We start from the raw sequence: 140,437 nt of genomic DNA, 5'->3' as shown, positions 1-140,437 counted from the left end.
GAAAAGATGCAGTGACAGACTTTCACTGATCTTGAGAGGTGGTTGGGGTGTATTTCTGTTGAAAGGGAGTAACTACTTGATTTAAAAACTTAAAGTTAGAGCGAACTATTAGGCTGGTCCTTAATAAAACCAAAAGATCATACTAAACTAACTCATTTTTTATTTTATTTTTTATTTTTTTTCAGATGCTATGCTGCTGCAAATAACCTGATGTCTTCACTGTGTTGACCCTTTAAGGTGAGAGCTGAAATATTTGACCATATTTAAGTTTTGGTGTAACTGTAGCTCAGTCCAGCTGCTGGAATAGTGATGAGATCACATTTTTGCCGTTTACCCGTCAGACAATAACATGGTGAAACTGTGACTAACTGAATAGCCAGCATAACATCAGACAGCCTCATATTTGATTTGTATGAAGAGATTTTCAGGAAGTTCATGTCAGTGGTTTATTTTGCTTCAGGTCTCATGCTGTGGTTGCAGGAGAGGCACGAGATGCCTAATCCTTTGTCTCCTTTCCCTGAGGACAGGTTAGTGGTTTCACAACAGTAAAATGGAAAAATGAGTAACTGCAGTAATTGTTGCAAATCTTGTCTGCTCATACTGATTCAGTGGTTAAAATGATTCCCAAACAACAAGTTATATTAATTTGCTTTGCGGCAGCTATTCTATAGCTGCAGCTGGAATAGTGATGAGTTCACTTCTTTCGCCGTTTACCCATCAGACAATTAAGTGGTGAGATTTGGGACTACTGAATTACCAGCTGCAGCCTTTGTGTCACATAGTTTACCCCAGTTTTTATTTAATACAGTAATAGTTTCACACATAGCCAGAAAATTTCATCTTGCCAAACTTGGCATTTACTTTCCATTTAGAAATTTTGTTCTTTTGTTAATCTGATTTCAGTTGACCTCTGAAATTCTTCAGTTTTGAGCCTATTATTTCTACATTACCTGTATCTAAAATTACACTGTGTATTGTTAATTCTGCAGATAAACAGCAGCAGCAGTAATGGAGCTACACAGTGACTGGCAGTGATTTCATGCCTTTCCTGGTAAGTAAAGCCAGTAGTAGACTGGTGTATTCAGGAGCTGGTATTCTAATAGCCCTTTTCCTCTAGTACCTACTTGGCACGCCTTGGCTAGACTGGGATTTTAGGGGTTTCCATTACGTGGTAGTACCTGGGATCAGGTACATTTTTAGTACCTACCCAGCTGGGTTTCCAGTCCAAAAATATGACGTCAACAGACAGAATACCACTAATTGGCCAGTTAGTAGTGTCACTCAGTAAGTCAAGAAAGTGACTTCTTCCATTTTTGAAACCTGGCAATGACAGAAATGGCTTCATAGGAACAAACATTGTGGTGTTTCTGTCACATACAGATGTCGTTACTGGACTTTCAGATGCGTTGCTATAACGACTGCAAGCACATTTTAGGACTCAATTGTAATGGAAAGCGTCTGAAACAGAGTCTAGTTGAGCTGAGTAGTTACTAGTGTAAAAGAGGCATAAATTGCCAGCTTACTTCACTGGTATGTCTGCTGATGTAACTTGTAATGATGAGTTCACTTTTTCGCCGTTTACCCATCAGACCAAAATGGGCTGCTGAGAATGTGACTAACTGAACTTAAAATTACTTTTAAACCCACATAAATCATTTATTCTCATTTGACTGACTATATACTGTATATTTGTTAGATGTGCAAGGTTTCGGAAACACTTGAATGACTTGGGAGTACACAGAGTGGCCACAATTGAAAGGTAAGTAACAGGTTCTAGCTCTGTCACTTTGGTTTTTCAGACCTGCACATGCCACATTGAGCTCAGTTTCCCCCCCCCCCTTCGTGCTTACAATTTAAAAATGGATAGTTGTTTTCTTTTTTTATTTGATATGCACAATTGGTGGGGGGATTTGTCTGCAAGAAAAAATATCTTAAGTGTATTTTGGTTATTTAATCTTGGATGCAATATTTTTAAACATGTACTGGATTCAGATTTTGGGTAATCCATCTTTTTATCTGCATTCAGCACGTATTTATTTGTTTGGTTGTATTTGATCAGCGTACAGATTTGAAATGTAAAAATAAAGGAGTTTAATCTTGTGTTGCCTACCTGCATTTTGTTAAACAACCTAGAGAGGCTTCACTCTTCTGTAATGTATGTGTCTGCTCCAGGTGCGTTGGTGTAGATGAACCGTAAGATAAGCTGATGGAGCTCATCCAGAGCAGCGTCTCGCTTGCACAAACCATCTACATCTCCCAGGTCACAAGGAAACACTGGATCGGGTGGAATAATGAGAGCAGAGGCGCCTGTATGAAGAAGAGAAAATCCTGAATATATTGTATATTATATTGGTGTTTGATGCTTTATTATCTTGAATGTTATATATTGATCAATAAAATGAACCATGCTTATGAACAGAACCATCGAGTAATGTCATTAAATTGCTAAATATCTACCTTTTAGTGTTATGAGGTGTAAAAATGAAATAAATACCATGCTTGAGTGAGACTGAGCTTTCACAAAGGAGTACAGCGATCACAGCATCCTGCTCTAGTACTTGAGTTCTGAGACATAGCTTGCAATGGGCCTCAGCCAAAGAGATCCTGTGACAAAATGAATATACAATGTGAATGTCTGCCTCTGTATTCAGTAAGACCTTTCTAATACACTGTAGGACAAGTAATCAATAAAAATGTTACATTTAAAATGTAAATGGATAAATCAAGACTGGCTGTGTATGGACAGTATAATGTGGCCTGCCCTGTTTGGCCTTCTCACTGAGAACATTTATTTTCATAGTTTTAGCTGAACATAAAACGTGTCACCACAGTGGGAAAGATTTGTAAACATTTGTCAAAGTTGCATGAAAAATGGTCATCTACGAGCAGCAATAGAGTGGGCTTGCACCACCTGGTGGATGAAGTTGACATTACAGCAGACTTTGACCTCTGCAGTTTAATATGCAGAAAGCAGAGATTGAATGTAAAAAGCCATTAAAGCACTTACAGCAGCTTGATAGAGGCCACAGACATGTTGACACCCTGACCCTGTGATCGCACTCTACGGCTCGCCATGTAGTAACCATGGATTATTTTCTCTGCTGCAGGGCTGAGCTCCACTTGCAAACCTTGTGCATGGGCCACCAGCTGAAGAATATAATAGTATATTAGCAATATAACATAATTTATAATATAATAGTAATAGAACATGTTTGTTAACCTCATGATAGTCTTCAGTGGAAAACTCCCAGCAGGGTGGGTCATGGGGTTTTCCAGACTGTACTGCATGCTGGAGGGTGTGGACAGTCTGGGCAAGCAGGGCCTGCTCTCCAACCCTGTCTCTACACTCAATGACAAGGCCAAAGGCATCTGCCAACTGAGCTGGTACAGCACCCATCTCCTGCTCACAGTAAAGAAAGCTGTCAATAAACCTTTATTTTAATGGTTACATTTCATTATTTACCCCTTGCCTACAAAAAGAGCAACACAAAGCACTGATTATTCTCAAGGGTTCTGCTGTGAAGTATAATTGCCTGGGCAGGGCACTTCCTTCAAGAGCACTAAATTGTCTCAATTTCCTGTTTTGCCTGTAGCACCAACAAACAGCATCTAAGCTGAAGGAAAGGGGCCTTTTTTTAAAAACTGTGTAATAGGCAAAATAAGTTACAAACATAAATCTAAACTTAGACCCAGTAAAGCACATTCATACAACAATAACTTGATGGAACTGAACTCACTGCTGCTCCCAGTGCGCCACAGTCTGCCCTCCCAGATCGACGGGAGGAGTCTGTGGCGGCCCAGAAGCTACACTGGACTGGAAAGGAAAGCTGCTGGTCTGCATCCTCACCATATTTCTTTCCAGGGATGAACACTGATAGTGTGCGGGTCTCCATAACTGGAAAAATTTTTGTTTAAAAAAGATTCATGATTTTTATAGCTGACATCCTTTTAAGGTTATTGCAGCACTTACATTCGTTACCTGACTTAATGGAATCCAACTTGTCCTTTCTGTAATAGCTCAGATCTCCCAACAGGCAAACACCCCCAGTGGCTAGCAGGACAGAACCAGCATGGATGTTAGCAGTACCTGCCCCATGTTCATCCCGGGACAGGCATGCGAACATCTCCCCCGTGGCCTGATGCCTGATCCCACGATAGGCCAAACTCAAGCTGTATGTCATCAATCTAGCACAAAAGGATAAGATGATGGATGGATAACGAGGACGATTTGATCACAAGTGTGGTACCTAGTGGGTCCATTTAGGTAAATGGACTGGTTCTTAAATAGCACTTTTCTATTCTACTTGAGCACTCATAACGCAAGCATGTGGTTACACACTGCTGTGTGATGGTGTGTGACCAAGCTCGTGCCCAGCATGAGGAGGAGGTGCCAGGGCTGTTGTGGCTGTTCATGGTCCTTCCACATGTTACTGAGGTCGTGGTTTGTTAATTAACAAATTGTTAAATTGCCATTATGTCTTCTTTCTTAAGACTTCAATCCTCCAGTCCAATAAACGAGACCAAACAAGAGTAAATAGCAGAAAAAGCTGTTTGGCATTGGCAGATAAGATTTGGCAAGTTTTTATGGGCACAACCCACAAATGCATTTCCTTACAAACGTGGCACCATTTAAGGGGAAATAAACAGGCTTTCCAACAGTGTAAGATTTATCGCCAAGAATCATTGTTACAACACAGACATAATTGATCAAACACAAAATTTCCTTACTTTTTGTTCTAAGTATACATCCCTGTTTAGGACGCAGTAGGTTTCAGGATTCAGATCATTTAAATTTGTTTACCTGTCGAGTATAAGCGTGTCAGTGGTGACAACAAGAAGATCCAAGTTGTGAAACGTGTCCTTTTCATCTATTCTGGTCTGCACCAAGCTAAGCAGCAAGCTCAGCTTCAGAGTGTCGTACAAGCCTAGAGGAGCCACGTCCAACCCAAAGCAGTGAGCTACAATTGCGGAGAACCTCCATGGAGACGAGGCCGTTCCCTTCAACAGCTCCTGGAAGCGGGCGCTGACTTTACAGTCACCTGTAAGTTGAGTTGTAAAAGATGGTCTTTTACTACAATTAAAAAATATAAAACCTGAGACTTCACTGTATGAAGACAAATTTAATATATCTGCTATTCATTCTGTAATTTTAATGGGAGATAATTCACAGGCTTACACACTGGTTCCCACGGCTGGACACTATTTGCCTCCACACTCCAGGTAATGTTGGGCCACTGGTGCACATGTGCAGGAATGCCCAACACCCGGTAATATCGCCCGATTCTCATGGAGTTACACAGCTCGTCTACATGAGATGGGGAAACAAAGCATTAACACTCAAAGGAGTTGTTCTCGGCTGCCCGGTGATTACTAAAGAAACATGCATGCCACCTACAAGCCACTGCCAAGAGAAACAGAGTGAGGACTTCAGAACAAAGATTTCACTGTGTGCGAACTGCACAGCCAGCTAATGAGTGTTCTTTGCACTTATTAACATATATGTTTAGTAACGGGAGCTCGCTGTATTGAATTCCTCCACAGGACTGGGTCAACAGAATATGTTAATCCTGCTGCAGAGATTTGCTAAGCTCTCAGGGGTGCTGGCGGGACAATGTTATTCGAGGGGACAGAAACACTTAATATCCAACCATGAGGCACCGTGCTCAGCCGGCTGCACTAAAATCTATTTATTTGAACTCTCCCCCACCAAGTTTGTGTTTCAAAGCGAACCTCGTTTAACAAGCCAGAGAAAATTAATGGCAAACCTCAATACATTTGACTGTAAATATAAGCCATTATAACCACATTTCTCAAGAGTAATGGATTAAGATCTTATTTTCCAAACAAAACAATAAACTTGCATTTTGAGGATATTAATCTGCAGTGCAGTTTGATTTTAAATGCTTCAGTTTACAAATGAAAACCAAGGAAAAAGGATTAATCACCTTACAGAGTGGGGGTAAATGACCGTTAGTCTTTTCAAATAACAAGCTATTTGGTTTTCTGCTGCGTGGTTCAGATGTTTTATAGTGAAGATATGTTTTTGTTACGGAGCTGTTCTCTGAATCAAAAAGCCAAGGTGCACAAAGTCCTGTTTGAACCAGCAGATCAGTGCTGACCTTCACGAAGGAGCCGTCACACTCAGTACTGTTGGTGTTATGATTTGTATCGTCTGTTTTAGGATTAGGCTACTCTGATGTAAACGTTGGGTAATGGATTGTGTTTCTGCTCTTGGGTATTATTAAGTGTGATCATGATGTATTGTAATGCATGCTAGTGCATATTTTTCATCTTCTGCCACTGCCTTCACCACTCCCAAAAAAAGCTATGAGTTTTCTTCTCCGTTATTCACGCTGCTAAAACAGTTGCACACTGCAGACTGTAGACATACCTCTGAGAAACAGGGTAACAGACTGGTATCTCATTGAGCTTTGCTCGTGGCCTCTTAGAACATCCAGTGCTTTGACATGGATCAGCTCCACCAGCTGCTTGTCTATACCCAAAAAAACACACATACATAATTACTGTGCAAAAGTCTGGAGCCACTTTATATATTGCAAGGAAAATGGGAAATAGGCACAATGATTTACTGAAACATGGGTAAGCATACATTAGAAATACAGCATATTAAGCAGCAACAAATTTCTTATAATTCCAGACAGATCACAGCCTGGAATCTCTTAGGCAGCTTTCTTGTCATTTCTTTAAGTAGTCTTCAGGATTAGTTCTCCAGGCTTCCTGATGGACATTCAAAGCGCTTCTTTGGATGATGGCTGCATTTCTGTTCCATTTTCTCTCAAGATGATGCCACACTGCTTCAATCATTTTGAGGACCAGGTTCTGGAGAGACCAATCTATGACTGGCAGTTTATTTGGGATCATTGCCATGTTAAAGAATGAAACAGCTGCCAGTGAGATGGGTTCCAGATGCCACTGCATGGTGGAATAAAGTCCGATGTAACTTTTCAGTATTTATAATTGCTTAAATTTGATAAGATCCCCAACACTACTGGCTGAAATGTAGCACCAAACCATGACATAGCCTCCACCGTGTTATTGTGGCTGTTTTCAGCTGATTTTGTTGATGCAAAAATACTATTTTATATCTTTCAAACTGTGTTATTGCTGCATTTTTCATAGATTCACTTAAAAAATGAATAAAAATTGTGTTTTTGTAAAAGGCTGCCAGTAACATAGTGTGTAAAGATAAATTTAAAATTGGTTTATTACCAAGTTTTGTTGTATGTGTATACAGGACGTGACCCAATATACTTGAATGATTTATAGTTCAGTGTTAGGTGATTTAACAAACAGAAAGCAAACAAAACAACATTCCTATGAAAATGGACAGATACAAGTATGGACCTTAAACTGAGTGAAAAAGCAGCCAATGTCCAAAGAAAATCTTTGAAAGACCTTCAGAGAGCACAAGCAAAAAAAAAAAAAAAAAATCACAAGAATGTCTGGCTCACTGGAAGCAAAACATAAAAAAATGAGGGGTTGACCTGATATTTTTGCAGTAGTAATATGTTAAAATCAAACCTTACAACGCACTGCAGCATTCTGAATCAATAGTACCTCCTAAAACTCTAAACTTCACATCCTCTTTCAATTGGGAGCTGCACATCATGCAGCTGAAGTCGTTTCTCACTGTGGCTGACTCTGTTGCTCCGGGTGCGTGCACTCGAATGTGGTGAAAACCTACAAGCAGCATCACAGAAATGAGAATTTATATACTGCATTTGTCTTAGTCTGACTTAAAAACCACAGAGTATGTGTATGTACTGCAGTACCTGTAGAGCAGGGGCAGTCATCATCAGTGCAGAGGAACCTCGCCCCCTGGGTGTACTTTGTGACCCTTGTCATGGAAATGACCAGGCCCTCCATGGAGACAGGCCTCAAAGGGCGACATAAACGAGGAAAACTGGAAAGGTCCAGTGTGTACTCGGGGAATGGAGGCAGGTGTGTGAACTTCAAAATAACATTCACCTCAAAAGAAACACACACACATTGTTAGAGGACAGAGGCATCATCTGATTTATTACACTAGGAAAAGCCCAGGTGTATTAATGAGGGCTGCATTCCCTTTAGGAGTCATTGTTTACTGGGACAGTAAACGGAAACGAGCCCTTCACTTGTGGATTTATACAAAACACAGTATTGTTTCGGTGAAAGGGGAAGCGGTTGTTTACCTGACTCTCCATGTGTATTTTTTCAATAAGTGAAAGGGTCTTTATAGCCAGGAAACAAACCTAAATGAGGAATTGGTTAAATATAGTTAAGCTGACAGCAAAAGTGTAGCTACGTTTCATTTTTGCCCACAGTTTTCACTTACAGACTGAAACAAAGCCGTGGCTTTCAGGGGGTCATGGAGAACACAGTCCCCCAGTACAGGATCCAGCTCCAGCACATCGGCCGGATTAACACCTATACAAAACCTGTACACCGCCTCGGTCTGCTGTGTGCCTGAAAATGACCGTTAGCAAAGTTAAAAACTCGGTGATTTTAGCTGTCATGGCTGCCGTGGAGCGGAACCTCATACCGTTAAAATGTTTGCAGTTTTCGCAAAGTTTCTTAAGACCACCGCTTCTGTCTAAGTACACCAAAACCGATTCTTTCAGCGATAAAATGTCAGCCATTTTTAAAAACAAATTATATCATGAAGACGTTTAATGTTTAGAGGTTAGCCCGGGTTCAGCGGGGGGAGCTAACTTCAACAAAATGTGACGTAATAATTTTTTAAAAAATTTTTATAACTGTACATACAGAAAAACTAAAATATATATAGTTTCGGTTTCCGGCTATAAAGAAAATATTTTAAGGAAAATTATGGAACTTCTTGTTTTGTTAAGAAAATTTCATAAATTGGTTTCCATAATGCGAAAATTTGTCAGTTCAGTGGTTTCTAATTGACGTTATTGCTTAATATTAATTTATAGCAAATTTAAAATACACACTTTTATGCATACTTCAATGAAGATGTTATTAAAACAAGGGAGCTGGGCTTAAATTTATCCACAAACATTTCAAACCGATTTTTTTTTTTTTTTTAATTTTCTTTTATTGTTGTGCAGGAATACAGGACTACTTAATTGCCAGACAAAGAAAAGCATTGTGGAATTTCTGAATTTAAAAAAACTGTTAATGCAAATAACAGAAAAAATAAACACATACAGTTCAATAAAAAAAATCATATAGAAAGGTAACTTATGAAGCAGAAGACAGTCTTTTCCATTTTGCAAATGTGACCTACAAACCAAAATGCTGCATTTACTGGTTTCTCAAGTAATCCCCACTTCCAGCTTAATGTGAATGTGAATATAAACAATAGTTGTTGTTTTTTTACAGTAATTACATAAACAAACACAATTGTGTCTGAGAGTCAAATTGAGTCACTTAAAATCCAGTGAACTGTTCAAGTTTGTCAGAAAACTGCTTACTGACTTTATTTAAGGGATAATTTTAAGGCAATATAAAGGCTTATTTTGTAAACTGACAGAAATCACTTTAATAAAGAACAGTGGTCCCTAAATCTAAAAAATAGAATCTGTCTTTTTTTTATTATTATAAATACAGGTAAAATAATACCTTGTTTCAACCAAAATCTATTTTGAGTGCAGTTCCTTCTCAGCTGCGTGCTTTGGCTTCACATAACAAGTTAATCCATTTATACTGCTTCCCTTTAGTAAAAAAAAAAAAAAAAAAAAAAAAGTTAGAATGGTTAAGGCAACTGAATGCTTCTATGGGAATGTTTCATAGGAAAGAATCATCAGAAGGCGGTGCGTAAGAAAAGCCCACAAAAGCGTCATCGGCTTCCATAACACTAGCGTTGACAATCGACTGTTCTTGAGACCAGCACACTGAGTTGGGGACCATCTCCTCTGTGAACTCAGGATCGAAGTTTGAGATATCACTGACAGAGCTCTGTTTAAAAAAAAAAAAAGAAAAAAAAAAAAAAAGTGCAGAGGTCACATTATCATTCATGTTAAAAAATACAAAACACCATCACAGAGTAGGTCACCTAAGGGTGACTTACTCCCGTGACAGAAAAGCATTGTTTCAATTTTACACTGTGCTCCAAAAAGACACGGCAATCATAAAAAATTATAAATGGAGTTGCCAGTTTACAAAAAAAAAAAAAAAAAAAAATCAAGACTTGTAGTTGTACAAACAACAAGATACCCCTGCAACAAAGCTTACCTAAGCGAAATGTGACCTTTTCATTGTGTCAATACTCTGTTAGATTGCATATCTAATTTTGTTGGACTGCATGTATGTGCACGCTTGTTACAAGTTTATTCTTGTTTGTTCTTTAAGAATTACTATGAACTAGATCTACTCATACTATAAACATGATAACTCAAATATTAAAGCTACTCCATTTCCACAAAGATGTTTTTAGTCATTCAGTGTGATTAGAATAGTATATAAACAATGTACTGTACAGAACGTCCTGTAAGTCTATACTACTGCAAAGCCAAGAGAATTATGTCTTGTGAAGAGTCAAAATAAGTGTAAAATACCCAGGTGGTTTTGATTACAGGAAAAAATATTTACCACAAGTGGTGTAAAAGGGGGAGGGATCTTCTTCTGCTCAAGGTCATCCCAGTTGATGGAAGAGAAGAAGCTGTGTCTTCTGATCTCAATCTGAAAGTCAAGAGTAAATAAACCTCAACATGATTTTTCAGCTAACAGAGCGTGAAGAGAAGAATGACACTCATTTTTAATTAGTGTTAGAGACAGTGACACGCATATACATTAAAGGTATGGGCCACTAGAGGGAGCTCAAAAGTTACAAATTCTGTAGTGAAAATCAATTTAATAAATGAGACATACAAAGTCTTCCCTGTATCCCAGTCTGCGCTTGCCATCTTTCTCCAGCAGCCCGTCGAGGAGAGACCAGGCTGTGTTGGAGGCACCGGGACGCCTGGTTAGCGGCTTGTGGAGGATGTTGTCATACATCTCGTGTGTGTCCCTGCTGTAGAAAGGTGGCTAGAATATTGGGGGGGGGGGGGGGGGGGGGAGAGAAAAGTAGAGGTTTATAAGTGAGTAGGAAAATGTGGCAACTCATTGAAATGTTTCAACATTTATCACTAAAGCAGATTTACAAATCAGAGTTATTTTTGGAAATGTCAAAGTAAAAACTCACAAGACCAAAGAGCATTTCATACAGCACTGAGCCCAGACACCACCAGTCTACTGTGCGATCATACGGCAGCTTCTTCAAGACCTCTGGAGCTAAGTACTGCTCATTTAAAAAGAAGAAGAAGAAGAAGAAAAAACCCCACATAATAATATGACATTAACTCTCACATTTTCCTTCTAGCTTAAAACACAGTTATCAATGCTACAGTTCTTTTGCATATGAAAGTGTATTTTATTCTCCAGTAGTTTAACAAATTACAACACACACACACACACAGCGGAAAATTATTAACTTCACTTTTGTAACAAGGTTTTCAATGATTGTCATGTTAAACAAAAGGCTTTCTTGGAACACAAACCTCAGGTGTTCCACAAAATGTAGTGGTAGTGTCCTTCTGGGAAATGCCTTCCTTGCACAATCCAAAGTCTGTGAGTACGATATGCCCCTAGAAAAGGGAGGACATAGGGATGTTTTTAGATAACATGTGCTACACAAGCAGCTCATTAACCCCCGGGACTGAGGATACTATTGTTTACTAGGAATGTTGGCTGCAGCAGTCAGTCACATTCACCGTTTCCTAACTTTCTCAATGAGGCTAGGCAGGAAAATCATTAATAAGACCTAATCCAATCACACGCTTTCCGTCCAGCTGGAACTGGAAATGACAGCAGGAGAATGAAATGTGTCCTGTACGTGTTTTATGTAATAACTCCTCCACCAGTTATAACCCTAACATGATATCCAAAAGTGGCATTGAGATATATTTCGGGATTCGTTGAACACTTACCTCGTGGTCAAGAAGGATATTTTCTGGCTTTAAGTCTCTGAAAAAATAATTTCAAACACAGTTGCATTTAAACGCCCATATGTTTGAAGTAAATGTAATTTCAATTTAATTTCATAAGCTCTACACTTGAAGAAAGTCTTGTAAAAAAAACAAAAAACAACTAAGTATATCTCATCCTATAACAGCTTAAAGAAACACATTTAGCTTTATTAGCTTGAAGTAATCAGCCTCTCACACTGCATCTTCTTTACCGCATTGCTTCAGTTCAGTGAGCTTTGCAGGCATTCATTTATGCACAGCTTTTTTATGACCCCACCATAGCATTTCAATCATGAGATGTCTGAGACGTAGCTCTTCGGGGTTTTTCTCCTCATAGTTTCTCTGCACGGTCTATTTGCTAGTAGTAGTAGTATTAGTTTTTCACATGACTTCACAGAATCACTTGAACTTTCTTTTTCACATGACTGTATCTTGGCTTTACATATTTGGCTTGACTGACACTTGAACAGCAGCATACCTGTAAACAATCGTGAGAGAATGCAGGTATCCCAGCGCACTTGCCATTTCAGCAATGTAGAACTTTGCTCTGGGCTCCGGAAACGTCCTTTCTCTTTGAAGATGAAAGAAAAGCTGAAAAGAAAAAAGTTATGGAGAACTTATAAATACTGATATTTCATTTTTGGCATGTTTTGCTCATCTAGTTCAGAGTAAGATTCGGCTTTAATGGCATGCTGATTGTCACGCAGCGCAGCTAAAAAAGCCAATCACACTTGAAGCAGTAACATGCAAAAGCCACCCTTACTCTAAGTAATGCTATAATCGCTAATAAAAATATCACACATGGAGGTGTGTTAACAGTAAAGGGGGATTTTTAAAAAAGTTTCTTTATTGCTTCATTTCTCAGCTGTTCATGACAGTGTGACTCAATTCTGTGTGATTTTATTACAAATAAAAGTGAAACAACTCACTTCTCCTCCATTGATGAAATCCAACACGAAGTACAACTTGTCTTTAGTCTGGAAGGAATAATGAAGCCCAACCAGGAAAGGATGTTTCACGTTCTTCAGCAAAACGTTGCGTTCTGCCATGATGTGTTTTTGCTGATTGGCACAACAATATATGTGAACCATTATCATACACATATCCAAGCCAAAATACAGATAAACTCAGTGGTGATCAAAGTTTTACCTCTTTCCTGTTGAGAATGATCTTTTTTTGTAAGATCTTGATGGCATAAAACTTTCCATCGTGTTTTCGTTTAGCGAGGAAAACCTGCATCAGGAGAGAACCAGAGCACGTTGAGAATTTCATCAACACTGAAAACCAAAATAATTCCTTATCCGATTCTCACTTCCTACATGGAAAGGGCAACACATGCAGAACTAAAACCTGTTGCTTCCTCAACAGTAATGACATTAAAACTTGTCACTGTCTAACATCTGGGATGAAGATAAAGTGAACATATTTTCCAGTATTGCACCAATTACATACCTTCCCAAAACTCCCTTTTCCTATGACTTTTAAAAAGTCAAAGTCTGTGGGCTTGGCTCTGAAAGATAAAATATTTTTAAATTTACAGGCATTTCAGATAGAAATAATTGATAAAAACATCAAGGCCTTGTCAGCTATGTTCTAGTAAACATACTGTGGATTTGCAGAGGGTCCCAGGTTGATGTTTCTGGAGGTAGAGTTGTTCTGTTGTAGAGCAGAAAAACATCATTTAGATAAGCCAGTGAGACCCACAGCTGCCATATTAACATAACAGCCTAAAATAACTGTCTGAAATATTTATATAGATATATTTATGCATGTATAAAAAGGGTTATCAGACAAGATGCTATCATCAGGACAGGCAAACCATCATCCAAAACTGCTACATACCTTTTCATCTTCATCCTCAGAGGCATCTGATATTTGTTCCCTTTTTTCCATTAGTAAAAATGCCCTCACATCTGGACTGTGAAGTTTAACACAGGACAAGCAGGTAAATAAAAACATTCTAACAGCAGCAGGTGACAGCTAACATAGTACAACTTTTAATTTAAATAAGCACAAAGCACGGCTAAAAAAATCTGAACAACTCATCCTAATAAAGTTAGCATCAGACATCAATATATAATATAGTGTTGTATAATAACAGTAGGAGCTGCTACGCTTACTGGTTGCAAAGCTGAGGATGTGAGACGAGTTTTTTGATGAACTCATGTAACCCGGCTCTTCTTTGCTTGATGAACTCTATTTAAAACAAACCTACAATCAATCACTTGCACGCAACAAAGATCAAGCAGGGCCTATTTAGTCATATGCAAACACCTACCCGGGTCAAAGTTGTCCCCAAATATCCTTTTAGCTGGAATTTTCAAGTTCATAGATGGAAACTGTTTCCTTAACTGTGTTAAAAGCGCAACAGAGAAAATTATTTTAGAAGGGAGAAGATTATTCTGACATATTTGTAATTATTCTGAATGATTCTTAATATCATAAAACACAACATCTGCCCCCCAAATTAGATTTGATGGAAGATCAAGATGTTCCACTGCTTACTGTGTTAAAGAGTTTATCAAACTCTGCATATCGCCTGAAGACAAACCATTCCTGTTGTCCAACATTGACAATCACTTTGTAAACCTGAAAAAAAACAGACAACCATAATTCATGTAAACATTAAGAAAAGTAGCAAGTCCTAATTTAAATGACCATTTCTGGGATTACATTTCCTGCAGAAAAAATATGAATGAACCAATGTACGCACTGTGTAACGCTTTTTTTTGTCCCTCTGCTCATTGTGGCAAGGGATGCTGACATTGGGAAAACTGGGTTGGTCCTCCATCTTAGGGCCGGTCAGCATTCAAAGGTGCAGTAATGTGTCCCCCAGGAAAAGGCTTCAAGTATACGACTGGCCAATCCTCATTCTGGGTCTCTACTGCAAAAGAGGAAAGAGAAGAGCTTACTCTGTTATACAGGAAGTGAAACTGGTCTTGCTCTGCTCACTACACATATCAGCTTGCAGGGCTTACATCACTGCACACTTCAGAGGTGGCAGCCTTTGCTCATTAATCAGATTATATCGGCACAGTATTTGTTGTAACTGCTTTGCACTTTATAAGCACTCAGTTCTCGAAATGGTATCATCCCATGTGTTAGAAACGCTCAGTTTTATTTTGCCAAGGATCAAACATTCATATCATTAAGATATGTTAAATACACAACAGAACAAAATATGTAACACCGGTCTAGTTATTTTTAAACTAGGTTATGTACACCGTATGTTAAAACGTTGAAGAGTGTAAGTATTTTTCTTCTTTTTTGTCACTATCTGTTACATTACAGGTAATAGTTTTTAAAAAGACGTTATTCAAATGTAGTCTTGGCTGAAAGTCTGTCTACAAGTCCTTCGACTTTCTTAACTCTTTCACCCATAAAAATGACTATATCATATATCATCTGACTATTAAGAAATAAAGTTTCTGGATTTTTCCAAGGGTAGCTGCCTAGGCAGAGACCACCTTCACTTGCCTCTGATGCACACCCAGTCATTTTGTTCTTTAAGCAGGCTTAAAATATGACAGAAACCATTAGTTTCATAAAAGAGCTTCAAGGGTTACTCCTGCTAGGCTTTTGAGGGGTAAAGAGTTAAAAAGGGAAGATTGTGGTGAGAGTACAGGGACAACAGATGGGTCAGTGAGCTGCAACATGGCAGCAGGTGGGCTCCCTCCTCCTGGGCAACCAGTTAACTCACTCCTTACTGTGAGCATATCCCATCCTCCCTCAGTTTTAATAACATAACACTTAAACATATCAATACAGCACATACTAGCTATTATTTTGCTGTTAATCGTGCCATCTTCTTCCAGATGACTCTATCCATGCAATCTCTTCCATGTCTCCCCTAACAACTGAGCACATACAAGCCCACAGTGATTCACACACTAGCTCTCAAACATGCTGAGTCTGTGACATTCTCCCTTGTTTGGCTCAGTAGAAAAATGTATAATTTTTTTTAAACCTTGCAGGGGTTTTTGAAGCCAGAGTTACACAGCAAGCAAAACATTAGAAGGAAATAAATAAAGCAAATTGCTGGGATCCAATAAATTCCTTCCCCTGACTGTTGAATTAACAAAAGGTCAGGCTTTCAGTTGATTTAAGGTGAAGGGGGACAAAGTTAATACTGATAAGTCTTAATGAGTAAATTCTAATAAACTGTAACAGAAGTGTCTTCTGTCTCCAGCTTAACTGGGGACCTGAAATGATCACGTGTACTGTAAATACTCAACACTGTGTAATCTAACTGAACACACAGAGAGCGGCATATCCTTCTCTGTCCGTTATGTAACGTCTGTTGTTTTAGAACAAAGCTCTTTGTCTGCTGCTCTGACTTGACCATTGTCTGAGATTTGTGAGGTCAGCCTAGTTTTGTTTAGTAGTTTTATCTTTCCGAGCCCTGCTGCTTTCTCAAAACACACAGAAAACCTGCTCTGTGACAGCTTTCTCCTGCCGCGTACGGATCCTGAGTGTATCCTGAGTGGGCATCTCATTCTGCTCACGTTGGGGTGAGGAAACGGTAAAAGAGCGGCCCTCTTTAAAATGCATGAGTGCAGTCAGAGGGACCTTCATGCCCTCTTCATCACTAGGCGTTCTTTCTGTTCTGTCACGACACTGTAAAACTTTCTTTTTAGTTTCACTTTTACTCACATTTATAAGAACACAAAGAGCCAGTATTACCAGTACTAACTTTTCCCTCTAATACAACTGCTTGTCCACATATGCAAAGCATTTGTTTAAAAATAGAGCTGTAACTAGGAAATATTTTCATTTTGCTGAGACTGTTCAGTCTATCAAAACCCATCAGCCTCAGCCCAAGGTGACCTTTTAATGTGTAATTCTCGTGACACCCGCCACCTAAGATTTAAAAAAAATAAAAACAGGTAAAAGCAGGAAAACATATTTTCTGGTGATAAATTAGGATATGTATTGATCTAATTGACTGAATCTTATTACAGAATCGGTGTACACCAATTCTGTAATGGAAAAAAAAAAGGTTGCGTCATTGTGGCTGGCACACACTAAAATGCCTGTGCACATCGCCGAGCTGCCTCACATCTGTGCGTGTTTTTCATGCTTAAATGGCTTGTGAAGCTCACAGGGTAGGACCCGCTTTTTAACATTCCAGAATTTTTTTTTGTTGATGGGGGGAAACAACATATAACCGTGCAGTGAAACCTACATTTGGAGCCTGACACAGGCTGCTACTCCTAAGTATGGAATGCTGCAGCTCACCACACCCACCAGCACGCACTGTCAAGTTAAATAATAAGAAGTGAAAACAAAGAGTGGGAATCACAATGCGAATAAGAAGGAATGAGACTATTGTTAAACATGTGTCCTCGCCACAGTTTATGCCCACATCACAACATGAATTAACTTGTGATGACAGACCCAAAATATTACAGCCTACTACATGGGATAAAAAAAAAAAACTTCTCAATGATCAGTTCAAACATAGGGACATCTGTGGTTATGTACAGTAAAGCATAAGCAACACTAGAAGACCACGAAAGCTCAGTCAGGCAAGCAGCTGCTGATCAACAAAAAAAAAGGCAAAGTTTTGAGGGGACGAAAGATAATTTCTAACCTTTACTCAGACCAGTCTGCGTTGCCACAACAGTGGCAAATCTCTGATAGAGGAAGTGCAGCTTGAGTAGTGCGGGGAGCACAAACATAGTGCATCAGCACATGACCAAATTCTTACCCTAACCTGACAGTCGAGACAGCTTAGAGACAGCCGCAGTGTCTACTGACTTCCTTTTCGCAGCAAACCTGAATCAGTGTGTGCACTGACAAGAAATGACCGGTTCATCAGCTGCAGAAAATAAGAACTCAAAGAGAGCACGCTCAGCAGCCTTAAGGAGCTTGCTCTGTTATGACAGATGTTGAGCTGGCTCTTTTGTAATGTGAGTATTTGTCCCATAAAACCACACATTAACATCAGGGAAGGAAATGTGAAGTTGACCTCCAGTCAAAGCAAATGGACAGATGAGATGAGAGTCCACATGTGAGTTTAAATATACTCTTTGGATAATAAGAGGAAACGGAGTGATGAAGAGGGATCACCAAGGGAAGCAACCTTCCTGTCAGTGTAAATTTGAGTTTTTTGGTGCGTGTTAATATCACACAAGCTTGGATAAACATTCAAGGTGAACATTCATTGTGACAGCTTCTGAAGTCTGAAAGCTACGTAGAGCTATGTGGATGACAGTTCCCTTGAAGACAGCATTGAAAAAGGCCTCGTTTACTATTTCTGTTTCATTCTGCCAAAAGTATCGGCAAAAGCTTACAAAGAGTACAGGTGTACTTACACCGGTACTACTTTTAAATCTGTGCACATGTTACGTGTATTGAGGGGAAAATAATTTCTTAATAATACATTTTCGATCCGAGGACGTGAGAGAAAAGAAAAAAGAGACAGGGGAGGGAGGAGCTCAACACACACACGCAAATAAACCCCCGGCAGACACTAAACGATAAGCTTCATACACTCTAACAAGACCGCAAATGTAACACAAACTATAAACAATACAGTATTAAGCTATAAGGACATGATGAGTACTAAACAGTAGATGAGCAAACACAAACACAAGTTAGTAACTTTAAGCGTCTCTCGGCTAAACTTTCTTTAGTGACATATTTGAGCAACAAACGGTTAATGTTATAACTAGCATTATATTACTTAACATTACACTGGCACCAGTTCTCCTCATTTGAAGTAAATATTACAGCTACAGCTAGCCAACACGTCGTTAGGAGTTACGTGAACATCACGTACCTTTCAGGATTTTGACGCGGTGTTCCTTTATTTTCGCAGTTCCAGCGGGGATTTTTCGCTCTACGGCAGTTAAGCTGCTAAGGTAGCAAACATTTGTCCAGGTCGGGCAGGGACGAAAGTCCCTAAACCCTCCAAATGAAAGTGTGCTTTCTCTCACTGCTCACAGCCGTCCGACAAGTGAGCGCAGCAGGAAACATCAGTGTTTCCTGGCCGCACAAAGTTCCAATGAAATTTGTCACGGGACCTCACACGGACAGACGCGACCGCCGTGAAGTACACACTAGACACCACTTTACTTCCGGTGCTGCTTTTCAAAATATAAGGGGAATAAAACTTCCTGAATTGATGTCTTTTGCTTAGCCGCTGTGCTAAAAACAAACACATTTTAAGCACTTTGTTTTACTTTAATGTTCCCGTCCACCGTATCCTCACGCCAATCATAGTTCTAATTAAACATATTAAACACATCTTACTGTAGCCTCTGAGATAAAAAGCTGTGCTTTCTGCTGGAGCCCAACCCATATAATACTTTTGAGTCATTCTATAATTGGGCAGTTTAGGTTTCAAAAGTGGCGAATAAGTGATAATGCATTTATTTTATAATCTATGTATTTAAGAAAAACAAATGATAAACAAACAAAACCCCTTAAATTTGTCCACCTCAGGCATCAAAGGTTCACTTTTTATGAGATATTTTAGTTAGTTAACTAATTAATATTTAGACTTAGACTTAATCTTAGCAACTTTTGAACCTTACCACATCTAACTTTTCAATAGTCCCACTTTTTTGGTTTATTTTCAAAAATTTTCTCAAATAAACTCATCTAATAATTTAAACCAGTGCAAAGATAATAGATTCAGAGCTAGGAAAAACATTTACGATTATATTATTAACATGACATGGTAACAGGGTTACAATTTGAGTAACCATTTACACAAGACATAATGACTTATTACATATAGAACTTGTGCTTGTACATAGCTATATATATTTCAGACAACAGAAATGTTGTTTATGTTATTTATGTTTACATATATGTTTTTAGCATGTGTTTGTAAGAGGTGCGAGCTGTAGAATATGATACATGTGATGATGGAAAGTCAAGGATACATGCAGTCATATAAATAAGGAATCTTTTCAATTAATTTGCCTTCCTTTGGAAATGTGTGTAACAGGGTTGGACTGGTGAGAGTGCAACTCAATCTAGTCAGAAAAGATTAGAAAAAATACAAAGCACATCAAAGAGGACTGACTTCTGGGAGCTGAAATGTTGCATTATTCGTCTTTGTCATTTTCACTGTTTTGTTGATTCCCTTTCCAATCTAAATAAAGGCATGCGTCAACAAAATCCGAACAACAAGTATGCATTTAGAACTCATTTTAACTGTTATATTTGACATGCAATTTTGGTTATCAAGAATCTGTGATATGTTTGGATTCTTGAGAGATATTTTGTATTTCAAATGCTTTGGAACACCTTTTATAAAATCTATATTTTGTCCCTGAACAGTGGTTTACACAATTTACACAACAATTTACACTGGCCTTCAAGGACACAGTCACCTTTAACTAAATTAGCAAATTTGCCAACATTTCTTTAGTTTTATGAGTTTGTTTACTCTGGCGATTAAAAAGGCATTTAAAAATAATTTTGGCCAGCTATCCTATAACTCTGTATGCATGTAATTACACAAATGTCCTTGGTTAAAATTTCAAAACTTGTGTTTTAATAAAATCACGACGTTTTGATTACGCAATAAACATTTTTGGGCTCTTATTTTCCTGGGATAACAAAAACTTCCGGTCATGTTTGCTTGGCACAGCTGGTTTACTCTGATTCTGACGAAATCCAACAGTTCAACAGCGCCACCAACAGGAAAGAAGGCAACAGAAACCCAACAATCAAAACAGTATTCAGACAGTTGAAGGCCAGCAACTATGAAGTATCCACGATGAATTATTTCAATTATGAATCATTTAATAATAATGCAATTATTAATATTTTGTTAGTTCATATTATTTAATATAGTGCTTCATAAATGTGGTAATATCCTTTTTAACAAAAAAGTGTGATTTAAACTTTCAGTGCTTTTGTGTCTGACCTTTTGTGGTCAACACCTAAACACACTGTAGTCCAGGTCAGACCTGACAGAGCTGATACAAGAGAAAGGCCCCAGTAGTGCTCTCCACAACAAATCTGAAGAGCTAAGCCAACATTAAATGTAAATATTTAAAAAAGAAAAGTTTGACATCTACATTTTGACTGAATATTTACATATATTTAATAGCTAAAGTGAGAAGTAAATAGTTTTTACTTTTTTAAAAAGTTTTTTGTTGTTGCTGAAATCGGCTGTCCTTTAAGTCATCTTGATAGTAACCAAAACTGTATCTGTATGAGTGTGAATAGTTTTCAGTTTGTGGGCCTATGCCACAAATTGACAAAAGTAACGCAAAATTAAAAGAAATAATAAAAAGAAATAAAATCAATAATATTATAATACTTCAATGATTGTAATGTGTGTGCTTGACAACATTTATGTGATGTACACAAATACTCTATACAAATCCCACAATCATATATTTGTACATTTCGACATGAAAAATGGCAAAATAAATAAATAATCTTTTAAAAAAAATCATATTTTGCATAGTTAGATCTTAACAAGTTCCAAGTAGAGCTTCAACATGCCACAAGAAAAAGTGGGGGTGAGACAAAACATTTTTTTGAGCATGCAATTTATTGGGAACAACACTTAAACTGAAACAGGCTGTTTTACAGCTGATCAAAAATTTAAGACCACATGCTTTTAAAAGGCCAAATCTGGGCACAAATGTGGATTCACTGTCATTTTCTGTCAGGTAGTCACACTGCCATGGCGTTCTGATGGTAAAGGCAAAAAAAATCGCTCCCTTTTTGAGCATGGTCGGGTTGTTGAACTGCATAAGCACTTGAAGCGCGGCATCACTGCTGAGGATTACAGACCAACAAAAGTCAAGTGGAAGACCCCCCAAAATTTTACCAGCAGTGAGCCAGAGGATCCAAATGGCTATCCGTCAAGACACTGGATGATCCTCGACCCAAATTAAGGCCGTTACTGGTGCTGACTGCAGCCCCATAACCATCAGACAGCATCTTCAAAGGCCTCGTCGCCTTGAACACCACAGAACTGACCGTTTGGACTTTGCAAGAGTGCACCAAACATGGGACACTGAAAGGTGGAAGAACGTTTTATACCCTGATGAGAAAAAATGTAACCTTGATGGTCCTGATGGTTTCCAACGTTACTGGCATGACAAACAGATGCCACCCGAGAGTTTTTCTACGTGCCACAGTGGGGGGGCACCATATGGGTTTGGGGTACTTTTTCCTTCAGTGGAACAATGGAGCTTCAGGAGGTGCAGGGACGTCAAATGGCCGCTGGCTATGTCCAGATGTTGCAGAAAGCATCCCTCATGACTTAGGGCCCTTGTCTGTGTGGTAAAGACTGGGTTTTTAAACAGGACAACGCTACAGTGCACAATGACTGCAGGACAACGGACTTCTTCCAGGACAATCTTTCACTCTTCACTCTTTTGGACCATTCTGCATCTTCCCCTGATCTTAATCCAACTGAGAACCTTTGGGGATGGATGGCAAGGGATGTTCACAAAAATGGACAACAGTTCCTAAGAGTAGATGCCCTTCATGCATCTATCTTCACCACTTGGAGAAACGTTCCCAATGTTCCATTTGCCTAAACAAACGTGTGATGGATCTTCAGAAGGCCTGGTAGTGAAGTGGAGTAAAGTTTGTCGGGCTCTGCTCTGGTATAAGTATGTCACTGTGGACACGGTTGCTACAGAGACACCAGACTCTGTAAAGCACAGGCTGTGACAGGAGGATGGATGCAAGAAGATGTACAGCAACTGTTTCTGTCTATAATGTAATGGTGAAATTTTGTGGATGAACAAACACATTTTATATCATTCGTTATTAAATGATAAAGAATTTCCTATGATGTTGTCCTGGCTGATAATTAATAAACATTAAACAGCTAGCATCTGCAACTCTAATTCAGCGATTCAGCATTTCAAATTAAGTTCAAAAACTTAACTAATCCTGATTAGAAAGCCAGATGATGTATTGTACAAAAAGTTGTGCAGAATCTTTTGCAACATAAGTTTAGAAAACCTAACATCTACAAATCAGGAAACCAGTTTTGTTTTTCCTCCTCTGTATTATGTTTATGCTGTTTGCATAACAGAACATGTGCACACATATAAAATAGTAAAAAATTATTTCAGCTGGTTTAATTTTGTTTCTTCAATACTAAAAGTTCATGTAACACATAACGGTCTCAGACTGACTTGTCTGTGTGCACAAAGGTCACTCACAAAGCATCAGTGGGTGTTTTGACTTCCTGTCATTTCATCACTGATCTTTAGCACCTTGGTAAAGATCAGTGGAAGAACAGCAGCAGGCTGGTCCACGCCTCTCTGTGGTTTTCTGAGGTCAGGGCCCGAAAACACACGGAACAGAACAAGCCTGGAAATCAAATATGAAGTCAAACATAGAAACATGTTTCTGAATCCTGTGTTGATTTGTAATGTACCGTAGCAAGGCAACATCTGCTTCCCTGTCTGACTTGTCACACGAAAAATTGCTGCAGTGAGGATGATGAAGATTGCTCTTGCTCAGTGACTGCTAATTAAAGCCCCTGACATAGAATTTAAGAACATAATTGGACATTTTCCTCCACAGTATAAGCTTGAGGAAAACTGAAGCCACCTCTGACCTGCTGTTTAATGTTAAATTCATTTCATCCTTTGTCCTTTGCGTCTCACATGCTTATTCATCATGCTTATCATTGGAAGTCCACTTTTGTAATTGAAATCTTCAGAAAATCCAGATATTGCAACAAGTACAGTACAACAACTATACATGTAATACAGATCAAAGCAGAATTTAGATCAGAGAGGGCGTCAGAAAAGTAGATGATTAATAGATGATCTATAAAAAAGGCATGCTGGGGTATAGTGATGATCATTAAGAGAATAGAGGAAAATCAGACTGCTGAGAGAAAAGAATGTAAGTTATGTCTCTTTAAACGGGATAATGGACAAAGGATGTTGAATATGAAGCTTCTAGGCCAGAGAAGATGGGAAATGGGAAAATAAAACAAATGCTGATTATAAAGCAAGTGCATGTTTGCGACGAAAATCGGTAATAACAGTATTCATGGGTAATCTGGTTTGCAGTAAATACCACTAGCCACTAGGTGGCGACAAAGGAACCCTTTGGACAGTTACGTTTTGACTGAAAATCTCCCGAGGCAGCATCTCTGTGTTGCTAAATATAAATAATTGATAAATATGTTTAAAAAGTATGTTTTAAACTCTTCTCTTTCTTTGTAGCTGAAAACCATATTTTTTGTACTGCAACAGTAAAAATCAGAATAAGCCTAGTAAAGAGCAACATTACAGCGAGAACACCATATTTTCAGAGCTGATATGAAAGATTGGTACAGCCAAATAATGATTCTTCACCCTCAGTAAATACGAAGCAATAATTCTGAATAAGATGCAGCTAAAATATTTAAAATCAAAGTGTTATTTATTCAAATAAATCATATTTAACAGCGGCCTCCCATGGACGAACATGATAGAGCCTGCCTGAAACTTGGAGAAAAAATAAAACGGGAGTGGCATTCAGGCAGGGAAACGTGGGTGTACGGGGGGGCATACCATTAGGGACATGCGCAACAGGGGAGTGCGTTTTTAAAACGGCCCCCTGTGGCTGTATTTTTATTTTTTTTTACAATATCAACAAACTGTCCGTGTTTCAGGCGCTCGATCCCTTAAGAAAAATGTGCCTGGTACCAAGCCAATTTCATTTGACCACATTCTCTTTCTAAAAAAATATTTTACACTGTACTTAAGTAAAAAAAAAAAATTACATAAAAATGGCATACTTAATGAATAATAAAAACAGTATGTATGGGACTGCGGACGGGTAGTGACAGTAAATGTTGTAATATTTTCATATTGCACAAACACAGAAATGTCACTATTGTCATATCACTGAAATAAACCCCATATGAAGAGGTTAATTATATTTTATATGAGTGAAATCTGCAAGCAGTATGTCGATATCCTAAGTTTTGTCCACAAGATGCCAGCAAAACACCGTTTTTAGAGCTGCTCGTGGAAACCCAATTTTTATGGTACTGTTTTGCTGCTGTCCTTATATAAGATGCAAATTATAATAATAAATATACCATAGTAATGCATCACATCAGCGCAAATGCATTCACCTGAAGGTATACGATGGCACAAAGGCGCAGATGATGCAGCCTTTTGCGCTTTCATTGTGCGATTTTTCGCGCTGTGTGCCTCAGAACCCTCTGAAAGTCCCCAAAGGGCCCCCAGAAAGTCCCGAAACCCACTTTGAGCCACTACAGTCATAATGAAAAGACCCATTTTGCTGAAAGAGGTGACAACACTGTTGTCTGCTATAACATTCGCCTCCTGAGATTCTCAACCAATGAAAGAACTGCTTGCAAATTCTTAACCAATCACTTGCGAGTGTGTCCTCGTTTTTGACCTATCAGTTTCGAGAACCGACTCCTCTCGTCACGGCCCCGTTTCTGACCAATCGGGGGCGAGGCCGCCTGTGCAGAGGGCTGGGCGCGAGAATCGGCGGGATGGACAAAAATCATAACGCCAAACAGAAGTACAGAAGAGAAAGATTATGATAGAAACAGCCCGGACGGCGAGTAATAAAAGTAGCCCACCTTCAGTTTCATAGCGAGTTTTTATGTTACGAGTCCGCATTTGAAGACAGCCTTTATCTGAAGAGGACATAGCAACGCCTTTCTCTGGGAAGATGTGAATATGACTTGTACGGAGAAAGTATATGTTATAAACTGTGCTTTTAGTTAGCTCGCTGCTAGCCAGATCCCGAAGAAACCTGCAATGACTGTCAACGCTTTCTATGGATACACATCTATTAAAGAGGGATTTTAGGGAGCTGCCAAGCACAGGTTCATCTACGAAGAATTTCAGTCCTCCTACCAGCTGTCATGGACAACGTGAAATCACGCAGGTGGGTGCCAGCAGTGTTTCATTATTCAGTTCCCGTGACACAATGCACCTGTGTACAGTTAATACGACGTGCCTCATATAAACAGCTTATACTGCAAGTGCACCTGCACACTTGCACTGTAATAAGGTCTGCCTATGGGATTTATGAATAAGTAGTTAATGAATAACACCTATAGTTAATAACATACCCCGATGAAAAGTATAGACAGTGTAAAATCCACGTTTCAGATATAGCTTAAACAACCTGAAACGTGCATTAATTTGAATGGGTGGCAATGCTTCTGAAAGTTTCGCATTCAAAATAATGTTCTGTGAATGTGAAGCCAGTTTCACACAGCTGTTATGTAACAGCATCATCCTTGAAAACGCATTACTAGACAATGACAAATCAGCCAGATTAATGCATCTTTACTGCTCAGATTCACTTTTTCTGAATATTTAAAATAAAAACAACCACAGACTAAAAAAACTCCACATCAGATAGCATGTGTCCTCTAATTATACATTACAGATTTTTGCATTAAGTCTCTTGGGTTTCTGGCAATGGAAGAAAAAGCTTCTAGACTGTATAAGTATACCATGTGAAAAATGTGGGTTAATTAGTTTAAAAATTATTCATATCAATCAGTTTTGTTAATCAGACATTATAGTCATCGCTTAAGCTAAAAGTACTACACATTTTCTCAGTCCATCCCAGTAAGTATGAATATTTGAACAGTATAGTACTGCCCCGTGCATCGTTTGGACTGCTACCTTTAGACTTTGGAAAATAGGAAACCTTAAAATTGTAACCTTGGTCTGTTAGCCTCTATAAAGGGCATTTTTCATTATGTTCTAAGATATGGATAAACTTCAACAGCAACATGATTGTTTGAACACTGGATGTAGATCAGTATACTATTTGGTGACGCTTGTTACATTTTATTTTAGAGAAAGTCCTCTATCCAATTAGAACAACTCAGAGTTATTATTTCATATTCATTGCTTATGACAGGTGATGTATTCCTAATGGATTAAACACTGAATATAAATATGGTGCTTCTTATACTTGCCACCTAGAATTATAGTTTTATATTCTTCAGTTTCAAAGTGAATAAATGCCAGGAGGTTATGCAAGTATACCCCCTTTTTTTAAAAAACTTTTTTGAACTGGACCGTTACGGCTTTGCCAGTCCCCTAACCACACCCCAGTACACCTCTTCCACCTCATCAAGACACACACACACACACACACTTATAAAGCTCTGGTAGTGAAAGAGCCTGTTGATGCAGACCCCTCCTTTCCTCCAGTCACCTTAGGCCCCTCCTTCCTTTTCAGCAAACTTCTCTTGCCTCTTGTGAGGGAATCAGGCCATACCAAAATTCAATTGGTATACTAAAGTTTCCACTCTAAGGAAGACCTTTCATCCACATTTTCATACAAGACCTCAAGAGAGCACTCTACTGGTTGTAGAGGTCTCCTACAGGACAACAAGCCTGGCTGTTCAGGAATTTAATTTCTCCTCCATTCATTAAAGTCTGCTCCCATACTGCAAAGACTTTAGTGCCCAGCAGCAGGTTTTTGCATGCAAAAATTTTGAAATGCAGTGTGCTGACATTTTATATTATCAGTAGTTCTATTTTGTGTTCTTTATTGTGCATAATTATAATTGACATGTTATTTCTGTCTTTACATCTTCAAGACCTGTGACCTAATGCAGTCACAATGAGATCCCCGCATCAACGAACTCATTGATTCATTTGTTTGGTTAGCTAAAATGTCCAGAGACAGTGTTGTGCAATACACGAAGAACACATTGCTTTCAGTTTTGATATGATGTGTCAAAGGCTTGTTTATTGCCCACTGATGCTTTTAGTTTTGCTTTTATTTGTCTTTTATTAATGTATTTGTTTATTTATTTTGCTATGACATCAAAAGAGTTGTGGTCAGCTTTTGGTACATGCTGCTGCTTTTCCTCAATCCTGCCCCTAAAAAGCTTGGCATAACTCACTGCTAAAGTCTAATTCTTTTAACAGGGATTTTATTTCTTTCAGATGAAGTTAAAGCAAAGAGTAGGCAAATCTACTTGGTCACAAGACCGTTTAATTACACTGAGCCTTCATCCTGTAGTAATAGTTAAGCTTCTTACACCATTCTCAAGTAATTTCTTTTTACAGCTTTGGTGTCCATGTATTGATGTCTAATATATTAGCTTACAGGCACTGACCTCATACCTCAGTCTTGGGCTCCATTTGTGGTCTAAATGTGCTCTTCTTTTACTGCCTTGTATATTTTAGCAATGATGAGGATGAAGAGCTGCAGTCCACAGATCCAGAGAGTAAAGAGAAGAGCAAAGATAAAAAGACACTGTGCAAAGTAAAGTGGTCACGAGATGAGGTAAGTTTATCAGAGATCTGACATCTGAGCTGGGAATTTGTTGGAAAGATTTAACTTGAGGCATTGTATGTTACGTTCTGCTTTTATCTCCTCGCAAACATCTTTAAGGGTAACTGTATAACAGTGTTTATGTGAAAATGCTGAACAAGATGCCTTACACGCGCTTTGTACCATTTGCTTTTTTTCCATCTCTCTTTTTCTTCAGGATGAAAAGCTGAAAAAGCTTGTTGAGCAGCACGGAACAGACTCCTGGAAATTAATAGCTACCCTTTTTCCAGTAAGCACATTTCAATTGTGTAATTTCATTAAACAAAAATGTTACTACTTTACACCATATTGGTTTATCTCTTTCAGTTACTACTGTAATGAGGTGTTGCTCTTTGTGTATCTCTATCACAGGGGAGGACAGATGGCCAGTGTCAGCACCGGTGGCAGAAGGTGCTCAATCCAGAGCTAGTGAAAGGACCATGGACAAAGGAGGAGGATCAAAAGGTAAGACGAGCTCTGAATCCCTATTTTGTGCAGAAACATTGGTGACAAAATGGGTAAATGATATGGCAGAGAGGGGAGAGAGCAGTTTAGACAGGTTGAAAACACACAATACAAAGACAAGTGCCACAATATGTAATGTACCCTTTAGCTTCAGAATAACCAGGCTGTGTGCATGCTTACTTCCCGCCAAGAAGGTTTTTTTTTTCATTTTTTTCTAAAGTAAATTCTCCACTACGTCATTCGTAATAAAACAGTCTCTTCAAGTAAGAGGTTTAGCAGCCAGCCGCTTTTTTAATTAGTTTTTTTTCCTACAAAGCAAAGCTTGAAGACCTTTTCCTGCTGTTAGACCAGCGATGCATTCCTTAAATGGATCACTGTTGTTCAAGAATGTCATGAATGGTGTGTCATTCCTCCGAAATGTTGGAATCATAACAAAAACACAGATCTTACAATTATAGCTTAGCCTGCCAAAAGTGACATCACAACATTTCTCAGCCTCGATGGAAAGAGCCAAACAAGCTCTGCTGTTGCTATAGTGAAGGTTTCTAAACAGCACTGCTTCTCTTAGAAATCTGAACTCTTTGAACAAGTTTATAGAGTGGCAGAATTAATTAGGGCCCTACCCCATTCATTCATAAATCCATGAATTTATTTACTTGTGCTTCTACTGAATATCCTCCACGTGGTGGTGTTTATGCAGGTTATTGACCTCGTACATAAATATGGTCCCAAGCGCTGGTCAGTGATTGCGAAGCACCTCCAGGGAAGAATCGGAAAGCAGTGCCGTGAACGCTGGCACAACCACCTCAACCCAGAAGTTAAGAAGTCTTCATGGACTCAGGAAGAGGATCGAATCATCTATGAAGCCCACAAACGCCTTGGCAACCGCTGGGCTGAGATCTCTAAGCTTCTTCCTGGACGGTAGTGTAGTGCGTCACACACTGTCTGTTTGTGCTTCCTGTCTAAGTAATGTAAGTGAGTCACACTAGCAATGCTATCCCCTAACAGAACGGACAACTCCATCAAGAACCACTGGAATTCCACCATGAAGAGAAAAGTGGAGCATGAGGGGTACCTGCAAGATGGCTGCAAGACTTCCTCTGCTAATGGGAAGAGACGCCACAACAGGCAGTGTCCTGCAACTCCAACAGAGCCCCAGCACTGTGACCGCAGCCCTGTGGCTTTGACAGCATCAAACCAGGTCCATCCTCAGTCTTTGTTTCATTTGTCCTCTTACTTAAAACATGCTTCACCTCAAACACAACATTTATAATCAGGGCCCATTTAACTGTAAAAAACTCATAGTACCGTATCACCCCAATCGATCTCTTCATTCTCAGACTGTGGGCTTGTGATATTTAAAAGTAGAATGAGAGGCAGAGCCTTCAGCTTTCAGGCCTCTTTCCTGTGGAACCAGCTCCCAGTTTGGATTCGGCAGACATCTCTACTTTTAAAATCAGGCTTAAAACTTTCCTTTTTGATAAAGCATATCGTTAGGTCTGGATCAGGTGACCCTGAATCCTCCTTTAGTTATGCTGAAAAAGACTTAGGCTGCTGCAGGCTTCCTATGATGCACTGTTTCTTCTTCACTCACCTTCCCCTTTATGTGTTTATACACCACTGCACTTCAACAGTGTGTCTTTTGTCCTGTTTCCTCCCCTCACCCTCAACCTGTCACGGCAGATGGCCGCCCCTCCCTGAGTCTGGATCTGCCAGATGTTCTTCCTGTTAAAAAGGAGCTTTTCCTTCCCACTGTTGCCAAGTGCTTGCTCATAAAGAGACATGTTATTGTTTGTGTTTTCTCTGTATTATTATGATCTTTACCTTACAATATAAAGCACAATGAGGTGACTGCTGTTGTGATTTGGCGCTATTTGAGCTAAGTGTAATGCTCTGTTTGCAGACGGGTGGTTTTCCATTTGAGCCTCATGGTGGGCACATGATGGACAGTCTTCCTGAAAATTCAAGCTTCATATCAGTGAGTCTTTTATAAGGTTTCTTTGCATGCTAATGGGGAAAATGTCTGACTTCTTTATTTTCTGGTCTTTCTGTAGTTGTACTTGTGATTGCTAACTCTGGAGCTCAAATCAAAAACTTGAACGTCCTGTTTTTTCTCCTAACACAAAATACAGCTGAAAGGGTGTGCGATGTCAGTGCTGTTGTTGCAGTGTTTTTATGTTTATGTCTTGTTTTCCTGATTTTCTTAACTCTCGTAACTCTTTCCTCTTTTCCTTTCGCCTCCTCTTCCTCCGTGATGTTTGTTTATTCCAGCCATCCTGCCTGGATGATCCTGACAGAGAGCAAAGAATTAAGGAGCTTGAACTGCTGCTTATGTCAGCAGAGAGTGAAGTCCACCAACAAGTGCAGTGCAGAGGTTCATGTGTAAGAACACACACTGAATGTGTGTTAGCATTCTTAGTCAGCATAGCCTGCGTGTGTTAATAGCTTACAGTACATACACTGTAAAAAGGCTCATATTTATATTAAATATGTCTTCGCGTCAAAGTGAAATAAACAGCGAGTTACATAATCTGAAAAAACAATATATTGATATCGAAAAGTTTATTTAAGTCCAAAATCCTGGCATTTGATTCTAACTGGCCTTCATTAATGAACTTTTTGCAGTGTATATATTCTAAAACAAGAATGAGGGCATGTATGCGTGTCTGTAGCCTGTTTGCTGTAGTGTTGCAATAGTAACTACTTTCCCCTTCTCGCCACTTACTCAGACTGGCCTGAAGCTGTGCTTGGTAGTTCCCCTAGCTCCCACCCCTCACCTCGCCCATTATTTTAGTTTTAAACTTGATCCCGCCCCCTCATCCCCTCCAGCCCTCACTCCCTGCCATCCTACCATACCCACACTTAGCCCGCAGTTTGGTTCTGACTAAAGCATTCTCAGTCTCTATTCTGTCTGCACTGACTGTTTTCATACTTCATTCACATTTATTCTTTTCAGTGAGCGACTTTATACTGTACAATTTTTTCCCACCATTTCCTACACATAATTTCCAAACTCGTGCAAATTAGCAATAATTTTACACCACATCTGCCAAACCCATCAGATCAGACACCATCCTGCTGCACGAGCCAAAGCTCTAACAGCAGTGTCTTTAACCCCCACCCGTCCCCTGCTGCCCTCTATCTCAGAGTTTGGAGCAGTACCCAGCATGGCCAGACAGTGTGTCAGATGACACGCTAACCACGAGTAGCAGTAGCCTGGAAGAACAAGCAGAGAGAAGACCCTGGGAGGGCCCTGAGATCCCGCAGGGAGCTCCAGCACCGCTTCCTGTCTCGCCCAGCAAGTTCCTGGCTGTAGAGGCCAGCACAGTGCTGTCCACCCTGCAGACCATACCAGAATTTGCAGAGACCATGGAGCTTATTGATTCAGTGAGTAACAAATGGAGATGAACACAGAACAAACATAACTCTGTGTAAATTTGTTGGCCAAATATTGTGAATGTATTAAAGATCTACTGTAGATGTGTTTTGCTCTGCAGGATCCTGTCGCATGGAACGAAGTGGCCAGTTTTGATTTGTCAGAGACGGCGACGCCGTCCAGGCACAACCAGGCAGCCTATAGCACTATCTTGCAAGAGAGCACCATGTACAATTCAGTGAATTACCCAGTCAACGCTGCCACTACCGACTTAGGCCAAGACAGGAACTGTGCTCCATTTGGTGTGGGAGATCTTACATCCCTGACTCCCATTAACTCATCCAAACCCACCCAGGCTTCCACTGGGAGGAAGAGGAGAAGAGAGAGGGGGGAACCATCTCCTTTGTGTGACAAGACTTGCTCTTCCTTCTTGGAAAATATTTCAAATTCTCCCAAGAAAACACCTATAAAGACACTGCCATTTACCCCGTCACGAGTAATTATCTTAATAATTTACTTCAGAGAACATCTTCCCATTACAGCTGATGCAGTGATTTGACTAATATGCCATGTCTTCATTCTCCTCAGTTCTGCAACATATCAGTGCCAGAGCATCTCAATCTGGAAAACCCCGCCCTCACCTCAACTCCTGTGTGCGGTCAGAGGTGTCTGCTCAACACACCCCTTCAAAAAGATACCACACCTAAACACCAGAAAGAGAATGATGGGTAAATGAATCGGCTGTAAGCAGTATATCAGAAGATCTTTTTGCTTGCAGAAAACTAGTGTAATCACAATTACAAATATGTAGTTCCAGGACTCCTAAATTCTGCAAAACAGTCATGACTCCAACTCCGAGGACACCCACTCCTTTCAAAAATGCTTTGGCTGCCCAGGAGAAAATGCACGGGCCACTAAAGAGAGAGGTAAATTTGCCAAATTCTGGTGCAAGCAGGTGAACATATTGCTGCCTTTTTTGTGGTTATACTCATCCATTTTTGTTTTGCAGCCACAGCCTTTGGCCTTTCTCGAAGAAGACATTCGAGAAGTTCTAAAGCAAGAGACCGGAACAGACATCTTCAACAGAGCAGACTTACAGCCAGATTACAGAGTGTGGAAACATAACGTAAGTCACGAAATACAACCTTCATGACCTCAACACCTCATCAAAAAACTAAGAAATAATTTTATTTCATTTTGATGCTTCAAAATTAGATGGATGGCCCAGCTAGAAAAGTGCGCAAGTCTCTTGTCCTGGACCCTTGGGGCAAAGAAAGCATTAATACTGAACTTTTCCAAGACCAGCTCGACGATGCACAGGTAAGCCTCTCTGACCACACTTCAAATCAGCTTCAGGTCCTGGAGCCCTTTCCAAGTAAAAGTATTTTTATAAATACCATGTAATTACTATTACTCTTAATCTACTGCTTTCTTAAAACCTGCACCATTCAAAGAATGCCATGTTGCAGGTTTCAGATGAAGGTCTACTGACAAGCTCTTCATTGGTTTCTCCGATCTCCGAGAGAGACGAGTGTGGCCATTCTGTGACTTCTGGGAAAGATGAGCTCTCATTAGGAGTCGCCGTTCATACTCAACACTTTACTAGCCCTCGGACGAAGAAGCTTCCGACCTCTAACAAAGCAACAAAACACAACACTGCACAGGTATGACGAAACAAAACAACTGTCATTAATGTCAATGTGTAGTTAATGCTGTGAAAAGGGTAGAAACAGACAATCACAGTAACCACTGATCACCTTCTGTGCAGGTGAGTGAGTGGGAAGCAGTGGTTTATGGAAAGACGCAGGACCAACTGATCATGACAGAACAGGCTCGTCAGTACCTGAATCCCTACCCACCGTCCACCTCTGTCTCAAGGGCGCTTGTGCTTTAAAGCCGTCCCCTCGACTACGCAGGCAGCACTACATCTGTCCGACAACTAAAACCTCCACTGAATCTTGTAAGAGACAATCCAGTGAAGACAAATTGTTTTATTTTTCTTCTGAAGCAGAAGTGCACTGCCAGTGTCGTCCATACAGAGGTTTTGTTCTCAACGCATTTTGAGGTAACTGCCCAAAGTGTTCTCTGTTTGCCAGCAGTCATGAGCAGTTTTGTACACATACAAAAAGGCTTTTTCTTTTAATCAACCTGCACATAGAGTAGGCTGCAGAAATAGTGTGTATCACCAGCAGCGGCTGCTTCTGAGTTGTATATTATTAATATATTGTTTAAAGACATGAAAGACATTATAAGATGTAGCGCTACTCATTGTTTATCTCCTCCTGCATGTTTTTACTAAACTGTCCCACTGCTGTTAGCAGATAAAAAAAACACGTATGTGCAGCATTTGTAGCTTTTTACCGACACCCGTGTACAATGAAATCACGCCATGGGTTGTAAACTGACGCAGTACAGACTTCATTCACTGGCCACTTTATTGGGTATATCTGCTCGACCGCTCATTAACGCAAGGCATATCATATGGTCAAGATGATCATATGATGTGAAGTTTACACCGAGCGTGAGAGTGAGGAAGAAAGGTGATTTAAGTGACTGAACACAGCATGGTTGTTGGTGCTCAGAAATTGCTGATCTGCTGGGATTTTCCATCACTACCTTCTCTAGGTTTTACAGATACAAAATTCAAAATGGGTAAAAATGGCCAGACTGAAGGCAAAAGTAACTCAAATAACCAAAATATGCAGAAGAGCACCTCTGATGTAGCTGAGGGGCTACAGCAGCAGAAGACCATACCAGATGCCACTCCTGTCAGCTAATAACAGGAAACTGAGGCTTTAATTCACACAGGCTCCCTGAAACTGTACAAAAAAGATTGGAAAAATCTTGCCTGGTCTGACGAGTCTCAATATTCAGATGGTAGGGTCAGAATTTGGAGTAAACGACATGAAATCATGCATCCATCCTGCCTTCCTGTACTCAAATGGGATCCACAGACAACAGACCCCATCAGATCCAGTCACCTTTGGGATGTAGCTGAAAATCTGCAGCAACTATGTGATGCTATCATGTCAATAAGGATCAAAATCACTCAGGAAAGTTTCCAGCACCTCGTTGAATCTGCGCCATGAAGAATTAAGACAGTTCTGAAGCCAAAAGAGGGTCTAATCCCATATTAGGAAGGTGTACCTAACAAAGTGGCTGGTGAGTGTGTAATGTTACTATTGATTTTTAAATGAGAAAAAAAATGCACTTACATGTTTTTTGTGACAGCAGTGTTATGTTAAGGAGGAATGCCAATCGGACTCCATGTGAAGTTTTTAGGATGGAAATAGGAAGCTGTCAGTATTGCACTATTGAGTTGACTTTGCTGCTGAGAAAGGAGCAGTATTTTCGAGGGCAAACTGGATAGCACTTGTGATGGTATTTTTTTATTATTATTTTATTCCTTTTATAACACAGCGTTTCCTTTCCAAGGCCATAGAGTCGGTGGAGACATCGGTTGAATGTATTTCATTGCAATGTACATGTGAAAGAACCTCAAAAATGGAAGGGTACCTTAATGTTTATTTTTGTTTGTTTTATTTATTATCTGACAGCTCTAAGGCTTAGATATTAATATAAATCGGACACCGTGAGTTTCGAAGAAGTTTAATCTTGCTGCCAAAACAGCCTAAAAACTCTCACTTGCTCTAAAGCAGTTCTCTATTAGGGAATGAATGGCCGCCATTGTTTTGGTCAGACGTTCGTATCATTAGTGCTCAGCAACAAGCATTTTGTTGGAGAAGGATTTAGGTTTTATGTGAGGGCTGTAGGTTTTATTTATTTAATGTCTACTAATTTATTTATTTCTAAAAGAAAACATTTAAGAGAAATTATTGAGAAATTATATTGTCTTTTTTTCTTTCAAAATTAGGATTGGGCAACCATTCAGTTTTTTATTTCTCCAAGTTAGAAGAACAAGCACTGCAACTGATTTAATGTTAATTTCTTCTCCTGATTAGGCGAGAGCTAGCAAATAACCTTTGCATAGTTGTACGTGTGATTTTGTAAAATATAGATAGGATGTATGTAGGTAGCGGGACTCCATTTCTGACCTCTAATCATAGACTAATTGCACTTTTTTTCCTCTTTGTTTAAATGTAAATGTTCATTCTCATAATGTAGTTCCAGTTCTTACCTTTTTTCGTGTGTGTATGTGTTAGATGGGTGTTTCCTTATGTTTGCTCATGTTTGCTCATTCATGTTTGAATGCTGATGTTAAGATCATGCTGCTTTATTTACACATGTTCTTTTCTCCTGTTTTGCTGCAAAAGGTGTATTTAAAATGCACTACGTAAAAACCTTGTATTTTTAGACAGATGGCTTTGAGCTAAAACACAAAATACATATTGGTCAATACATATGTTATTACAATTCTGTCTCCTAAAATGCTGGGCTGCTGTGCAGAATGCAATATGTTGCTAAAACCCTATATTTAATTGTAAACAGTGCAAAGATGTCGTTGGATGTTATGTTTTGATACTGATGCCAGTAATATGTTTCAAATAAGGTGAAAACAAGGGCTTGTTTACCACTGACTACTGCTTTTTTAACACTATGAGGAAGGCAGGTGCACTAGTCTGAAAGCAAAATGTTTTCCCATTTTTAGATTTTAGTGGTCACCAGCTCCTAGTCCTCTTTGTCATATTTTTAATTTCTTTATGACATGTCCGAACGCTGGGCTGGACAGTTTAGCACCTGCTTTCTTCACCTCTTTCTTTGGAGCAATATCACCAAGCATTAAAACCCATATTAGCCGTGCAGTGTGCACAATGCAACCGAATATCATCTGGCTTTTTGAGCTGGACACTCATAACAAGTTGATTGATCCGTCTCCCTTTTTTTAGCCCGGACAACACATTGTCCACGATGTCAGAGATGAATTACAGATTGTGATTGGTCAGACCACAGGACAGTTTTTCCCTTCATCCAAGTCCGTTTTAAATGAGCTTGGCCCAGGCAGCTGTATTTCTGGATATTGTTAGATTAATTTTTTTTCTATTCTTACTTTGAATGCCATTTTTTATTACATACACTGTGGGCAACTGCAAGAAGCCGTTCACTGAAAATGGTTGTCAGATGTTTCATTTTAGTTTCAGTGTCAGCTTCACTGATGTCCTCTGGAGACATCACATTTATTACTGAACTATTAGCCCACACAGTCTCACTAAGTGAAGGATGCCTCCCTAATTTGCCTTGGTCACTATAGTCACTACAATGAACCTTTCTAATGTAGTATTAGTATTTAAGCTGGTTTGAAACACCTTGTTGGCATCAAGTTCAAAATAAGTGCAAATCTTTCTATTTACATTTTTTTGTCTTGTTATCTTTGTGACATTTTAAACTAAATATAGGGCTTAAAATGTTTGCAAATCATTGCATTCTGTTTTTATTAACATCTGTACAAGATCCAGATACGATCTCTGCTGCAGCCATTGTCTCCTTGTATCCTGCTGAACTACCCTTGAGTGAGATGTCACATGTTTCTCTGCTCACTCATTTCACCTTATGGACAAGAACAAATGCACTCTCGAACCATCCTTTAAAAAAAGCTCCATAATCTGGTGAAGTAACACTATAGCTACATGTATTTTTTTTCTTGTATCATCTGCTTTAGTGGATCCAGTAATGGCTATAATCTGGATTATCCTGCATTAAGTATTTGAGTGAGAATAAGAAGGGAATCTTGTCAGGGAAATCAGGTGGAAAGATCAGAAGAATATGGTACACAACGCTAAAAACAGACTAAACAACTTTGTAAGATGTTTACCGTATATTTGGATCGGGTGGCTGAGATCTGTCTAATCTGTATATATTTGTGTCGTATGTTCTGTGTGTTGGTTTGTACATTCCATTTGTTAAAACCAAGATAATCTGTTTGTGTGTTAATGACATTGTAACATCATAGGTTGCAAGGGCATTAAGTACATATAAGTACAGGATAGTAGCAGCTGTCATATACTATTGTAGTTATGCATGAGCAGTACACAAGATGCTGGACTTTGCTTTCATTTACAGGAGAATCACACATGTAACACTTGAGTTATACTATATAGCATTTTCAGTTGAAACCATAATCGAGGTACCATAGAAATCCTGCCAGCTGTCTTTGTAACCATGTACTTAATTTGGCTAAATAAATGCATTTGTTGGATAATTTTAAAGGTATTCTGACTTTCTTGTGTTTGCATTTTCACTTGCCATCAACTGCCAAAATGCCTTTGTGCAAATTAGTATACGTTACATGCTGTTTTCTGCATAATAAAGATTTCTGATGATCGCTTAGTTTTTCTGACACGTTCACAGCGGGCATGGCGACACTCTGACGTCTTGCCAAAAACTAACGCCACTGAAAGCTTTTTCTTTGTCTTTTTAAATGGTGAAAGTGGAAATTGAAATATTCCACCTTTAATCATGCACTCTAATTTTTCCTCACATGCAGCGTGGACATCTAAGCAGGTGAAGGCTGGGTGTGACAACTCATGGAGTGGTTTGAAGATGACCTCTCTGTCATGTGTGTATGTATACGTTGGGATGCTGTCAACTTGGCCTGGGGTCCAGGGACACGAGCCCCCTCCACCAGAACAAGAGGCCTCTCCACAGGGTCAGCTGCTGGCCCTAAAGGGGCCCACTCACCCATGACTTAATGCCCCTGAGCTCCTTTGTCCTTTGGGCTGTTGGTTTTACAGGCCCATTCACTCAATTGCCCCCCAAATGGAGGGAGAATGTGACGACTTGCCTTATGCTGAAGGAGCGGCAGTGCGCATGCATGCAAACAATGTACACATAAACACACGAGCGCCACATGCACGCCATGTCCACTTAATCAATCTGTCCTCCTTTGCTTTCATTCTGGTACAAGAGGGCCTTTTGTTATTGCGTGACCCGCACTATGAGCCGAAAGATGTCGGGGACCCTTTGCTTCTTAATTGGTTATTGGCAGCAGCCCTTCCACTTTGTACCTCCTGCATGTATTTAGTTGAAACAATGACTTACTGAAACACTATATAGACCTAAAATAAACATATAATTGCTGTTTTTGGATGAATTACATTTAACCCAGATATACAGATTCTCTTCACATGCTGTAGTTTCCACTGATTTAATTACCGTATAATGTCCAGTGCACGTTTGCCCCCCTTCTGTATCTCTTATCATTCAGTCAGCTTGACTAGGTAAGGTATGTGTGTGTGTCCATTTTTGGGTCTACCCTGTGCACCAAAGACATGAAACAGAGCCTACAGGCATCTGACCAAATCTCCTCGGCCTTCTTTCTTTAAGCACACACCCATAAGCGAGTGCACAAACTCTCTCACACACACTGTTTGCCTTTGTGTATGCTAGACAGCAGATGGCAGCCCATTATAGGGCTGACAGAGCAGTCATCTGGCAGGCACCCCGGTTACCCCCTCCTTCCACCTCTCCTCCCCCACCACCCAAAAGACACCCAGCACAACACAACAGGGATAGGAGCCTTTTAGGCGGGAGACTGTATCTGTGTGTGTGTGTGTGTGTGTGTGTGTTAAAATTGGACACTGGCCTTTCCGCTCTATATAGGTCACTGTTTCCACTGTTGTGTGTGTCAGCGCCATGTGAGGTAAGTCAGGCTCACATTTGACTGGGGATTTGCCAGGCTATGACTTACTTTCAATGGAAAGTTTATCTCTACAGTATGGAGGACTGATGCTGCTAAATAAAAAATTTAATGGAAAAATACATGTATGTATTAATTATGTAAAGAATAAAAAAAATGATAATAATGTTTCATTCAGCTTCTTTATCAATTTACCTTTGTAGTATTATCTCACACATCTTTATTTCCTTTATTTTTAATTTTTCATCTTTCACCTTCTGACACTTTTAATGACAGTCAGTAATACAGAACACAGAAAGAATTCAGTTCTTTCTGTGAAAGATCGGGTCCTCTACCTGAGGCCTGGCAGCTTGAGGATCCTTCCTTGGACTGTTCTGGACTGTTCTGGACAGAGATCTCAGATGTTGTTCCTGGGATCTGCTGGTACCACTTGCCCAGCTTAGGGGTCACTGCACTGAGTGGTCCGATTACCATGGGGACCACCGTTGCTTTCACCCTCCACAACTTTGCAAGCTCTTCTCTCATCCCTTGGTTTTTCTCGAGCTTGTCATGTTCCTTCTTCCTGATGTTGCTATCACTTAGTATAGCTACAGCTATCACTACAGCCATCTTCCTCTGCTTTTCTACCACTACTATGCCCAGTTGGTTAGCCATCGCCAGTTTGTCTGCCTTAATATGGAGGTCGCACAGGACCTTAGCTCATTCATTACCAAACACCCTAGGGGGTATGTCCCATTTTAACCTTGTGACTTCCAGACCACTTGTACTTGTAGCTTGTAGCTGTAGCTGTAGCTGTCCTCTGGTATTACAGTCCCCTCAGCTCTGACTAGCTTCCTTCTCTTTGTCATCATCCTATTACACTTCTCCAGTCTGAACAACATTCCAATGTTGTCGCTGTATATCCTGGTGGTATGGATCAGTGCATTGATGTCTCATTCACTCTTGGCATACAGCTTGATATCACACATGTAGAGGAGGTGGCTGATGATCGCTCCATTCTGTTTTCAATAATCTCACTGAGGGGGTTCAGGCCTATGCAGAACAGCAGAGGGGACAGACCATCTCCTTGGCAGATCCTACACTTGATGGTGACTTATGCTATTGGCTTGAAGCTGGCCTCTGAAGTTGTTCGCTACATCCCCACTGAATTCCTGAGGATGGCTCTTAGGATCCTGTTGATCTTGTACTATTCTAGGCATCCAGGATCCATGTGTGGGGCACTGGGCATAGGGTTTCTTACAGTCAGTCCAGGCAGTGCACAGGTTGGTGAGCTTGGTCTTGCAGTTTCAGGCCACTGTTCTGTCTACCACTGCTTGGTGTTTTGCTCCTCTGGCATTCCTGCCTATTCCTTTTGGTGCCCCGCTCATGTATTGAGCCATGTATCCAATAAGACACTTAAGCTCAATTATATTAATTTTAAAAAATTGTAAAAAAAAAAAATAATTTTGCCATATTTTATAATTAATGTAAAAATTAAAAATGACAAAAATGTTTGCAATTCTTTTTGGTGCATTTGTAGACATATTTATTTATTTATTTCATTTCATTTAAAAATATTAAAGTTTTTTATTGTTTATTTTGGATTTTGACAGTTTTGATCCTCCATACTTTATACCCGATATCCAGCTACACTTACAATAACTTTGTATATATGTGCATACACTCAGTTCTTTTGTCAAACTCCAGAAGTAATCACAAAGTTATTCACAATAATTCCTTGACCCTATATAAAAGTGAGTCATAGGCTCGAGGTAAACTCTAACAGTAAACGCTACAATATTCTCCTTGTGAATGAGAGTTTGCAACAGGACGAGTGGAGCTGTCTGTCTTTGTAACATTTACACTCTTCACTGTGCAGGACATGTCCTCCAAACACTGGCCCCAGAGTGACTGCCTCCTGCAGCCTTTATAACAAAGGATTATACAACAGTGAATATCAAACAGCAAGTGGAGGAGGGGTGTATTTCCCTGTGGAGGTCAAGGCCAAAGTTAGGATTTTATGTCCTCTGCAGAAGGTAATCTACAGCCCACCCTATAGAGATCCCACCACAAGGACAAGGCTGGGAGGCACCACTGAAAAAGAAAGACTACATGCAACTTCTGAGAGCTGCTTTGTAGTTGCTGGGGCAACTGGCACAATCCCTGGTCTTTTGGCAAAGCTTTCAGCAGGCCTCAATCACACTTCCTATTAGAAAGAAGGGAGGCCCAGTGTGTTCAAAGGAAAATGAACAGGAGCCTAAGCACTGAGTCGTACACCGAGGCATGTTTGGACTGAAATGAAATCATCATACAGTCACGGAGGGTTTGCTGGTTTTATCATTATCACAGTAACATATTACAGCATATTAAATAGACATAGACACACATTAACAAATCACAGGAAAAAAGTAAGGAACATAACAAAACCAACAGCAGAAATAACATTCAATAAAGGCAGCGTTATAGAAAAGGCTAAATTTAATAATCATGAAGCATCACTTCCTGCTTCACTGACTGCATCTAACTGCTACGTTGTTTGAGCTTTGATTGCAGCGACTAATGTTGTACAGTTTTCAGAATATAAGCCTGACTTTAGATTAGCTGAACTGGGCAGAAAAGAGCAACACCTTCAAACTTTCCAGCATGTTGCACTTGAGACAACACCCCCATCAGTGATGTCACGGCATGCTTTGCCCATCAGATAAAGTGGGTAACACACACACAAACACACACACACACATACACTACTGTGACATCACTAATCAGGGGGTTTACATTCAGCCTTCAACCTCCTGCTTGCATTTAGAAAATCCTGATAAAGCACAAGTACAAGCCCACATCAGGAAATTCAAAACTCATCTGCACATTTCAGAAGCTCCTCTACCCCCTCATCCTCCACCCCGAGTGCAACCTCACCAAAGTGATCTCAGCTCAGCCACCCAGGACAAAGAAAAGGGTTTCTTAGTCGCCCTCGAAGGCCCCATTGGTGGCTCCCTGGCATTCAATCTTTTTCCGGCACTTGGACAAGATCCTGTGGAGCAAGTTTGGAGATCTCTGTGCCTGGGGCTGAGAGGCCACGGGCTGAGGCAAAGGGATCTGGGAGCTCCGAACCAGGAAAGGGCCTTCACGCTCACCCTGGCCCTTCTCCAGCCCCACTCCTCCTCCACCTCCTCTGCTCCCCCTCTTGAATGCCTGCAGAATGTGTCCACTGGGGGACAAAGAGGAAATAACAAACACAAAGACCCTGTTTATTCCTTATGACCCAAATTCCACTGTGAGCAGACAAGATGTGAAGAGGCCTGTGGGCTTATGTACAATATGTTTGTGTGTGTGTGTGTGTGTGTGTGTGTGTGAGAGAGAGAGAGAGAGAGAGAGAGAGAGAGAGAGAGAGAGAGAGAGAGAGTATGCGCTATGAAATGTAATAGATTTTATTATAATAAACCAAATGTGCTGTATATCAAATAGTTCTTGCAGGGGTGTATTTGACTGTTTTTTCTTTTAGATAAAAAAACAACAACTACAAAGTCTTTTCTTTCCCTCTTGCTCTTCTTTGGCCCTAATGAGATGCAGCACTGTGAGAAGGGGATTGACTAGGTTGTGTGCGTGTGTGTGCGTGTGTGTGCGTGTGTGTGCTTAGCAGGCTCAGTAATCAGTGTGCTTTGTCAACTAATGAGGGAAGAGAGGGGCCACCTGTTCAGGGGTGCTGGGCGGAGAGCAGTGGGGTGGGATTTGGAGATGGGGGATGTGGGGAACATCTGCCGAATGCTGGGTGTATGTGCATGATTGTGTGTCTGTGTGTGTGTGTGTGCGTGCATATACTTGATAAGAGGGAAGCATGAAATTATTGATGTGTGTGTTTACACCTACTTCCCATATCTGCCGCGTTCACTGTCACCGGGTGTAATCCTCACAGATAAACTCCTCCGAAGGCCTTTGGGAGGCAGATTTGCCTGAGAGTGGAAACATGATGTTTTTAATTCCACCTTTTATTAATTATTTAATAGTAAATAGACAGTAATTATAAAATAGAGTTATTTAAAACACTTTTCTTCTTGTTGTTTTTGATTTTTTATTTAATTTGTGTTGTTCAAAAACATAGAAGTAATTTTTGATCATGTCTTTTTGTTATAGCAAATAACATAAATCAAACTGACATTATAAAAGTTTTGATAATACAGGAAATTTTTTAAACTTTTTTCAGAGAATGGTGAGAGAATAGTTTATAGTTATTAACTGTTAGTGAGGAGCATGTTATACTTCTTAACACCTGCTGTGTTTGTCAGTGTTTAATTGCTAAATTAGAGAAGGTAAAATTGTGAGAAATCTCTTTGCTTCTGGTCAATCACTGCACAATATGAGCTCGCACCAAAACCAGTGCAAATATTATGCATTTAAGTCTGAAATTTATGAATTACCCTTTATAAATATCCCTTATTAAATGTGCAACAATTCAAGACTGACTTAAGGAAACAGCTCTCATAGGCGTTTCTAAATTCTGTCATGACTGTAATATGTTTATGTAGGCACACATTTGGTTCTGGCTTATTTAAAACATACATGTGACAAGCAGAGCAGAGAGGATAATATAATCTGTCATCTGTAAGCTGCAGCAGCAACAGTTCTGTCCACTTTCTCTGCATTACTGAGCACATTCAAGAAGCCAACCAACCTGGCGCAGCTCCATCACGCATGAGGCGGGGAAATAACCTCGCTGCCCATTCTGCAACTGCCCAAACCACCTCCCTTCCTCGTGTTTGGACAGCACCAGGGTGACGTCACCTGGAGACAGCTCCAGCTCGTCAGGCCAGTGGGGCCTGTACCTGTGCACCACTACCATCTAATGGACAAAAGGAGAATTACAATAATTTTTAACTCTAATTTGAATATTCAATATTGCAAGATTAAAATTCAATGCTACATTTATGTTAGGGCAGAACTTGTTCATGATCAGCGTCCAGCTCCTTTTTTTTACAGCCCGCAGATCAGAGTCGGTGAATGGAAAGGATTACGTGTGAAGACTTGGATTAGTTGTTATTTAGTGTAATGGTAACTCTTAATCAGGGTTTACCCTTCATTATGTTACACCTGAATATTATGTGAGAGAAAGTGGAAAACTAAATGCGTAGTTTTGCAGGAAACTGATTAAACTGATGCAATGTCACATTCATATCCATTAGTCTTTGACATATATAAGCATACATAAACCTGTGAATTGAGTTCTCATTTTCATATCAGTGCAGTTAAACATGCAGATTTCTGTTGATGAAAATTAAGAAAAAAGTGAACTTGCCTTTTCAGCTTCTGCTCTGTATCGATACCTCCCTGTTTATCATCGAGAGCAGAAATGAATCAGCAAAAAAGGGTTATTTTCAACATTTTTCATTAATATGCAAATGTCCATAAGAAGACCTCGACATTAATGCGCGCACATAAACATCTGTGCAGCTAAATCTTTATGTACACTGTCCAGAAGGAGGGAAAACAAGGCATTTATCGGTCAGCTGGCACTGGGCTTGCTCTTGCTAACCACATAAATAATGTCCTGCTAAGCCACACTTCCCTGCAGATATGATTCCACTCACCTTGTGGAGCAAGGACAGTGGTGAAAACCTCAAAGTGTTCATTGCTGTGCATGTAGATGCGCTGCATCTTGAAGATCGGACGCTCTCACACTGTCCGGGACTACTGAGCTCTCACTGCAATACCTTAAATAAATGCAGCTGACTAATCCACTGCAGCACAGACTGGAGCTGGACACACACACACAGAGACACACATACACGTGACCAGGGACGAGTAAAATCTTAGTTTATGTCAGAAAATGTATGATTGTTAGAATTTTCTTATCACCTGACGCCAATGCTTTTTATTTTGGAATAAGAGGCGGCATCTTTCTCATATGTCATGCTTGACCACTCCATCTTGCTGCCAATGTCTATTGTTCTTTGACCATCTGGCCACATGCAAAAGAAGTTTAGTGCTTGCTCAGATGTGAATGAGAATTCATAATTTCACCTCATCAGGAGTGCTTGATTGATTATTGGCTGTGCCCCACTTTCCTGTGGCCTGGGTGAGCAGGGACAAAGATGATAGGGCTGGGGACAGAGTGCCCGACCGCTCAACAGATGGTGATTGAAACCCCACCACCGCCTCCCCTCTCCAGCTCTGGTGCGAAGGCGCTTGGCTGCGAGCTTGCATTAGTGATAAAAAGGCATCCATCACTAAGATGAGAGATGACTCAGCTGGAGCTGGACAGAGCACCCCGCAGCCTTGGCGACAAAGTGAGGATACAGCACACGCAGAAGGATTTGACTTTTTGTTCTTCTAGACAATCCAAACAGAAATTACGCGCAGTCAATTTTCACAAATAATTACAATCAGTGTCAACAGGAAATAAGGTTGTCAGAGGATCATGGATTATCTAGGTGAACAGAGCAAGAGGTGCGTTTGTGTGCCGTCTGAAAGTGGAAACACCTCTAAATGCAGGAGACTAATAAATCTCATTATCTGAGGCCTTAGCAGTCCAGGAAAATGTCTGACTAGACTGCAACCACTCTGGCTCCAAGACCAATCTCTTTCAAAAGGGTGAAGACTGTGGAAATACACACCTCAATACCACCACAAAAGCAAGACATGCTCAACTGGATGAGAGAAAAATCCCACTCACAGTTTGCTTTGTGTTGTGTTTAAATGTACTTAAGTTGCAGATTCTGGCTTTGTGAGCTATTTGTTACACTATACACTGCTCCTAATTCAGAACGATGGCTCCAGTCTAGACATCAAGGCCAAACCGAAGCCCTTACATAACCAAAAAAAACACAGCTAAGCTGCTAAGAAATCCGATCTGATGCTTCTCGGAAGAAGAAAACTGATGAACACTGAACAGCTCAGAGTCTGTAAAGACAATCTGCGGCAGCTTAAAAAAATATATTCTGAGCATAAAAACCTCTCTGCTGTTACATGAATGATACATCTGATCTGATGCCGACATGCATTTACTGGCTGGAGCTTGTTGCTGCAGTTAACCAGCCTCATTTAATATGAATGGGAAGCTTTGAAGCTATTTCCCAAGACCATGTATATTAGTTAACAAGTATGTATAAAAAAACCTGTTTGAACGTTTCCATTAAATATCTCTGGGAGCACTGGGCCATTGTAGGCCACATTTTTAACTAGCAAGAATGTGCGGCACCAATTTTTCCCCCATATTCTTTCAGAAAATACACCTTATATTACTAAATACACACAAACAAATTATTAAATACACCATAAGAGGTATTGTTGCACATTACCAACCCTGGCTGAGTTTTTCTTAGCTACTGCATGGCTTTTTATGCAGTCTCATATTCTGACATGCATATATGTTCATATCCAGGAGCAGAAAATTCACCTATTAACTCCATTGGTTTTACAATAAATTGAAATAATGATGAACATGCATATTGTTGTACTACTTTGCTGCTGCGTTGGTGAAATGTTCCACAAACTAATTCTAATAAATCAGAATTAGTTTGTGGATAAGTGTATAAAAATATGCTGTAGATATAAACACTCTTGTAATACTTACACTACATGCGCAAAGCTGCAGCAGCTGCCAAGAAGCTCCCACCGTAGTTTTTCTGTGGATGTTAATACCAGACGAAGGTTGGAGGTCTGCTGTTATTGAGTCAGCAGAGCACCTCAGCGACCTTAACTTCACACAGAGTTCCTGTGGTTCCTAAACACTTCTACTTTAAATGAACTCATTGCATTCCCACTACAGATCCACGGTTAAATTCAGGGAACGACCCACTCTTTCAAAAATGTTTGTAAAGACAGATGCCAGATGGACTTTTCTCCATACAGTCTAATTGGCTAATAAACAAAGCTAAGCAGCAGTGGGAACATATGGAAGCTTGTTTCTGCCAATGAAAAAACAGCTTTTTCTGTCATCCATATCTCAAAATTTAAAGTTAATAACTTCAAGTTTTTTTAAGTTACCAAGTTGATAACCTGAATTTTTGACTTATGGGTGGCACATTTTTGTTCTTCTTTCAATTGGAGCAAGAAGCTTCCAAAGGAACGAGTTGATGCAGAGAGCGAGCTAATTAGTTTGACATGATTAGCCACAATCACGTGAAAAGCTTCATTTGAATAACACTTTTTTAATCATTCAGCAGCAAACCTTTATGATTTATAGGAAATTATCTCTTGACCTCCTGGCTACAGATAAATGTGGGTCCCTGAGCCCAATTTAAAGAAATTTATTTTTTAAATATCAAATAGTGCTTATAATCCCAATTTGTTTTGCACAAACACTCTGGTTTTATCAGTACTATTAAAGTATTTCCCCAAAGTTACATAAACTACATTAAACTTCTGTTAAAACTATGTAAATCATATGAAAACGTAATGAAATTAAAAATTAGAAGTCAAATATTTTGAATGTATATATATATATTTTACAAAGTAATATGTAAAGGGTAACAAAAATAGCCTTAAAAACAACCTATTTTCAAATATGTCTCATTTATCAAGGATCTAAAACGCTTTACGATACTTAACGTAACCGTTTCAGACTTGAAGCATCAATTTACTCACACAGAACTAAAAAATCACTTCTGCAATAATTAAAGACAGAAAAACAAGTCACTCGTGTTCTACTCGCTGTAATATTAAAGTATATTTGTGAAATTCTTTCATGAATATTACACATACATCGAAAAGAATCATCATGGATGCTGCAGTCAAAATGTACAGTAAACATAGTTTACATAGATGGAGGGAGCATCCCACCCGTGGGCCACAGGTAAACCACATGTTCTGTTCATATTGCATCATGAATGTCCAACACTTTCATGCCAAGGCAGGCACACACACAACCACACACAGGAAGACACAAGAGTCCTCAGCGCTTCCCAGGTTTGCCTCTTCTCTTCCCTCCTCCCCCTCCAGCTGCTTTTCCTTTCCCACCTTTTCCTCTGGCCTTTCCACCCATGCTGCCGCCTTTACGTCCCTTCTTCCCTGCTGCCTTCTTGTGTTTTGCAGCAGCCTCCTCTCTGTCCTCCTGCCTCATCTGTTTATTCACAGCTTTGGTGATGTCCAACTTGGGCTTCTTAGTGTCCATGACTTTCAGGAGCTCCAGCTGCTTCTGCTTTTCATTAGAAAAGTTGCCAATGAGGGGCTCGAATTTCCTCTTCTTGCCCTTCTTTGCTGGGTTCTCCTTGGGCAGGCGGTCCTGAAACCTCCCCAAGGATGCTGTGGAGGTTTTGGCCACACTCTCGGCTCTGGCCAGCTCGTCTTTGGACTGGCTGGCTTTGGGGGTCAGGGTTACAGCAGGGATCTTGACTTTCTGCGATCTGGCGATGTTTTTCAGCCTGTTGAGCTCGTTTTTGGCCACCCTCTCCTTCTTGGCTTTGACGCGTTTGGCGAACTGGTCCTCATTCGGGTCTGCGCTCTCGGGCACCTCGATCAGCCACTCTTTGGTGTCATCGCCGGCCCTCTTGTAGCCCCAGCGCCTCTTCCACTCCTTTGCGGTTTCATCCCACACCAGGTTGGTCTTCTTCTTCTTCTTTATGCCTTTCAGCTTGGCGAACTGCTCCCATTTTGTTGGAGGTCTGGGTTTCGGTGGTAGCTTCTCTCTGGGAAGCCGGGTCGTCGGCTCCGGCAGTTTGGCCACTATCGCCTCCTCGACCCTCTCCGTGGGCTGTTTCCATATTTCGTTGACGAGAAGCTGCGTGTTGTCGCGAGCGAGAGCGCGCAGAAAGTCCTCTCTGCTCTTCTCCCGGAGGTCGCGAGGCTCGATGCGGTTTTTGTCACACGCCAGCAGGTTCCCGATGTCAAACTCCAGGTCCAGCTCTTTCTGGACTGATATGCTTTTCAGCGTTTCCGCCTCTTGCGCCTCAGCTTTAGCCAACAACTCCTCTACACTGCACGCTGCCATCTTGCTCAGTGCTGAAAACCCCACGTGTGAGGCAGGAAAAACACACGGGTCAGTGAAAAGAGCTTCCGGGTCAAAGTCGGCGAGCTGCAGTTTGACACGTGACCACAGGAGTGCGCTGTCGTTTCATTTCTTTGCGTAACAGCGACGCACAGATACAACAGATAGACGGTATCTGAAAGTCATGTCCTCAAGACACATGAAGAAAAATCCACAAAGACCTGATACTGGACCCGAGAGATGGATCTGGCCCGTCAGGTGATCCATTTAGTGTTCACTGAAGCCTCACCAGAAATGGTCTCAGTGGAAGGGTGGCTGTCAAGAAGCTGTTCTTAAGGAAGGGAAGCAGGGAGAAAAGGCTGAAGCATGCCAAATTACACAAGAACTGGACTGAAAATCAGTGGCAGCAGATCTGATGGAGTGATAAATTCAAATATGACATTTTTGGTTCAGATTCTCATCAATATGCAGGAAGGTCGTCAGGAGAGAGGCACGGCAGTGAGTGTCTACAGTTATTTGTAAAACACAGTGGAGGCTCTGTCATGGTTTGGAGCTGCATTTCATCCAGGGGTGTTGGAGATCTTGTCAAAAGTGATGAATTGTGACCTCAGTGGCATCAGATACAGGTCCACCACCAATAAATGGATTGAAAATGGAGTACAAACTCAATCTTTGCTCATGCTGTAAATACATGTATTTATATATATTTGCACATGCTTCAGTAAATCACTCTGCCAATTCCCTTTTTTTTCAAGCAAAATATAAAGAAATGAGAAGTGGCACATGGACTTTTTCTCATCACTCTATACAAAAAATGATCCACATGTAAAAACGATCTGTCTTTAACAATAAAAACATTTCCAAAATGAAAAGGTCTAAAGGTGTTTTTAAAATTGGCATGTGCGTGTGAAATAACGAAACAAACAAAACAAAAATAAACAAAACAAAAAACCCATCTGAGGTTCTATAATGTTCTTGTTTTAGATAAAAAAAATACATTTATTTTCTATAGAAATTACATTGAATTGACAAGAAATGGTGTAAATGAAAATTAATGGAGTCATTCATAGTAAATCATTCATGATTTTAATGGATTATCTATACAGAGGCACAAAAGTGTCTATTATTAGCAGTCATTCCTGTGTTTCAGTTAAACACTGTGTTACCCAATGAAAATTTATTGGGGGCTAATTTATGTTAGCATACTTGAAAATGTTCCTGCTGTTTTTGAGCAGGAACATTTGTTAAATCACATGTGTGGAGGGTTGGAGGGGGTCTAACCTTAGAAAAAAAAAAGAAGTGGGAGACCCTGGTGTCTCAGCTAAGCAGCAGAACATCAGATTACATCAGAACCTTGACTCTGAGTCACCTTGCAGCTCCAACTCCACCAGGTTTCTCCAGGTTTCTATATTGTGTTTTCTGTGTATCTCATGTGCTTATGTTTTGCTGTCCCAAGTTTAGCTTTTTGTTAGTTTTTTCAGTTCCCCTTTACTAGTTGTTTTGTAGTATTTTCATGCAGCCAAGAATAAAGGCTATCTATTAAACTCTCGCCTATCTCGCTGTTTGTCTGCCTTGGGTCCACTCTCTCTTCTCCACACGATCTGCCCTTGCAAAAAATCTGACCACACTATGGACCCAGCAGACATGGACCTGTATGAGCGCCACCAACCGCTCAACCGCCTGTGGCTGCCACATCAGGCCACCAACCGCACAACCGCCTGCGACTGCCACGCCACTAACCAACTGCTCAACTGCCTGCGGCCGCAAAGCCAAATACTCAACTGCCTTCAGCTGGCACACTGTGCCACGCCTCCAACCGCTCAACCGCCTGCGACTGCCACGCCACTAACCAATTGCTCAACCGCCTGCGACTGCCACACCACTAACCAACCGCTCAACCGCCTGCGGCCGCGAAGCCAACTACTCAACTGCCTTCAGCTGGCACACTGTGCCACGCCTCCAACCGCTCAACCGCCTGCGACTGCCACGCCACTAACCAATTGCTCAACCGCCTGCGACTGCCACGCCACTAACCAACCGCTCAACCACCTGAGGCTGCCACGCCTCCAACCGCTTAACTGCCTGCAACTGCCACGCCACTAACCAACTGCTCAACTGCCTGCGGCCGCAAAGCCAAATACTCAACTGCCTTCAGCTGGCACACTGTGCCACGCCTCCAACCGCTCAACCGCCTGCGACTGCCACGCCACTAACCAATTGCTCAACCGCCTGCGACTGCCACGCCACTAACCAACCGCTCAACCACCTGAGGCTGCCACGCCTCCAACCGCTTAACTGCCTGCAACTGCCATGCCACTAACCAACCGCTCAACCGCCTGCGGCTGCCACGAAGCCAACTACTCAACTGCCTTCAGCTGGCACACTGTGCCACACCGCCAACCGCTCAACCGCCTGCGACTGCCACACCACTAACCAACCGCTCAACCGCCTGCGGCCGCGAAGCCAACTACTCAACTGCCTTCAGCTGGCACACTGTGCCACGCCTCCAACCGCTCAACCGCCTCCGACTGCCATGCCACTAACCAACCACTCAATCACCTGCAGCTGCCGTGAAACCAACCACTCAACTGCCAGCAGCTGGCATGCTATGCCACACCGCCAACCGCTTGCGGCTGCCATGCAATACCGACCATTCCTCAATTGCCTTGCAGCTGCCGCGCCACACCATTTCCGCCAACCACTCAACCGCCAGTGCCGCTTTGCTTCCTCTTTGTCTTATGTGTCAGATTAGGTTCAGCTGTGTCTACCTTGTGTCATATTCTCCCTTCTGTATTCCTTCGTTACCCTCTGTCTTTATTGTGGGCATTTTCCTTTGTTCCTTGTTGGATTATCTGCTCATCATCCACTGCTTCACTTCACTTCTCATGTTTCCAAGTCCCGGGGTTTCTCCAGGTTTCTATATTGTGTTTTCTGTGTATCTCATGTGCTTATGTGTTGCTGGCCCCAGTTTGAGGAAAACTAACAAAAAGTTTTCTATTCTGAAAACTTTTTGTTAGTTTTCCTCAGTTCCCCTTTACTAGTTGTTTTCTAGTATTGTAAATGGAAAATATTAAAAATTTAAAAAATACAGACTTTGGATGGAGGAAAATTTAACAGTGCTAACACAAATGGAAAAGTTGTTATTTTTCCTCAAGCTCAATAAGTCTTTTAACATCAGGGAACACAATATGGCTGAGGAACACTTGAGTGATGGCTGCTGAAAATGGATTCTTGATGAAAAATCAATAAGGATGAATAATTCAATGAATCATTAATAGTCACTTGCATAATTTATGATCAATTTATTGTTATTTTAAATAAATGCAAATGTGTTGTTTGTTCGGAAACACAGATCTGTGTACGTAGTGCCAAACCTTTGAAGGTAACATACTTACAAAACAAGCTAAAATAAAATAGAAATACATGAGAAAAATTTAAAATTTAAGCATTTGTCAATTTGGTTAAATTGATCAACACAACATGCATGATGCACCGCTGATCTCAAAATTATATCAAAGTCGTATCTTCCACTCCCACTTATCCGAGTCTGGATCAGGGTTGTGGAGAAGCAGAGAAGACCTCCCTCTCCTCAACCACCTCCTTCTAGTTCATTCAGGGGGACACCAAGCCACCCGAGAGATGCAATCAAGTTTTCCTCCCAATAGGACATCTCCAAAACGCCTCACCCAAGAGGTGTCCAGGAGACATCCCAGTCCAAAACAACTCAGCTCTCCTTTGGATGCGAAGGATTAATGGCTGTTTCTGCTGAATCACTGAGCTCTGCATCCCATCTTTAGGGGAGAGTCCAGCCACCCTCTGAAGGAAGCTTTTTTCTGCTGATTGTGTCTGCAGTCTCCTTCTGTCAGTCAGTATCAAAAGCTTGTGGGCATAAGTGAGGGTATGAATATAGATCAACCACTAAACTGACAGTTTCACTTTCATCTTCACCAGTTCAGCATCGCTGCAGATCTCCCCTCACTCATGATGCTAAACTGCTCCACTTGTTCCTTACCCAGAGTGGGTACTCCACTCTTTTTCCACCCTCAGACTTGGAGGTACTAATTTTCATCCCAACAGCTTCACACTTGGCTGCAAACCACCCCAGTATGAGCTGGATGTCATGGCTCAATCAATCCAGCTGAAGCACATCAGAGACAAAAAGCAAAGGCGAGATCCTGAGAACCACAATACAGAATGAAACCATGTTGCCCACAGGTGGCATTTGATTTTAGCACCTGCATCTGATCTTTAATCTCCATTAACCCTTCATAGACTATGTCTGTGTAGAAACCTCCTGGATGAGAGGTGAAACATCTTCACCTTAACCTTAAGAAGTCCAGGCACTGTATTTCCAAGCTCCTTAAATTGAAAACACAACTTCTCAATAAACTCTATTACCATAAAATCAGGAATAAGATAAAAAAGGAAAAACAAAACAAACGAAAAAAGAATAACTGATAAATAAACATTTTTCCTGGTCTACAATTAGAGGTTATGTACTCATTAGAACCCCCTCCTCTATAGCCACCTGAAACTTTTTCAAATGTTTCACTCACTAATTTAAACAGCTTTGCCTCACATCACCTCAGGGACAAATTAAAATAATAATTTTCTGTTGACCTAACCAAACACGCCATAATAGGATATATTTTAATTCCAAGAGCAGTAATTCACCAGTATCAACTAAAATCTCATAAACCTGCTTGTTGGGCGACTTCTTTCATCTTGACAGTGTCAGAGTTAATCATGTGCAAATATCTGCTGTTTACAAAGTGATGCACCTTCATTACAGATGCTGAAACAATAAAAACTAAATTGAAACAAACAAACCCAGTCCAGACGCTAATTGAAACTAAACTGAGCTGAAAAACCAAATTAATTAAAAACAAATTAAATTATTAACAAACCCAAATAACTCTGACACAGTCAAACTTTCACTGTTTTAGCAAAACACCTCCTCAGTATGAGACTCAGCTCATACATCGCTCTACACTCTCAAACTAACACAACTTCATAAGAAGTCCTAAGATTAGGTAAATACACCCAGGATGAACCGCAGCACATGATGTATTAAACAGTGTCATTATTTATTTAAGTAAAAATGAAGAAGCAGCGTGTGAAAAACGAAGCACACTCGATGATTCAGTAGCTTGTAGAAGCATATTTAGCAGCAATAACTTGAAGTAATGGTTTTCTACATGACTTTATCAGTCTCACAAGTTGTTCTGGGGAAATATTGTCCCACTTTTCTTTAAAGTGTTGCTTCAGTTCATTGTGGGTTACGAGTGTTTGTTTGTGCACAGCTCTCTTAAGTCTTCCCACAGTATTTTAATCAGGTTGAGGTCTGGACTTTGACTGGGCCATTGCAACACATTGATTCTTTCCTTTTCAGCCACTCTGCTGTAGATTCGCAGGTTTGCTGTTGGACATATGGATCACATTTGACTCTAGAATATTTAGGTATAAAGAGGAGTTCATGGTTGGCTCATCGACTCCGTGGTGTCTGGATCCTATGGCTGCAAAACAAGCGCAAATCATTGCCACTACACCGCCGTGCTCAACAGTCCATATGAAATGTTTTAGCTGATATGCTGTGTTTGTTTTTTGTTCCCATCTGTCCAAAAGACATTGTATCAGAGGTCTTGTGGTTTGTTCAGATGCAACTTTGCAAACCTCAGTTGCGCTGCCGTGTTGTATTTAGAGAAAAGAGGCTTTCAGCTGCCAAACCTTGCAAACAAGCCATACTTGTTCAGTTTTTTTCTGACTGCACTGTCATGAACTTTAACCTTTTACATGCTTAGTGGACCCTGTAGAGTCAGAGATGTAGCGCTGGGCTTGTTTGCAGTTTCACTGAGCACTGCAGCTTTTCTTTCTTTGGCCGTCATCATCCAGAAGAGTTTAATCAGTTCTCATATAATTGCAGGTCTTTCACGTTTTTGAAGGCAGCTTTGCTCATTGAGCACATTTAATACATGGAAAATACAAAGGTAAAGGTATGAAAGCGCATACGTTGCACCAGTATAATGAACAAGCATACATGCACGCATACACACATGTATACCCACAAGATGAGATTCAAGGACTCATGTATTCTTTGTCTATGTTTGACTCCAAACATGAAATTAAAAGCTCATTTCAGACCTTGACACACCAGTAATAATATCGTTCAATCAACGCTCCACAGCAGTCTGAGTTGCTGTTTGAAGGTCATAACCTAAGTTAGAATCAGAATACAATGATATATAAATTGATTCGTGCTCCTTTTAAATCGCTAAACCTTAAAAAAATGTAAAAATCCAAGCAGTACAGAAGGTGCGCGTGTTTTCTCTTTCTTTAATTACTTTAAGCAGTTCTTCCAGAACATAAAAATGGAAATAATTTGAGGGGAATCCTGTATAATGAACTAGGCAAGTGACAAAAACATCAGGTGTGGGAACACCTCAAGATCCGTGATAAAACTAAAAAATGGAGAGTTGTGTATGCATATTGCATACTTCTCTTTGACTTCTCTTTGCTGGGTGTCATTTTAAAGTTGTGCGCCTGTAATAAACTTTATAATAGGATTACTATAAGTGTTATCGTGAGAGATTAAAATCCTGAATTATTAATATCCCATCCCTTCTCTCCAGTCTGTTCTGAATGGGTCTCTCCCACAGACCCAGGACGATAATGACTCTATTTTTGTCTTTGTCTCATGTAATTTGGAGGAGGGAGGGTGGGGCTCTGTTACAGTTGACTGGCTGCTGGTCGCTCAAAGACGATGGTGTTATTATTTTGGGCTCCAGTAATTACATTCATCGCCACACTTGCCATGTGAATGCTAACACTCTGACAGGCACAGAGATAAGGTCACAAGCGATGCTGTGTTTGTTAGATGTGAGGAGGAAATGCGCAATTAGTGGCCCAAAGTCCCTGTCGTGATTTAGAGAAGGCTATAAGGTCCTGTGTGACGTGGATATATATCATCTAAAATTACCCAATTTAAGCACAGTCCACCCGTTGGCTGGCTGGCCTCCTGTGCTCGTTTCCTTTCTTGCTGACTTTTGATCCAGGGTGAATTCAGGCAAGTAGGATTACTTTTCCATGGTGTTTCTTTTCTGAGAGGATACACAGTCACAGGCAGGATAAAGTCCTCTATGAGCTGTGACCGTGGAGCAAAGACATTCCCACTTTCAGCGCTGCCATCTCCCCAGATTTTAAATGGGCTTATAGGATAAGATTTAAAAAGAGTTCTCTCCATAAAACATTACTGCTTTCATGTGAAAAAACCCTTTAAGGTTTAGATTTCTTTATTTTTATTTGTTACTTTCAGTCTAATCCCCTTTTTTCTTTCAATGCGTCTGGGAAAGAGAGGCATTTGGGACTTGCAGGGGACATTTGATGTTCTGCAACCGAGTGAGTCTCATCTGAGTTTGTATTCCAGTTAATGCAAAGTGTAAAATAATAGGAAAAAAGACCAAATGAGGAAGTTATTTTTTTATTTTATGACTTCTTAGTCAATGTTTATTTATGGTCCTGATTTTTTGCGTAGTGATTCAGAAACTAATCACTGTAATATACAGATATTATAATAATATACAGAGTGAAACACTGAAGGATATTCTGCGGCTTTGTTATGTTTGAGATAAATCTCACCGCAGAGGTCTGTTCCCACTTGTCTCCTTGGAGAGGGGAGTTGCTACAAATCAATACCCAGTTGCTCTGAGTGATCACCTTTATCTTATGACGTAGAGTCAATGCCAAGATGCAGTTAGGCTGTTCTGGCAGCAGCTGGTGGGCAAGAACACTTTAATTTGTTACCTGTCTGTATTTTAGTTTTAACTGAAAGGAGCTTGTGAAGATTATGAAGGCTACCCCGATGTACCCTTTCAACTTTCTGATCACTTTCTTTAGCATGAACGTCCCTTCATTTTATCCATTCACTTTTTTATCTTATTAGTCTCTATTGAGTGTAAATTGTATGATATTTTGCTCAGAAAGAGCCCATTTAGCACTGTTTTCCTGCAGAAAAGAGGTGTAGTGTATCTGTGGGCACCTTCTGTGTGTAAAAGTTAAATAAATCAAATCAAATTCATATATTTTTCCTGAATTCTATATTGAATGATCTGTTAGTGCATGGCCTCATCTGTCCTGTGTAAGTTGTGTAAAACACTAACGCAACAGATGAGATGACGATGCTCTTTGTATTAAAAATCCAAAGTAAAGTAGAAAGAGAACACCTGAAGTAATAATCACGAGCACAAAAATCTACTAATAATAACAACCTAATTATAATAATAGTTCTTTACTGTAAAATACATCCGGACATGTAATAAACAAAGACCTTGATCACCTTTGCACATTTGTGTTTTTTTATGAATGAGCACGGCTTATGAATGGTTCACTAAGCAGGAACAAACTGCCTGACAGGATCAGTGCCTTGCATTATTTAAAGAGCTTTATAATTTAGCATTACAATATCGCATTCACTGAATTTATTTAAAGGGTTTTTTTCCCCTTTTTTCTAAAAAACATTGTATATGTTCCAGCAACAACGCCGGTTATTTAAAGATCTGCATGCCTCACTTTTTAAGGCATCCTTAAATACTTACTGACTGGTAAACGCTATGATCCATGAGTCACAGGGGAAAAGAAAGGACACCCATTCATGCAAAAATGGGCCTGAGGCTTTAAACTCCTTCTAAAAGTTGACCAGTTAGCATCAGAGAGGTGCGAGCGCTGCGGAGAAAAATAGTCTCATCAGCATCGTCCCAGCGTAAATCAGACATGATTAGCTGCTGACAGTTTGCTTGTGTATTTATAGTCCTTGCGTTATTACGTAAAATTCTTTGACCTACTTAGCTGGAGGACAGAGGAGGTATTTCGTTAATAGATTTAGTCAGGATTGAGAGGAATGTCGGTTATTTTTAAAGAAAAACATGATTGTAAAATGTGTTTTACAGGGCGAAGTCTGCTTTTTCTACAGGAAACAAAAGTGACTGAGCACGCAAATGAGAAATTTTCAGATTCAACATGTGTCAAAGAGGCCAATGGGAGACTTAAAATATTCCTCAAAGACCTAGCAAACATTTGATTTTATCACCGAGGCCAAAAGAAATACCATCATATGACAGGATTTTTCTGACAAGAATCAATAATTGCCGCCCTTGGGTGCTCATGTCAGACAAAAAATTCAAATGACCTAGCTGCTAAGCTCACACACTATTGTGCGCTTCCTGTTTCATGAGCGTTCCCTTTGCTAACAGAGTTGAGCTGGCTGACAGCCGAGGTCAGAGCTTTTATTGATCTGCTGTAGTCGAGACAGAGACATCATTTGGCATTGAGTAACGCCTCACAGCTACCTGCTGCTCCCAAACTACCGCCTGCACCGCATGGCATCTCACACTCTGAGAAGTCAGAGGATAGACTGCAAAATCTGGGTGAAAGGTGGCAAGTAGTGGCAAGTATTACCCAGCTCTCTGGAGCCAAGACACATCAGGTGTCTCGTTTGCAGGTGAGCAGGAAACAAAGCCACAGGCTCCCGGAAGTGCGCCCCCTGTTTGTCCAATTGACTCGAGTGAGACAGTTCACCCCAAAACCTGGCCTGCTTCCTAGACCCAGCATGGTGTGGAAACCGAGTCCTTGAGATATCATTCGAGCCACATTAATTCTGTGTGTGTGTGTTTATGTGAGAGGGGTTATGATGATGCAAGCGAGTGCATTACGCATGTGTTTGTGTGTGTGTGCTGTAGAGGCTTCATGCTGGATGCTGGAAGCCGACAGAGCCGGGTAGTGCCTGGTGTTATGGAAGCTTGCAGAGGTCATCCCTCAGTTTTGTATTCAGCAGCACTGCGGGGGTCTTATCACAGTGACATCATTGGTTATACCTTGCACACTGTTTAGCCAGTTCCCTCAAAACCTCTCCTACTTAAGCTACAGCCAGTAATCGTTCTTGTGTCGTTTCCATCAATCATTTAAAGTGAACAAAGAGTATCGTTTAGCAGGTAACTACATCTATCCAGACCAATGAAAGGCCTTTTTATTTTTAGCTCAGGACATTGCAGCAGTACTCACTTCATTACCTGCTGCCTAAATTACCATAGATAGTAGCCGTTGTGACCATCGTGAAGCCCCAACGTAAAGCTGATCATCGCCGTTTTGTTATTTTGACACTGGATCTGATGAGGGATGGACAGATCTAAAACAAACTGAGTGCAGTGCATCCTCATCGCGAGTTACATGACTTGCAACTGACTAGTTGTTAACTAGTAATTGAGCCCATAAGGAAAGTGTTTACCTACATTATACAGGAAAAGAGGCGACAACAGTCTTTCCATAGACTTCAGTACGACCACAAGTCTTTGTGCAACCGCAGGAGTTGAAAGTTTACGTTATTCACACGTTTGCTTTAGCCTGGACTGGGAATCTGCAGTGCCGTGACAAGTATTTGTCCTCTTTCTTATTTCAGATCATCAAACGAATTTTAGACAAAAATAACCTAAGATACCCCCACATCAAAAATCATGAATTAACTGATTAACCACATTTTTTGGAAAGCTAAGTTTAGCTTCACTGTCCACACCCAGGCAACACATCATGACATAATTTAAATAAACACAGTCACTATCAATCTGGAAAGGGTTAAAGCCATTTGTTACCCTTTAAGACTCTGGTGAACCTTGGAATAGCAGTGACCCTTCCCAGGATTGGCCAGCCTACCAAAATTACTCCAAGAGTGCATCAACAACTCATCCAGAAGGTCACAAAAGAAACCAGAACAACATCTAAAGAACTGCAGGGAAAATAACTTTTTGGAAGGTTTGAGTCCTGTTACGTCTGCATAAAACAAAACAGGATTTCATAAAAACATCATAGCAACAGTCAAAATGTGGTAGTGGTAATGTGATGGTCTGTGTCATGACTGATCCATGAATTCTGCTCTCAACCAGAAAATCCTAAAGGAGAACATCCAGCCATCAGTTCATGCCCCCAAGCTCAAGCACATTTAGGTTATTCAGCAGGACTGCGATAAAAAACACACACGAGCAAGTCCATCTCTGAATGGCTAAAAAACACCGAACTAAAGCAAACAAACAAATAAAAAGTCAAAAAGATGATTTTGGTCTGCCCTAATCAAACTGAGATGCTTTGGCACAACCTTAAACAGAATGTTCATGCTTGAAAACTCTTCAATGTGGCTGAATTTTTTAAAAATCCTACAAAGAAGAGTGGACAAATTTACAAATGTTAAATTATATTTGATGATCTGCAATATTTAAGTGTGACAAAATGCAAAATTGCAAAACTATGAAATTAGGAAGGGAAAGCCTTTGTTTCCAACTTTTCTTTTATTATGTTAATGTATCGTAGCCCTGACTAAGCCCTATCTGCACTGTTTTGACAGCTAATCTTTGCCTTTATGACAGCTGTGCAGGAGGGGTAGAATCACTTTATAGCTGACCTGTTTAAACCCTACAACGGATTGAATGTTGCATCATTACAGACATGGCCACTGTATCTGACAGGTGAGTACCAACACAGGCAGCTATATCTAATTTGTATTACTGCTTGACTGTGTTTGTGATGCCGGTGTGATGTTAATACTCTTATATGACATATTTCCAACAGCTTGTCTTGTATTTTATTTCTACGTCCTTTAACTTGAATTATCAAGAAGGCCTATCGATGTCGTTGGTCGCAGGCTTATGAAAGTAGCATGCTTTATACGTATGCTTTTTACCTTCAGATGATAACTCACCTAAATATAATCTCGCTTCAGAAAAATTAGATTTGAATAGTAAAAATTGAGGCAACAAGAGTTCATTAAATAATAGGTGACAGTGGCTTTATAGTGTAGTTAGACACAGACATGATATCCATCTGTAGCCAGGACAGATTCACAAGGCACAGTCTAGCCTAGTCCATAACCTCTCCCTCTACACAGATGACCTTTATTAAATGCATTTCCAACTGTCTGCTTTCTCTCACTCTAATATCGTCTAGCCTGAATTCAAAAGGTAAAAGGTTACGAACCAAATAGGGAAAAAAGAAATGTATCTTGAAATTGTTTAAATAACAGTAATAACAGTAATAATAAAAATAATATTTTTACATCTGAGAGGATTTGTCAAACTGGGTTCAAACCGAAATATTGTCTACATAAAGCTCATTGCGCCTTTTAATTTACTCCAGTTTGCATAGCCTAACCGGAAGAGGACGGAAAGATATTACAAAGTATAAGAAATAGCTCGAATCACAGTTATCAGTAAAATTTTTAGTGTTTGGCTCAAATGAAGATCCAGTTCGCACCTCAAACAGCACACAGTTTCCCCTGTCCTGTTTAGTCCCCACTGTGCGGTCAGCGGCTCAACAGTACTCAATTCTTTACACAAGGATTTGCTTTCCTTTGTTTTTCATTCACTTCAGCCACTCATAATTAGCTGAAATGTCATTCCACTTCTTTAAAATCAGGCAGTCTGCAAAAGCAGTTCCTCAGTTTCCAACAGCAAACTCCTAAATTCTGAAATCGAAAGATGCCTTAGCTTTGATTAAAAGCACATCAATAACTTGCATAATTGACTCTCTAAATCATGCAGCACTGTATCCCTTAGAGGCTCCTGGGAGATGCCATGTCAAATCATCTCTGACGTGACATACCCTGCCTGGTGCGTTCCTCCTCCATTTGTGGCCAGCGCTTTCCACAATGCTCCTGTCACCAACACTTAATTGGCCATGACAGTTTCTGATAAATGCTATACCTGCAACAGCTGTCACCAATCTGCAGCTGGCTGCTAAAGCCTCTGCAGCTAAAGGACTTTCGGTTAAATTTACTTAATTTCAGAGCTAAAATAATCTTTAAAGGGGCGCTTTATGAAAAATAATGATTGGAGGGGAATACTGACGCCTCTCAGGTGAATGTGAGGCTAATGCTAGCAGCCAGTGGTGCTGATAGGCAGATGTATTGTACAGCTGATTAAAATCCTCTCAAGAAATCAAAAAAATATATTAAAAGGTGGCTGAACTATTCCTTTAAATTCAGCGCAGTGCCGACATCATGGCTAAATCTGTGCTGTCACAGGTCCTTTCAGCCTTTCATCCATAATCATGTTAAATCTCCACCGGGCCTGAAGACTCGTAGAGCACCCTTAAATAGTTTGCCATCTTCTTCTGGAGCCTGTGGTAATTTTCACATGCTTATAATCAGTTTGCTTGACACGCATTAATGCAGAAAGAGAGGGAGAGAGAGGAGGAGAAACACTAACTTTTGCCAAACCCTCAGCCTAATGTGTCATCCAGCCCCCAGGAAAGAGCCAGAGAAATCCTCTTTGAAAACTCGGTGCACCCCCATTAATGAGGGGGGTGAATGTTGGGGCCCTACGTGAGAGGCATCCAGGGCCCTTATTGATCCCCTGTTAATTAGTCCGTAGGTGCTCACTGGCGCATAATTAGACCAATACTGAGCTTAATGAATGCAGACAGCCACTAATTCCACAGGGAAATTGTTTTCTGCAGAAGGGATGTAGAATTCGGTCAATCAGACATTATTTAGTGAATAAAGCATGATTACAACAGATATTATGTGCATGAAACCCAGCTGAAAATTAGGTATGTAATTTCATGTGCAGCACTTTTAATTTTTAATTTTAATTTTTTCAGCAAAATTTCAATCACCAATGATGAGCTCGTGTGAAACGTGGCTTCGAAAAAGAAAAAAAAAGGAAGCGAGCAGCCCTGATGACGTACCCTTCACATGCTTTATCAAAGACAAGAGGGCTTTTAGCCACTAAGTGCTATTCAACGTGACGCCAAATGATCTGATGGCAATGGACCATGGGGGAATGTAAAAAAATATTACCGAAAGAAATTGTTTCAAACAAAAATATGCGTTCTGACAAGTGACAAATTGGCCTTTTCAAGATGCGCTGAGATGCCGTGGAAGTGCTGCTGTCTCCCTCGTGGGCTGCGAGTCAAGCACCACTAATATTTCAAAAAGGATCTGCAGAGACATTTCATCTGTCTATTATAAACTTCAGAAACTCTTATTCATCTGTGAACGCAGCCGGAAAGTGTTGAGTGGGAGACTCGAGTCGGAAAGACGTAAATGACGATTCTAAGTCAGTGACAACAAAGTGCAAGTTTAGGGATAAACTTGACTTCTCATTTTCATGAGCTGATCAATTTATTTGAGCAGCAGCAGCAGCTTTGGAGTTTGCCTTTTTCCAATTCTGCCTCTTTGTCCACCGACATCTGCAGGAGTTGATGGTCCTGCTCTTTGCGTGTGTGTGTGTGTGTGCATGTGCATGCACCGCTGTCACAGGCAGAATGGAGTGAGATTCCAAGAAATCCACCCGGGAATAGGGACTTTGTTCCTGCGGCATTCAACAGGAGCCACTCATACATCAGTCTGTGGTGTTAGAATGAGCCACAGGAGCGGTGCTCATTAACAAAAGGGCAGGAGTCACCTTGCTCCACTCATTCTCTCAGCCTCTGTCACTTATTGCTAACAGAGTGTCAGTTTGTCTCCGGCATGCTAAACATCCCAGTGTGATCACATTCATGCTGGAGCAGAAAATCGGAGATATAATATAAAGTCCACCTGCTCCGTGTGTCTAAAACCAGCTCCTGTCAGCTGCTTCGCTTCGTTTTCCAAATAGTTGCCGGATCAATGGAGTGATTAAATGTTGGTCACGCACTGTGGAACCCTTTGGCTCACTAATTGCAAACTACATTCACCTAACTGTCCTCGCTTGTGGCCTGACAGACGCCGAGCAGCATCAGCGTCCCGGGGGACATTCCTGAGCTATAAATAATATGGATCGCATACATCTATGCAAGGACCCTCAAGCCTTGGTATGTTCCCTTTGAAATGTAAATGTAATCTCTACTTTTTTCCCCCTTCCACACCCTGAAGTTTGAGTAAGTAAAGCAATTTGGTTGAGTTTCACAAGGTGTCTGCAGGTTTAGAAAGCTCAAAAAGCACATTTACTTTAATTTTCAGCATTGTTACTGTTAAAATGGTGATTGCATGTTAGCCAACTGATGTGAGGCTACTAACCAGACTTCCAGAAATCAGAACAGCAAGTACCCAAAGTGGACAAAAGTGCATCAGCAAAGCAGCACGCTGGTCATAAATGGACACTTTGTCGTGGTTAAGTGCCTCCAATGTGCCGCCTCAAATAAGACCACTAAATTGAGCCGGCACCTCGGTCGCTCATTCCAGAGAAAACTGTATTTTGTGACCTTGGGCATACAAAGCTCGAATGTATGGTGGTGCTGCCTTTCAGAAACCACTTTTATCTAACGCCTGTGCACAAAGACGAGAGAAACCTGGCGTAAGGAGCTCAAATTCTGCACCCCTGAGCCATGAAAAGATCTGAGCATGAATGAACCTTTATGAGGAGTTTTTGGATCTCAGCGTGCAAAGCAGATTTCCACCTCAGTTATCCTTCAAAGGGGGGGGGGATCTTCTATTGAATGAACAGTTTCAGACTGTGACAGCATCTAAAGAAGGCTCGAATCTGTTTTCAAAGCAAAGAGCGACGCTCCTCCACCTCACCACCCCTCAGGTGCTTGATATCATTTGGTGTTCCTCTTAATTTGTCCACACTTGCTCGCGCTCTGAGGATAGATGCGAGATTGTGGTATTTCAAAGGCGGGACTCCCGCTGCTCTGTTGCCATCTTAGATTCAGCAGGAAGTGAAGAGAGCTATTATAATGAGCTGTGATCAAAATGGTCAAAGTCAGCAATTCTTTTGAGAGGGTCTTTCATTTCCATTATATGCAGCCTCTACAAACACCCTAATGAGAATACATAACACACACACACACACACACACACACACACACACACACACACACACACACACACACACACACATCTGCACTCACATCAACTTTTCTGCTCTGCCTCCTTCCTCGAAGAAGCACCTCAAAGTGAAACCGACTGCCGTGCTGCTTCTCAGGTTTATTCTGAGGGTTTTAAAGTGTTTCCTCCAGAGTGGGGATTTGTGGATAATTTACACTACAGCTTGTTTTACTCCTTCCTGCATACGTGATGCCGGTCACGGGTAATGCAGAGTGACAGCCTCAAGGCGTCGACTCCATATGCACTTCCAAATAAAACATGATGATTCAGTGTTGGAGACGATTTAGGAAGGATAACAGATGCCGAATCCGTTTTCTTATCCTTTACATGCTCTTACAGGCAGGGTGTAGGGGTGAAACAAAGCAGCATCTTGACTGCAATTGTGTGAATCACCTCAGGCTATGTACAGCCTACTTGTGGTTAGTTAGGCTCCTGATCCTTCTGCCCTGTTTGAAAAATCACTGCCAAACCAAGTTAAACTAAACTACATCCACCCTGAGGCTCAGCGTTATATCACACAGCTCAATCAGGCGGATGGGTGCATATATTTAGTCGTTTTTTGTACTGTAGGTTTATTTATGTGAAGCAGACGAAAGAAATGTGCACATACACATGCACGCCAATGCCAAGACAACAAACCTGAGCACGGTGGAGAGTGATGGCTTCCAGCTCAGTGCAGAAGGAAGGATTTGGTTTGGGCCAGTATCCAAAATCCCTCATCTAATTAATGTTTACATAACTGCAGGTAATGAAATTCACTCTCACTGATGTTGAGAGGGGTCAAGGAGCTTGGGGAAGCCCACCGGAGTTGACAATCGCCTGTGTGGGAGTTGTCTGCACAGCCCAGTGAGCTGGACACATCGGGGAGGGGAATAAAGAAAACACCCTAATTACAAATCATTGGTCACAGAACAATTCAGTAGTCAAACAGAAAGTTATTGGATGGATCGAGTGTAGCCTTCCAGCTATGATCATTGAATATTTGCTCACTGCAACCTGTCTAATTTAGCTGCCAATAAAACATTTTTTGCACTGAGGTAAGGATGTTAAAGCAAACCTTAAGCATGAGGCAAAGTAATCAGACAAACACTGCTGATTAGTAAAAGTGGAAACAATAATTAGATCTGAAAATGCAGGTACTCAAATATAATGACCTGTGAATGAATTCTTTGCTTTTTTTTCAGTCATGCTGCAAAGAAAAACTCCCATTGGAGAGCACTTAACGAGTTTTTAAAGGCACTGTGATTTAATTGCGAGGAAAGGCAATTTAAGTCGCTGGCTCGACAGGGATAAACTTCACCTTTACTCCATGTGACATATATTATTTTTATTTTCAAGTCACCTCATTAGGCAAACATTGTCACTGTCGGCCAAATGAGAGCTAACTTGACTTAGTACGAAGTAATCAAAGGAAGACTTTGTTGTCACAGTGGCAAAAAATAATGGTGTTGTGACAGGAACAATTTTAATTTGATTAAAAAAAACAACAACAAAATAAAACAAAAAAGACTTACTACATTGTCTGTGCTAATACAACGACTGGCCACTTCATTAGGTATACTTTGCTAGTACCAGGTTGGACCCCATGATTCTTTCTGGGATATTTTCCAAGGTGCAGGAAACATTCCTCAGAGATTTTGGTCCATGTTGACGTGACAGCATCACAGCTGCTGCAGATTTGTTGGCTGCACATCCATGATGTGAATCCGTGTCACCAAAGTAGCGCTATTAAACTGAGATCTGGTGAATCTGGAGGCCATCTGAGGACTGTCACGTTCAAGAAACCAGTTTGAGATGGTTTGAACTTTGTGACATGAAGAGTTTTCCTACTGTGAACAACAATCAGAGGATGGACTCACTGTGTCATACAGGGATGAACATGGACAGCAGGAACACCCAGGTAGAGTGTGGTATTTAAAGATGCTCAGTTAGTAACAAGAGGCCAAAAAAACCCCATATCATACTGTATTGCACCACCACAGCTGCCAGCCTGAACCACTGACACCAGATTCTGACCCTACCATCTAAATGTTGCAGCAAAAGTCAAGACTCGTCAGATCAGCGACATTTTTCTAATCTTCTGTTGGCAAATTTTGGGGAACCTGTGCAAAATGTAGCCATTGTTCTTGTTCTTAGCTGACAGGTGTTACACCTGGTGTGGTCTTCCGCTGTTGTAGCCAATCTACTTCAAGGCTCAATGCGTTGTGCATTCAGAGATGCTGTTCTGCATACCTTGGTTGTAATAACTGGTTATTTGAGTAGGTGTTGCATTCCTAGCAGCTTTGAAGCAGTCTGGCCATCCTCCTCTGAATTGATTGATGATTGTACAGGAAAATCCCAGTAGATCAGCAGTTTTTGAAGTACTCAGACCAGCCCGTCTGTGACCAGCAACCATACCACTTTTATAGTCACTTAAATCACCTCTTTTTTCCTCCATTAAGTTCAGTTAGAACTTAAGCCACTCTTCGTGACCATGTGTACATGCCTAATTGCATAGAATTACTGTCATGCGAGTTGCATTAATAAACAACTTAGTGTAGACTGAAGTTAAAGATCAAAAAGTGCATCTAAAAATTACATTTACAGGTTACGTCAAAAACAGTTATGATGCAGTTTGACTGGGAGTAGAAATTTACAGAAGGCTGCCTATTAAAGTGAACTGTAATGTGTTATGCATGGCAAAGATACAAGTGTGGAGATACTGAATAGGCTTTTTTAAAGCTTAGGATGATGGTATAATGTGAATCATACAACAAAGAGCAGATTTGGAGGTTGAGGCAAGATGTTGTAAGCAGCTTACACATACAGCGACCGGCGTTAGCCAGCAAAATTCAAGTGTTAAATCTACAGATAGAACTATTTAATTCTAACAAAGGCTTCAAAAGTTCAAAACTGGATGCTAAGACAGGCCAAAAGTAGAGAGTCTTGTAGCAAAAATAGGACATACGGTAAGAAAAGGCAGTAAGAAAAAGGACAACAGACAAGTAGAGATCTAGCTTTTGTCACAGTTTAGTTTTTATAGAGCAAAATTAAATTTGCCTCTCACTGGTGCATCGGCTCATGAGTGGCAGGATATTTTAAGGTATGCCAAAGCTGCCAAAGCAGCCGAAGCAGCGATGGTGTATAAACTCAGGCAATATATGTAGAGAAGAACATGAAAAGCTCACGTGATAGCTGGACTCAGACACAGCAGTGCTCAAATGTATCATTATGCTCTAAGTGAAACTAGTTTTGTAGGAGGAGGGAAAGAATCATCACTAATATCAAGGCAGCCCAGAGAAGTAGTTGTAGTCTATGTGCATTACAGAATACAACTTCTCTTACATCAAAATATAAAGTGCAGGTCATTGATGCCTTCGGACCAAAGCCTGTTGGTGGTTCCTCGTTCCTGACCGAAAGCTAAAGCATTCGAGGTTGCATCTTCTAAACCACAGAATGCACTTCCACTATGCTACATTTGAGATCTATGGACTTGATTTTATTTTAGCTTTAGACTTGACTTGAAACGTGGACAAATAAAGCAAATATTTTTTCCAGGCTTACCAGCAAGCTACACTCACTACACATTACGCATACAGGAGTTGCACAACCCTGGAAACACTCATCATGAAGCTCCCGGTGCACGGTTTTCGTGTTGATGTTAATGCCAGAGGGGTTTGAAACTCTGCAGTCACTGAGTCACCAGAACGCTGGTGACTTTTATGCAGTACACTACAGCAGTTTCTGAAATACCAACCCAACGATGCTACGTTCAAGATCACTTAAATCGCCTTTCTTCCCCATTTCTAAACTCAGTTTCAACTTCAGCATCTGGTATTTACCATGTCTCCATGCCTAAATATAGGTATGAAATTAGATATTTGTGTTAATCAGAAGTTAAACAGGTGTATACTATGAAGGTAGCGAACGGGTGTATACTATGAAGTTGACGCCAGCAAGTAGCTAGGCTAGTGTTGCTAAGCTAGCTTAATTTAGCAAAACGACTGGAACACAAAGTAAACAGTGAGCCTTGAGTCCATTCATTGATAACTTTGCTCTCCCTTTAATCAAAAAGGGTTACAGTGTGACTGGGTTTATTGCTAACATCTGTCAAGGCTCGGCTGTGTGGCAGGCAGGAGGAGGACCCAAACGCAAAACTCACAGACACGGGGATGAACTCAAAATCACAGCTTTAATGCTGGAATGGCCGAACATGGGAAATACAAAACTAAACTGGGAAAAGTAAACTAACATACGCGAAGAGACACAGGGAGATCCACACAACATGAGGGACGACGTCACACTGAACAGAGGGAGACGCAGACAGAAATACACAGAGGGTTAACGAGGGAAGTGGGAACACACGGGGAACACAGGTGACACTGATAATCATAACGAGACAGGGCGGGGTGAACTGAACACTGACGGGAGAGGTGAAACAGGAAGTACAGGAGGAGAGAGAGCACGAGTAGAACACCAACGTAACAGGCAGGGGAGACATGGAATAAACACGAAAGGGGACGAGGGCTCGTAAATACATAGAGGGCACACAGGGGGAAGAGAGAGCACGGGGAGAACTTAGACATAATGGGCAGGGGAAGCATGGAATAAAATACAAACATACAAGGAAACTAAGAACACTGGGCCAACATGGCCCAGGACCATGACAGTACCCCCCCCCCCTCAAGGGCTGGCTCCAGACAGCCCAAACACAGAAAAACAAAACCAAACAGAAAACAACCCAGGGCGGGCGGCGGGGGCCCAGGACGGAGGGCTCGGAACAGAAAACAAAAGAAGAGCACAGCAAACACCGGAGCCCAAGAAAATAACTCAAACACAGAGCAGTTCAGGGGGCCGACCATGCGCAAGGCAACGGCGGAGACGTGAAAACAGTTCAGGAGGCCGGCCGTGCGCAAGGCAACGGCGGAGACGTGAAAACAGTTCAGGAGGCCGGCCGTGCGCAAGGCAACGGCGGCGGTGAAGGAGACGACGGAGCAGTTCAGGAGGCCGACCGCGCGGAAGGCGGCGGCGGCGGCTCTCCAGTGTCAGGCGCACCGGCCGAGGCCCGGAGGGCACAGGACCAGTCGAGACGGGACCAGGCGAAGCACAGGCTGAGGAGGCGGGACCAGGCGAAGCACAGGCTGAGGAGGCTGCAGCAGACGAAGACTCTGAGGAGGCTGCAGCAGACGAAGACTCTGAGGAGGCTGCAGCAGACGAAGACTCTGAGGCCGGGCCAGACGAGGACGAAGACTCTGAGGCCGGGCCAGGCGGAGCTGCAGAGGCTGAGGCCGGACCAGGCGGAGCTGCAGAGGCTGAGGCCGGACCAGGCGTAGCAGAAGCACAGGCAGAGGCCGGCCCAGGCGATGACGAAGCGGTCGCAGATGGCGGCTGGACAGGCTCCTCGGGCCCTCCAGCTGATGCGGCGTGAGGCTGGACAGGCCCTTCGGACTCTCCAGCGGAGACGTGAGGCTGAACGGGCCCCTCGGACCCTCCAGCGGAGACAGGACGGGCCCCTCGGACCCTCCAGCGGAGACAGGAGGCTGAACGGGCCCCTCGGACCCTCCAGCGGAGACAGGAGGCTGAACGGGCCCCTCGGACCCTCCAGCGGAGACAGGAGGCTGAACGGGCCTCTCGGACCCTCCAGCGGAGACAGGAGGCTGAACGGGCCTCTCGGACCCTCCAGCGGGGACGAGGAGGTGCTGGCCGGGCTCACTGGAACCCCCAGCGGATGAGGCAGATGGCGGCGTGGGAGCCACGGAGTCCTGGATGAGCTCATCCGAGCTTCCAGCAGGAGCTGATGTAGAGCCAGAGAGGTTTGGGACCCCTGGCTGAATGTTAAGCTGAACAGAAGACCGTATTGCTATCGGGGACTGGGCCAATGGTTCAGGTGCGAGCTGAGCTACTGGAGGGGCGGATGAGAGTGGGAGCTGAGCTACTGATGGTGGTGAAGTAGATAACTGCACGGGGGACTGAACTGAGGGCGTCTGCACTGGCACAGGGGACTGAACTGATGTCTGTTGTAACGGAGGTGGTGAGAGTGGAGTAGGCAGTGGAGTAGATGACTTCACAGGAGAATGAACCAGAGGTGAGTGCGCAGGAGATTGAGCTAGAGGTGGTAGTGATAGTTGAGGGGAAAGTGGAGCTGGTGATTGAGTGGATGACTGTGCTAAAGGAGGCTGCACTGGGGACACTGGAGACTGCACTGGGGACACTGGAGACTGCACTGGGGACACTGGAGACTGCACTGGGGAAAGCAGAGCTGCAGGTGACTGCGCTAGAGACTGCAGTGATGGTTGTAGTGGAGGTGTGACGGGTGGAGGAGTGGCTGAAGTGGCTGCGGGTCGTGCGGCTAGTGGCTCAGCTACAGAGCATATTAACGGCAGGGCTATGGGTTGAATGACTGACTGAGTAGCAGCCTGAGTGGCTGGGTGAAGCGACGGTTGTGGTGGAAGAGAAACAGGTGGTAGTGTGGATGACGGAACTAAGGGCGACTGAGTGGCAGACCGAACTGATGACTGAAGCGATGGTAGAGGTGAAAATGGAGCTTGTGGTGGAGTTAATGGCTGAGCTAGCGAGGGAGCTAACTGAACTGAGGGTGGCTGCGAGGGAGCTAACGGAGCTGTGAAGGGCTGCGAGGGAGCTAACGGAGCTGTGAAGGGCTGCGAGGGAGCTAACGGAGCTGTGAAGGGCTGCGAGGGAGCTAACGGAGCTGTGAAGGGCTGCGCAGGCGATAAGCAGCTCGCATTGACTTCCGCCACACAAAACACAGCCCCTGAATGAACAGTCATAATGTCTGGAAAAGACACAGAGTTCTCACTCACCACAGCAGGTGAATTAGAAGGCCGAATGTCCGGCTGTGGGGTGGCGCGTCGGCGGCGTGAATGCCGTTTTCTTCGGGAAGCCGGAGGTGCGGTGATGGAGGAAACCGGCAACGACGGAGAGATCGCGGCCGGCTCCTCATCCTCCGACCACATTGCTGCGAGAAAAGCAGCGGGTGAGTGACAGTCAGAGTGGAGGGTGGATGGAGAGGAGTCCAGTGGCAGCAGCGTGGAAACGTTTCCCGATTGTGGCGGTCGCTGTTGCGGTATGACGAGCTCGCGAATTTGTACTGTCTCCTTGGCTTTCTGCAGATTGGACAGTAGGCCCGAAAATCCTGAGAGCTCGTGGAGATGGGGATTCCCTTTGAGAATAGCCTCGATGGCGTTTATCCCAATGGACACGGCTTTAATGTCCGAGGCGTGGGAAACTCGCTCCCACAGGCCGAAGATGCGGGCCAAATCGCTTTCCCGGGAGGAGCCTGCTGGGTCCATGTCTGGTGACGTCGTACTGTCAAGGCTCGGCTGTGTGGCAGGCAGGAGGAGGACCCAAACGCAAAACTCACAGACACGGGGATGAACTCAAAATCACAGCTTTAATGCTGGAATGGCCGAACATGGGAAATACAAAACTAAACTGGGAAAAGTAAACTAACATACGCGAAGAGACACAGGGAGATCCACACAACATGAGGGACGACGTCACACTGAACAGAGGGAGACGCAGACAGAAATACACAGAGGGTTAACGAGGGAAGTGGGAACACACGGGGAACACAGGTGACACTGATAATCATAACGAGACAGGGCGGGGTGAACTGAACACTGACGGGAGAGGTGAAACAGGAAGTACAGGAGGAGAGAGAGCACGAGTAGAACACCAACGTAACAGGCAGGGGAGACATGGAATAAACACGAAAGGGGACGAGGGCTCGTAAATACATAGAGGGCACACAGGGGGAAGAGAGAGCACGGGGAGAACTTAGACATAATGGGCAGGGGAAGCATGGAATAAAATACAAACATACAAGGAAACTAAGAACACTGGGCCAACATGGCCCAGGACCATGACAACATCTGGCAATTTTCATAGAATATCAAAGTTTTCACCATTAACAGTCTCCAATAAAAACTTAGTTTAACTAGCAAAAATACTGGTTGCTCCTGTTTTGAAATGTGACCAGATTGTAGAAAGGTGAAACTCATCTTGCTTACCTCACTGCCCATAATGGCGTACTTATGTCTGTGTGCTTTCTACGTCAAAGGGTGTTTTCTTTGTGCATTAGCAGCACCGGGGGACAGTTACATCAGAACCTCAGTGTTGCTAAATATTTGGATGACCGCCCATCACCACTGCATCGAGAAGGGACCGGTGAAGGTCAGTGCAGTTCCTGGCACGTCTCCTCTGTTTGTCAGCTGTTTTGGCGTTGCTCAGACTAACTTGTCCAGTCACTCATGCTGATGAATTTAGTAGACAAGGCTAGCTTCAGTGTCCAACCACCTGCCATAAATGCCTGTATCTTCCTCTGTTTTCTCTAACCCTGTTCCCTCGGACTCTTTCCTCTTTCCCGGGAGGGTTAAGCTTGGTGGTGAGAGGTTTCTTACAGAGGACCTCTTCAGATTAATGTGTGTATCTCTGCTGATTGATTCATTACATTAGTTTTATTCGAGTAGTTCAGTAGATTGATGTGGAAGCTCTGGAAGCTTTTAAATTACAGCCACTCAATCGAATTAATCACGAAGTACAAGGTTCACACCAGCAGTGATTCTCTCTGACACAGTTAATGCTCTCAGCATAACAATATATTTATGAAAACATATTATTCACTGTACAGCAACAAAAGCTTTAACACGCTTTTTCTTATTGTATTAGGAGCCGCTTTCTTTCCAAGTTCATTTTTGTGCCAACCGTTTTTAGGGTAACACGATTTGCTCGGGTTTCTGTGAAGAAAGGATGAATATCTTTTGGTTCCCCCCTTTTCCCCCCCGAGTGCTGCTGTCTGGTGTGATTGTCTCATTTTTTATTTTGGCCTGCTGCCACTGTGTGATCAGTGCCTGTTAGCTCCTCAAACAGGCTCAGGGAGAAGCCAAAGAGGGAATATTGACACCTACACAAACAATTAGGGAAGAGGAATACTTCCCAATTTACAGTAGAAAAATCTCAGTCATCTTCTGATGTTAACAAGTAAAACAGGAAAAAAAAGAAAGCAATGGATGAGTCACTCATTTTGCTCTGGGGTAAAACATGTGCGGATGTACAGAATGTCTTTATTTGAGAGACACTCTCTTAATGATCTTCTAATGTGATAAACACCAAAATCAAGACTGTGGGTTCTTTATGGTAAAGATAGTTTCTGCAGAAGGGTCTCAAAATATTTTCTTGACCCAATTTGCTGCTCCATCGTTTTTTCCCCCCTCATTAGACTAGCCACTTCCTGAAAAACAACAATGCATCTCATAGCTGATTTCACTTCATCTTCAGTGGCTTGGGTTCTGTCTAATGTGATGGAGGACATTCGTTATGTGTGCTATGGGGCAAATGCCCAGCGTGATCATCTGAGAAGACTCAGTTTGTGCACAAGGCATGAAGAGCCATGAAGACACACACATATATAAAAGCGGACAATCTCTGTTAGAAACCGGGAACTTGGAGTCAGTTTGATGAAGGGGATGCCAGCAGCATGTTTGCTCTCTGTTCGGGAACTTTACTACACTATTGAAAGTAAAATGTGTCTTGCTTGACACATCGGTGTAACTTTGTGCTGAACAATGGGGGGGGGGGGGGGGGGGGGGTGTCAAGATCTCTGTCTAAATAAATAAATAAATCTAGGTAAATTCCCAGATGATTAAACATGCAACTATTTTTCTGGTAATAACTGAAATTAGTAAAGAAAATCAACAGCCTGTTTATGCAACATAACTCATAATATTATTTGGGGGGGGGGTCATAACCCCCCTGGAAATTGACATAGGACTTTCAGCTCCTCAGAAGCAGTAACAGGGCAGTTTTCTGTGTTTTTTTATTTTATAATGTGCCAAATGTTTTCAAAGGTCTTGACTCCAGGCATGCCACTTTAGCACATGGATCCTTTTGGAGCTACACTGACAAAACGTAGTTTGGCATTTTCTTGCTGAAATAAGCAAGATACTTCCCTGTTCTTCTTCATGCATGCCTTCCTCGGTCCACAGATGGTACCCATGCATTGTACATTAATAAATTATGGGCTCTGGATTTTGATCTATACCGTGGTACAACCTTTCAGTCCTCTTTATCTCCTAATTTCCACAAAAGTATTTCAAAAAGTTTTATTTGTAAGACCATAGGGTGGTTTTATATATATGTCTAATAGACTCCAGTTTCTCTATGTGAATGGGGAGTTACTTAAGGAGTTCCACAGGGTTCTGTGCTAGTACCAGTTTTATTTACATCATACATGCTTATACAGGCACGGAAAACATGTTTATTGCTATGTGACATGATACTGAACTTTATCTATCTGTGAAGCCACATGAGACAGACCAATTAGTCAGACTACAAGTGTCACGGGTTGCCGGGGCAAGCCGTGTGTATTATTAAAGGACCCAAGATGCAGGTGGCTTCTGAAGTGAGCAAGCTTTATTGCGACAGTGATATACCAAACAAAGGAAAGGGTGGCAAGAAACAGAACTGAAAACACTCTAAACTGGGAAAACTAAAACTTAAAAAACAAAAAAAGAACATAAATGAGGGTACCTTGCAGGGAGAACAACGTGGGGAGAATGCACAGGAAGATGGAGGAAGATACACAGACGAACCAGCAATGAAGACGAGGGAACTCGTCTGGGAAATCAGGGAATGGGAAACAGGAGGGAGGCACAGCTGGGAATAATTGGACATAACGAGACAGGGGGAGTGAAACTAGAATCACTGACGAGAGACACGAACCTTCAAAATAAAACAGGAAACACCAACTGAACACACCACACACAAGAAAAAAGGAGAGTACAAAAACCCAGAATAAACAAAACCACAGAATAATAATAAACTAAAACATAAACATGGAGTCACAGACAATGCATATAAGATAATGCATATAAGATGTTTCAGCTGGTGTAAATGAATACGCATATTTCAAATAAATATAGGCTCATTGAATTCTGGTTTTATTTAAATAAAACCTTTTTGTTTCCTTTGTTTCTTTATTTGTTTTGCAACAAGATTTTTGCTGTAAATGGTTTAATCAAGAAAAACAGAAACAAAAAACACACAAGATGCAGCAAGCATGCTTAGGTAAAGAAAGGGAGAAAAGACCACACACTTCTATACACTGACAGGTTTTATCTCATTAGCCCACCAGTTGACATAAATAGATGCTGCAGTTTTTGAAACTGATGGCATCTTCTCAGCAAATTCCAAAACACCGCCACAGACATTAAAAATATTACATAAGAAAAATATTACAGGGGTATAACAGCCGTTATAACCATTTGAATCCACTTACTGGGAACTAGCTCTGTCTGATAAACTTCCATTTGGTCATAACCCACATAAAGAGCCCTTATGTAAAAATACCTGAGGTAACCACTGATCGCTGTGAGACAGAGCAGCATGATGGACATTCACAAAGACAGGAAGAAACCTGTTCAACCATTTCAGCCTTTATGCCTCTGATTGCTACATGGTGTGCGGAGAGCTGTGTTGAAAGGAAGAAGAGTGCTTTTAAGGTTGTTAGCGCTCTGAGACAATCCAAGATTAGAATAAAGAAAGCTGTTTGAAATGTTTCTTGCCTGGCTGTTTTCTGTCACTTTGATCTGTATAACTGCCAGCATCAATGTATTTGATGTTTGTCAATCTTGAAAGGAGACGTGACTTTTTATTTTTTTTTGAGAAATTCCTGCCACTGATCACACTTTATAGCTGCATAACGATTAGACAAAATTAATGAATTATAGATGATTCGCAGCTTAGCCATGAGGGTGCACAGCGAAGACAGCATCAGCATATATGTTCAGATTAAGTGGCCCCAAAGAGACAATTATGGTCAAAGTGTATTATCAAAGAGAAAACTGGGTTACAATTTTGCTAGAATGGCTTTGGCCTAGATTTCTCCATAGATAGTTTTTTTCCTTTCTTTTTTTTATCACACTCTAGGATTGGAGATTTGCTGTCTCATGCCTTTGAGTGAAATGTTAGAACAGTATGTCACGTATCACTGAAATAAAGTTTCACTAATAATAACTTGAAATTATGCACAGAAGCAGAACATTTAGTATTTCCTGAAACGGAGACAGGCCCCTAAATATGTCTCATTTCACAGGATAAATCTGAGAAAACTGACTGAGCCAACATATTCAGTTCACATAATGTGACTGCTGGACAAATGACAGGAAATTACCAGTCAAATCAAAGTTTAGCAAAGAATGATGCGTCAACATCTCTGCAAGCATTGTACTAACCCATATGACATGTCTGTGAAAACATTTACAAAGCTGGACCCCCTTTCCTTCAGAGCTGCTTCATGCTGTAGATTCAACAAGGTGCTGGAAACATTTCTCTGGGATTTTGGTCCACATTGACACACAGCATCACGCAGTTTCTGTGCATTTGTTAGCTGCACATCCATGATGTAACTCTCCCATTCCACCACATTCCAAAGTGCTATGTTGGATTGAGATCGGTGACTGTGTGGTTGTAATCAGTAAGTTACTGTTGCCTTCCTAGCAGCTTTGAAGCAGTCTGGTCATTCTCCTCTGACATCAGCAGGACATTTTCACCCAGAGAAGTGCTGCCCGCTGGATCTTTTCTCTTTTTCAAGTCATTCTCTGTAAACCCTAGAGATGATTGTGTGGGAAAATCCCAGTGGATCAGCAGTTTGTGAAATACTCGGACCAACAACAGCCATGTCACATTCACTTAAATCATCTTTCTATGCCATTCTGATGCTCATTTTGAACTTCAGCTGGTTGTCTTGACCCTGTCTACATGCCTGAATGTAATGATTTGCTACCATGTGACTGTATATAAAAAATATAATTTACAAACCTCCTCCTTGGTCGGCAGTCATATTTAACTGGTTTGTCACACTGAAAGTGACAGTATAGTATGTAGTGTCCAGATTAGAAGATAATCTGGATTGTAATCTACTGTACAGTCTCATCTTTTCCTACGTATAAACAATACAAAAGAATTAATGTTACTAATAAGCCTTAGGATTCTATAGGGCTCTTATTTAAAATGCGTGACCCTCGTGCTCACTATTGCACTGGTTTACACACTCCCTCCTCCTCTTTTACTGTTATTTGAGTGACCTTTGCTGAAAACCTTAGACCTCAGCTGTTCCAGGGAATCACTTAAAAAGAATAATGAAACTACGTATCAGTGACATCTTTAAATATTTTATACCTTTATGGGAGCAAACAGGGTCTCGTGGCAAAAGGCAATGGCAGCCAGCCAGGTGCACAGCTGATTTTGGTGTTTTTAGGTGATTTATACAACAAAAAAAAGGCTTCAAACTCTCCAATCGATCCTTTTAATTACAGGTATTAAATATTGTCTATTTAATTTTTAATCGAAATATAAAATTAGCTTTTTAGACGAGCTCTGTGACAAACTGGCGAACTCACTTCTCGATCTATGACAGTGAGAATAAATGGACTAATGGATGGAGGCTTTTTAGATTAAAGAACTTAGTATAGTTTATGTCTTTCTTAACAAACAGAAAAGAGATTCTAAACTTAAAAAAGACTCCGTATCTTTAAGATATCAGGACAGAGTAAGAACAAAGCTGGCAGAATTATCTCTTAAAATGACTATAAGCACAGAATATGAACTCAAACTTTTGGTTTCCCAAAAAGTAATCTGCAGGTATTCTGTAGTTACAAAAACACATACTGTAATTACCAATTTGTTACTTGCTTATTCAACTTAAACACTGGAGCTATTCTGGGCTCTGTTATGAGTTCCAGTATCATCCTTACAGGCATTATTTCCCTTTCACAACGTTTGTGTGACAAGACTGGCAACCACTATGTGAACGAGTAAAAGTGAAGCTTCTGGCCTGCACGTGCTAGATCGTTACAGACAGATGGCCCTCGGGGGGCTTCGCTGCATTACAGAGAACTTTGCGTCACACGTTCTCATACGGGTTACCGTACACGGTCTTAGGAAGAGCCAGAGAAAGCCAGCCGTGTCACATTTAATTTTTCAAGATGTGATGACATTGAAACCTTCAAAAGATTGCTTTGTGTCAAATCCTGAAACATTCATCAAAACAGTTCTTTTCAAAAGCAGCTGGGGTTCACTGAAGAACACTTTAACATTAAGCCACCCTGTGGGGATACTGGCAGATCTCCTCTTGCATAGCAAAGTAAACTTCTTAGCCTTAAATAGCCATGGTTGAAGCGTATATGTTTAACAATATAACTAGTTGGCTGATTGTATGAAAGCTTTGAGTAGTTTTGTGGTCAACTGTAAAACAAGAAATGCCATTTCTGTAAAATTGTCCATGTCTTTTTTCTTTGTAAAATGAAAGGCCAGGCTCTCACTTCTATTAGAGGTGTTTTTATAACAGGTTATATCACTGCACTATAAACCAGAAGGACACCTCAGCAACAAGACTGAGGTCAGGTGGTAGTCTAGCCCTGGGCTCTGCAGTCCCAGCGATCGCACTCACTTAAGCAGCGAGAGTGACTTTGATTATTAAAATTTTGTTTGTGAAAGTCAAGCATGCATTAGGAAAAACACGCTTCTATCCACTGGAGAAAGCTGTCCAATTATTCACAAAGGGAAAGTTCACCGAGAAGCACCGGAAAGGCAAATGATCAAATAATGAATCTGCTGCAGAGGAGAATTTGCTCTTCTGACAGTGATTCTGTAAAATACTTTTTCTTTGGCAATTTGCAGTTTGTGTGCTGTGGAAATCCAATTTCATCTATTCATTTTGAGTGTCTCACCAAAAGATGCCAGCGGGAAAGGTGGCAACATTCCAGTTTTCCAGGACAAATCATTTGGGTTTTATCTAATGTAATCATCTAAAAGACTCGCTCTAATTGAGCAAAGAGAGAGATAATAATTTAAGCCCAAGTCTTTTCCGGGGTTGCATCACAGAAGAGGATTTCTCTCCCAGTGATCTGTCCAGGGACGGTGATTTGAAAATGAGGTGATGTGAATTGACCACGAGCAGTCCCTCTCTCATGGCGGTGTTTTCTATTTGTGTCAGCCAACATGTGTTTCTCATGATGGGACCTGACACGTCCCTTTGAGCGGTAACGGAGCATGAAAAGTGACAAAGTCGAGAGGCTAGGGGAAACAAGGTTTTTGCATATTATCCTCTAATCCACTAAAACCAATATAGGTAATGCATGAATCTTGGAAGACAGGACTTTCTTTCTGAAGAAAAACCATCCTGCACTTCATGACTACATTTACACAATCAAATGTTCCCCCTCTGCTCTCTCTTCCTTTCTCTTTCCAGAGTGGTTGATTTTACTTGAGTGCACACTACCTGTTAAGTCACTTTGACCTCTACATATGTTTGAATCGTACTCTTTCCCGGTCTGAATATCTGAATGAAATGGATTTACTGTTAAGGATTAAATGGAAGGGTTGCCTTACAATGCATTCTAATTTTAGTTGCAAGTATGAAAGAGCCATCTTTTTATCAACATATTTTGCCATATGGGAATCCACATCCTCTGTCTCTGCCTTTGTGGAAGAATTAGTGCTCATTTAATGACAATGCAAACTAAAAGGCCTCTCTACCAATGCCAGTGTCCTAGCTCATCATTTAAAAGAAGGCCATCTGGATCCAACCAAAGTATAATAGCCAACTTTCCACCAAGTTTCATGAATTTCAGCCAGGTTGTTTTTACTTAAACTTGCTTACAGACAAACTAATAAACAAATGGAACTGAAAAGAAATCATCTGCCATTGTGGAGGAATTGCTTGTTTTAAGGTATTGCACAAATGTTTGGGTAAATGTAAAGCAGGTAAAGCAGACAGAAACACAAAGTTAAAGATTTGAGCTTTTTAACATTCTAATCGCTTTTCTAATACTCGGATAAGCGCTTCATCTTGCAAGTGTGGCTTGGCGGTGGGCCCCTCTGGAGCAAGGTGGCCAAGGCACCGATTGGAAGAGGTGGTGACGTACATATGTGCAGCAGCAATGAATCACTGGGAGACAATACCTCTCTCTCTCTCCCAGCCTGATGTGTTTGCAAATGCACTTTCACTGAATGCAACACAGGGCAGATGGAAAACTGCTTTGGAATACTTGTGGTGTAAAATGCAGAGACAAAGTGAGTCCTGAAGATTGCACCAAAATGTCATACCTGAAACTACCGCACTTCCACAGTGTTACATAACTTTTGCAATTTTGTAGGCAATAGCAGTCACTGTATGGTGTCCTCAGATGAGGAAGGTTTTTTTTCCCTTTGTCTTTTATAAGACACATGATGAAAATGAGCAGTGACTGATAAGAAGAAAAAACATAGTTCCAGACTTATCTCGTCTAAATATTACTTTTTAACTTCTGATTATTTGCCACATGGAGTCCAAAACCCTTGGAATTATTTTTCAACTAACAAACTCAAGTGAAAATGCCGGCAGGTGTGTCACCTATAGGCCTATTCTGAAAGCGCCGAGGTAGACGCTCGTGCACGTGCGCGCGCACTCACATATGACTCATCTCATCTAAACTAAAGCACTTTGTCAGAGGCGTCCATTCACGTTACACCCATGCAAGAACGCGCAGACTCAATCTCAGCTTGGAGCGCGACACTTATAGTGAGGGTGGCTATATAAGTCCATTCAGCATCTATCCTTTAAGTAACTATATACTTGATTCCTCAAAGTGAAGTGAAGGAGGGCGGCATCTCGCCAACTACCTGGCAACCTACACGGCTGTAGCGGACCACCTCTAAAGCCTGAAGGTAAGAAAAGTTTCATTAATTTTACCCACATTTTGAATTCGTATTTTTCCCTCTTTTAGCATTTTAGTTATTCTTTTCCCAAGCACAGCTCAATGCGACTTTGCTTAATTAAAGACTTCTTTGTGCTTCACAGCAAACATTTAAAAACTGTATTTGTAGATGATAAAGTGGATTTGTAGATGATAAAGTGGATTTTTGGCTTTGCTGATACCTTTCTATTCTCATTTCTGATTTCATTTTTGGGGATGGACTAAGTATAATGATAGAAGACAATAATTCCTCATTCTAATCTTCGAGCTTCCTTTACGCGTAAATATTCCACATCGCTGATCAGTTGTACAATATATAGTCTCCTTACTAATAACAGGTGGCAACAGATCGCAAAATATCTTACAATAATAAAAATAAACTGCGGCAGCAATAGTTATAATTTGCCCGTTACATTATTGCAACGTCTCTTTTACGTGCGTAATTGCCTTTTTACGCGGCACATCTCGCGCCACAGCAAAAAAAAACGAGCGTGCCAAAATTAAATAACCCAATGTATTTCTTTTTCTTCCCAGATTCCTGTTGAAATCCTGACATGAAGCTCAATTTATTCGGTACCGCCGTGATTCTGCTAGTTGCCTTCTTACCGCGCTACGAATGTCGGGCTATTGAGAGCCCTGGCAGTACTCTGCGCGTCCCAGCTCTACAAACCCAAAACTCCCAGCAGCTGCAATCCGGCCCGATTCTGGAGAGGCTTGGGGAGGAGTATTTCATCCGACTGGGCAACGGGGACTCGAACTCTTTCCCATCAACGTCCATGTATCCCGGCGGATCACCTTCCATCTTCAACAGAGCTTTGCAACTCCAGCTGACGCGGCGTCTTTTACAGGGTAAAGTTGGGAACATCAGGGCGCTCATAAGCGGCTTCGGAGACCGCGGGGACGACTCGATGGAGAGGGGAAGAAGGTCCGAGGACCCGCCAATATCCCTGGATCTGACCTTCCATCTGCTCCGGGAGATGATGGAGATGTCCAGGGCGGAACAGCTGGCTCAGCAAGCGCAGAATAACAGAAGAATGATGGAGCTCTTCGGGAAATGATTTCCCAGCCCGCCAAAGATCTCCCTTCCCTTTCTTTTTCTTTTACTCCTTCTGTTGTGCATTTTTGCCATCAGCACAAAACATGCTCTGTACAATATAGTGCTGCTTTATCACTTTATTGTTTATAGCTTTAACCTCAAACTATGGAGCATAAACGGGCTTGACTTATAATGAGCCGATTGTACCTTGCCATTTCAATGTTGGTGTCAGATCTGTAGAGATATGCCGTTCTTCATATTTGAGATGAAATACTTTCGTCTAAGACATGAATTGCATTCACAAAATTGGCATTTTGTTTTAGATTATGAATCACTGTATTTATGAAATTTATGTTTGTTAATAAACTTATGTGCAACCAGTCATTTTCTGTTGTGCAACAGAACGTCTTATATCTATATTTTTAATAAAAAAAAAATAAAAGCAATGCTTACATTTCTCTGTGGATATCCTTACATATTAGTTAACACTAACGCCAATAAAAATAAATAAATAATCCCATTAACTTTGACTAGTAATCTGATTAAAACGCACTTTTCTAATGACTTTTAACACATGGATTTGTAGTCCCACATTAAAGAAACTTTGAAAAAAAAAGTAAATAACAACTTTAAGAGTGCACAAATGGCCACAGAATCTCGAGTCTTGCCTATAAATGCTGACTGGTAAAGGTTTGCCTAACTCAGTGCAAACAATTGCATAGGTCTAACCATGGCATTGCTCTGGAGCCAGTTCATGCCTTCTGTCTAACACAGACGCACACAAAAAAAGCTCTAACTGCAGTACTTTGCCAAAAATCTGAACAACCCTTCAGCGCAGTGAACATTCATACAGCGTTCTTCTTCCAAACCCTTAATCCTCAAGAGGCAATTCTCATTATACCAGCAAGAGGCAACCACGCTTAGCTCAAAGATGCACCACTGATAGCTAATTAGTGTCGAAGACACTGTGTGTGTGTGTTTATGTGTGAGCGTGTGTATGTGAACGCTGATTCTTGACCCCCAGTGTCAGGCTACGCTAAACAAGAGCCGTGGGTGTGAGTCATCCTATTCTTTTTGGCCCGCGAAGCATCTTGAGGCTTAGTGTGGGATTGAGCCCGTTTGTAAAGGATCCAACTCACTGAGACACGGTGTAAAATAACAGATGGTCGTTGAATGGTGGACTACCTGAGCGGTGGAGTTACAGCAACGTGAGGCCATCGCAGGGCAGCAAATTATTTGCTTTGGTCTAAAAATATGGGAGCACTCATATTTGCTCACTGTGGTCTCATATGTATATGCAGGAGTGTTATCCTGATCATGCAGTGGAGAAGGATGTTAAAAATGTCTGAACAAGCCAAAAAAAGGCACTCACGCATTGAGCTGGATTTCCTTCCACGGAAATATGCCAATAGGAGTGTGGAAAGACGTGTATATAATATGCATGTATCATATATATCATCATGGGAAATAATACCTGTGCCACATTACAATGAAGAATATTAAACATAACGCAAGCAGCCCGATGTAGGAAATACTGAAATGTCACAGTGCTCATTTTATCACTCTGCTACATTACTCACAGAGTTATATCAGTCATCAAGAAGTATACAACAGGGAGGAGAACCAGCGGCTCTCCTATTATGTTTTTTTAATGATGGAGTTTAAGGAGCAAGTCTCAAAAGGTCAACCACATAAAAAAAATATTTGAGTACATCTGAATTCTGCAAAGAGCTGAATGACAGTCAAAGTCCCTCTGTCATTAAGCATGTTCAAAATGAAAAGGAGGAACTAAAGCATGTTTTTTTAATAAGAGAAAAAGAGATTAAATCAGTCCGAATGCTGTGATAGACCAATCACAACAAAAGAGGCAGAAGTAAAACATCTCTGCCTTCCTTAAGATCTACATACACAGATTAGGTTCCCCTCGTGGCTAAAAATGTATCACAGCTGACCTGAGGTCAACATTTAGGAGCAACAATCAATCCTGCTTCTGGTTTAGGTGTTGTCAGGGCCGATGGCTGACAGCTAAGTTGAGGGAGTGCTCGTGGGTGCGCTGGGGGAGGAGCTCATCTGCTGTGGGGGTGCAGAAGGCTGGGCAGAGGTGGCTGAAACAGCACCTCCAGGAACAGTTTGTGATCCTTCTCCTTCCTCAGCACCGGCTCCTGCAGCCTCATCTTCTTCATCCTCATCTTCGTCATCTGTGTGAGAATTAAGGCAAAAAAGGATGAAGGTTAGAAAACTACAACACTGAGGGGTGTGAAGCAAATTAAAGCCGCGATCTCTGTTCCTTTACCTTGGATGAAGTCGATGCTCCGCAGGGCCTTGCCCTCTTTCTTGAAGTCGACTTTGTAGTGATCCATACTCTCGTAGCCAAGCTCTACTTTATCCAGGTGCGCTGCACTGGATGCCTCTTCAATCCTGAGCACATAAGTCTCATTTAGGATATTCAAAGGACTAAATGTTGCCTCACAAAGTCATGGTAACACGTCTTAAATATATTCAATCTGTGATGTTTAGCACGTTCGGCAAGTTATTTCAGGATGCCACAGCAGAAGATAGTGATTTGCAACATTTCACAGGATTATTTTCCACAGCTACCAGAGGGGAGGTGTGACCTTGCTCTATTAGAGTTCTGGTTTTATGTGTAAGTGCAGATGTACTCATTCATGAGAATGATTAAAAAACATTAGCTAGAAAGGATTTTGACTTTTACACTGGCGGTGTAGTCTCTCTCTTTTTTGCAAAACCCCTTCATCCTCTTACCAGTGCAATTATTATTATTGAAAAACAAACAGCATACTTACTTTTTGAGGAGAGGCTTTGTGTTCTGAAAGACACAAGGGAGAGTTCAACTGAACATGCACATAAAATACTGATAAACTTTTATGAATTGGCTAAAATTATGTCAAATTTAAACCCCATGTGGTAGCAGCTCTGACCTGCAGGAATAAAGCCATTTCTGGCTCATCCATAGTCTGGATCCCCATCTCCAAGATTTTACAGCTCTCCTCCAGATGGTCTCCATATTTCCTTGTCAGGCCCCGGATATAGTTTACCTTCTCTTCCTGTTCGCCTGTCACCTTCTGACTCATCTCCCTCTTTTTCTCCTCCAGGATAGAGTACAGGTGGTCAAACTTTTCACAAACCAGAGTCTTCTGTCTCCGACTGTTCTCCTGTACGTGCGTGAACAAGTGAAGAAAGCACACACCCACAGGGAAAGATTGTAAATTCTGCAGGTCCATTCTTTATTAATGAGTTCTGGGTGGGAAATGTAGGCAATTCAGTTTCGAAGTACATTAGAATTTCAAAATGAGAGAAAATGCGGTAACTAGTTGTTGTTTTCATTCTTCGGATGTCTAAACACTGCAAAATTCCTTCCGTTCAGTTGGTGCCATGTGCATGACGCCACAGCAGTGACACACAGGGGACTGGAGTCACTCCAGCTTCCTCTCTACTACATCCAACTGTGGCACGTGAACCATAAGAAAGCTGCCTGTTCTCGCCCTATCAATTACACTGCTCGTTTTATTGTCCGTGGAAGTGGGTCGAAGGCAGAATAGGGTGCTCTAACTAGTGTATGTGCACCCAGCGTAGGAGAAAATATGAAAAGGGGAGATTAAAGCAGTCCGTGGAACCAAAACATTTATTTTCCTCTTACTGCCTCTCTGTCTAAATCTCGCAGATGGATAAAAGCAGAAAGAGTGGCCGTGACAAGGACACATTACATCAGTTTGGTTGTCTGTGCAGGTGCATTAGTGTGTGCACGGAGTGAGGCTTGCTGCGTGAGTGAGCGGCCAGGCACTGCAGCAGTCGGACACTGACCTCTATGGCACGACAGGCTTCCTCTAGCTGACTAATGATGCCCTGCATCCTGTCGTTGTTACCAACCACCATGGCAATCCCGTCACTCAGCTCCGTCTAGGGTGCAAGGACACGACAGCATGACTACAGACTCAAATCTGGGGCAAATCTATGATTATACTACGACATACTTCATGATGAAACTGTAAAAAACACATCACCATGGCTGACAGTATTCGTAGCCTTTGTAAGCATCTCGGGCCTCACCTTCTTCGTCTGGTAGATGCTGCTGAGAGGAGCCACCTCGCAGTCTTTGTGGGCTCCAAAGACCTTGCACATGGAGCATATGGGCACACCGTGGGTCACGCAGTAAATGTTGATCTTTTCGTCCTCGTGAATATCACACATGGGCGTTTCTTCCTTTTTCTCTGGTGCTGGTTTGCTGCTGTTGAGGTGCGATGAAAACAGCAGTAGTGTCCTGTGATGCTGCACATTTGACTGCATACTGATGTGACATGCAGTGTCAGTTTGATAATGTCACTGTTACACATCTCGGCATCTCAACAGCTTATCGATGACCCATCAGGTGTGCCCTGCCATTCACATGCACTGCCAGCACTGTAATCAATAGGTCATCATCATTGCTGAGTAGTGTGGGAGCAAGCATACATGATTCATGTTTATATAGCTTAAAAGTTTTCCCCCCTTCCTTATTTCTTAAGTTTATACGTCACACCATCAGACAAAGATAAAAAATGCAGTTTTTAAATAATGATTTCATTTTTTAAGTGAAAAGTTTATCCAAATGCACCTGCCCTGTGTGAAAAAGTAATCGTAAAGCTTTTGGCGATATCTGACAATGAGTCTTTCACATCACCGTAGAGGAATTTTGGCCTGCTCTTCTTTGCAGAATTGCTTTAATTCAAACACATTTAAAAGGGTTTTTTGAGCACGAACAACCTGTTTAAGGTCCTGACTTTGAGTAGGTGGTTCCAAAACCTTACATTTGCTTGTTTTTAAGGATAAAGGTAACTCTTTGGGGGATGCGAATGTTTACATTTTAGACCGAGGAGATGGTTTAAAAGACGATGACGGATCATTAACTACACCAACTGTCAACCACCTACAATGCAGTCTCGAGATCCGTTTCCCACGCGGCTCAACATCCACTCACACGTTGCATCGGGTGAACTCAACGGGTCACATAATGTGGTCTCACGCAAGATCTCACAGTGATTTCATCTGAAGCCTCAGGTGGTAACGACCCACTGCTTTCTTCCCAGTTTGGCTCGTGTGATGATGGACATGACTACTAGTCAGGCAACGATCTCCTCTTAAGGGGAAATCCCCATTAGGGTTTAAATACCTGGCACTCTCTACGTTTTGGTTTCAGAACTGAAGAAGCATCTCGGTCATCCTATAAACTCTACTCAGGATAATTGTAATGAAATAATGTCACAACAGCAAGAAGTGTTGTGGATATCATGTCATACAAGCCTTTCAGTCATCTGCTGGATAAAAAAATCTGTGTGGATGACTACTGCAAGTAGAAATGCCCTCTCACCCACTGCAGATCTCTGACTCAGAAGCCAGTGTTTCACTTCCTGCTATTATACTTTACTGCAGTTTCACAAATGAAAACATCCTCCTGTCAGACATGAAGAATTCTTTTCATTTTCTGTTATTTTGACAAATGTCTGATCTGTCTCACCTGCTGGATTCTTGTTTGAACATGTCAATGATATTCTCAACCAACAGGTTCCTCTGCAGGCCGTAAACACCATGCCTGTCCAGAATCACCTCGTGTCTGCAGGACGGGCATCGGAAACGGCCACCAGAGGTCAACGAGCCGCTTCTTGTTGGAAGGTACGGGTTTGAAGCCTGTAAACAACAAGTGAAGCTCTGAATAATTACATTGTTTCACTCGGCAGTTAGGAAATATTAATCCAGGGGATTAACAGTCCATAACACAAACTTCAAACCACCATCATTAACATTCAGTCCACATGCTTGTAAACAGAGCCTATGGGTGTTAAATTTATGTCACTATTTGGGTCTTTGATATGTGAAAATTCAGACCAACTTTATAAATAATTACCAATTTGAGCCATTCAATAGCTTACCTGGAAAACATCATTGGCACATTTTCTGCACAGGTTGTGCTGGCAGGGTAGGATGACCACAGGCTTTGTAAACATTTCCAGGCATATTGGACAAATCAGCTGTTTCTCCAAGTTGTCCATGGTGTCAACGATTTCAAACACAACTAAACAACTTAAAAAGTCTGAAAAGTTTAGTATGAAGTCCTTTCTAAAAGCAGTCTATCATAGGCCCAGCTTCAGGCTAAGTAGTAGGCCTGTTATGTTTGTCCTAGAGGGTGTAGACTCCTATCTCCTCTGTGTCAGTTCTGTTTTTAGCAGCTACTGCTGTCACGTCTAAGGTTGCCATTTTTGCCTTGTCCATATTTGAAACTAAGTAGGGCAGTGCTGAACAGCAGCCCATCCCCAGCCTCTTCTACGCTGGGTGCAATGTAGCTATGCGTTTCATAGGGTGGGGGCGAGTGATTTAGCAAGAGATGCAATCATATGACCCATGTGACTTTTAGATCTAAAATTATTGATAGCACCTGAAAATCTCTACTGAAAACACGTAGTTCTCGACACCTTTTTACCATGTTGCCAATCAAGTGCCAGCTTTGCATTAATGTTAACTTAGCAGCAGGAAGCTATCGAATGTGACTTCCGTCAAAGTTTGGAACAGACCATTACGTTAGAGGGAAGATAACAGCGCACAGGAGAGGTTTGTTACAATACCTAGCATTAAACAAACTATGGCATGTGTTAAGCGTTTTTTGCACATGGGTATTTACACTTAGAGAACAGCATAAGGACGACAACCATAACATTGGGTGTATTCACCGCATCCTTAAATGTAGGTGATAACTGCTACTATTTTAAAAAACAGAAAAGAACAATTCAGTTAAAACATTTTGGTGTTTGTTAGCATGTTAAAGGCCTTACATTGAATGAAAATGTTATTGGAGAATGCGGGCATCGATCCCGCTACCTCTCGCATGCTAAGCGAGCGCTCTACCATTTGAGCTAATTCCCCGGTACGGAAGTCACTCGTTGTTTGTGTATTTATTGCTCGTGAGATACGTAGTCGGTCCAATCTTGCGGTGTAGTGTTTGATATATTTCGCATATCATGCCGAAATACAGTGCGGTAAGGTAGCATTATTAAGCTGTCTAGGTTAGCTCTAACGAATATGAATAATAACAGGGTTTAATAGCTGCTAAGTTATTGAAAGGCTTGCAATGTTAAAGTTCCTTTGGGGGACACCAAGTTACTTGAGATATGTGGGGAAACTCTTACACACAACCATTTAGCTCAAGTGGAAAACAGTAGCGAATGCAAATTTCCCGAAAACACGTTAACCGAACAGGGCGTCCGCCATATTTGTGACTTTACGCAGAAGCAGAGAATAAAGCGTTTTACGAGCCGATCTTATAAATACCCATGGGTTAGCTGTAGTCGTCAGCTCCCTTCGATAGCTCAGTTGGTAGAGCGGAGGACTGTAGTGGTTTCCCAGACATCCTTAGGTCGCTGGTTCGACTCCGGCTCGAAGGAGAGAGTATTTTTTTCCCCTCCACCTGAAATTCTGAGCGCTTTTACAAATTTGCTAAGAATTGCTGTTCTATGAAGCTTCTCTAATCATTTCTTTTAATGAAAATGCATATTTCAGATGTTGAAAAAAATGGCTAGTATTGGCAGTTAATGTATTTTTCTAAAAATAAATGCTAATCCATAAAAACAGATTTGATGATTTTCTTAAACTTTCCCACAGAATCGAGTAGATTTTTTGGGTGGATGAAAGATAGAAGTGAGCTTGAAAATGTTTGGCACTGCACTGCCTGCAGTGATGGTCTAGTCAGCACAAATACACAGCATATCCTGCAAATCTGCTGTGCATGTTAAATAAGAAATGATCACACCTGCAAGCACTCTGTTCAAAAAGGGAATTTAAAAGTGATTGTTTAGTGTTTGATTATCTCTCCACTCCCCTAATTTCCCTCGGGATGAATAAAGTATTCTGATTCTGATTCTGATGATGAAAACAGACTTTATCACTTTGTTTGACTGTGAAATGACTTATAAAGGTGCTGCGAACACATTCAGATGGATGACTCAGAGACCGTAATTAACAGTTGTGTGGAGGACTGTGGCAAGCGTCACACGCTAATAAAGCGCCTTTGTTTATTTCTGTGCTGTTGCACGATTGTTATTCCTCCGTCCACTGATTCTCATTATTTCAATTACAAATTAAAACCCCTGTCCTCTGCTAATGGAGTGCTCATCTTCATGAATCTGTATGAGTTCCTCACTTTATTTCCAAATATTTGTCACGTCTAAATGTCCCACGCAAACGAAGCAATTAAAGATGCACTTTTTCAAAACATTTGACCTATACAAAAAATATTTACATACTCTTTAATTAGAAACTCAATGTCAAAGCGAACGTAGCAGGATCCTCATAGTGGAAGCTTCTGACCCATTTAAGCATACCTCATCTTTTTCTTTTTTCTTTTCATCTGACTCATACAATATGACATCTGCCTTCCTCGCACCTCTTTTCCTTTTATATAAAGCCACATAGATGTGCACACAGTGCTTTTCATGCAGAATCAATGAGTCATATTTAAACATTTTAGACAGATGTCAATACTGAAAATGAATGAATGTCTCTCTCACACTCTCTAATTTGTCTCTTTGTTTCATTTAGTGTCCACTCCGGGGTTTGCAGGTTAGGAATCAACTTTAAGAAATGAGAAAAAAGGTGAAAAAAATAATAATAAAATGGGGGGAAAAGGATGAGAAATATACACATTCAAATAGTAAAGTTCCCATCTCTTGTGATTTGCAAGTCTATGTAAATGTAAAACACCGCTCTTACTAATTTTTGTCATTTAGCTTTTCATGTGTGTCTCACCCAGTTTTCCTTTCTGTTGATGTGTTTTTTCTCTGTGATGTACTACAACTGAAGTTTTTAGTCATTTTGTGATGCTGTGGGCACACCACTTTATTCAGTTTTAATCAGTAACCTCTAAAAAGGCTGAACTAGCATGATTACATATTCATTAGCGACAAGCACAGGCTGCTCAGATGCTCACCATTTAGATAAAAGTGAATTCAAATGAGATCAATTAAGAAGATGTTCTGGGTTATGTCTTTGTGATTGAAGTGAATTCATAATTTTTCAGCCATTACTATCTGACTCATAATATTGCAGCGCCTGTTAGTAAAAATCCAACAAAGATTGACAAATTAAGAGCAGTGTGGAGATTACTTGGAGATGAAATGCCAATATGAATGCCAGACAGTGCTGCCTTTGAGGCTAAAAGCTGCCAATTTAAAGAGCACAGTGTGAAACTCCTGTTCCCCTCTTTCGCTCGGCGTTGGTAAGCGGTGCTTTGCGTGAATCGTGAAAAAGGTCTGCATGCACTGCCAAGGCCATGAAATACACCTGCGCTCACACATAACCCCACACATAAGATGTCTACAAACTCATAAGCAAGATGAAAGTGTATAAGGGACCAGAAAAGGGAGCAGAGCAAAGGGTGCCATCTGTTCACTTGTATGAATATTTCAGTTAGGTGGAAGTCATATTGTATTCACGCAGATGGCAAGCAGTCAGTGCCTGTGATTTAAAAACTCTCTGCGAGCAATTCCAGATAATGTCCATTTCTTCTTCATCTCCATATCTGTCCTAAATCATCCACTGAGCTGAGAGTCTTTGGGTCAGAAAAAGTATGATCATACCCTAGAATGAATAGTAATTTTAAAGGTAGCAGTAATTCACCGCGGATTCGCTTGGGATGAAGAAATATTAACGTCGAACAGTAATTAGCAAGACTTAAAAGGTATTCCATCTGAAATGAACACAGACACCATCAGCTAGGCTTCACATTATTTTTAAATGCCAAGGATGTAGTTAAATAAAAAAAAAGCAAGGTCAGATCTTTATCCATTTATGCAACTTCTGGATAGTTCAGGTCTGAACTAGTGATACTCTGGGCAGTTTCGAGGATTTGCCGTCACTGTGTTAATGTTGCAAAAGAACAAAATGATAACGCAGGCCTGTTTATGATACTGTGATACTATGAGCAGTACTGCTGAGGTCATACTGGGGTTACATACAAAGAGATACAGCAGCTGTACACCAAATATTTATAGTTGATTTAGCAGCAGCATTCACATTTATTTTCTCCAAGAAATAGAAGATCCAGTGCTCGGTGATTACCCTGATTACATTTTTAGTGAGTCCTCTTAGTTATCCCAGCTAATAGATCTTTTCTCTGGCGTTTCCAGATGCACAGTGATGATAAGTTATAAAAGAAAACTACATGTGGTCCTGTGTACTGTTACAGCCAAGAGTCTGGATAATATAAGAGGTACTTCATTGTAAAAGTAAGCAATCCCCTATCATATGAATAAATGAGCAGGAACCTTCAACATGCAGTGACCTTTAAGGTTAGCAGTGAGGAGGCGTGCCTCTACTTTTTGGTTTTTTTTTTAAAGAATGCATGTCAGATTATCCTCTAAAATGCTTCCAGGTTCACCTGTGCCTGTCGGACTTTAATAGCTTCTGGTCTGCAGATCAAGAGCGCAGTACAGTACCTTATTCTGTTTCTTTTAAATGAACAATATCATGAAAATCTAATTGGGCATAATGGAATATTGTCACACTTTGTAGATATAGCTTACTTGTTTTAATCGTAATAAATAGAAAGTTTTCTAGTACTTCATTGCTGTGTATATATTTAGAAGTTATTTTTGACCATACCTTCAAAACACAAGTAGTAGTGTGTAAATGAATACAGATCATTTAAGCTATGAAAATGTTTTAATATTTCTCTATATTTTTTGTTTGTTAGAGGGATTAATGGAAAAATTACAGACTGGGATCCATGACAATATAAGTAAAGGTCAGGCTTGACTCAACTTAGACGCGATCTCATTATGTTGAGATCACGTCATTTGTGTCATTTGTGATCAAGACACAAACTCACCGAGTCACTTTCCAGCCATGATAAATTACTTAAAAATACTCAAAACAACCCACAAAACTCAAAGAGTGACTCTGAAAAAAAGGCTCAGTCAGCATTTTTCCAGTAGCCACATTATCATTGGCTTTAGAGTCCGTCCCCTATACAGGCCACTAACATCTGTGTTAAGATCTCATTTAAAATGCACCTTTCATGCTGTTGTATAATATGGCTCAAAATTGCACAACTTGGCTCAGTTGTGTAACAAAACATGACAACCTACAATGTTTTAGAGCGGAAAAATCCCAATCTTGTCATCCACAAATTGATTGAGCTGGACCGGGTGATCCTGAATCCTTCCTTAGTTATGCTTAGTGTTTGTTCTTCACACTCTTTGTGTCCTCACACACACACGCACCACTCCTCATTTTACTACTTATTATTACTCCCCTGCTCTCTTCCACAGTGTGTCTTTTGTCCCGTCTTCTTCTGCTCACACCCAACGCGTGGCAGATAGCTGGCCCTCCCTGAGCCTGGTACTGCTGGAGGTTTCTTCCTGTTAAAAGGGAGTTTTTTCTTTCCACTATTGCCAAGTGTTTGCTCTAAAGGAGTGTTTGATTGTTGGGATTTTAACTCTGTTATTCTACATTACAATATAAAGCTTCTTGAAGCGACTGCTGTTGTGATCAGTTCAATAAAACTGAACTGAACTAAATGAAAATGAAAATGGAGTTAGAGTAAAAGTGTGCCACACTCTTTCTGGGAGATGGATAAACAGATGAACGAGATGCGATAACTCTCACTCACATATAAATGTCTAACATCCTATTCGATAAAGCCACTTGATTAGAGGAAAGATGAAATCAATCAGCCTGATTTTCACTCCTAACTTTATGTAACATCCTCTGCCGTGCGGTGACGTAAAAGAGACGTCAGCCTGTTTTAACAAGCACCGCTGCACCGCATGGTCATGGGAAACTGAGATGCACTCAGCATTCAAGTGCTTGTCTCAGCCTGGTTTAAACCTCACAGCCTGTAAACCATGAACAGTGCAGTCCTTTAAAGCTTTGTTTCATAGGATAGTGAAGCAGGGTGATTTTAACAGCTGGTAGCTGATTGTTCAAATATCAGGAGGTATCTGGTTTAGACGAAGGGTAAAGCATGAACACAGTATAGTGGGATTATTGTGAATATTCATTCTGTCATTGAGGTAATTATTCATGCATCGTTACAGGAGCTTGATCAATAAACTGTTTCTTAACTTCTGTGCTGAGATCTTAATGAGGGGGAAACAGAGGTGCAAGGTGCAAAGATCATTTTGTAGTTTTTAATGCAGAGGCAGACGCAGTATTAAAGTATTTGAGACTACCCACTCGCCAGTTAACAAATCAAGTTTTTGTTATGCAAAATACCAGCCTTATGGCCAAATAACTTACGAGGTAATTTCTTAGATAGCACAGTTACAGAGGGGAGAAGCAGAGAACCTTGCAGTTGTTGGCTAATATTTTATCTCCACCTGTGCCAGACAATGAATGTCAGTGTTACATCTAATCTGTTAATTGTTGAGTTTTGATCCAATTGCTTAATAACATTTGTATAATAAATCAGTTTTTACACATTTAAATAAATAAACAATTCAACTCTTAATGGTTACCAAAAAAGGATAATACTGTATCGTACTGTACTTGTACTACGGAGCTGTCACTGTAACTTGTGCAGGCCTTCAACACAGTAAAAGGGTGCTATCTAGTGGCAGAAAGAAAACAGGGTATGTCCAGCATGTTTCACAGCTGCATATTGACATCATTGCAGACGTCAGCACAGCACAGACACTGCAGTCACAATTATGCTGTTACACCTTGTGATTCACACTCTTTTTTTAATTAGATATATTGTGCACAGCGTAGATGGAAACGAGAGATGAGGCGATTGGGAAACATTCGGGCCTCGGTTTAAAACAATTGAAATGATCGTTTTATGTAGTTTGTAGTATTTATCTCGACATATTCTTTTCCACATAAAGCATAAATGTTTAATTAGGTGAGCTATGTTTGTGTGATCTTTGTATTAGCTTGTCATACTGAAAGATTTTGCGGTATTTGTAGAAGATATGCAACATTCAGAAAGCTGGTAGCAGTAACCAGATATTCTATTTTATATTTTTATATTATGTTTGAGATGCTCTTTCGTTTAAATGAACATCATTTTTATTTTTTTGTTTTAAATCTAAAAGCACACTGTCATTGTAATGGCCCTTTTTTACCACAAGATGGCTCCAGATACATACAGCGATACATTTTCAAAAGCATGCTGTTCATTTCTTCAGTTTTAACCTGATCATAAATACAATCCAGAGGATGAGCATTAAAATTACATATGAGCATCATAAGCATCTATCAGAAATCCGCAGTTTCTTTATGTTTTTGTGTTTGTGTGTGCACATAATGAACCTGCTTTTCAAAGAGACCTATAGAGGAAAGAAAAACTGCCAGTAAAGGAAAATAAAATGACTCCAGTGATTCTTGCAGTGTAGTAGAAGATTATTAATTAGGGATACCGTGGTACATTGTCCTCAGGGAGTGGAGTGTTGGGGGTTCTCAGAAGCAGACACTGCACTTGTGGCACCGAAGGGAATTTGCAGGTTTGCACCTTACCTGTTTTATTAAAACTCCTGAGACTGATGCTCAGTGCTAGTATATAACACCATGCATGGTGTGTGGTAGTTTTTGTGTGAGTGTGGCAAAAAAAAAGATGGCTGAGGAGCGAATTAATGAATGAAAAAGCTTTCCAAGATGTATATTTAAAGCAGTAGGGGTAAAGCGTGTGCCGTCGTGTGCTTGCATGTGTGATGTGCCACTGACACCGTCACATGCTAGATTAAGCAGTTTCAGAAACGTGCACTTAAAAACAGTACAGCCTATTTGTGGCTGGCCATCTCTGTAGTGTTTGCAGCGGCGGGTATTTTTTTAAAAAGCAAGGAGTGTTATTTTAGACATTTACACGTGAAACGTCACATTAAAAACTTTTGTGAATGTATTCTCAGCCACGAGGTGTTCCATGAACTCTTCACAATATTACTTTGTTAATCATCTGCCTGGGTTTGCAAAGGCCAAATTTGCTTTGAAAACAAAAGCCCAGAATATTTAAATAGAAATTTCACTTATTTTCTTATTCCTCCAAACAAATCCTCTGAAAACAAGCACATTTGTGTTTCCTACCTTTTTTGTGTTATTTCCCAGAGGTACCTGCACTATCAGATCAGCTCCAGTACCACCATGAATACTAGCGGTATGGGGATACTGCAGTATCCATCCGATACTAAGTAAATATTGTATTGCCAGTATTGCCAATAGCAATACCGATACTGATGCTTTTAACATATAAAGGCAGTGTATGTAGGGGTGAGCAGTGTATCGAGATTTATGGCATGAGTCAGCATAAGTTTGCAAATTCTAAACACATTTTAATGATCCCTGTGATTCTACAATAATCATTTAATAGAATAAAAACACACCTTTCAGCTTTTGATGGGTTTTGAAACTGGGTTTTTGGAGACCCGGAATTTAAATGTGCCTGCCTCTAGAGCACAACTTCTGTTGTTTAAATGAGCTATAAACTATAAATAAATAGGCTCAAGTCCACCCACTGAACTGGATAAGCAGCTAATAAGATGGATGTCTTTTTCAACTTTTTAAAATCCATTTCCATATTTATATTAAAAAAGATATCCCCTTGCTTTTATCATTTAGCCAACAAGTAGCTACAGATATTTTACCATTTAATTGAATGCTGAATATCTGATACTTTTAGGCCAGCCTTTCACTATAGTGAGTCTTTTCTAATCTTGACATATCCCCTGGAAAACACAAATGTACCCTGGTGTATGATGACTCTTTTAGATGAACATATATAAAATTTAAGAGTAACTCTTATTGTGTATTGCTACTGAGCCCTATAGTTTCCTTTAGTAGTGTTAAACACAAAGGAAATGATCTGAAAATAAAACCCCAACCCTTAGATAATGGGATAGCTGTGCTTGAGTTAGGTATTCTGGTACTCCGTCGTCTCCTGCTACTGTCTATGACACATTTGTTGTTGTGTTTTTGCAGTGTTGCCTTAGTTGCCTGGAAAAGATGCCAGGACCTCTCTTTGTGGGGGGTACGGCTGTGGGGAACTGCATTCAGACCATTCAGGAGCGTGAAAATGGGGGATGGAGGGGATTATACATACACTGGCACTGGGCCTGGCTGTTACCATGGCACACCCATTGTCCCCGAGCACACGGGCATGGCGGAGAAACCTCGAGTGAAAATGTGAATGTAGTAATTTTTCACTTAGGGGTTGATTTGAGTAATTGCAGCTACACTGTATAGTGAAAGATAATGAATTGCCAAGTGTGTTAGAGATATCTGGGGTAGACGGAAGGTCCAAACAATGCACGCGGACAGTAAAACACTCAACTCAAAGTCATCCTTTTGTACTGAATTTCCTTTTGTCTCGCAGTCAACACATGCACTCATATATGGCCACTCTTTAACAAAAGATGAAGGTTTTGCAGCTGTTCTTAGGCTGCATTTTAAACTCCCGGTAAGTCTCAGCTCCAGAGTAGTATGACTCATGAGAGGAAGGTAATCACAGGCAATGATGTCGACCGCTGCAGGGCAAGCCCCGTTGTGGAGGAATACCCTTGAGAAAGTCCACGCCGTCTGCAAACGACTGCTCATATAGGTCTTGGGATTGCCCTGGCCTCACAGCTAATCATAGCTGTCCTTCTATACCGTCTAAGCGTCACTGTCCAATCGACGTGTAGCTTGGAGCAGCTGCTTTCACACCATTGGTCGAGCTAAAACAAGGGCGGTTTTTTTCCCCTCTGCTCGCTCCAACAGCACCATCTCTGGCAGGTGGTGTGCGCTCTTAAAGCGTAAAGTAGGCTAATGTGTAGGACGATAGGTAGGTAGTCGTAGTGAAAAAAAACCGCCGCGTAGGGTATTAATTTTTTTTGTTTTTTATTATTATTATTTTTTGAGAGGGTTGCCAGATTTGCAGTGCGCGTCGCTACGTTTCCTTTACACCCAGCGGAGTCGCAGTGAGTGAAATGAGCATCGGGGTTCCCCTCTCTGAGCCAGACACTTAGTGCTTTACGGTCAGCGGCGAATTTAGACAATTGCTCCTTCATCATGCAGCTCCAGATAAAAAGACGGAGAAGCCCTACGTGTTGATAAAATCTCGCCGGCGGTATAAAGTGTGAATGAGAGAAAGCCTCCCCCCTTCCTCCTTCTCCTCCTCCTCCTCCTCGTCCTCCGGGCCAACGACCGACGAGCTCTCACATCCTGGAGCTGCCTCACTTCGTCCGCCGGCGTAGCATACAACATGATATGTTGATGACATTTTTTGGAAGTGGTCGTGCCTTTTGTTTACACGCCGGGATACGTGATATGCGGATCTGCGAGCGCCACGAAAGCCGAGCGAGCGGGCGGTTTTTTCTGCTTTGAAAATGAGGAAGCAATTTCATAAAGACCCAGAAAATGGCAAGAAGGTCTCGTCGTCCGTGGGCCCGGATTTGAGTAAAATGAGAAGGAAAGTGGCAAATGCAACAGCAGCATGATTTATTACTGTTATCATTATTTTTTAAATCTGACAGAATGACACCAAAGGGGGTAAAACTGGAGGTAGATGAGACACAGCATCAATGAAGGCGATCTGCACAAGTTTTAAGTCGCTCATGATGAACAGAAATACTTTGCAGCTCGATATCAGATCGTTTCCACAATAGTGAAAGATTTTTTTTTTCTTTTTCTTTTATTTCTTGCCCCGGCAGATTTTCTAGTTAATCACTCATCTGCTTTTTTTCCGCATTGCATCTGCTGTCTTTTTTCCCATTAAATATTTCATTTTTTTTCCTATATTTTTGATCCGGATTCAGCCCTGACTATTCAATGGAAGTATGTTATCAGCTGCCGGTTTTGCCTCTAGACAGGCCGGTTCCCAAGCATGTCCTCAGCCGAAGGGGAGCCATTAGTTTCAGCTCCAGCTCTTCTCTCTTCGGGGCTCCTGATCCAAGACAGCTGTCACAGGTAAAACACGTATCATTTCCTATCATCTGATCACAGTGGGCTCGATTATTTTATTTTATTTTTATTTATTTTTTGGGGGAGGGGGGGGGCACATGCGTCTTAAAACCCACATCATTTTCAGAAACCATATAAATAATCCACAGGAATCTTGCAGGTGGTTGCTGGATATTTAGGCCCCATTTCTCTCTCTCTCACTCACACACACACACACACACACACACACACACACACACACACACACACACACACACACACTGCGAGAGCTCTCCACCAGAGGCATACTGTATATTCTTATCTTCAAGAGCCTAAGACACACACCAAGTCATCACCCAAAGCCAACTTTACATTTGTGTATGTTTCCCCCTGATAAAGGCCTCTTCAGTTTAAACTTTGTAGCCTTCCTCAGAACCATGATGCTGAGGTGTACCAGCTCACTCCTGGGAGTCAGAGGGAACGTGCCACACAGTTATTTATGTTAACATGCTGGGAGGAGAGCTTAAATCATTGAGTCATGCTTGAACTTCCTACTTTCTCAGAGTGTTGAATTCTTGAAAATGTCCCTCTGGTGAGCCTACCTTTGTTTATTCCTCTTGCTTCTCAAAACAGCCTCTGTCTGTGTGTGTGTGTGTGTGTGTGTGTGTGTGTGTGTGTGTAGGGCAGCAGGGGTGTGTAGGGCAGCAGGGGTCATGTTCTGCTTGACTGCCATGTACACACAGACACTGGCAGGCAGCACAGTGCATTTTGAATACATTAGCCAATCGCTGAACCACATTTGAGCACGTGTCTGAGGTAATGGTACCATCTCTTTGGCCTTTGTCCAGCGCACTAGTTTAATCAAGGCATGTGCCTGCGATGCCAGCTCACAACAAAAAGCTGCACGTCATGTCACCAGTCAATGAAGTCCCTTCTCCACGGTGTCGCTCCTTTTAAAAAGGGAAGCATCGTTACTATTGATTCAGTGTTTCTTGACAAAAGTAGCAGCGGGGTGTATTCTCGTGCCGTTGGGGTCACATCCTGCTAGTTGCTTGTGAACAGAAACTCCCACGGTGTTGCACGGCACCTCTCAGCCCATTAACTGAGCATTAAGCAACTGTCTATGACTACGTGAGCGTCCTCTTCAATGGGCCATCCATTAGTTCTTTGTACAGGACCCTGCTCCACATATCCACCCATGTGTGTCTCTGCTTTGAGCCTACATCCATCCTCACAGGCAGCCCCTTCAAAGACCGATTCATAGGCCTGTTGTCAGCACTCTTTTTCTTTTTTTTTCTCACTGGGTCATTAGTGTTTGTCCTTTGGTGACCAATATCATGCAATCTTGGATAAGTTGGCTGGACCATGTGGTCACTCAATAACACTCTCTGAACACACTGTGCAAACATCTCTCTCTGAGTCAGTCAGGAGGCTTTTCATAAAACCAATTCAACATCCTCAAACTGTCCTTGCACAATGGTGGTTTCTGGACCATAGTCCAAAGGAGGATTCCTTGGGGGAAATCCTAAATCCTTATAAGGAAATCAATATAAGTATAATGCTGCATTGTTCCTTTTATGTACAAACAGAATCCGTGAAGCCGTTCTGTCTCCTGCTCACGTTGATCTCTCAGTTCGGCCGGTCTGCCTTCACAGCCTTTGCTTCTTTGTCATAAAAAGTGCACTGTTTAGTGTTAAAATCATTTCCCATGAAACTGGACTGGAGAAGGCTTACAAACACTGCAGACAACATTGAGACCAGCCTACGTTGTAGTCATTTGTCTTTATCCCTTGTGAACATCGGCAGAATTGGTGAACCTGCTTGCATACGGCAGTGTCACTCAGCCTTTGTCACCAAGCAATTACACTTCTACAAATATTGTTTTTTGGGCCCTATTTATGACCATAAGGGTGCATTTGTCCTTGGTGGCTGCTGTGTTTTTGTGTGTGGTTCCACAGGCCTGTTGTTTGTGGAAGCGGGGCTGGACTACCATTGCAGAAAGAGGCAGTTAGGCATGGGCCTCAGCTCTGTGGGCAGTGGTTTGGCTTGCTGCCAGGCTCACAGATGGTCGAAGTCTCAGTCCCTTTTCTTTTCTCTGGCTATCTTGTTCCGCTCGCTCACAAGCTCCCTCTTTTTCTTTCTCCGATGCACCCCTCCCCTTCCCTCGCCGATGAAGACATTTCCTCTCGTAAACAGTGGACGAAAGAGTAGGGTCGGAGTCTCTGAAGAATATGTCACTCTGTGACTGTGGAATTGTTATGATTGGGTGTAAATATGCCGTTGAAGAGGCGTTGAAAACAGCAACGGCATTAAATAAACGGGGCCCATTTATCCATTACAATGCCTCCATTGTCTTTAGCACAATGGGTGTTGTAAGTTGATCAAATCCCAAAAGTGGGGTGAAAGATGAATTAGAATTTTCCTGGAATATGGCGTCGCATTGGCTTCTCTTGGAAAAAGAGAGAACCAAAGACACGAATAAGTCAGATTAGGTTGATGCAAAATGAAAGGACCAAGAGGAGGACGCTGCAAAGAGTCATGTGGTTCTCATCTAAACTACAAAGCACAAATGCATTTGCACACAGCTTGACAGTATGTTACTTGTGTTATTACATACATCTCATATTAAGAGATGATGCACAGGGTGGGAACGAGAGTTTCTCATCTTTTTGTTTGGCTGTCGTGAGCTGCTGCCAGTAACGCACGGTCACACGGTTGCGATAAGGCTTTAAACTTTCAGAAAGAAAGATCCTGCAGAGATAAAAGGGGGTCAATAAACAAATACGGAGTATTGATGAAGCCTGAGCAGTGCGATGATTTTTGGTGATAAAGGGAGGAACGCAGCTTTAGACTGGGAGAACTGATCTGCTATCAGTTCGTCATATCACAGTGAGAGATATCATCAGTGCTGTAGTGGCTGCTGACCCGAGATTGGCTCCTCATTTGAGATGTTTACGCACAAGAGGAGATGATGATGATGATGATGATGATGATGAGAAGCCCGTGCATAAGGGTGGAGGCTGGCACTGCTTGTTTCATTGCTGCTGTGGGTGTTTCTGTGGAGAGGTCGATAAGGGAATACAGTGCCGTGCTTTTTTTTTTTTTTTTTTTTTTTTGTGGGAGTTACTTTGTTGATTTTAACTGAACCGATAAGGTTTTTTTTGTTTGTTTGTTTTTTTTCCTCCTGTGCAGTGCCATCAGATTGACGTCGTTTCAGGATGTGGTAAGAATGCTGAAGGAGCCGTTCAGACTCTGAGCCTGGTGTTTCACAACCTTTCACAAAAACATTTAACCCCTGCGCCGCCAAAACTTTTCACGCTGAATTCACACAGTTGAGCTGGAATGCACTGTGCTGCTTGCCGATAAGAAGGCGGGGGATTGCGGGTGTTTATTAACCCGCTGATTAATAAAGAGGAGCCAAATATTGCACCCTGTCTTCATTCAACCATACACACTCCTCACCCTTTCTGTTTGCCTCCCTGTCTCTGCAAGGGGCCCCCTCTTATCACGTGACTGATCTGTTTTTGTGCTGCAGCGTCGAGTGCTGTCAGCCACGAGAGTGTGGCTACGCACTTCGACAGCTACAACATCAGCGCTGCTTGATTTTTATTCTTATTTACTGTGGCTTTATTGACGTATGAGCCTATACAGGAAGGGAGTCTATTTCTCAGTGCTACTGGTTTCAAACCTCAGACAGATCGCGCTGGTTGGTGACCTGGGTTTCGTTTGTTTTCCTCAGAAGGCTCTAAGGAGGGACGGGGCATGAAGTTGGCCCCGAGAGGCAATTAGAGCCTGGGGATGATGTTTGAGATGAATGAAATTCCTGTGCAGCGTAGACTTACAGTATGTGTGTATATAAGGCCCTTTTAAGCACTCGGTGTAAAAAAAAAAAAAAAAAAAAAAAGAATTTATGACACACTTGGCGACTAGTTAAAAGTTAAATAACAATAAAAAATCACTGATTGTGGATATATGACTGCTTGACAGGCAGGCCGCCTTGTAACACTGCTCACTGCTACACTCATCATCATTTGCTGGCCAAGATATCAGGCCAATTCACCCCAGGCCTCTCCTCCAAAGCAGCGGGCGTCTCGCAAAAACTAACTGCAGCTGCAAAAACTAACAGTGGACACAGTACTCATAAAACACTCTTCCAGCAGGTAGACTCTATCCAGGGTTTTAGTGTATGTAGTGGCTAAAATATATATTATACACACATGCGCACACACACTCCAGATCTGCTTTTGTTTATAGGTTAGTACTCAGTTTCTGGAATTTGGCGTCCCACACAGCAGAGCGCTGCAAGAGGCCATAAGTCAGAAGGAAGCTTTTGGTTTATGAAAAACCCGTCCACCTGCTTTTTATCTCGAGCATTTACATATATGTGTGTGTGTGTGTGTGTGTGTAGGGTTTATGTGTGCACTGCTTTGTTTTTTGATATGTCAGTTTATTGGAATACTGCTGGCTTCCTCATTTGCTTGGCCCCAGCTGACTTGCTTACTGGAATAGGCAGGTCCTCAGTTTAAGTCAAATTCTAAGATCTTTATAACCTAGTAAAAGCCAGTTTTAGGCCTGTGTTTCAAATCAGGAAGTGTGAGAATGTTTCATTCGATTGTGCCATTGAAAGGGCAACAGGCATCTGTATCTGCTCTTTCACGGTGCTCTGGTGAAAGTGCTTTTTGAGCAATGATTTTGAATTTCTGAGTGTTTTGAAATGAGTGTTTTTGGGTTAATTCTGCATGCATTAATCATACTGCATGTTTTCTGATATTTGTTTGTGTCTGTTTAACTATACGGGTGAGAAAATGACAAACAACGAAGCCCTGGGGGTCAGCCACATAGTGAGGAGTTTTCACATTAGGTCCTGACCTCAGAAACCTGAGTGTTGTGCCCCAAGGCAGTGGCGCTAAGCCGAGATAAGAAACAGAGCTGTATGTAAACGAGCTTAGATGGAATTGCAGGGAGAACAATGGTTGCGCTGTTAGGCCTAGTGGTTAAAACGCCAAACAGAACTAAAGCTAGCTTGTTCTCAGACTGCTACAATCAAAAACCAACAGACTGCAACTCATTTAAAGGCACTGAAAGCAATAGAAGTTTTGTTAAATTTTTAAAGCTATGTTGAAGTAAATTGAAAAAACCTTCAGAATGAGTCATTGTTACTCATTTAAGTTTTAATAAAGTGTATAATTCAGAAGATTTGGTGCAAATTAAAGGGAAAAACCAACATGCGTGTTAGTAAGATGTTAGGCTCACATGTGCCTCAAGAACGGCTTTGGTGCATCTTTGCTACGATGTCCCAAGTCTCTTTAGTCACTGGAGGGATGACTCTTCCGAAAAATATTCCCTCAGCTAGTGTTTTGATGGAATGGAGTGGAGATACCGATCCCTTTGGTATAAAAATTGATAAATTGACCTAAAAGTTACCGAAAATATTTCTGCAAAAGGCATTGTAGAGTTTGTTTTTCCTTTATTTTCTCTTTTGTTTTGCTTAGTTTTTTAACTGGTAAATATCTCTATATATACTCATCTGACACTTTATTAGTTACATCTTGCTAGTACTGGGCTAGACCCTTTTTGCCTTTAAAGCTGGCTCGACACATTGATACAGCGAGGCGCTGTGGTGGAATGTCCCATTCCACCACATGCCAAAGGTGCTCTATCTGATTGAGATCAGGTGACAGTGGAGGCTGTTGTGAACCTGTTGTCATGTTCGAGAACACTACGCTGTGGTCATAACAGGATGGACATGATCAGCAAAAACAATTCTCAGTTGAGGCCCAACATGTGCTAAGAAAATATCCCCACACCGTTATAGAGCATCACCACCAGCTTGGACCATTGCCGTCAGCTGGGACGCATCCATGCTTACATGTTGTTTACACCAAATTCCCAGTAATTCAGCAGTTTATGAAAAAATAAAAAAAGCCTAGTTCAAAGTCACTCACATCACCCTTTACCCCATTCTGATTCTCAGTTTGAACTACACCAGGTCATCTTAACCATGTCTGCATTCCTGATTGCACTGTGTAGCTGCCATGTGATTGGCTAAAGAGATACTTATGTTACTGAGTAGTTGAGCAAGTGAACCTAACGAAGTGACCAGTGATCGAAGTGATATGTACTTCTGTAACAACCAGCCACGTTGATACCAAATACTGATACTAGCTGATGAAATCTACCTTTTGACATGCAGACTTGCGTAACTTTCCATGTTCTCATTCCTCAGTGTTTTTGGGCAAGAGTAGCCTGGGGACCTGAGCAACTGTCATTACTTACAGGTTCTTTAACAGCAAGTGGGAACTGGGTAGAAGGGGGTTCATTTTTTGCTGTTAAAATATAATGATTTGTTTTGTTTCATAGGGGCTCTGTGATTGACATGTGCCAGCTAGTCTTTAAACTAGATGTCTATATACCGAAGGTGTGGCCAGCCCTGTTGTTTGTGTGGTGATTTGTTAACGTAAATGTTTGCTCACTCACATGCCATCTGGACTTGTAACTGTCCTCATTTTGCCTCCTTATGCAAAGCTAACAACTTCACACTGTGTTTACTCACTCCATTTGCAGTTATTACAAGTTATTAGAAAATCTAGATGGCAAGATTAGCATATCCTGTACACACGTATCTCTGGTTTTTGGTAGCTATAATGCTCGGGGTGATCAGGAGAGAGTACAAAAGTGTTGTGTAAAACTATCTTGAACACACCAGAAATGGCTGGATGGTGACTTCATGGCTTTCCAGCCCAGTGAGTCACGTTTCACCCATCACACCCCTGTTTTGCTTTAACCTAATGTTTACAGAAAATGCTAAAGAGGAACAGAAACTTGCAAGAAATTTTAATCTGGGCTCTGCCTTGTTTCATCCCTGAGGCTGTTGGTCAAATGCAAACTGGCACTGCTCCAGAGTGAAGTCAGAGTTTGTAAAGCTGCAGTTTCTTGGAGGACAGCTCGAAGCAGCTTGGAGTAACTTTAACTGTATTAAAGTCATTGGGAAACAAATCAAGCAAGTTTTGGTCATGACATGAAAAAGGGCATTTACTAGTATCTACCTGCCACTCTAAGGCTTGTATTGTTATGTGCAAGAAAATCAAGACCTCTTGTTTTTCTTGTGTGCACCATATAGTTTGCATAATGTGCACTAATGCTTTTTCAGTCTCTAAAGCCCTAAAAAACCCTCAAACTACCGTAAGAAATAAAACAAAACTTTAATTACCAATTTAAAAAAAAAGAAGCTCAGTGCTGGATGTCTTTTTATATGTTGTAATTTCAATTTTGTAGTTAATTAAAGTGAATAAACACTGTTCTTTAAACTTTAATAAATCTGTGTAGGTTCTCAGTCATCCAGGTCATAGTAATCTAATAGTAGTTTAATAAATTAAGTGTGCATGTGACATTTAGCTCAAGTTCTTCAGTTGATATCTTGCATCTGTCTTCTTATCTCAGTCACAGCTGTGAAGCATAAATGCCAGAAGCGCAAAGCTTAAAAAAGTGACTTAACTTCTTGTTGGACCATGACAGGCCCATGGTTGTCTGGCTTTGTGTGTTGGTGCAGCAAGGCGTGTCAAGGGTATGTGAGGGTGTGTGTGTCTCTGTGTGTGGGTGTGTTGTGGGCTGGCCATTTCAAGGGTAAAATTTGACTTTCCCTTCTGTTCACAGTGAGAATGTGATATACACAAAGTGCAGCTCTTGCCAACTTGTTGTACAAGGGAGGTCATGGCAGTAAGTGCCAGCTGGGTGTGTGTGTGTGTGTGTGTGTGTGTGTGTGTGTGTGTGTGTGTGTGTGTGTGTGGGGCCAGGCAAAAGGTTTTGTTGGTGCTAGCTGTGTTAGCAGGGCTGGTCACTCTTCATACCCACTCTTAGCCAGCATTATACAGTTCCCACACGTGTTGCAGCCTATTCCAACCCCCATCTTACACACACACACACACACACACACACACACACACACACACACACACACACACACACACACACACACACACACACAAGCTCCGTGGATAACATACCCACAATCTATAATGCTCACACTAAACACTGCACCATGTGTAAACACAGAGGCCTGTTGACACTAAAATACAGCTTTGCACATTACCCACCCTGAGTCAAGCTGTTTGCTAGGCAGTAAAATATTAGCTTTGGATTGGTGGCTGTCATGAGCTTAGAGTACAGACATTGTTAGGTGTATATCTGTGTGTGTGAAAGATTCACAGTAATCCTAATTATATGAGGTAATGAGTGTACAAGCCAGAGCATTTGTGTTTTTGCATGCGTTTGTGTTTGGTGTGACCTGCCGGCTGTCGTTAAATGGCCACAGATTAGACATATTTATCAAGCCCATTGCTGTACTCTGTAGTTGTGGACCATAATACAGAGCTTCCTAGTTTTGCCTTTTTAAATCTATTTTTACTATAACTTTCCTTTATATAAAAATATGCTCTCTTTTCATTAGAGTGCTTTGAGTGAAGGGTGCCCTGTGTTAACCTGGAGGGTTAAGGATCCAGTAAGGCCCTTTTGTTCTTTAGAGTTGTATACAGTGAACAGGTTGGTTGTCAGTGGACCAAAACATCTTCCTTTTAAAAACAGTTTGTCCTAGTAGAGAGCTGTAAGTCTGGCACCGAGTCAATCAGTGAGGTAATCTTCCAGTTATGCAGGATCTCTGTGAAAGGGGTAACTCTAGACAAGGGTAGCCACATTAGGGTGAGTGAAGAGTTGACCTGGAGGGGGGCCAGGATGTGTAAAGTGCACAGAGAGGTGAGCCAGCACCTTACTGTAGCCTTGGGCAGCTGTCTGTCAACAGAGCAAATATGTAGTTACGGCAGTCGTGCCTGCTACAGCTACTGCTGTGCAAGTAACACTATTGTCGCAGCTGCCTTCATGCACTGGAATACTAGTTAGGACTGGATTTTGTTTTTTGTGCAGAGAATAAAAGTAAAAATTTTATCCTCTAATGGATTGTTATCCCAGCCCAGAGTGTACCCTGGGATAGACTGCTGACCTCCTGCAACCCTAAGTTGTATAAGCAATTAAGATGAATGGATGGATGCATGGATAAAGAAGTAAACAGGGTTTGCTGGAACATTTTTCAATGTTTCTTCAACTCATTTGCTTCCTCTCTCGAAACCTGAATAACCTAAATGGTTTATTTCCTGGTTTATTCTTCTTTTCTTTTTTCCCCAATGCATTAAAAATGTATCTGCAGCCCGCGTACCAAAGCCGTTTGCTGCACTGCTGACGAATATTGAGGAAGTATTTACATATTTTAAAACATGATGCGTCAAGTGCATTACTTTACAGGAAATGGTATTGTGATTTGTTTGGATGTGATGCTGAACCCAGTGTTGACTGAGAGAAGTATTTCAGGAAGTTACAGCATTTACGTGGTATTTCATGTTCGTGGGTTACAGTAAGCAGTAAAAGTGATATTCCAGAAGAGTTTTGTGCAGTGAAGTTAATTTTGCTTTTGAAATTGCTACTAAATTGCATTTCAGTAAATTTCATGAAACTCTTTCTCTGTCTCTGTGTGCAAGGAACAATAATATGAATAAAGTTCCCTGATGTGCTTTTTATTTTATGGGGAGGGGTATCTGTGTTTGTGTGGGATCTCCCCCGAGTCCTCCTGCTTCCTCCCACAGTCCTAAGATACTCACGTTTGGTTAACTGGGGATTCTGAACTGGCTGTAGGTGTGAATGTGGGTGCGATTGGTTGTTTGCCTCTTGTGATGGACTGGCAACCTGTTCAGGGTGTATCACAATGCTTGCTCGTTGACAGCTGGGATAGGCTCCATCCTGAACTGAATGACGGTTAAGTAAACGAATGGGCGTCGTTCAATGCACGTTAAAGATTTATTCATCATAGTGCAAGTCTAGTTGTGGCCTGTCTTAGTCCACTGCTTTAAAGTGTGCTTTTTGGATTATGGAAGGCATAGACCGAATCCTAACACAGGGGTACTATTTAGAAAGGACTGAGTGTTGTTTAATGTTATTTACGCATAATGCTCCCTCTGCTTTTGTCTTGCATTGAAAAGGTTTTTCATCATTTTATTTTTCCTTGGCACACTCTGACATGGAATAAAAAGTCTAAATTAAATGTCCAAATCTAGATTTAGCTCAGACTTTATTGAATAAACAGTTAGCAGATGGCCACTAAACACTTCCTGTAACTGCTTTTAAGAAAACAAAGCAAAAAAAGTCTTTTATGAAGCAGCTGCCAGAAGCTCTGAGTTTAGACTCTTAAGCTGATAAGTTGACTTGTTGCTAGCTGGTCCGTCACATCTGTACAAGCTGTCAATTCCACCATAGTCACTTTTACTAAATCAAAGTGCATTCACGTGCTGACATCAGAATAAATAACTTTAGAAAATATATCTATACTTTTAATACTTCTGCATTTTCAAACTATGCTTTGAGGCAAATCTTTAAGTTGCATAAGAACCTCACACATCAAAAAAATACTATTGGTGTCTGTGTGTGTGTTTGTGTGCGTGTGTCCCCAAATAGCACATGTGTTTCTCACATGCCTGATAGCAGTGCCGAATCAGGCTGATGACACGGTGCTAGAGCATGTTTATCAGTATAACACCAGAGTATACAGAGTACACACTGGAGATTAGAACCTGCAGCAGAAGCATTACACCACCCTCCTCTTATCAAGTCCTGCATATGCATTAAAATGTAAAAAAAAAAATAAAAATAATAAGGCACATGTTTCTGTTTCAGAAGAAGTGTTTTGGGGTGCGCCTGTTGTTGCACTGTGATTGTTATAGTAAGAAAACAGCTGCAGGGCTCAGGTTTACAATTATTTATTGAACCAATAAAAAGAAGTGATGTTTCGAGCACCACTGGTCTTTATTGGTGATCAGGGACTGTTATATTTCACACGTGGTTTTGGACAGGCGGGACCTCTTTGTTGTTCGGCAGTATTTGTAATTGCGTTGCACTGTATCGGTTGAACAATAGCTGATGTTTTCTTTTCGTTTCTTCTGTTTTTTTTCTCCCGCTCAGAGACGAGGGGCCATCTCCTACGACAGCTCTGACCAGACAGCGCTGTATATTCGTATGCTAGGTAAGTGTTAACCTGCTCTTTCTACATACACACAGTAGAGACACAGTCACACTACTTCGAGACCTCAGAAGGTTTACCTTCTCTGTGATCGTCTCCATTTCTTATTGTTAAAATAAAAGCACTGAGATGCGCATTTAAGGGCATGTCCAGAATCCTTTCAATCCCTGGCCTTTTTTAATCTTCAAGTCACGATAGGGTTCTGTGTGTGTGTGTGTGTGTGTGTGTGTGTGTGTGTGTGTGTGTGTGTGTGTGTGTGTGTGTGTGTGTGTGTGTGTGTGTGTGTGTGTGTGTGTGTGTGTGTGTGTGTGCGTGCGTGCGTGCGTATCGGTAGTCTTCAGTCTTAAAAGTTCAATCTGATATGTGATGAGCATACGGTTTTTATTTTAACTGTAAATAAACTAAAGCGTCTCTGGCTGAGGTTATTTTTTTTGTGTACATATGCGTGCATTCGTGCATGTCCATTCGCACTCAGTGACCCTAAAGAGGATATGCAGCTTAGAAAATGGATGTGAGGATGAAGGTTCATAGCTCTGCCAGGCAGATGGAGTCAAATGCATCTAGGAAGCAGCCAGTTCAGCTCCGTAATCAATAAGGTTACTGGGGATAATGGTGCGATTAGAGGCTGGTTATACCCCTGAGGTATGTGTACTAAACAAGGATGCTGTCTTGCATGGAACTTTTGGCACCTCATATCATACTTGTTGGCTGGGAGGTAGCAGCAAAGAAGAAGAGTAGAATTGCTTGAAGTGTTATCCTGTCTGTATTCTTCTTGGATATTTTAGATTGCTGCTATGAAATGTAGTGAGCGGGCAGGGAGCTATCAGTATTAGACGCAGTTCAGCGTGAAAAAAAAATGTGAAAAAAACCAGAAACAACATATTATTGTCATACGTTGTTTCTTTCCAGCACGATCATGAGTCGACTGCTGCCTAGTCTAGTCATAATAACAGCATTTCATTGAGCTGAGTGAAGGAGCTTTAGCTTTTTAATCATTTTACTTAGCTAAGTATGATGGCAGTCTCATATGTCACAGGCATAAAGCATCTGTGTGTGTAGATTTTCAGATTAAATTAAGTGTAAGGAGAGGCACGCTAATGCAGACGGGTGCTGGCCTGGGCCTGGGTTCAGTCTGCCAAGTTAATGCTGATGTGCTTTCAAATAGCAGGACTCAGAGCTTTTGCCTCATCAGTTATAATGACATGACCTACATTCACCCCAGAGCTCCAGCACTAATGCACCATAGGGAGACGTGGACCCTTTGACACTCAAAACGCACTAATCACGCAAACTCGCGCAGACAGACGCGCTCTGGGCCCGAGCACGTGTGTTTGCATCTGCAGATGTGACAGATGTGCATACATATGGGCATATGACGACTGCCTAAAAGTGCATGAATTGTGGTGTTTTTTTGTTTATTTTTGCAGAATTCATATTGTGCAATCGAAACTAAACATTCATGAATAGCTTTTCAAAGTAATGTTTAGCGCCGCTATGCCGTGAATAGTAATTCTTAGTTTTTGGTATTTTGATAGGAACTTGTGTAGTATTCAAACAGCTGTTTGCAAGTAAGTAACAAGGTGGTTGTGGGAACACACTGGTGTGACTGCTTTTTTTTTTTTTGTTGTTGTTGTTGATAAACTGATGCACACGTGACACAATTTAAGTGCTATGCTGGAAGCATACCATCTCACCTTTAATCAGTATACTGCAGTATAGAGTCTTGCTGTACATACAGTGTTGCCTGGAACAACACACTAGCATTTGCTGCATCAGTCATAGCACCATCCTGTCACCTCACTGTGCTCTCACTGCTCTCGACTGCAGCCTACAAGCAAGCAAGCAAGCAGGCCGGCCGCCGTCTGTTAGGTCTGAGTTTGGAGCCTGTCTCTGTTTCTCTGCCTGACTACTAAAACCAGTCACAGATCGGCTATAGATCCTTCTCAGTGGCTCGGAGTACTAATAGTAGAGCAGACATGGCATTGCATGCTCAGCTGTTTGACTTGTCTGTCCGTTGAGTTTCCTCTTCTGGAACATGGGAGTGTGTGCTTGTGTGTGACTGTGCCCGCACATGGATAGTCCACACTGGGTCTTGGTCAAATAGTATTTTCCACAATCTCTTGCTTGTTTTAGCTTGCTGGGGAGTACAGAGATGATGGGTTTTACCACAGCGTCCTGTCACACGTCATGATTTAGTTCCAAAGCTTCACATAAGAAGGATTATTTCCTTGTTTAGAAAAGCTGAGACATGATTGGGGAGGGGGTGGGGTAGGTTTTCTGTCAACACTCTGAGGTATAATAAATGGTTTTCTGTAGGTTTTCTAGAAAAAAGCAAATTTGAAAGATTTTGTTGATTATTTTGTTAGGATTCAGTGTTATGAGGCTATGACAGTGAAGTAAAAGTGTTTGACATTAAAGCAATTTAAGCACAAGCTACTAAAAAGGGCAGGTAGCAAGAAACACGGGGAGAAATAACAGTTTATAATAACAGAAATCGCAAAAATAGCAACTAGTAAGATATAAATATTTGCTCTGTCTTTGGATGTTGCCAGAAAACCAGAGTAAGTTTCAGCTTCTTAAAAATCCAAATGAAAGAAGATTGTCATGTGGTAAAGCCCATCTTTGTGTCACTAAAGCAAGATAAACTCCAGGATATAGCGCCAAAAGATTACTAATTGGATGCACTTCTGGACTTCTTTTCACGCTGTATGAATCTTGAGGAAATAAGTGTTGATTTCTTCTAGGAGATGTGAGAGTGAGAAGTCAGGTTGGATTTGAACCGGAACGTAGAAGCTCCCACCCGTACCTGTGCATCGACTTCCGAACGCTTCACAGTGAGTACAGCCCGAGCATCTTGACTAAAAAAACCAGCCTCCCCGGTAGGAGTCACAGACTAGTCCTGTCCTGCGTGACTGAAAGACGCCTGTGTTCTTGTCTCTGAGGTGTGCCTTACTATAAACCTTGTTTGAGGCTTACAGGTGCACGATAAAGCACCACTTTCATTTTTCAATGAAAACGTTTGAGTGTACTTGTTGACATTTTTGACCCAAGATTAATCCTACCTCACGCTGACGTGTTTCTGGATTGCAGCGACAGTTTACTCAGACACAGTGCCTTTTGTGGGGTGTGTGCGTGTGTGAGAGAGAGGGAGGGAGAGAGACCACTGACAAAGCATGTCTGCTGTGTGATCCCAGACGAAAGGCTTATGAGTGGGCGGCTGTGTCAGCAGCAACTGTTTGTGTATTGCTGTGTTGGTGTCAGATCCCCACCAAGCTTGTCCGAGCCAAGTAATTCTCCGGGCCTAACGAGGTTTAGAAATGAACATGCCCCAACGTTGTCGTCTGTTTTAGATGTTGTATCCTTTGTAAAATATCGTGTGCGTCTGTGTGTTTGTGTGCGCAGCACGGCTGGGCTGCGGCTCCACGTCGGCCAGCTATGATCCTGAAAGGCGGGTCCACAGGCTGCTCAGCTTCCAGAGATACCTGCATTCGTCCCGTCTGCTGCGAGGAGTCCCCCAGCAGATACCCCTCCACATCCTCGATGAAGATTACACTGGACAGGCTAGAGTATGGGACTATTTGTAATATTTGGCACCACAATAAAACAGAAGTGCACATTTTCTTTTTATAATTTATTTTTTCCAAACCTCACGTAAAACTCTCTCTTTTCTCTATCGTAGTGCATGCTGGAAAAAGTCGGGAATTGGAATTTTGACATTTTCCTCTTCGATAGGTTGACAAATGGTAGGTAAAATATAATCTGTAGGACTTCTGAGACGTTGTTCTAAATGCCATGATGCCTTAACTGACATCAATCAGCCACAACGTTAAAACCACAGTTCCTACCTTGTGACCCAAAAACAGCCATCAGGGAACGGACACAAGACGTGCAAAGTGAAGATTTTACTCTGTTGTGGACACAGACGGCACAATGTCGCACGTGCGCTGTTGTTGCAATGTAATGGCCACTCTACATCCACATGGAGCCTCACGCTTGCAGTCTGATTACAAAATTTGCGTGACTTTAGAGGCCAAGAACTAGAGTGAAGGTGGATGACAAAAAGACAGGAGACCGAGCAGGAGGTGGCAGAGCTGAAAATGCTTCTGTTGGGAATGAGGCAGATTTTAGATCAGATTGAGCAGTTTGGATACAAAGTTAGAGAGGGAAGTCTGAGATTGTTTGGACATGCAAATAGAAGGGATGATGGATATACTGAAAAAGGATTTTGTGACAGTCGGACGAAAAAGAAGCAACCTGGCAGGAGGAAAAGACTGAGACCACAGATGCAGTGAAGGAGGACCTGCAGAGGTTTGGTGTGACACATGAGGATAGATATGGATAGAGTAAGATGGAGGCAGATGATCCTCAGTGGCTATCCTTAAAGGGACCAAGTAAAAAGAAGAAAAGGTGTGCGTGTTCTGACTCTGAAACAATGTTTCACGAGTGGCATTTATCAAAGTAACACCCGCATGAATGAGAGCACTAAAGGTGTTGTAACAAAATGATCAATATTCACTCCACCTGTCGGCGGTTTTAATGTTGTGGCTGATTGTCGTGCACACTGACTGGTGAATCCTGACCTCTGGTTGAGATTTAAAGTGTTGGCGCTGGTGCCATCTATCTGATACCTGGCACAGTTTTAGGATTAGCTCTGCAGCTATGTCACTGTTTTACTTTAAATATACATCAGCTGTTTTATGTCTAAGCAAAGCCCAGGCTTGACAGAAAATGAATATACAGTGCTGTATTATTTAGATTTGTATTAAACTAAACTCAAATTATTTTAAGTGTATTGGTGTGGAGGCCCTATATTTATTTATCTGTGTAATAGGATAGAAGTGCATACTCTTCTGAATTAGCCCCTCCTCCTTTCTGTGTGTAGTCCTGTAACCTCTAAAATCCTCAAGAATATTTTTCCATAAGCTGTTTTCACACATGCACTGTAGCCCTAAATTTCTCTAAACCTCACAGACTGGTGCGCTGTCCATACTCCAGCACTCGGCAGTGGTGCGTGGGAGAAATGTCAGTCATTTCTCCATTAGCAGGTCTTTTCATCTGCGTGCTGCATAGTACAGTGTCCATGTGATGTCTGATTGCACCAGTGTGCAAATAGCGCAGCTAATACTCTGGCGTATTGTGCGCTGCCTCCTCCCCTCTGCGTCCAGTAAGATCCCTCGCTCAAACCACCAGGAGTACTTCCTGTAGTGAGAGCATGTCTGAAGCAGACAATTTCCTGCTGTGTACGACATGCGAGAAAGGATAACGGGGGAAAATATTCCAACTCTCTTAAGCTGACGTGTGAAAGGAGCCTCAGAGATTGTGCTTTGTATTTTCATCATACTCCTTTTTTTTGGGGGGGGGGGCAGCTGGTCTGTGTGAAAGCCAGACTGCAGCAGTGGAGTTCAGGAAGTCAGTGGTAAACAAAAGTAATTCGTTTTTTCTACATTCTCTTATTTTTGAACCACTAAGTGCGACTCTCGTAATGAGGATGAAAAGGAATCTTATCATGTATATAATTGCACATCCTGCACTGTATAATTGAGGTAACCTCAATCCAATCATCAAAACAGCTTTAAGACATGTTCTTGACCCGTCTCTGACTTGACCCGAGTTAAACTTCAAAAGCAGGAGTTAAGGATTGCAGTGGTGAGAATCACAACTATTAAAAATTAGACCGAGAAGGAGGAGGTGGTGTAGTGGAGGCAGAATTAGGAAAGATGGATGCATCCATAAAAAAAGACTGGCAATAGAAGTGATTATTGTTGAGTTCAGCAGCGTTCAGTTGCAGCTTTTATAGGTGAACTTAAGGGATGAATGCAGAGTGATCATTCTGATTTGATTTCTTGCTCAGGAAACAGCCTGATCACCCTGACTTTCCACCTGCTGAACCAGTATGGGCTGGTGGAGCTCTTCCAGCTGGACATGGTCAAACTCTGGAGGTTTTTGGTCATGGTTCAGGAGGACTACCACAGTGACAACCCGTACCACAACGCTGTCCATGCTGCAGATGTCACACAGGCCATGTACTGCTACCTGCGAGAGCCCATGGTGAGACAAAACACTTGAGCTCTTTTGGGTTTAAGTAGCTAACTCTCACCCAGTCCTTTGCTAGCCACAACAAGGTCTTCTTAAAAAAAAATCTTGCATAGCCAAGGTTTCTTGCTTCAACAGTATTCAACTCACAGTACAGGCTTTCCTCATCAGCTTCTTTCAGTCTAACCAGTGAATGCTACCATTAAGATGTGCGTTTGATAATGCATCCAAATAAGTGCTCTTACAGACAGATTTTGAATAAAAGTATGCTATTTGCAGAGCCCGGAGTTCTTCGGAGAAGGCATTCTTGTATTTTAAACCCTTCTTGCATTATTTTTTGTGCAGCTTGCCAAGTCTCTGACCTCCAAAGACATCTTACTGGGACTCTTAGCAGCTGCCACCCATGACCTGGACCATCCTGGGGTCAACCAGCCTTTCCTCATCAAGACTGACCACTATCTTGCCACACTCTATAGAGTAAGGCAACAAAGCAGTCACTCTTTAGCCTGCCTAACTTATTAGAAGACTTCAGTGAAGGATGTTGTACGATGTATTAAATTAACGTGCACACACAATTTCTCACCTAGAATACCTCAGTTCTGGAAAACCACCACTGGAAGTCAGCAGTGGGTCTGCTCAGAGAGACTGGGCTGTTCTCCCATTTGCCTGCTGAGGACAGGTCAGTCTGACACTGAGAAACACAAAGAGAACTCAAACTGTGCCACTTACAAGGCTGTGCAGAAACGGAGTTCTTTCATAAGACTGCTCTTTGCTTTAAAATGTGTTTTCTTAAACAAACATGCTTTGTAATACCTCAGGCTGAACATGGAGAGGGATTTGGGTTCCTTAATCTTGGCCACGGACATCAGCAGGCAGAATGACTACCTGTCCAGGTTTCGCTTGCACCTGGACCAGGAGAACCTGTGCATGAGCACCGCCAGCCATCGTCATTTCGTCCTGCAGGTCAGTGTTGGTTTAAAAAAAAGCTCCTGCATCTCAGCAAACAGCAGGTTCATATTTATCTTTGCTTTTCCAATGCAGATGGCCCTGAAGTGTGCAGATATCTGTAACCCCTGCAGACCATGGGAGCTGAGCAAACAGTGGAGTGAGAAAGTGACAGAGGAGTTCTTCCAACAAGGTTATCTGTCCATATTTTTCCCTTATTTGTTTTGCTCTTTCTTCTCCAGATTGGAGGTCCTTTCTTTCTTCTTGTTTATTAAAGTCTTTGTTACACTCTTGCAGGAGACATTGAGAAGAAGCACAAACTTGAAGTCAGCCCACTTTGCGACAGAGAGATGAACACAGTCGGCAACATTCAAATAGGCAAGGATTTTGGCTCTGTTTTTATTCCCCCGTTATCAATGGCTTGCGTGTAATGCAAATACTCGTCCTAATCAGCACCTGCCGCCCTTTCTCCTCCCTCAGGCTTTATGACATATGTGGCTGAGCCGCTGTTTGCAGAGTGGGCCCGTTTCTGTGACACACGTCTGTCCCAGACCATGCTGGGTCACATGGGGCTAAACAAAGCCAGCTGGGGAGGCTTACAGCAGGAGCCGGCTCCGGTCTCCGAGGAGGCAGAGCCCAGCACGGCCTGCGCAGACACAGGAGACGCTGCCACCGCGCCGAGTGACGGCAGCACAGCTACGACTGCAGGAGGAACCAGCTCCAAAGAAATACCTCAGGGAAGCAGAGAATCCTGACACACTCCTTCTGTGCCATTTCACCTCAACCTCGTGACCCCTGGGGGCCTCAGGGCCTCACAATACACTGAGGGGGTCGGGTGGGGCACCCAGCGGTTTGCGGCCACGCCGCTGCCCCACCCGTTCCGAACACCTAGTTTATGTTTTGTTGCTTTGGCCTCCCATCTTGATAAACCACTGATTTTACTTAATTTATTTAATTTTAATTCCTCTTTTTTTTGGCATAGAGCAATACATAGATACCTCATTTGGCTACTGCTGTATTTTTTCTTTTTATTTGCTTTATTTATTTGTCCTCTGTAGTTTTGGCATTACTGACTGAACGCACCACCTTTTTTTTTTTTTTTTGAAGTTTGTGAACTTTAAGGGGAAAGCAGTATAAGAACTGAAGAAGACCTTTTTTCTGGTATTTTTTTAAGTGCCATTTGAAAACAAAGATTTGAAGAATGATCTGAACTGTATTGACTGAGACAACTGGAGTGTTCAGACCTTTCTAAGACTTTGGAGTAATGCCGTTGTTGCATTGGTATTGAAGATTCTTCCTCATGTAAAAAAAAAAACAACAGAAAAAAAAAATGTGACAAGCCCAGTCCTTTTGCTGCCTCTACGAAGACTGTTTACGCGTCTTGTTTGTTTTGTATCTTTCCGTCGAACTGAAACGAATCACGTCGGCCCCACATTTGCCTTCGAAGCACAGATGTGAAGAAACCACTCATTTTGAACTGTTACCCCCACCCCCCACCCCCTGTCAAAGCCATGAGCAGAACCTTATTCAGACACACCAGATGCCATAAATGACTCCACCTGTTCTACCATGTGTTCCTGCACTCCCGAATAACAGCGGCGTTCGATGAGCAGCTTTGTTTCCAAGACATCCTGTGAAGGTATTATAGGAAATAGTCTCTTTCTGATGTTTCCACATCATCCAGTCCTGGTTAAACTTGGGGCAGTGGGGTGAGGGTGCGTGGGAACCTTCCCTGCCAGACTGGAGGGTGGTTAGTCACCGCACATGCATCTCACCTGGAAGTCAACTCCACGCAACTCGACTTGCTCAGGGTTTGCAGACGTTTTTTTGTTTTTTTTTGTTTTAAAAATTTATTTCTTTTTTGTAAAAGGGGAGGAGGATAATGCAAGTTTTTATTATTATTATTATTGGGTGGTTAGGATCTAACTAAGGAGTCTCCCTCTCCTCAGAATGTCTCACAGCCACATGAAACCTAAAGGACTGCTCGACTGATGCCTTACAACTATGCACAAACTATGCTAAGTGACCAAACCAACTCCTGTTCCCATCAACTGCATGGCGTGCTTGTCTTTTGATGCACTGTCCGATCCCTTTGCCTTTTTGTTGCGAGGAACAACTCCAGCTATCTTTTCTTTTCTTCTTCTTTTGTGCGGAAACAAAATTGTCGAGTGAATTTGAACATTCCATTTCTTCGTGTTTGGTTTGTCTACTTTGATTCTGTATAGTGCCACAAGTTGTGTTTGTGTTTATACATTTTGAAAGATAACAGGTGCTTTTTTTCTTACTTTAGCTGATTTGTATTTTGCTGTTAAGTGCTGTAAGACTGTTGACAAAAACTGTTTACAATTTGTTGCGACAGCCATTTTTTGGGAAGACTTCAGTGTCAAGCCAGATTTTGTAAAGGCTTTGCTGTATTGACCTTTTTGATACATGCCTGTTGCAGTTACAATTTGAATAATAAAACCCGTTGTTGACAAATGCTTGAGTTTTACACCAGTTAATAATCACGTCGATACTGGCAAACTGTGAAACCAGTAGGCCCACTCGAGCTCTTTTTAGAGGTACAACTTGCTGCTACTGGGTTACGACCCCTTTTTGCCTTCATATTCTTCATAGCATATATTCAACAAGGTACTGGAAAGATTCCTCAGACATTTTGGTCCACGTTGACCTCATGTCGTCACACTGTAGCTGTGAATCTGCTGCTTCACTATCCCAAAGCTGCTCTGTTGCATTGAGATCTAGTGACTATGGGAGCGATTCGAGGACAGTAAACTCATTGTCATGTTCAAGAAGGCAGTTTATGATATGAGCTTTGTACATGGTGTGTTATCCTGCTGGAAGCCAACACAAGACGATGGGTACACTGTGGTCGTAGAGGGACGTGGTCAGCAATGATACTTGGGTAGGATGTGCTGTTTAAACAATGCTCAGAAAGTGTACCAAGAAATTATCCCCCACATCATTACACCACTAGCAGCAGCCTGGACCTTTGATACAAGGCATGGTGGATCCACGCTTTCATGTTGTTTAAACCCAGTTCTGACCCCTGAATGCATCACAAAGACCAGGCAACATTTTCCCAATCTTCTACTGACCAATTTTTTTTACACAAATTTATCCTTAGTTTCCTGTTCCGACAGGAGTGAAACCCGGTGTGGTCTTCTGCCGCTGTAGCCCATGTGCTTCAAGGGTCAACAAGTCGAATATTCAGAGACGCTTTTCTGCATACCTTGGTTGTGCCGAGTGGCTACTTGAGTTACTGTTGCCTTCGTATCAGCTTGCAGCAGTCTGCACATTCTCCTCTGACAACTGCTGATAGATATTTCCTTATTTTCTAACCATTCATTCTAAACCCTAGAGATGGCTTTGTGAGAAAATCCCAGTGGATCAGCAGTTTCAGTCGTGCCATATTACAAATAATTTATATCATCTTTCTTCCTCATTCTGAACTTCAGCAGGTCATCTCGCCTATCTCTACGAGTGCACTAAATTTTTGGCAGGTGTTTGGCTTTTCTGTAGATTTGCATTAGCAAGAAGTTGAACAGGTTTTTCTACTGAAGCGGTTAGTGAGTGCGCAATATCAGTTAAATATGTAAAATGCATGTAAAAATTACCTATAAGTTACATCAAAAACAGTTTGAATGGAAGCTGAAATTTATAGAAGGGCAGGCTGTTTAAGGGTACACTGCATGCAGAGATGCAAGTTTTAGAGGAAGTAAATGGGATTTTGTGGTTTCGTCCATGTGAACAGCTGATTAGATATTTGTTAAGCAGCTGAACAATAATAGGTTTATAAAATGTTCAGTCGGTTTCCAGGTTGACTGTTTTAAGTCTATTATTTAATCTGAAATCACACAATGATGGATTTTCAGATAAAAACCTCAAAATGACCAAAACATCATATAATTTCTTCAACTCACAACTTCAGCAAAAATGACAACAAAACAGGTCAGGATAGACATTTTATTTATTAGTTTGATAAATTAACTTTTATGTAAGACAACTTCAACAAAAACAATTACTACTGACGTATCCACTCCACTTTCCCCATGAAAGACAATCCAGCTGATGTTCAGCAGCAATTACATGGCATACATAATAGTCACAAATAGTAACAATGTGCATTCCTTAATTAAACAAAACACTTCCTAAAAACCTCGAATGCCTCTGAATCCAATCCAGACTTGGAAATGTGATGAACCTCTACACGAAAGCAGGATTTATGCAATACTAATGACTTTGGGTACATTTGTTAAAACATGCTGTCAATACAGAGCTTCGCAGTATCGTGTCAGCGTAGTGTTTCTTTAGTGTTGTTGCTGAACTTTGAATCTACGAGAGTGTTTCCTAGCAGAGGTAGAAACAAAACGCTGCATGTGTCCCAGTACCTTTAAGTATCCAGCAGCAGTTAATTTCAAAAAGACAAAAAAAAGGGACATGAAATGCAAAATTTGGTATTGAAAGGCGAAATCCTGAAGGGCTTCAGTGAAATATCTTTGGTTCTTAAAGGCGAATCACACAGAAAAACATATGCATAATTGTGAACCAGCTAAAAGCAAAACTGGCAACTTGGGAAGAAGATGAAATATTATCCAGCGTCACTGAAACCTGACTGATAACACATTAATTTACACTGAGACGAATCTAAGCCATAATTAAGTGTTAAAAACTAAATTATTCACTTAAACCAAAATATAAACAGATCCTAATCATAAAGTAGTCTAAACGTCAGGCAACAAAGTGCACAAGTCATAAAATCTTCCTTTTCTATGAACTCTTCAGCTTTTATGCAGCCTTAAAAGATAGGAAGCTGATCAGCCCTGCTGAGGCGCAGGTTTAACAAAACCCAAAGTTTCAATAATAAAATCAACTTTCACTCGAGACAGACTGAACACAAAAATTAAGACCTTCAGTTCAACGACAACAAATTACAATAAAATGTCTTTAAAAGAAAGAGGTTAATATAAGTTAGAAAAGTGCAAAATCAGTCAGGATGACTGGTGAGACTTGAGGTCGTATTCCGGCAAAAATCCCTTGTCCTTCCAAAGAAACAGATTAGATAAAAAGGAATTTCAATGCATCTACAGAACATCTGGACCTTAGGCTTACATTGTCTGTTCAGACCAACTTTCTTTTTCCAGTTGCTTTCAACATGTGCTGCCCAAACTGTGGAAAAACAGAACACAGCAGAATTAAGTGCATGAGAAATCTGCAGAGCACTTAAACAACTGCATGACAAAAGAATGAATTAAGATCCTGAAATGCTTCTTAAAAATTATATCTGTGCCATCTGAACTGACATCTACAAACACGGAGTTTTAAATATTTTACTCATCTTTTTTGTAAACCGCTAAGTTTTTTTTTGCCCTTTTATAAAAATCAGCTTGTGGTTCTGCTTCAAATTGTTCACTTGTAGCTGAACCAATTAGTGTTGACCGATCAGCATCCTTTAGAGAAACATCAGGTCAGTATGGTTGAAGTTAAAGGATGTTTCAGGTTTGATGAAACATTTTTTTCCATTCATACTTATAAAAACAGCAGGAGTGGTTTTCCAACACGCTAACTACACAGGCTGGTAAACATTATCATAGTTAACTGAAAGTAAACTAAAGACTAAAACTGAATATAATTTTTATTATTTTTTTAAATCGCAATTTACTAAAATAAAAATGAGAAAAATTCTAAACAAAAAAAAAAAAAAAAAATGATGTGATTTTGTCAACTTGGAAAACATAGTTGCCAAATACAGTAACATTTCAAAAGACTAACAGTGAAAATAACAAGCAAACCCACTGTGGACACAACTGAACTCATTTAAAAACAAAAAGTTAAAAGCTAATTCCAAAATACAAAACTTTGAGAACTCCACAGCGAGTTACACGTTTTCTGAGATTTGTTTTCTCCTCACCACTCTGTTCTGTAATTTACAGATTTGATTTACTGACGTCAGCCTGTGATAGATGGTTCATCCAAACACCTGCCAAATATTCTCTGACAAGGCAGGCCTTTTACAAACTGTTCTGAAGAACAACTTCATGCATGGTTCTGAGTAACAGACCATCTGGGGTGTTGAGTTCACTTATTCTCGATAATAAAAGTTGTTTTTTTGTTTGTTTTGTTTTTTTCAATTAATATAAGCCTCCTTATAATACATCAACATTTCTCACCGGAATGGTTTCTTTTTGAGGCTCCGCTTCTATGACAGGAATTTTGAATTCTTCCGTGTCATCTCGTTCACTGTCGTTTCGATGACGATGAGCAAACTTGCGCTTCAAGGCTTCGGCGATGAGAGATGCAGCATCTGCCGGCTCCTTGGACTTTGTTTTGGCATCATCTTCTACCAGACGACTGTAAACACACACAGGTGATGGGGCATTTACCAATGTTACTGTAACGCACCAAATCACTGAGTGTTTGATTCTTTCTCTGTGAACTCCTCCAAAAATTATCAACAAGCAAACCTGGCAGACAGGTACGCCATCATACATTTTATTGTGCCATATCGTTCTCATCTGACATTCCACTCTGCTCTACAGTGGGACATTCCGTTCGGTCCTCAACTGAACTCTCAAATGCACAAATATGTACGACTGTGGGATTTGTATAAAATATTTGTGTACGTCACACAGGTGCTCTAGGCAATGTTTATGCAAAACCTCATCAAGATTAGTCCACTGATCTAGGATGAAATAGGGAACATATAAACATGGGCGCTACTATCACTATAGTACAATGAGAACGTCATCACGTTGCCTAGCAACATGCTAAGAGGATCTTAACGTTTACGGCCCTACAACACCTTGCATTATTTTCATGATAACATCATCTAATTTGATTGAATTAGTTGAATTATGCTTTCTGTATTATGAAGCCTGGAAACCGCCTAGCAACAGTGACGTGTTTTTAGCCTTTATGCACCTAAAAACACCTGAGGAAAGCATCCCATTGTTTTAATTTCACTACAATAGCCTAGCCACTACATGCCTAGCAACCACCTAGCAACGGGCAAAAATGACCCATTTTTTGGCAAACATCATCTACCACCCCTATTTTTTTTTTCTTTTTTAACTTTTCTCAATGTGATTACACATATCAGTTTTCCAACAGCCTGACCAAAGCACACAATACTGTAATATGGGCATGCAGTAGCTCTGGCACTACATAGGAATGTAGCGTGATAAAAAAATCTTGAGTAGCAGCGGCTTAATAAAACAGAAGACGACACTATGTGTCTGATAACATGAAGTTGAATTTGAAGTAATGCATGAAGTCAATGACTTAATGGAGATTCATCTTGAATAAATAAATCAAGTTTTCTAAATGAGAAAAGTGAAATTATATTGCCGGTGTGAACTGTTGCATTAACAAAAGGTGAATCCGAACAATATTTTTGATGCACAAAAGATACGCCTGGATTTTGTGCGTCTGGTGTGAAAGGCCCTTAGCACTTGCATTCACTAATGAGATTTCAAACACCTCAGAAACACTTCACTGGCCACTTTTCATCACTTCCAAATGTATCTCATTCATGTCTTAAGCAGAGGCCTACCTTTTCACTGATCGCAGCTTGACTTTGTTCATGTCCTTTAGGACATCGAGCATGCTGGGGATTTCGGCAGGTCTTGACTCCAAAACTGTCTGGCCGCATGTCTTCTTCCCTCTACGCTCTTTTATTAGTTCAATGGCCGAAAATGTCCGCTGCAGACTTGCGGGTGGGGGTGGAAGAGGGGGAGGTGGTGGAGGTGGTGGGGGAGGTGGCAGGTTGCCACAGGGTAGAGGGGGAGGAGGTGCCCCTGTGGTAGTAGCAAATGTAACACAAAAGAAAGAGGAAAAAAGAAAGAAAATAGAGTATACGCCATGTGACACTCTGCTGCCATCTAGAGGGACATTTCCATTATTACAGTTAAATATGAAGAGAAAAATAAGAGACTATACAGTCATTTAGTATGTTGCAAAAAATTTAAATACAATTTAAAAAAATTTGTAACAGAATTGTTAAGCAGTACCTGGCTGTGCACTCTTTTCTTGAGCCAGAACAATTTGTGCAATTTGAGCCCTGAGTTTTGCAAGCTCAGTCTCCAGCGCACTGATCTTCTGAATGGCTTCGTTGTTGGCAGCAGCTGACGCCTGTGAATCCAAAGCTCCATGATGCATACTGGGTAGAGAGTTCTGGCGGTTTAGGCGACTTCTGCGAGGGTGAGGCCGCTGGGCTCGAAACATGAGTCCTGGTGGGATCCCCGACCTGTTTCCATTGCAGATTTGAAATAAAACTGTCTGCTTCTAGTAACTCTTTACAAGCGCTTAAGTCTTCAGCCTGATTCAGAGATATCTTTCGACAGACTATAGTCTTACCTCGGCCTGCTAAAGTAGTCGTCTTCATCATCCTCATCCCTGTCGATCCATGCAACATCAGCCAGAGTGGCCACCAGGCAGTTCTGCCTCCTGCTGCCAATCAAGACACCAGCTTCATCATGGTATGGATAAAGCTATCAGAGGAGGAGGATTTAAAAAAAATGCTTAGAGGGGAAAAAAAAAAAAAAAAAAAAGCCTGATGATAGCACACCAGACACACATACAACAACTAATGTTAGAAAATCATTCAGTAAAAATAAGGTTAGTTTAGAGGAAAAGCATCTACACATTGTTAATCAAAGGTTCAGGTAGCTCAGTAGGAATTAGTCAGCTCAAGGTTGTTGAAGGTTGCTGAACCAACTGACCTACAGCAGACATACTGCATTCCTCATAGCTACGGAGGGTAGCTGGAGACAGAAGAAAAGAAGAGAAAAGCACAGAGTTGAAGGAAAGTGAAGAACAGCGAGCCAGTTTTTAACATTTTTAAAATGGTAATCAAATTCTTAAAGGTTAAAGTCAGTGTTCGAGCGGTAATCAAATATCCCTTCACCCAAACTGTTTATGGTTCTAAAATGAAAACAGTCAGATGAGCAGAGGTAAACAAAAGTTGAAGAGGACATGTGATTTTGTCACATGGCAGTGACTCCAGCAGGTAGGAGAGACGTGCGTGAAAACAGATGAAGAGAAAGGAATGACTCATAAGAGAGACAACATGTCATTGTCTTAAAAGAAAAAGAAAAAAAACTTTCAATTCTAATTTGCCTTAAATAAGACAAAACTAAAAAGCTCTAATGAGAGTAACTTGGCCTCACCTGAAAATTTACCCTGGGACAGGGTTTAATCGGGAGACTTGTACCAATTCTCCTCACAATACTTCTCGAGGACCCATAAGGCTTCACTGATCCAAAAGCCTGAAACAGAAAAAGCAATAATAATTCAATTCAAAGCAATTGAATAATAACTTAACTGGGTACAGCCAAGTTATTATTCAACTAAATACAGCTCAGTCAATGTGGAACCGTCACCTGACTAACAACAAATATCTGTGTTTAATCAAATTTTTCACATACCAGGTCCATTTCCATCCTTGCATACTCTTTGCTCATTCTTGTCGGTGCGTTTCAAGGGTACACTGGCACACGTGCCAACATCAACATCACCAACCAGTCATCTAGAAGAAATACAAAACAAGAGTGAGAAAGTCAGTTTCAACCACCATCAAACACAACACTTTAAACCAACAACCGCACTGGAAGAACTTTGTGGATCTACAGTATAACAGCGTTAAGATGCTCTGGAACAAAAAATAAATAAATCTCTGCTATGTTAAAAATTAGAAACGATCTTCTTTTTTTCCCTAAAATTTACAATGTGTTTTTTCTTTTTGCAATTTGGCTGCTCTTACATTGTAAATCCTCACTGATATGAATATTTATATGTTTCCCTTTCTATATAACATTAATAAGCCACAAATTTAAGCGTGGGAACAAGCGCTCTGAGCTTAACACAGACCAACGTTTTTATAGAGTGTATGATTAAGCTAAATGAGTGAGTCTCAACTTTAGCGGGCATTTATGCTAACCGGCTAATGATAGCAGCTGGCTAGCTAATACAATCCGATGAATTTTATAAGGATTTGACCTAGAAACACACATTTATAATAATTTATAACTTACCCGAGACAGTTATCACCACGTGTTTTATATTGTATTCACATCCAAAGATCAGTATGTGCCTTACTTCCATTCCAACTTACCGGACTTGCGCTTGTAGAATAACTTTCTCAATTTTTCCACCTTGTCAACACGACGGACATGGACAGCAGATAGTGGCTAACATAGTAGGACCTATGGAATGCATTTTGAGCCAATTGAAAAAAACGATTACGTAGATTAACCTCACGATTGGTTATTATAATTGATTGGCAAAGAAAGTCACCAATTAGCATTGAACTCTAAAACATATCTGTCTCGTGATTTGCTATCACGACAGTCCATTCTACTAGACCATCCAACCACATGCTAGCAAATATGTGGACGTTCGTTATAGTTCCCTACATTTCCCGACGGAGCTATGTCACAGTTAAACTGTTGGGATCCTGGTGGAAAAATGGGATGTCCTTTATGAAGAAACAGCTGTACCCCATTTGCTCGCCACAAAACACAAACACAGTGCAGTGCACAGCTGCTAGCTAAACAGGCAAAGGGGAGATAGAGGCGCAGGCCTGGCGTTACTGAAATAATTTCGTTTCTCTTGTTTTGGGGTTAGCTGTTTGTAACGTAGGATTTTTGTGGTTGCGCAGTCTTTGAATCCGTCGTAGCCGAAGTCACGGGGAATTGTCTCTTGGTTTCCACGAAAACTGACAGGAAGGTATGCTCCAATTGTCAAGTAATGCCTGCTAGCCTAGCTAGCATAGCCCGGACCGTCTCACAGGGCGTGATTTGAGGTGAGGTTAGGGGTCGTAGAAAGTGTCTTTTCACTGAAAGGAGCATCTGTATTTGGGTTAGCGCAAATTAAAGTACTGGTTCAAGTGCCTCATACAACGCTAAACTACTCGATCTTCAGATAGTATGACAACTATCATACATGTCTAGCTGTGTAGTTATAATCCACTTCTCAGTCAGATTGCACTGTACGTTTTACACATATTATTGCTGATATAGTGTTTAGTAGTTAGAACTTGCCGCCAACGCATAACATTATTAGAAATTGTACCATTAACATAGGTTTGCAGCAAGTTAGTTTAAACGTTGTAAGATTTACAATCAACCCAACTTTGTTTTCTAAAGACATCAAGTTATAAATATTTACAAGTGACTTGGATGCAAAAAAATAAAGCTGTATAGACTTTTATACACTTTAAAATAAAAACGTGAACGAAGAGATCAACGAAATACACTTACACACACACTGGACTTTCTGGACATTGTTTTTGCACAACACTGGTCACTATATTCTTCATTTCCGGTTAATACTTGTACAGCTGCTGTTATTGTGTATATATTTATTTATATTTAGATTTCTTCATACATTCTTTTATAGTTCTATATTGTGTATTGTGTATTTTGTTGTACAGTTATTTTATTTTCAACTTTAATTTATATATTTATCTTTATCTTATTCTTCCCAGTTAAATTTACCCTTCATTCTAATTTGTGTTGTACAGTTATTTCATTTTTAACCTTAATTTATATTCTATTCCTTCCTAGTTAAATTTACCCTTTTTAATTTTTCATATTTATTTCCTATCTTATTCATAGCCTTTTCCTTTTTTGTTTTCTTTAGGTCACGAGCAGTTGTCCAAGCATTTCACTACATATCGTACTGTGTATGACTGTGTACGTGACAAATAAAATTTGAATTTGAATTTGAATTTGAAATATGACTAGCAAAATGAATACATTCAATAAAGCTAATAAAAATTAAAGTGATATATATAAAATTATATTATAGGTCCAAATTAATAGATTGTTCGTTTACCTGTGTAATATAGATGTTTTTAGCTGCAAGTCTGGAAAGAGCATCACCAAATGTTTTTTGTTATTCTCTGTGCAACAACAGAAGAATCACATGATCTAAGGTCCCTCCCTAGTTAATGGGCAAGAAATTATTCAGAGAGTTAGTCTAGTGCAAGGCCACACTGTCAACAACATTCACTGCTTTGAGCTTGGCTTTAAATGATCCCAAACCAAATATCTTTGAGCATGTTACCAAATTGTAAAAGATGTGAAAATTAGATTTCAATTAGAAAAGGTCTTTTAAAAACTAAAATTAGCTGCTTCTCTGAGTTGTTCAACATACGCTTTCTAAAATATTCTATCGTTTTATTTTAGGAAGAGACTGTTTTAATGTGTGTGGCATCGAGACAAGAAGCACCATGAGTGCAGAGATGGATGCACTGACTGTGGTGAACCAGTTGCGGGATCTTGCCGCAGACCCCTTGAACCGAAGAGCCATAGTAGAAGACCAAGGCTGTCTGCCAGGTCTTATCCTCTTTTTGGACCATCCAAATCCACAGGTTGTCTACTCTGCACTATTGGTAAGTATGTGGTCACATAAAACACAAAGCACTTGGTTTGTAAGGGAAAACCTCCCCTGCTGTCCTGCAGTGTCAGAACAGGTTTCAGTGACAGTTTAAAGGGCATGTTTTCCACCTGTGTGTAACATTCAGTCACAAGCTTGCACATGGCGCAATATCAAAGAAAAAAAGAAAAAAGGTCCATATTTGGAAACACTGCACAATAGGGACATCTGCTGTTTGATGTGGTGTAAACACTATGCTTTACATAGCCACCCTTCACGACTTCCTCTATAGCCATTCGTTCACATTGTGTGCACACATTTGAAGTGGCTTTATATAACTACTTTTTTCGGTTACCCGGTAAACACAAAGGCAGTACATTTGTATTTATATCGGTTATGTAACATTTAATGTTTGCACATGCATGCCCCTTTTAAAGTCGTGCCTTTTTTTCTTTTTCTTTCTTTTAATATCACAAAGCGTCTTTCAGCTTTTATGGCCAAATAGATAACAGCTGCCCTTGTCCTTGCAGGCCGTGCGCTACCTGGCAGAATGTCGAGCCAACAGAGAGAAGATGAAGGGCGAACTGGGCATGATGCTGAGTTTGCAGAATGTCATGCAGAAGCAAGTCCATGTTCCCATCTCACACACACACACACACACACACATGCAAACACACACACAGAGCACGGACACACATGCTCACAGTGCATTTTCTTTACATGAAACCTTTAACATGTTTTTTTTTTTTTTTTTATTGTTTTGCATGGACAGTGTTTGCCACGCTGCAGAATTTTCCAGGCAGGCTGATGTCCTTCTGTTTGCCATGTCAGGATGAATGTGTGATGAAAGTTGAACTAGAATAGGGTGACAAAGGCTTAAAATGCAGTTTTGCACGTTACAGATTTAAATCCATTTTGTCGTCTCTGAAAGTTCTCTTTGTGCATGTGCTAATTGATGTAGGCGTATATTAGCACTTGTTTTGTTTTGCAGTAAGTAGAATATCTTGCAGACATGGTAATTTTAATTTTTTGTGTTGACTGTCCTTTAAAAGCTTTAGAAGAACATTGCATATAATGAGATCTGCTTTTAAAAACATGATCATAAACATGTCATTTTTAAGAGAGACAACTGCTTTTATCTGATTGAGTGTCTAGAAGCACCTGTGGCAATAGCTCATGCTAACCGTAAAGTAAGCCAGTCACTCCAGCTTGTAGGTGTTGGCATGAACAGTAGCCCTGCAGGAACAGAAGCAAGGTTCTGAGCTTACAGCCCAGTCATGCTGACTTTGAGTGGAGGTCGATCGTAGCTGGACAGAGTGGGAACACATGGCTAAAGGGAAGTGTCTAGCATTGTTGTACAAAACGGGTGTGAATGTGATTTTTAAACCCTTAAGTCATTAAGCTCTCAGGTAGCCTCATTTTCTTCAGTGATTATTATTAAGTATTAAGTATATTTAATGAATTTACTCATAAGAGTGTTTTGTTTGCTGGAAGGCTTCTGCAGAGCTGCGTTAGGAATGTGTGGCACAGCTCTGTGGACCGTCAGGCTCCCAGAGGGTGGCAGTGCCAGACAGCTAATGTCATATGCGGTTAATATGGAAGGAGTGATGACTTGGTGACACATGAAGCAATATAGCCTGCGGGAGTAACCCAGGATCCCTCATAAAATATAAATTCTGGCACAACAATGGCTCCTGACCTCACATGAATTTCTTGCAAAAAGCTGCTGCCCGTGAAATATTATGCTTTGCTGTGAGATTTTTGCAAAATGGACAGTAGCAAATCTGACGGCAGTGCAGAATAGGCATAATTAACTTGTGTTTCAGTTGTTGTGTCTATAATGGCAACATTGTCTTTAGTTGCACTAAATAGCTGCACAAACAATTTTGGAATAGAGCGATGCAAAGAGGAGTTACCTTTAAAGGCTTCCTGTGAATGTGGGTGCCTGTTAATTTCCAGAATCAGGACAATGGGGATGCTTACAAAGCTTAGAATTAAACCTGCGTAACATAGTTTTGGCATTACCAAAAAAAAAAAAACCCAAAAAAACAATAACAACTAGTGACTTCAGCATATTTCTATCTGACTGTTATTAGTGGACTTTAGACTCAGACTATTAAAAACATCAAACATGTAATGAAAGACTTCAGCTACACATAGATCTTGATGTGATGATTATTAAGCAGTGCATGAAACCCACCGTATATACTTTGCTTGTTAGAGGCTTTCATACCGAATTTGGATACCTGCAAGGGGCTACTTACTTTCAAATGTTTAATTCTCTAGATTTCTGTCTGTTGCAGCTCTTAATTAATTTCAGTTTTATGAGTCAGTTCACACTTCCTACAGAGTCTTGCAGGCTTTGGCAATACCGTTTCTACTTTCATTCACGTTAATTGTCATTTTCACAAGCCTAAATTAGCTGATTTATTCTTTGCATCAGAATTACTTCATCTTTTGCACCTTTATTTTCAGTACAGATGTACTTAAAAAGACATCCAGAGACTTATCAGGTAGTTTCAGCTCTGCTCTGCTGGGTGACGCTGACCACTTGCTTGGACATCAACAACATTTCACGGTTCTTTGATGGTCTCCTTGCACTGACTTTGGTCTTTAGTTCACTCCACAGATTTTCAGTGGTATTCAAGTCAAAACTGTTTGCAGGCCAGTCAACAACATTCAGTTTGGTCTTCTGGAGGTGGGTCTTTACCAGGGGCGACGTATGCTTTGGGTTCTTGTTGTGTCGGAAGCGACGGCACTGAGCCATTTTGCTGCTGATTGCTTGAGGTTTTCTGTTAAAACCTTCCCATATCCTTCTTTCCTCATAATTCCTTCCATCTTGATGAGATTCACAGCTCCAGTCACAATGAAACATCCCCACAGCATACTTCTACCACAGCAATTTAATGTGTGGGGATGGTGTTCTTTGGGTTGTATGCCTCTCCCTTCTTCAAACATGAGCAGGATCTCTTTAGCCAAGAGCTTCAGTTTCATCTCTTCTGAGTAACGTATGTGCTTCCAATATATATAATCTTTTTCCTGGTTATCCTTAGTAAGTCAGGTCTCTATTTTGCAGTATTGGCGTTTTTGTTGGTCTACAACCTCGCAGTCCATTGCTGTGCAGGTTTCTAGTGATTGTCTCCTTTAAGACTAAAATTCCTAACTTGGCGAAGTCATTTACTAATGTCTTGACAGTTGTTCTGGGGTTAATAGACGCTTCTCACTCAACGTGTCTGTCTCCTGCTTTTTGAGCGTCAACAATTCTTTTCTCAATTCTGAGCTGGCAACATTTACCTTGATTTTATACGCTTTGAGTCTTGAGTGCTATGGCTAAAACAAAACAAAGCTCAGTTTTTTAGGTAGGTAATAATAATGAACCTGGTAATTTAAAGAAAATAGAAATAATTTATGCTTTCTAAAATTAATATAATTGGAAACTATGTTGGAAATCCTTTTTGCACTATTAAAATGCACTTGGGAATTTTTTGACAAAAACTTCACAGGTGGGCTAGTAACTCATCTGTACATGTACTTTTTGTCACTGAAGGAGCACCTCACCTGGGGAGACCAAACTGCTGGCCTCAGAGATCTATGAGATTTTGCAGTCAGCTGGTAAAGAAGAGGCTGAGAAGGCCGAGGCAGCTGCCGCCTCCTGCCGGCGCAAAGCCCATTTCTTCCTGGGCTCCAACAACAAGAGGGCCAAAACTGTCGTGCTGCACATCGATGGACTGGACGATTCTGTAAGTCCATTGAAGTCTTAACACAGCGTATCGTCAGGCTTCTGTCAGGTCCAGACACATACCAAATGTCCACAGTGCACAAGAGTCTCATGTTTGCTGCTGCCATAATCACAGTGTTTGCCAAACATCATAAGGGTGTCTATCTGGCACATGATAAGAGGGCAGAGGGGTCAGGTTGTAAATGTCAGCCTCTGAACAGCAGGACATTGAGCCTGAAGCTGAATGCTGCTCCCCAGGAAGCTTTCACCTAGCCCGATTACATTACAGCAGACAGACGGCCTCTGATGGGCTGCTTCTCTGTCTCCTTAGCAGAAACACACAACGCTGTTGAAGCTAGAGACTAAAAATCTATAATTTGTTTCCCAAAAGTGAGTTTTAAATAGCAGTTTATTATTTTATCATTAAAATATTTAGTTAAAATTGAACAAAATCACATTTTCAAGCTTATAAATGTATATCTAAGAGAGAATTTCTTCTTCTTTCTGTTCCTAATGGTCACTGTGTCCCTTCCTGCTTTCAGACTCGAAGGAGCCTGTGTGAGGAGGCCTTGCTGAAGATTCGAGGAGTCATTAGTTTTACCTTCCAGATGGCTGTTAAGAGATGTGTGGTCAGGATCCGCTCTGACCTTAAAGCTGAGGTAAAATGTCTGTCCGGACACAGAAAATCTCTTTTAGAGTTCAGGGACACATATTTTGACTTTAAGGCTAATACCAGTTTCATTTGGAAAGCATGTATTAATTTATGGATGATTCGTGTTTTATCATTAACAGTCTTGGAAGTGGTTTTTAAAATTGGTATTTTAAATATAAAATAGTTGTCATTCCTAGCATATTAAATCAGAACATATCTTAACAAGTCACATATAAGTAATCACATTTGTTGGATGGCAAATATTTCATGTTGATACTGGTACCAGATGCACTTGTGCACAGGTTAGCTGACCCAGTAGTATCATCACGTTGCATACTGTTTTTGAAATGAAATGCATTTTCTTCTCCTAGGCGTTGGGAACGGCCATTAACTCCACCAAAGTACTGATGGCTCAGCAGGTGGTGAAGACAGAGGATGGAGGAGAGGTAAAGAGGACCGGCGTGCTTAGATGTGGGAATCAAAGCAATGTTAGACTCGCACTGTTTACATTAAACTCCTTTATATAAAACTGATTTCCCCCTTGAAGCCTCCAGCTGATAGGTCAGTGTGCTCGATGTATGTTGTGTTTATCTGTGTACAGGGAGTCTATCCCCCTGCCTGTGGCTGAGACTTATTCACACTGACATGATTAGCTAGTCACATCTCTGCCTCAGCCTGTAGGCTAGTTTGCTTTTTGCCAAAGACATGACTAGTCCTTGTTGCACCTTTTACAGCAAATAGTCCCCATTCTTCAGTGGCCCACATTCAAAGAGCATAAATTTACCAACTCTATAAAAAATAAGCTATTACCCTATAAATATTTTGAGTGATTATTGCTTTAGTAATTACAAGAAAGTAGCAGTTTACCGTGCAGCCAGCAGGGGTCAGACCTGTCTCACTGCTGTATTTGAACCTAAACTGTGGTTTTAGACTCTGTTGCCAAACAGTTGAGCTTTATGCTAACCCACCTAATCTTATGTATTTGCTTAAAAAAGCACTTTATTCACTTTTTTGATTCCCACCCCTGACTGTGTGCAGCTGGTGGTGCCATTCCAGGAGGATTCAGCGGTGGTGGTCGAGGAAAACACAGACATCCCAGACTACCTGCCTGAGGACGAGAGTCCCTCCCAGGAGCAGGACAAAGCTGTCACACGTGTAGGATCTATCACTGACGGCATGGGCTGGCTCAGTACGGCTGCCAACTTCCTGTCACGCTCTTTCTACTGGTGACAGCTTCGCGTGATCTGCTCTTTGTTCCCTATTTTGTCAAAGGTACCATCCAGCTGCAGACTTAGCATCTCTCAGCCTCCTTCCAGGCTCCAGCCTGCCTCACAGCCCTACACTAGTCTAGACTCCCAGCTCCAAAGCACATAGAGCCCAGCCACACGTGTGCAGCAAGAGCTGGACTGTCAGGTGAAGCCTGCAATAATTTGCGTACATCTATTACGAGCTACACATCCCACTACTGGCTGTATGTGCACAACTATATACTAGCTGCATATGTAATTAAAAGACATAGCCAGAGGACTGAATGAAACCAAATAGCTTTCTGGGAGTGTGTCTCGCTGCGTCGACTGGGTTGCAGCAGGTTTATTTTAATTTTTTGAGGCGATTTTTGTGTATCTTGAAAATAGTGATCTCTTTTTTTGTGCATGATTTTTTTCCCCCTGATGTCTAATTCCAGTCATAGTCCCATTAACACATATTTTTCATATTTTTATCCTGTAATTTCCTAATAACGTAATTTCTGCCTCTCCCTCCATTTTTCTTTTGTTTTTAGAGCATGTTTTTACACTTCTGTGCCAATTTGCCTGATGCTGACCTCCTTGGTTATTGTGTGTGCCTTCTTTGACATTTCACTGTAATTATTATTTATTCATCACTCATTCAAACTATTTGAGAGCTCCGAGCATGTTTAATGTTTGTTGTTTGCTGGCAGCAGCTGCCCCCTCCCCCGGCTTTCTGCCCACTAAGGGACGTCACTTCAGTAGAAATAGTAAATAGACACCAGCAAGAGGACACATTGACTCAGATGTATTAGACTGCATTGCACTCTGGAGGAACAACTAACCGGCCTGTTGGCTGATTAACGAACAAGCCCTCGATGTCTTTGTTTGTGTCTGAAACCAGGACTTTTCTGGTCTTCTAATCAGAAGGAGTGTTCAACCGCGAGCCCTGCAGTGACTGTCGACTTTAGGCTACGTTTGCTTTCAGCTTTTAGTGGAACCGTGTATCAGCACGGTGAAGACAAACCCATTAGCTGTGTGTTTGTCAAATGCTTCCAGTGTTACCTGTACTTCCACTGACATTTTTTTACAGTATTTTAGCGGCTCCTGATGATAAGGTTAGTTTTCAGTTTAGCCAGCAGTGTCCTTAAAGCAAGGATCATGCTGGTGCATGCTCAACAGAACATGCGCGCGCGCGCACACACACACACACACACACACACACACACACACACACATCCATATAGAGGATTTAGTAACGCTGGCATAGGAGCAGTAGTGTAAGAAAGGTATGGTTATGTATGTGTTGCAAATGGCGACTGATTCCCTAAAATCCGATACATGTGAAGGATTTTTTTGAGTTTTAGTAATAATGGTTTTAAGTTGGATTATGAGGTTCAGACGGTTAACACTAATCCTCTTAGTGAGTTTTAAAAGAGAAATTAACCCTTAAAACTAAATCACTCTGTTTTGATATATTCGAGCATCCTGTCTTTTATTCTTTTGATGGAGCGTAGGTGGCAAAGAGATGAACGGCAAGGATTCGAACTGAATAACCTCAACTGATGAACCGTAAACCCTAAAGCAATAATCACTTATGTGTTTAATGTAGTTCAACAACAGCCTAAAAATCAACATTTTTGAACAAGAAGGTGTGAGCTAAAAAACAAGACTTGTGAGCAGTATTAAAGTTGCATCATTAACGTGTCCGTTTTCACAAACCTCCATGTGCGGTTTTGTTCTAACGTTTTCTGTCTGGGCTCATACTGGGAAGAAATACTTGAACAATGTTCAGAATTGTCCGTATGTGTTGATCGAAGTGTAAATTCTTTTTAATTTTAGAGTTGCCACAGCTGTATGGTTGAAAGAGAACCACTGAGTCCTCAGACATGTAACTTCATGTGTACAGACATCCACTGTCAGCAGATGTAGTATAATGTATGCAGATCTTAAAAATGTAGAATTCCACACACTGTTAATGCAAATAATGATAAAGGTACAAATCAAATTTTGTCTGCTGAGTTTTTATTTATTTATTCATTTTGCAACAGATTTCGTTGACCTATCATCTGCACTCCTCTTCTTGCCATGTGCAGTGCTCACACCAGCGCTCCAGACCTCACTTTGTGAAATCAAATCGCTTAGGGCAGCAAGCATTCCTAGCACAGAATTTCAGTTTTCTTTACTGGTGCATGAGCGACGTGCCCCAGGGCAATCCTGCCCACAACTCTACCCCCCCCCCCCCCAAAAGCCTCAGTGCTGGTAGGCAGGCAGAGGCAGCAGCCAACCCCAGCTGGAGGCCCTGAAGCCACTGCTGCTGCTGCTACTACTGCTGATGTGGCTACTGCTGAGCCTCCAATGAAATGCTGTGCCAAGCTGTAGAGAAGGCCTTCACTTATCTGCTGTATCATCTGCATGAACAGTGACCTAAAATAACATTTTTATGTTAATGTTGACAGAAAACTTTAGTCTTCTGAGGCTATAATTTATACTAATGCTTTGTTTTTTTATTGGAAAATATCCTGAAAATGAAAGAAATGTGAAATGAAATGATAAAAACCAGTATTAACACAGCTTGTAAATTCAGCATTATTTGACTTTGTTATTCAGGTATGATCTTTGACAGGCAAACAAACAGTATGGTAGTGAAGAACAGAAAGCAAATCAATATATTAGCCAAAAAAAGAGAAACAAATACTTAATGTGGCTGATTTTAAAGGAGGTCAGACTCGTTTATGAACAAATAACCTTCCTGCCTTCGCTGACTACTTAACTAGCTGTTGTTTCTTCCCCATTATGAGGATATTAAAATTGAGACATTTGTACAAATGTGAGTTGGAGCTTTTTTCTGAGCACATTAAAAGCTTGCACATTCTCACTATTTTAATAGAGGCAACAGTTCGGCATGTTACCCTGATTATTTCAAAAGCGAATCTCTTGTATTTTATGCAGACAGCAGTTCACAGGATGGTAGACTTTTGTTATGAAAGGCCTACAAGTTCCTATTTCTCACGCATCACCACTAGAGAGAGACAGCAGCCTGGGGAAGACGACAAACAAGAAAGTGAGTGGTCCCGAGTATAAATCTCATCACCTGATGAAAACGTTGTTTGTAATTAGATGACCTAAGATGATTATTGAAAGCCATTGCTGAAACTCCCTTTCCATCTGGTAGGTTTGAACCTGAGCAAGAATCATCATGACCATTAAGAGACCGCAGCCATTAATGCGCTTTATTCACCTCGGTCTAATATCTGCGAGGCTAACGTAACTAATGCAGCCATAAGGTTGTTTTTTGTAGTTAAGTGCACACCTTTCTCTTCAGTGCCCTTAGTGCTAATGATAAGCCATTTTCAGCTTTACTTTTTTTTTTTTTTCCAAGAGCTGATATGCTTGTCTAACAATGACCTTACCACTCTTAGTTTTTTTCTCTTTAATATAAGGAGATATGCTTTGATATCCTCCAGAGAAAATGGGCGGCACTCACCTCTCATTTTCCAATTAAAGCTTTAGATAATTCACTCTCCTTTAGGTTTTTTTCTCTTCTTCTTCCAATTCCCTCCTTTCTAATCTCCCCCATCAGATAAAACCCAATCAGCCTGTCTTGTGCGCACTCCTTCCCTCATATCAGCCCAGTTGCATAAATGTGCATAAATGTTTTGTCGGTATCACCCTCCCACCTGTGTGTATTTGCATGGTTAATCTGCAAGCAGGGAAGAGGGGTCTGATGAAGGGTAGATAGGTGCATCTCATGGCCCCACGGGCTCTTGAGGAATTTTATTGGAGGTTCAGCTCCCAGTCAATGGGATCAGCTGTAAATCCTGCTCAGAGTGTGGCAGGAAATGATGTGACTCTGGCAATTTATGTCAAATAACTTTTGAGGATGTGTGAGTGTAGCGATCAGCGCTACCGGGGCAGCGATAACTCTTCGGCAGGGGGCCCCAGTGAAGATTTAATTGAGACATTTTTCTTTATCTGGAGCGAAGCGCCTGAGCCGTGTTGTTGTGTAACGAGATGTAATGTCTCTCTTTATACGGGGGTCAACATCCAGGATGAGGGAAGGTCACGGACTGACTGTTTGAGCATCCAATTTGCTCACATAATACCCGCTCTTCAGGGAGCTGGGTAAAGACACAGAGTATTAAGTTACACAGTCCACATATCACACTAAGACCTGAGGCCCTGTGCGCTGCGGGAATGTAATGCTGTGTGAGTTTAAACTGGATGTAGCTTTTGTTAGCGTGTGAGGACAACACATATATAAAAAAATATGTTTGATTGATTTTAATTGTTTAGAGTACTGATGATCTTTTAAAAAAGTATCTTTATATGTATTAATGTGGAAT

General features: G+C 41.2%; 10 protein-coding genes, 1 long non-coding RNA gene and 2 other non-coding genes across 22 annotated transcripts in view; 6 read left to right on the top strand and 7 right to left on the bottom strand.

Moving 5' to 3' along the window:
- Positions 1–2,421, top strand: part of LOC146701990 (uncharacterized) — a 3,725-nt gene extending 1,304 nt beyond the window's left edge. For both annotated transcript variants that reach the window (XR_014922260.1, XR_014922259.1), the window contains exons 2-6: positions 186–237; positions 461–527; positions 990–1,051; positions 1,697–1,759; positions 2,173–2,421. This is a non-coding gene — a long non-coding RNA (uncharacterized LOC146701990). The remainder of the gene's footprint in view (positions 1–185; positions 238–460; positions 528–989; positions 1,052–1,696; positions 1,760–2,172) is intronic.
- Positions 1–8,972, bottom strand: part of mcmdc2 (minichromosome maintenance domain containing 2) — a 13,262-nt gene extending 4,290 nt beyond the window's left edge. Inside the window, exons 1-14 of one of the 3 annotated variants that reach the window (XM_085468463.1) lie at positions 8,543–8,971; positions 8,336–8,466; positions 8,193–8,252; positions 7,794–7,989; positions 7,579–7,701; positions 6,392–6,493; positions 5,177–5,305; positions 4,802–5,039; positions 3,971–4,185; positions 3,738–3,895; positions 3,221–3,400; positions 3,008–3,147; positions 2,495–2,604; positions 2,111–2,307 (exon numbers count right to left, since the gene is read on the bottom strand). In XM_085468463.1, coding sequence (XP_085324589.1) covers positions 2,141–2,307; positions 2,495–2,604; positions 3,008–3,147; positions 3,221–3,400; positions 3,738–3,895; positions 3,971–4,185; positions 4,802–5,039; positions 5,177–5,305; positions 6,392–6,493; positions 7,579–7,701; positions 7,794–7,989; positions 8,193–8,252; positions 8,336–8,466; positions 8,543–8,639 — 2,046 coding nt within the window. In that variant the 5' untranslated portion in view covers positions 8,640–8,971 and the 3' untranslated portion in view covers positions 2,111–2,140. Of the gene's footprint in view, positions 1–2,110; positions 2,308–2,494; positions 2,605–3,007; positions 3,148–3,220; positions 3,401–3,737; positions 3,896–3,970; positions 4,186–4,801; positions 5,040–5,176; positions 5,306–6,391; positions 6,494–7,578; positions 7,702–7,793; positions 7,990–8,192; positions 8,253–8,335; positions 8,467–8,542 lie in introns of all 3 variants that reach the window. The other 2 variants (XM_085468464.1, XM_085468465.1) reach the window with 2 other exon arrangements.
- Positions 8,973–9,541: 569 nt separating this feature from the next.
- sgk3 (serum/glucocorticoid regulated kinase family member 3) lies at positions 9,542–19,054 on the bottom strand. Its single transcript, XM_085468466.1, has 17 exons — positions 18,757–19,054; positions 14,686–14,856; positions 14,478–14,561; positions 14,251–14,323; positions 14,093–14,168; positions 13,815–13,890; positions 13,579–13,628; positions 13,425–13,482; positions 13,122–13,205; positions 12,902–13,033; positions 12,451–12,563; positions 11,934–11,970; positions 11,505–11,591; positions 11,150–11,245; positions 10,837–10,992; positions 10,558–10,647; positions 9,542–9,924 (listed from the first exon to the last, which is right to left on the bottom strand). Exons 2-17 carry the CDS (start codon positions 14,779–14,781, stop codon positions 9,754–9,756), a joined length of 1,479 nt encoding a protein of 492 aa, XP_085324592.1. The 5' UTR covers positions 14,782–14,856; positions 18,757–19,054; the 3' UTR covers positions 9,542–9,753.
- Positions 19,055–25,419: 6,365 nt separating this feature from the next.
- On the top strand, positions 25,420–38,253 carry mybl1 (MYB proto-oncogene like 1). 2 transcript variants are annotated; one of them, XM_085468460.1, is made up of 16 exons: positions 25,420–25,841; positions 28,118–28,217; positions 28,423–28,494; positions 28,617–28,709; positions 29,410–29,630; positions 29,718–29,910; positions 30,613–30,687; positions 30,981–31,091; positions 31,857–32,096; positions 32,207–32,581; positions 32,674–32,813; positions 32,897–33,011; positions 33,095–33,211; positions 33,301–33,405; positions 33,555–33,749; positions 33,854–38,253. In XM_085468460.1, the coding sequence occupies exons 1-16, from the start codon at positions 25,819–25,821 to the stop codon at positions 33,977–33,979; spliced, it is 2,301 nt and encodes a 766-aa protein (XP_085324586.1). In that variant the 5' UTR covers positions 25,420–25,818; the 3' UTR covers positions 33,980–38,253. The 2 variants fall into 2 exon arrangements, with proteins under 2 accessions (XP_085324586.1, XP_085324585.1); XM_085468459.1 differs by having other exon boundaries at positions 32,189–32,581.
- Positions 38,254–41,977: 3,724 nt separating this feature from the next.
- LOC146701986 (uncharacterized) lies at positions 41,978–45,436 on the bottom strand. The gene is made up of 5 exons (XM_085468457.1): positions 45,241–45,436; positions 44,949–44,980; positions 44,328–44,495; positions 43,526–43,608; positions 41,978–42,866 (listed from the first exon to the last, which is right to left on the bottom strand). Exons 1-5 carry the CDS (start codon positions 45,305–45,307, stop codon positions 42,620–42,622), a joined length of 597 nt encoding a protein of 198 aa, XP_085324583.1. The 5' UTR covers positions 45,308–45,436; the 3' UTR covers positions 41,978–42,619.
- Positions 45,437–48,290: 2,854 nt separating this feature from the next.
- Positions 48,291–49,636, bottom strand: rrs1 (ribosome biogenesis regulator 1 homolog). Its single transcript, XM_085468456.1, has one exon. The coding sequence runs from the start codon at positions 49,578–49,580 to the stop codon at positions 48,546–48,548; it is 1,035 nt and encodes a 344-aa protein (XP_085324582.1). The 5' UTR covers positions 49,581–49,636; the 3' UTR covers positions 48,291–48,545.
- Positions 49,637–81,905: 32,269 nt separating this feature from the next.
- crhb (corticotropin releasing hormone b) lies at positions 81,906–83,574 on the top strand. Its single transcript, XM_085468455.1, has 2 exons — positions 81,906–82,125; positions 82,689–83,574. The coding sequence occupies exon 2, from the start codon at positions 82,709–82,711 to the stop codon at positions 83,210–83,212; it is 504 nt and encodes a 167-aa protein (XP_085324581.1). The 5' UTR covers positions 81,906–82,125; positions 82,689–82,708; the 3' UTR covers positions 83,213–83,574.
- Positions 83,575–84,786: 1,212 nt separating this feature from the next.
- On the bottom strand, positions 84,787–89,489 carry trim55b (tripartite motif containing 55b). The gene is made up of 8 exons (XM_085468454.1): positions 89,115–89,489; positions 88,703–88,872; positions 87,259–87,436; positions 87,013–87,108; positions 86,130–86,363; positions 85,995–86,017; positions 85,484–85,608; positions 84,787–85,388 (listed from the first exon to the last, which is right to left on the bottom strand). The coding sequence occupies exons 1-8, from the start codon at positions 89,232–89,234 to the stop codon at positions 85,216–85,218; spliced, it is 1,119 nt and encodes a 372-aa protein (XP_085324580.1). The 5' UTR covers positions 89,235–89,489; the 3' UTR covers positions 84,787–85,215.
- A 540-nt stretch (positions 89,490–90,029) lies between these two features.
- trnaa-agc (transfer RNA alanine (anticodon AGC)) lies at positions 90,030–90,102 on the bottom strand. Its single transcript has one exon. It is a non-coding gene; the product is annotated as a tRNA-Ala (tRNA).
- A 432-nt stretch (positions 90,103–90,534) lies between these two features.
- On the top strand, positions 90,535–90,620 carry trnay-gua (transfer RNA tyrosine (anticodon GUA)). Its single transcript is given in 2 exon segments — positions 90,535–90,571; positions 90,585–90,620. It is a non-coding gene; the product is annotated as a tRNA-Tyr (tRNA).
- Positions 90,621–98,929: 8,309 nt separating this feature from the next.
- On the top strand, positions 98,930–120,597 carry pde7a (phosphodiesterase 7A). Of its 5 annotated transcripts, none has more exons than XM_085468450.1 (13): positions 98,930–100,110; positions 111,082–111,142; positions 112,675–112,707; positions 113,887–113,973; positions 114,542–114,705; positions 114,819–114,882; positions 116,991–117,187; positions 117,518–117,649; positions 117,760–117,851; positions 117,991–118,135; positions 118,214–118,310; positions 118,415–118,495; positions 118,598–120,597. In XM_085468450.1, exons 1-13 carry the CDS (start codon positions 99,973–99,975, stop codon positions 118,870–118,872), a joined length of 1,566 nt encoding a protein of 521 aa, XP_085324576.1. In that variant the 5' UTR covers positions 98,930–99,972; the 3' UTR covers positions 118,873–120,597. The 5 variants fall into 5 exon arrangements, with proteins under 5 accessions (XP_085324576.1, XP_085324575.1, XP_085324578.1 ...); XM_085468449.1 differs by having other exon boundaries at positions 113,884–113,973; XM_085468452.1 differs by lacking the exon at positions 112,675–112,707.
- Positions 120,598–122,069: 1,472 nt separating this feature from the next.
- mtfr1 (mitochondrial fission regulator 1) lies at positions 122,070–127,631 on the bottom strand. Its single transcript, XM_085468446.1, has 7 exons — positions 127,543–127,631; positions 127,285–127,383; positions 126,473–126,606; positions 126,127–126,362; positions 125,670–125,913; positions 124,288–124,468; positions 122,070–123,286 (listed from the first exon to the last, which is right to left on the bottom strand). Exons 1-7 carry the CDS (start codon positions 127,576–127,578, stop codon positions 123,239–123,241), a joined length of 978 nt encoding a protein of 325 aa, XP_085324572.1. The 5' UTR covers positions 127,579–127,631; the 3' UTR covers positions 122,070–123,238.
- A 636-nt stretch (positions 127,632–128,267) lies between these two features.
- On the top strand, positions 128,268–138,099 carry armc1 (armadillo repeat containing 1). 2 transcript variants are annotated; one of them, XM_085468447.1, is made up of 7 exons: positions 128,268–128,842; positions 130,306–130,511; positions 131,026–131,117; positions 134,043–134,235; positions 134,756–134,872; positions 135,237–135,311; positions 135,904–138,099. In XM_085468447.1, the coding sequence occupies exons 2-7, from the start codon at positions 130,350–130,352 to the stop codon at positions 136,093–136,095; spliced, it is 831 nt and encodes a 276-aa protein (XP_085324573.1). In that variant the 5' UTR covers positions 128,268–128,842; positions 130,306–130,349; the 3' UTR covers positions 136,096–138,099. The 2 variants fall into 2 exon arrangements, with proteins under 2 accessions (XP_085324573.1, XP_085324574.1); XM_085468448.1 differs by lacking the exon at positions 128,268–128,842 and adding an exon at positions 128,853–128,918.
- The last annotated feature ends 2,338 nt before the right edge of the window (positions 138,100–140,437 follow it).

Source organism: Copadichromis virginalis, linkage group LG9 (genome assembly GCF_057382275.1).
Source record: "Copadichromis virginalis isolate Kocher_CV1m ecotype Utaka linkage group LG9, C_Virginalis_male_GT1.1, whole genome shotgun sequence".
In the NCBI taxonomy this organism is placed as follows: domain Eukaryota; kingdom Metazoa; phylum Chordata; class Actinopteri; order Cichliformes; family Cichlidae; genus Copadichromis; species Copadichromis virginalis.
The sequence above is the reverse complement of the archived record's forward strand: the minus strand, read 5'-3'. Positions and strand labels throughout refer to the sequence as shown.

Excerpts from the sequence above, each read along its gene's own strand:
- rrs1 (XM_085468456.1), bottom strand. The coding sequence starts at position 49,580 with ATGGCAGCGTGCAGTGTAGAGGAGTTGTTGGCTAAAGCTGAGGCGCAA.
- mtfr1 (XM_085468446.1), bottom strand. The coding sequence starts at position 127,578 with ATGAGCAAAGAGTATGCAAGGATGGAAATGGACCTG. Across the intron at positions 126,607-127,284 it reads GTCCCAGGGTAAATTTTCAG|CTTTATCCATACCATGATGA; the intron begins GTGAGGCCAAGT and ends CTCCTCTGATAG. Across the intron at positions 123,287-124,287 it reads CTCAAAAAGAAACCATTCCG|TTTGGGCAGCACATGTTGAA; the intron begins GTGAGAAATGTT and ends GTTTTTCCACAG.
- sgk3 (XM_085468466.1), bottom strand. The coding sequence starts at position 14,781 with ATGCTGACCGGCCCTAAGATGGAGGACCAACCCAGTTTTCCCAATGTC. Across the intron at positions 13,891-14,092 it reads CATCCTCAGCTTTGCAACCA|TCCAGATGTGAGGGCATTTT; the intron begins GTAAGCGTAGCA and ends TAAACTTCACAG. Across the intron at positions 9,925-10,557 it reads CCCCTTTTACACCACTTGTG|AGCTCTGTCAGTGATATCTC; the intron begins GTAAATATTTTT and ends TTTTTTAAACAG.
- trim55b (XM_085468454.1), bottom strand. The coding sequence starts at position 89,234 with ATGGACAACTTGGAGAAACAGCTGATTTGTCCAATATGCCTGGAAATG. Across the intron at positions 85,609-85,994 it reads ACAAAGCCTCTCCTCAAAAA|GATTGAAGAGGCATCCAGTG; the intron begins GTAAGTATGCTG and ends TTATGTGCTCAG. Across the intron at positions 85,389-85,483 it reads GAGCATCGACTTCATCCAAG|ATGACGAAGATGAGGATGAA; the intron begins GTAAAGGAACAG and ends ATTCTCACACAG.
- crhb (XM_085468455.1), top strand. The coding sequence starts at position 82,709 with ATGAAGCTCAATTTATTCGGTACCGCCGTGATTCTGCTAGTTGCCTTC.
- LOC146701986 (XM_085468457.1), bottom strand. The coding sequence starts at position 45,307 with ATGCAGCGCATCTACATGCACAGCAATGAACACTTTGAGGTTTTCACC. Across the intron at positions 44,496-44,948 it reads ACAGAGCAGAAGCTGAAAAG|ATGGTAGTGGTGCACAGGTA; the intron begins GCAAGTTCACTT and ends TTTGTCCATTAG. Across the intron at positions 42,867-43,525 it reads GAACGCGGCAGATATGGGAA|TGGACACATTCTGCAGGCAT; the intron begins GTAGGTGTAAAC and ends TTTGTCCCCCAG.
- armc1 (XM_085468447.1), top strand. The coding sequence starts at position 130,350 with ATGAGTGCAGAGATGGATGCACTGACTGTGGTGAACCAGTTGCGGGAT. Across the intron at positions 134,236-134,755 it reads TCGATGGACTGGACGATTCT|ACTCGAAGGAGCCTGTGTGA; the intron begins GTAAGTCCATTG and ends TCCTGCTTTCAG. Across the intron at positions 134,873-135,236 it reads GCTCTGACCTTAAAGCTGAG|GCGTTGGGAACGGCCATTAA; the intron begins GTAAAATGTCTG and ends TTCTTCTCCTAG.
- pde7a (XM_085468449.1), top strand. The coding sequence starts at position 99,973 with ATGGAAGTATGTTATCAGCTGCCGGTTTTGCCTCTAGACAGGCCGGTT. Across the intron at positions 118,136-118,213 it reads ATCGTCATTTCGTCCTGCAG|ATGGCCCTGAAGTGTGCAGA; the intron begins GTCAGTGTTGGT and ends TTTCCAATGCAG. Across the intron at positions 118,496-118,597 it reads AGTCGGCAACATTCAAATAG|GCTTTATGACATATGTGGCT; the intron begins GCAAGGATTTTG and ends CTCCTCCCTCAG.
- mybl1 (XM_085468459.1), top strand. The coding sequence starts at position 25,819 with ATGGACAACGTGAAATCACGCAG. Across the intron at positions 28,218-28,422 it reads TAAAGTGGTCACGAGATGAG|GATGAAAAGCTGAAAAAGCT; the intron begins GTAAGTTTATCA and ends CTTTTTCTTCAG. Across the intron at positions 33,012-33,094 it reads ACGGGCCACTAAAGAGAGAG|CCACAGCCTTTGGCCTTTCT; the intron begins GTAAATTTGCCA and ends TTTGTTTTGCAG.